Source organism: Mytilus californianus, unplaced genomic scaffold, assembly GCF_021869535.1.
Source record: "Mytilus californianus isolate M0D057914Y unplaced genomic scaffold, xbMytCali1.0.p SCAF_4, whole genome shotgun sequence".
NCBI lineage: Eukaryota > Metazoa > Mollusca > Bivalvia > Mytilida > Mytilidae > Mytilus > Mytilus californianus.
Window position 1 is genome coordinate 85,543,333 of NW_026262690.1, and position 144,179 is coordinate 85,687,511.

Below are 144,179 nucleotides of genomic sequence, written 5' to 3' on the forward strand. Positions count from 1 at the left end.
ATAAAAAATGTTTGAAATTTTTTTCCCTCCCTCTGCTCAGGCACATTTCTGGATCCTAGCCTGCATAGCATTACATATGGTAGATCTTTAAAAATGGCATGTTGACCTCTAAATGACTCTCTGGTTTTGTATTCGTAAGGTTGTCTCAGTGATGTTTATCCTGCATTTCTTATTACATGTATCAAATCTTATTTACAGTTTGCAGCATGTTCTTAGAAAAGACTTTCACTTTTCAATAATGTTTGCAGGATAATCACAAGATGATAATAATTCTTTAGCAGTAGAATAACTTTGGAAAAGGTGTGACATATAAAATGTGCCTTTGTGTTTCTTGTGTAGTGTTGTGCATTGAGTGTAACAAAAAAATTTGTTCCGCCAAAACTTATTTCATAGGAAATATGTTCCACCAGAATTTATATCACAGAAAATATATACCCGGAAATTGGCCGGAATATATTTTATAAGGAAATATGTTCTAGAACTGTAAAATTTGTTCTGAAACTATATTTTTTTTACCAAATGTGAAAAAGTTCCAGGGGCGGATCCAGCCATTTTTAAAAGGGGGGTTCACAACCCAGGATAAAGGGGGGGGGGGGCTTCCAACCATATGTCCCCCGTCAAAAGCATTGATCGTCAAAAAAGGGGGGGTTCCAACCCAACCCAACCCCCAGATCCGCCACTGAGTTCCAGAAAGATAATGGGTTGCTTCTGTTGAGTCAGGAAAGGTCCTATCAGATCTATTCCTATCTTCCCCAAAACTCGCTTACCAACAGGGACAGGTGTTAGCTCTGGGATTGCGGTTTTAGCCTTCTTTTTTTGTTTTTGGCAAATTCCACATTGTTGAACATATCTCTTAGTATCAAACACAATGCCTTTCCAATAGTATTTTTCTGTTATCTTGTTCACAATTTTATTTATACCTTGGTGCCCACTATGGTCATGGCACATTTTCAAAATACTCTTCGAGTTTGTCTTTTGTCACTACAAGTCTTTTAATCAATTGATCAGTCACTTTGTCCTTTTCAACATAGTACAAATGTTCATCTTTAGCAGTAAAATTTTTCTGAGTGAATTTTCTTATTCTTCTCTTTTCTGACTCATTAGTGACATTTGGGTATTTTTTATCGAGAATGTAATAAAAAATTTTGCTATACTCCACAGGATCCATATTGGATGTTTACACTTTTTATTTATTACATTATCAATATAATACATGTTTTTATATTAATGTACTTGAATGATAACTTTAAACTTACTGATGACAATGCTCAGTATAAAAGATAATTTGTATAGCCAGTGGAACATATTTCACAGACAAGAAACTTATTTCACCAGGTAAGGAACAAATCTCACAAACCAGGAACTTATTTCACCAGGTAAGGAACAAATTTCACAAACCCAGAATTGATATCACCAGGTAAATTGTGGAACTTATTTTATAAAGATGGAACAAATTATATAGGAATTATCTGTGAAAAAAGTTCTCCCAGAATATATTTCCTGTGATATTTATTCCACTGGAACTTTTTTCTCAGGAACAAATTTTGACTCGCATAAGCAACTTTAATAATTTGTGCCTCAAATTTTTTAGCCATGCCTGAAGACCATTGCATATGGAACATCATTAAATATCGCAGACTGACATCAAGATTACTTTTTGGTTTTGTATTTGTTAGATTGAACACTACACTAAAGTATCTCAGCGAAAACCTACCAGTAGTAGTGATTCTATTCTTGGGTTTGGTACACAACTTGTCTATAGACTCAAATTCAATCAATGAAGGGTCTATTACAACAAGTTTGAATAATGAGCCATGGACTGTTTAAGTAATTTATGAAAGTAAAAAAAGAACAAAAAATATTACATGTACTTTTTTTAATTATCACATTTGATTTTTTCTCTCTCTCATTACAATGATTTTATGGATTTCACAGTAATATTCCACACCAACAAGTAAACAACTAAAATTATCAACAATTCTTCATCATATAAATATTTTACATTTCTAAATATACATGGTACTATGCAAATAATGAAATAAGAAAATGAAAATTTTTCTGGTGTTAGGGAGCATCCATTTAACTTCAAGAGGGGGGGGGTTATGGTTTTTTGTCTGAGTCAAAAACACTATAAGGTATGGGGAAAATCTGGATTCAGAATATCTTTTTTTGTCATCTGCTTGACCTTAATATTTTTTTTCATCAAATTGGGGATCAGAATATTTTTTTTAGGAAAAACCTTTCCCCCCCTTTGAAGTTAAATGGTCGTTCCCTTAGTTAATCCCGAAAAATTAGGTGGTTTACAAAAATTAAAGTAGAAAGAAGTGGACAATATCATAACTCCCTAAAAAGAGAAGAAGAATCTATTAAAGGCATATATAATAAGTTTGCACAGTACCAATGCAACAGATATTCATTCAATTTTAATAACATGAAACCTAACTGTCAACCAGAACATGTAAAAAGTTAAAGAACAAACATTGAACTCCATAATGAATTTACACTTTGTATATTTCATACAAAGCTATTTGTATTTTATGTATAAAAGCAAACTTTTCTTGAATTTATTATTCAAACACGATGGTAAATTTATGATGCCAAAAAGGCTGAAGTTAAAGTCAACTGTGACTGTATAAACATGATGTAGAATATAAGTGTCCCAAAAATTCCAAGGGGAAAATTTCATTTAATTCTTTTTTTTACAAAATGTTATTACAATTATGGTTGATGATATATTTTTTAACAAAATGTCCTTATATGAAGCATATTTACATAGTTTTATATTTCGTTATGGCATTCTCTTTTGGCATACAGAAATGTAAATAAAGTTCTAAAAGTAAGATAACAATCCAAATTCCTTCAACATGACATTAGTTGAATTCACACAAAATCTTATTAGTAGTACTGAGAAATAGTACTTAATAAAAAAAAAAATACTTAATTAAACTTTGCCTAGACTGAATACATTTTGTAATATTAAAGATAAAATTGAGAATGGAAATGGGGAATGTGTCAAAGAGACAACAACCCGACCACAGAACAGACAACAGCAGAAGGCCACCAACAGGTCTTCAATGCATTGATAAATATCTTCAAGTAATTAATCATTAGGCATAATTAGTACACAATTTATGTGTTAACCTATGTTTGGTCTTTGGTCTGACAGTTATAGTTTTATAGATTATAGATTTATTGTAAGCATTTAAAAAGGAAAAGGAATTAAATCCCTTTTTAGCCTCCTGAAAATATACAAGTGTAATATGTATCTACAAAACAACATCCTTCTGATGTGAGCAAGGCTGATATCAGTTCTGATGTCTTTTTAAATCAATGCAATGATTTGTATATTTCAATACTAGAACTTCCGGTATAATACAAAGTTTTGATTTTTTTGCTTTAACCTAACTTGTCAACATTGCTAAACACATAGAATAGTAAACTATTATTCATTCTATAAACATATTAAGTTTCAGTTGACAAATCTTAATTTACCATATAAAATATAAAACAGTTAAAAACAAAATTTTTAGTGCAAAAGAAAAAGAGAAAAATAAAGTCACAGGTGGGATGAGAGATCAGAAATTTAAAAATAAAGGTCTTACAAAAGTTTACAAGACAGAAAAGAAATACAGTGAAAGTGCTATATAGACTTAAAATAATATTTACAACCACAATTGTAAAACATTACAAAAAAACACACACAAACACACAATATTAAATCTTTCACTCCTGTGAAGTGGTATATACCTTCATATTTATACTGTAAATTCTGAAATTTTGATGCTCTGGTTATTTTCGCAATCATTTTAAATGTGAGAAAGTTACCCCTCATAAATATTTTTTTTCAAATCAACAATATTGATGTAAAGTTCAATGCACCAATTTAAACATTAAAATGAAAGCTTAAAATACATGCAATGCTTTCAGTTTGATGAAAAAAGGGGACAGATTAGAATATACATTTGTCAAAATATTTTATTATTGTGATGAAATTATTTAAATCATCTGAAATATGTCATAACAAAGTATTTCTATTACCACTTCACAATTTTCTCTAATCTTTTTTTGCTTTTTATAAAACTTAATTCAAAGCTTGTAAGCATATACCGGGTACCTTAAGAAATTATTGACAAATATAAATTTGAAAATTGTCGACGGGATGGTAATTGATAGAGTTATAACCCTGTGTATTTTTATATTACAAAGCAAACAGTAACTATATACCCAGCTTCCCATTTAAAATATATATTAAAGCATGGACTTTTGGCAGACTTGCCTATTCTTTTTTTAATGGCATTATATTTATTTTTAAGTTTCTTCTTTTTTTCATACCACATTACTCTTATTTGTACACATAGTTACAATAAACAGTATATATTAATATCATTTTTAATAACATAGTCTCTTTGTAATTGTGAAGAAATTGTGTAAATAAATTTTGCGCCTTTAAGCAGATATAATATATACAAATCTTTCAATCTATCACACTTCACACAAAACCTTTTTGATAACATCTTTTTAAAAATCTAGTATGTAAAATAAATTAAAATATCTCTTTTAAAACATTTTAAAGCGGTATAAATATGTTTTATAATAATAAAAGTATCTACCTTTTAAAAATGACACTATTAATTATTGAACAGTTAAAACAATCTTTCATAAAAATATACAGCATTACACTCATAACACATTTTTAGCACTGATGGAAAAATGAATGTTTTTCAACATCTCCCCCCTTCCCTGTGTATTTGACATTAGCACCTCAACAAATTAGTTTGTTTTTGAAATGTAGCCATAAACTCAAATCTTTCACAAAAGTAGTACTATAACAATCAGAGGTTTTACAACTGAAATCATAGGAGTGTTAATAAATTCTATTGCAAGAGGTTCACTCTATATGAATTTTATATAAAGCGTTTAAAAATATAGGATGTTGAATATAATTTTTTTCCCAATGAAATATAGTTAAATCTTAGGTCATATCACCTGAACAAAACATGTCACTGATTAATATTTATTTCAATGCTGTAAAGTGGGAAATTTTCCAAAGCAGTTTATTTTCGACACAAATTTTGCGATTAATGTAAATTCACAAAAATTACTTCTCCCATAAATATAATTTTTAAAGAAAATTGTGAATTAGAGACAAGAAAAATATGAAATTAAACCTCACAAACTGGAGTGGCCTAAAAAATTGTGATATTTAAACTCCACAAAATGAACCACATTACAATTTTCTCCTAATGTGGAAAACTGATTACAACATGGCCTTATATTACGAGAAAGATGGTAGCTTTAATAAATAAAAATTGTGACAGATTAATATTTGTGATAAAATGTTTATTTGTGATAAAATGATAGTACAAAAAAAAAGCAAAAAAAATAAATCTGTCTTTATATTATAAAAAAGAAATACCTCTGACCATTTACATTAACAACCATTTACTATTAGAAAGTTTAACATATCAACAGGATGCATGAAATTAACATCTTTCCTTCATATGTATTGTAAGATTATTTGTGAATGTGAAAAAATAAACGAATTAAGTCTTGCATGCAGTTAACTTTCATTGATATAAATTATAAAAGTTAAGTTGGCATTTATATGTGACACATACATTTAATGTAAACAGACATTCTGTGTTTCTGACCTTAAAAATCTATACATAAATACATTTTACTATTCTAAATGAACTGCAATTATCCAGTTCCCCTTTCAAAAAAGCATAAATATCTTACACCCATAACAATAAACCTACTGTAAATGATTTTAAATTGATACAGATTAAAGCTTTTATTAATTTGAATGAAACAATGTATTGCAAAACATTATGTATTTCAATTCTCCAAATATTTGTAGCATGTGACAATTTGTAACCAAGGTTACAGAAAACAATGGTGAGCAATATATCATGAACTTAAAAATGAAATATGGAATGTATTCAATATGAATTATAAAGTGAATAACTCATTCCCATGGATAACTATATACGTATTGGTGAAGAAGAAAAAACAAATTGGCCAGTAGAGTTATTTCGTATCATATCACTTCAGCATTATTCAATTTTTGACAAAGTGTAAATAGAAAAGATAATGACAAAAATCTTCCTGGTAAAGATATGTTTTCTTGCAATTGAACTGATCTAATCTGATTATCACATGTTCAAATATGTGGCTCCAGTAAGGGTCACAAGGTCACATTTGAAGATGTCTCCATATCACTTTTAAGCAAATAAAACATTTAAATAAAACAGTAAGGTCACAGGTCCTTTTAAGCGAGACATCAGGTTGCAAGGTCGCAGGTTGAATTTGACAATGACAGAGCCACAAATATTGTTACCTCTGAAAAAATCTAAAAACCGGACTGCAACTTGATCTCTTTTTATCGTTTACAAAAAAGAACATAGTACTGGTTTCTTGCCTCACTACTTACCCTAAATTTGAATGCCTAACCTAAAACATTTAACGGACATTTTTGGTTAAGCGCTGATAAAATCCAGGACCTTTCCCTGTATAATCTTGGTGAAATATTTTTAAAATAAATTCTTTTACCTACTTATTTTCACCCTATTTTTTCTACCAAGAAGCAGGAAATAGCATATATTTTTGTTGCCCTAATTGCTAGTTTGATATTGATAAAAATTTTAATATTTACTTTACCGGTAACCATCTGGATAGGTTGAATTGATACAAATACCAGAAAAAAATCAGGTATATAATAATATAATGATCAAAGAAGTTGAATATACATGAAATTTTATTTTAGATCTCCAAATTTTGTGGCTGGCTATACCGAAACTGATCTTTTACACGTCTACATATTTCCTAAAATTATCAACTGCCCAAAATAATAAGGAAAATCATAAAAAAAAGGGGAAAATATCATCTTAATACCATATAATTTTTTATTTTGTTTTTAATTTCAACTTAACTACTGAAGAGTAGAAAGCGCCATAGCAAACATTGAATTTGACCTGCATATAATGATCATTGATAATTTAAGATGAAGCATAAATACTACCCGTGGGGGTACCAATATATATATTTTCAATATTTAGGTGCAGTTCAACAAGATCTTAATGCTAACAAAATTTTATGAAAATCCTAAATAATGCCGAATTTGGTATACTTTGCCTTAAAACAATAGTTTGATTGATTGGTGTTTAATGCCAATTTCAGCACTATTGTGCTATTTCGTGGTGGTCAGTTTTTATTGGTGGTGGAAGCCAGGGTGCCTGGAGAAAACCACAGACCTCCAGTAGGACAATAGTTTGAAAGGGAGACTTAACATTCATATGTGGATTAATATCACAATCAAAATCGTAGATCTCATTGATCATTTATTAAAAAAAAGTGGAAGTTATTTTTAAGCTTTCTAATATTGAACTTTCCTTTTCGCAGAAGACATATTCAGACACAATAAAAACTTAAAACTCATTAAAGATACTGTAAATTCAGAGATATTTGCGATTTTTTTTATTATGGCAAAAATTGAGACAAGATAGGATGTTGCAGTAATGAAAACTTGCATTTCAAATTTTGATAGCATTTCCAGAAATCACAATTATTTTGAATATGTGTCCATTTATCAACAATAGTATATATAAATGCACGCAATAATTTCTGAATCTACAGTATATCATATCACATTAAACATCCCACTAGAGATGACAGAATCATATAACAATATATAAATTACAACACACAGAAAAATCACAGAAAATGATTTCAAGTTCTCTAAATATCTAAAGCCTTGCACGTAATCTTGATTAGACATGAAGCAGATAAAATGCTGATAAAGTCCAATGCTGTTTGTTAATAATGAATATAATTAACTGTGATCTTAACTTTGTCATTTCTATACATGAATAAAACTATTGTTAATATTCCTTCCTGATAATACAAAAAAAAAAATCATCTTGGGTATCTGTTTTAAGAAACACGCTGTTTCACCTGAGAGTACAACTAAACTATTTTTCAACTTGATTAAGTAAACTGAAAATACCAGTTACAAAGAAAAAGTTATGGATTAAATACAAGTGTTTTTAAAAATAATGATGTTGATCTAATTATAAAAGCAAAACAAAGGTCATTCTGTCTGATCATTACCTATTAAATAGACTCAATTAAAAAAAGGGGGGACTAATTCTAGGGATGCAATCTGGAATAAAATTGTGGTAGTTTAAAAATAGCAATTGCTATTAAAATTAAAACTTGCAAAATACATAAAATTTGTTAACAATAACAATGAACTGACTAAAAAATAAATTAATATGTATGGAAATTATTTAATAACACGATAGCACCTGGCCCAATATTAACTTCAGCTATAACTATACAGTTTGGTGTTATCTAACCTGATGATACAATGGCATTTTAGAAGTTGTCACATGATCTTTTGTTTTATAAGAAGGATACAATCCTGTTTTTCCTGTCCGTCTATTTAAACCTTTAGAAAAACCATCCCAATGATTCCCTGCTATTCCAATCAAATCACCAGGTTCTAGATCTATTTCCATATTACTTTGTGCTACATGTCTCTCTACAACCTCCTCATTGTGGGCATTTTGTCCACCAAAGTAAAATATATCGTCTAACGATTTAAATTTTGGTGAGGCGTCACCATACATTGTCTGCATCATTTCATACGCAACACGACAAACCTAAAAAAAAAAATACAAACATTACAAGAATTAAATTGTTGATTTTCTCATATTGTTTTTTTTTTTTTATATTTCTACCTCTAATGCATATACTGCGATAAAAACTTAAAAGATGTTTCCAGTTTGCCATTTCAGAATCAAAGGGACTATGATTTGCTTTTTAGACCTTGCTACAATGTGAGTATGTATGGAATCAGCAAAACTTCTAGTTAATAAAATAAAGAGGTCATGCTGTTTCATATGTTTTGTATAATCAAAAGACTGAAAAACAAGTTATTATATAGTAAAAGCACATTTGCCATCAAAATTTTTACAGAACATTGGTGAGATGCCCACTGTTGACAGGTGGAGAAAGGCACATTCTCAAAAGCTGCAGTGTATTGCTTGCTGCTTGCATATCAAGTAGCATACAAATTCTAAAATTCAGGCAATTTAGAGCTTGACATAATGTCTAGTCATTTGTATATTTTTAAGGACCATGTTTTGACCTCTAGATGTCTTTTGTGTTTGTTAATTTTTTTTGTTATTGGGTCACTGTCTCATTGACATAAATATCTTAAATATCCTTAATCAACATTTATGTTTTTGGCTGTTCAGTTAAGAACCTTTGGGTCTGATGCTCACAAATATTTTTTTGGGGTATTTTGCTTCCAAAACTGTTGGTCTAATACACACCTGGTAATTGTAATGTACTCTAAAATCTTTAGCAAATTCTTATTCTATGACAAAATTCGATTACCTGTGATGAGAAGGTACAGACTAAGTAATCACACAGTGATAAGAAATGGATGTCTAAAATGATTCCTCGTAATGATTCATCAGTATAACGTTTGTTGAGTCCTGCTGATTGGGTAATGTCTGGATCATTTATTATCTCATAGTGAGGATATCTATAAATAGAATATGTCATGGTATTGGTGATATGTCTACATAATTTGATATAAAATATTACCTTTTTTATGAAACTCATTTTTTTAAGTAAAATTTTCAAAATTTCAGATTAAACCATAATTTTTCATTTCTCTTGCAACCATGTATCCTAAGCAGCAGTGGTTCTGCTTAACAAATAAATATAAATTCTTCACAACTGTATTAACAAAATCTAAAGATTTCATATAATTGGCCACATAATTAAATGAATAAACTGCAATAGTATCATCAATGTAGTCACAAACAGTTTTTAAAGAATCTTCAAAAAAAGCGTCTAACGATGCACAAATATATCAAAATCGGGATAAGCTCTTATTATAACATTGCCAATTTTCACTCAGTTGAATAAATCTTACTTTTGTCTAGCTTCAGTAGCCACTGATGGATCATCTGAAGCTAAAAATATTTTCCGTTTTTCTACTGTCTGTCTGGTCTCTAATAAATCAAAGTACTCTTCTACATGTTTCATATACTCATCAATACCATGAAAGGCTGCCTCAGTTCCCACCTTATCTGTTCTTCTTACATGTACTCTGTAAAGACAAAGATCGAAAAATGCAAATGTATTAGTTTTTACACATTTTTTAGTAACTAATACTCAAAATTGACAACAACTTGTAGCAAGGCATTTTCTTTCGGAAACCCCTGCATCTGAAAGGAACCTCCTTGCTACAAGCGCCGATCTACAGGCCACCAGTGTATACATGGACCAAGGAATATTCCATACGTGCAACAAAACAACAACTGAACCAAGATGACCAAGATTTCCGATACCACCTTACATACATGTACATCTATAAATGATAGCAGAAGAAACGTACCACATACCACGTGGGTGCCGAACATAAATGAACTATAAATTTACAACCATGCCAATAAACAGACCAACTACAGCAGACGATCAAAAAATTATATATATACCAAATAATTAACAAAGGAACAATTTTTGACAATCTTATTTTCCATTAGCGGCGACCAAAATCTTCCCATTATTGCCGACGCGCCAGGAAGTAGTAACATCCAGCAATGGTCAGGTTGGAAGAGAAGCCTTGCGAAGTGGTAGGAACCATGGGAAGTTCGTCCATTTAGATACTAAGCCTTTAGAACAATGTCATGTATCATATAAAAGTAAAACAAACTCAAGTTACATGGTAAACAAACTTTATTTTTCTATATTTATCTTATCTATTTATAACTCTTTATTGCTACTTTCACTTTTCATTGTTTCTCTCACCTTGACAACGTCAAATTCAATGTACCACTTTGAGTACTTCAGTAATTAATTTCTGTATGAAAATTGTCCTGATGAAACATGTAGACCATTGCAAATAAAATTGCAGACCATTTGAAGTGTTGTTGTCAATTTTAAGTATTATTTAAATGTTGCATTCATTTGCATAATTTGACAACCCTGCATACCAAGGTATCCACTTCAGGGACTCTATCGAAATGATTCACACAGGCGTTGGTTCACCAAACGGAGTTTAATTTTTTAGTAAAGTTTACAGATAAACCTTTTTGGATTTCAATAATGATATGTACTAATTTGTACATTTTTAAAAAACATACTCTTTCTTTTAGTTACTGGAAAATGAAAAACTTCTACCTTCACGTATAACTTAACTATTTAAAGTTCATCATTCACCCAAAACAGAAACTGATGTAACATTCTTTCCCATTTCAAAATCATCCTGAATATGCAAGTAATATTTGCAACCAGACATTAAGCAGACAACAATCAATCAAAACAGAATTGGATTATATAAGTTTAGTATGTCAAGTGCTATATCATTCATTTTGGTTCTTTTTAATATCTAAAATCCTCTAAAACTAAAAATAAATACATGATAAGAACCTATGTTGTTCAGTTTTTGTCTCATTGATATATACTCTACACCTTGTTTAATCATATTGATGGTGTTTAACGCCACTTTCAGCTCCATTGGCAATATAGTGGCGGTCAGTTTTTATTGGCGGAGGAAGACGAAGGCCTTGAGAGAACTATGACCTTCGGCAGGAAAACAGACAATCCTTGTCAACTAAGATTGGAGTCTAAAGCATATGCCACTTGTTGGGTTCGAACTCACAACCTCAGTTTTGACAGGCAAGTGATACAGTAGAAGAATTATTTAGACCGCGTAACTACTGAGGCCTCTAATCTAATTCATATGGTACGTACCCTACAATTGGACCAGAAAATTTCAATCTTTGATTAACTGATGCTATATCTTTTTGTAGATGTGGTTGTGGACGTGTCAGATATTTAACTATCTGACCAATCCACCATACAGATGGATTCCCATGTAATTTGGTAAGACGAGGTGCCAGGTCCTCAGGAACAGCTAAAGGCAGGAAATCAGGACGTGGATGTAAACTGTCAATAATTGGCATCTCTATTGCCATCTCATTCACTAAATTTCTTGGATCTAAAAAATCAATAATATATAAAGTAAATTCTTCTTTTATAAACTTTTATAACAAATAAAAACGAATATTGATCATAAGTTTCAATATTCTATTGATATAGGGCATTTACAATATCCATAATAAAATAAGGAGATGTGATATGATTGCCAATGAGATAATTATTCACCAGAGACCAAATGACATAGATGTTAGCTTTTTTGGCTTTTTTTTATTGTCTGTTAATAAATGTAGTTTATTAGGCTAGTGTAAGTACCCCCAACATTTGCTTTTTTCATTTAGATATGTCTCTACCTTATCAATGTCATAGATGGGATTGCATATTAATTATACCTGACCAATGCCTAGCTCCTTGGCCCTGTCTGTCAATACAATTGTTACTCAATGGTAGAAAGACAGACTCCCATCCTGCTGCAGCATATCTCCAACCTTTGGACTCCAATACCAATGTTCTCTCTAAAGCATATGCAGTGATGAGACAGTATGCCACATGATGTAACTGACAGCCATAACCACACCCCTTACTGAGATTGCACACAATTTTCTTTGCCTTACTACAGTCTTTTGGGTTCTGAATGAATCAACAAATAAAAGATAATTTAAGTAACTATAAATAGATATAGCGTTTCCTATTTTATATTATTTAAAATGTCTGCATCTAAACACAATGGAACTAGACAATCATTCCTATTTCTTTTTATCAATGTGTATCCAACTATGGTTTGCAATTCATTCTCTTGCAAGTATCCACTAGTCTCTACAGGAAAAATCATATATGTTTGTAATTTTAATGAAAATATTAATTAAAGACAAATTAAGGAAAATTGCAATTGTAAAAACTATTCTTAATAAGTTCTATATATCATGTCTTTATGAGGCTAAAAATCAATGTGAAAACTTCACACAAAAAATGGCTATATAAACAAAACGAATACATATGTCAGTCTTATATGAATACATAAACAAAGTTAGAAAACTGTAAAAAAATAAACAGCCAGTAAGTTGTAAAATGTATCAGCAAAAATAACTTGTTTTACAGTCTATACATGTATGTATCTTCACAATTCAACTTTTGTTATTTGATCAGTCAAGTTATATTGACTATAAGTATAAAGATCATTTGTAATATATACAGTAACTGACTATTTAAATCCTTATCTGTCATGCTAATGATGAGTTTCTGTAGAATTTCATTAAAACATTGGAAAGAGTACATAACTTTTTGTGTTTTGTGCTTCAAGTCTAAAATCCACCAGTTGCATCAAAATTATTTTCTGAATAGTTTAGAGCATTTCCAATACAAATAGAATAAAAATAAATTGCCTGGGGTGTAAAATTTGATTTATACTCTGCATGAAACAAAAGACCTATTCCTAGGCCCTGTTCAAATAATTCTAAATTCTGATAAAACTGAGAACAGCTCTTGAAGATTATTATTACTCAATTTCCTTTAGTACTTTATAATCCATACATCAAGTACCTGAATATAGTGAAGCCTTTTCTGTACTAATTCTCCTAGCTCTTTTCCTTCTTTCTCTCTCCATTTGTCCATTTCATCAGTATCATACAATGACTGCATATCATTTCTTAATGTTCTGACAACAAATAATACATTAATTTATTTGGGATATTTTGATAGTTTGATTTATGTATAATTTACAGCAGCATTGAAAATGCTTATTCATAAATCATGACAATGAGATGTTTTTGTCATATGAATATACATAATTTGTACCTGGATTTGTTTTACAATCACATATTAAGTAAGATATTTCAACAATGTAGGACACACAGTAACATTCCACAGAAAAAAAGTAAGAAAAACCAAGGTATCGTATAAAAATGAAAGGCAGGAATAATAACAGACTGCACCAAGAAGAAATCTATTGCAAAGAAAAAAAATTCACAAACAATACACTGAAAAGTAGACTGAACAAAACTAAACAGTCCAGCCATACTCTAAGCAGAAAAGTACCAAAAGCCAAATATATACATTTGTAGTATGATTGAATTAAACAAGATTTTTAACCTACACAGTGACCAAACTGACAACCTCTCACACTTGAGTCTAGCAGGCTATCATGGAGTTGTTTTTTTCTGTTCATAGAAATCATAAATTTTAAAGAAGCTACTGAAAAAAGTAGTACAAAGGGAGACAACTTATGCATTAGTAAAGATTGCATTGATGCACATGTTGATTTCTACCTATGAACAAATAGTAAGGGATACCTAATCATCTATTTCATCAAGAAATCTTAGAATACATACCAGGAATAAAACTGATTGGTATAGTTGAATATTTGAGCATTTTTTGGAGAATGTATCATATATTTTTATATCCTTCAGTTCATTCTTTGGATTTCAGACAATTCAATTAGTTGAGGGCTATTCCATTAAAATGTATGTGGGAGGGTAGGAAGGGTCTTTCAAAATATCTCTACAACCAAGAACCATTTTTTAGATAATTTTGCATAATGGTAATAGATGCATATTGAAAAAAGACCCATGACCCACATTCAATAATTAAACTTCCCTTTCTACCCTCCCACATACATTTTAATGGAATAGCCCTGAGCGATGTCACCTCCTGACCAAATATATTCAATACAAGGCACTTAAAAGAGTTATGATGTTGTGATGGTGGTTAACATTCTAATACTAATGTATAGCCAAAAATAATTTCTTCTGAATAGTTTTAAAGATGTAACCATAAAAAGAATAACCAGTCTTTTTGTCTACAGCCCAATATAATATATAGCTTCAGTTTGAAATAGGATTAACAGTTTCTAAGTAAAGTGTGATTAAATATCATATTTCAAAATTTTCTGAAAGCCAAAACATTTAAATCAGTTTTCGAGGACAATTTTTTTTACTTACTAGCCCTAAAATCAGTCTTTCATATAAATTTCTTCAAATTTATATGGGCTGTGAGGCCTCTTTTCAGGAAAATTTTCATAGTCTAACAACAATTTCACTGGCCTGGGCTGACGGGCTTGTTGCTAATCAAGAAGATCGTAATCACATTTGATGATACAAATACTACTGATTTTTTCAATAACAAATAAAGGACCTGACTGAAAATTATTTCAAGTACCTTTGATAATCTTGAGCACGTTTTAGGATATCTCCAGCTACTTCATGATTTCCATTAGTTTTTAATCTTTCAAGTTTAGTATTCATATAGAACCAGAACTCAGTAATATCTCTGTCAACCTTCCTCTGTTGTAGTTCATGTGCCAAGGAGTAAACACCAGCTACAAAGCATTCATTTGTGAAATATAAATTTTAAATTTCTTGTGTCAGTAAAGAATCAATAAAATGTACAAAATGTAAATTTTAATGTGTCAAATTCAGCAGCAAATTATGGCAATAAAATTTAATCAATGAGAGTTAATTCAATAAATGCAGGTCTGTTCTTTCTACAAACATGGAACCCAGGAAATCTTTTAGATTGATTGATTGGTGTTTAACCCCACTTTCAGCAATATTGTGCTATTTCGTGGCAGTCAGTATTTATTAGTGAAGGAAGCCGGAATGCCAGGAGAGAACCACCTGCCATCAGTAAGAAAAACTGACAATCCTAGCAGATTGGAATCAAGTGCACCTGCCACTTGCGGGATTAAAACTCGACAGGCTAGTGATACAGTATTTCAATTACTTACGACCCCCCACCCCCACCGAGATCCCTGGAAACCAATTTTGAAATGGGGTAATAACTCCACTTACACTTTCACTGCACAATTACACCCACCCATAGTTGAGATTTGGAAGTGGCTTCCCTGGGTTCCAAATATGTATTTATTGAACAGACTTAAATTTTTACAATGCGATTTTTTTTTCTGTGAAATTATAAATAAAAATCATGGGACGATGATTACTAATATATTATTAGTGGCAAGAACCTTTCAAGCTGAAGTAAGTAAGCATATATTTTATATTTATTTTATAAAGCTAAAGCAAGACAAAATCATCTGAAATCATCATTAGCTAAAATATCATTCAAACAAAAAATGCTGCAAAAAAAAAGATTTGTTGGCAAAAGTGAAGTTACAATTATGTAAGCATACCTCGACATGTATCTTTGACTTCAGCCTTGGAGTTTTCATTGTCTATTTTATTAAATCTATCCTCTATTTCTTTAAGCTGACTGCTTCCACCAGACTTTAATTTCACCTTTCTGAAAACAAATCAGAAAGATTTAGAATAAGCCAAAGAATGTGTACAGATATATGAGATTTAAACTGCATTGTGCAGGTCTTTTCAACAAAATAAAATTCCCTTAATATAAATCCTATGTTTTCTGGGTACTTATACTGCCAAATATTTCAATAGTGAATTTATTGCAATATTCCAATCCAAATTCCTGTTAATCACAGTTATTAATTTAACATACAAGCAAAGAAATTTTTGAAGATTCAGCACCTGCAAAATATGAAAATGCCAAAATACAATGAAGAGAAAGTTACCATTATATGTTAATTTGAATAAACTTGGACAAACATTGACAAAGACAGTCTTCAGGATAAACTTTTGAATCTAAAAGACCCAAAGCTGAATTTTACGAAAATTCTAATTAGATTCTATCGGCCTGTAGAGATGATGTTTACAGGCCAAACACCATTTTTACAAGCCTGGGCTGGTGGGCCTGTGGTTGAGTGTGAAGACTGCAAAGAGGTCCCCTCAACACACATCATATATCACTTAACATATGATATCATAACATGACTTACTCTAGTATAATACTTGTTCAAAATTATGATTCATCAGTATATAAAGCAGATTTAAAAATACCCCTCCAACCCTCCTGCCCTCTCCATCCCCCATAAAAAAAATATCACAACATCCTTGTTCTTTCCTCTTTGGTGGATTGTAGTCACATGGGTTATCACACCATATATATATCTTTTCTTTTATAAAACGAGTCAAATATTAATCGCACAAAAATCTCCTCCAAAAGAAATGAATCTTTAAAATCAAGACTTGGATGAAACAACAAAGTCCTGTACATGAGGCTAGAAAAGGAGAAGCAGGCTGGAGGTATGATTACAACTATTTTAAACCTAGCTTTTGAAAGATTAGATATAAGCCATAACATTGCCAAATTAAAAGACATTTTACCAACAGTAACATCTTTGTAAAAGACACCTTGTAGCAAATATGGCTTTAGGTAAAGCTGTGGCTTATAACTAATTATTACTAAATATTTATGTGACATCTCAAAATAAGCTATTTTAGTTTGACAGTTATTCTGTGCACTGTGTTTCTTTAAATGCATGAAGTTTATAGCTCAAAAGAGAAAAAAAATTTTAAAAATGTATATGATGATATAAGAGGGTCTTGATGGGTTTACAGATTAGAGAATAATGGGCAAAATGTATAGAAAAATCAACCACAAAAATAAAAGAAATATAGGGTAAAAAAATAAAGGATATAGAACAACGGGTTTGAAAAATATAAAGAATAGAGAATAATAGGAAAAATAATCATAATATGACCAAAAAGTTAAAGAATACAAAAATGAAGGACTTTCATATAAACATTATCAAACCAAAGTTGTCTCCCTTTACTTAATCAGGGATTACAATATACCTACCTTAAATCTTCAGCTACTGATTTTAATTGATTGTTTTGAGTCTTTAATTGTTCCAACTCCCTGAGTGCTCTCTTTAACTGTCTTTCCAAATCATTGGCATTATTGTTGTCTGAACTAAATGAGTTACTCATATAAATTAGAATAACCAACCAAGATGCTAGCAAAGCACCAATGATCTTCCAAGACTTCATTCTGTAAACATAAATATGACATTAATATGATGAAATCATCGACGTAAGACTATAACACCTTTTTAGCATACATTCTTATCATAGAGCTCACAAAATGGCCTGAAATTTCATCTGTCCTGTCAGTATATTTAATTGAAATTATGTTAACTAAATGAATGGACTTGTTGTATGAGCCAAATTATTAGACTTTAGTGGAAATACACCATGAGGAATCGTGGTCAATTTGCCCTGATTCCTGTTCGCCCTAATACCTGTTCGCCCTGTGTCCGTTTGCCCAAATACCTGTTCTTACTAGGTCTGCTCACCTTGATTCTTATTTTCATTTTATTGTCTTGTTGTATTATGGTTTAACATATTATTTAAAATCTGTTAAAGTGTTTGTTGAAAATTTCGTCGAATACTTATGTTGTATAGCTGCTATCTTATAATTATTTTCCTTTGATTTGCACTAAAGTGCACAGGAAAAAAATGTATTACTTATAAAACAACCAAAAACCAAGTTAACTTTTTGGGTTTTTTTTTTTATTGTTTTTTTATTCAGATCACAAGATCCAAGATGTGAAATTATATTCCCTTATAATTCTTACATGCTTTGTTTTTACTCATTCTAAGCTGTCTAGTTTATTTTTAAATTCTATATACAAACAAATATAACACTGAAGCTAACCATTGCTGGAAAAAAACAGGCAATTAATTTTAAAATATTTCCATGTTTTTTTCAAGAATTTTACAGATATTTGTATTTTCTTTAATACTAATCAATAAAATATCAGCATAGGTATATAAAAACCTACATACCATTCATATTAATATATAATAATTTTTTTTAATAAGGACGAACGGACCCTGTGTGAACATGTAATTTGGGCGAACAGACCCAATACCCACCATGAGTATGGTGAGATTCAAAGAGCCTTCTAAAAATCCCTGTTGAACATGATAAAGTTGATTGAAAGGGACATAAAAAAAATAATAAAATTCGTCAACAGTCAACTTTGCCTGGTAAGTCTTTCTAATTCTTCATGTATTCTGCCTTCATTTATGGAGGTTCTGTTTCATCTTTTCAATGTGTATCAAAGCTAAAAATTCATTGCCATCGTAGCAGGGACTACTGAGCTGAGGATACCCTTGGAGACCAACAGTCCACCAGAAGTGGTATAACCAGAGCTGTTTCTCAATTTTGTATACTATCAGTAGTCAGCATCCCTTTTGACAGTATTTTAAGACGCAACACAAATCTGCTAGGGGGTATGTGGGTATGCCCCCTTAAAAATTACGAAAAATTTATAGCCCTTTCCTGCATTTTGACAGTTGCTTGTGAGATGTTTTAATAGCAAATACATAAGACATTAATTTAATACAATTAATTACAGCAGATCTGCCAACTATCCCGATTTATGCAGGATATCCCCCTTGAGAGGTGTTGACCTGAATTTTGAAATTCTTTATTATATAAACTGAACATCTCAAAACAGGCATTCAAATGAATTACAAGGGTATTTAAGCACATACATATTCATTCAAACAATATAGTAGTAGATTAAAAACACTTATGACAATATAAGAGGAGCATTATGTTCTCTTGTGCTTAAAATCCCCCATGGAGATTTTGAAAAGTTGGCAGGTATGTTACAGTCATATTTTGAATTGACACAAACATTGAGAGATTTGTTGAGGTATTTTTAATAGTACTGTGAAAACAATATTTCAATACAACTGTAAGCTAAAAGCAATCAATCTTTCCTCATGACTGGAACTGAAGTGTACTTGATATTGTGCTCGCTCCTTTTTGCAAACACATCCAAAAAGAAAAGACTGGCAATAGTCTTTCTATTTCTGCATGTATTTTGGAGGTTCTGTGTCATCTTTTCAATGCATTTCAAAGCTACAGACTTATTTCCATCATTCTTATCAAGAACATCTGCTCTGTCAGAAGACACTACTGACACAAAGCATTAAGCCTTAGTCACTAAAATACTAATTTAAGTAATCTTAATTTAAATAAAACAAGCATCCTCTAACCCTGATCAACTAAATCATTTGCTGTACATGTTGCACAACTGGAGATAGAAAGGAAATCTAACTGGTTGAGTTATGGAAGATCTTCTTTCGCTAATAAGTTAGAGCGCTGCCTTCAGATCCCTAGATCGAGGGTTCAAATCCATCTGGTACCATCCATGAGGGTAGGAATGCCTTTTCATGTCAAGCGTCTGTTTTTCGCTACCGTTAGCGTCAAATGAGCCTTAATTATTAATCATCATTTGTCAAATCTCATTTTGCAGCTACTGTTATTGTCAAATGGAGTAAAATGTTTATCGTTAACATTATTTTAACAAATATTTTACTGTCAATCGTCTGACATGTGGGGTACCCCATTCCTACCCTCATCCATGAATTTTCACAATACATTTTAGACTGATTTCAGACAAAAGTCCCAATCTTAAGATTTTTATCTGCTAACCATAATGCATATTTTCTCTGCAAATTCTATATAAATACAGACAATTCCTACAAGTAACCAGCTCTATTCCACACCACTGTCACCAGGGATAGACACTAAGACAATGAAAACAACAGTCAACAGTCTATAAATTTGGTGTGTCTGAAGCACCAACTTGTCCAGTTGGAATGGTTTGCGATTTTGAACGATTTTTTCTGGACCATGCAGATAGCTTGTCTGACCAATTATACAAGTCCCTGTGGACCATGTGTCTGAAATTATCAGTAATGAAACACTGCCGTAAAGAAGTTACAAATGAAAATCGGCACTTAGATTTTACCTTTAGCGGATAATTGTGGCCTTGGGGTAACTGCACATTTATGTTTGAAACAAAAATAAGAGATTTTGTTCAAAATGTCATTAACAATGTTAAACGATGCATAATTCCCCCAAGACAACTGCCAACAAAATGTTCCATCAACGTTGCATTTAATGTTAATAATATATCTGTAACCGCCATTTAAATAAACGCAAATATAACCCCCTTCATATTACGACTAAAGACCACAATAAAGTTTCATTAATCAGTGTGTTCAGATGTACCTTAAAGGGTTTAACTCTCTATATAAGAGGGTCTGGATGGGGGTCCTTCAATTCTGTATATTTTTTTTGGTGTCTATTCTTTATCTTGTTTGCCCATTATTCTCTATTCTTTATATTTTAGCACTCCATTATTTTCTATTCTTTATATTTTAGCACTCCATTATTCTCTATTCTTTATATTTTAGCACTCCATTATTCTCTATCCTTTATATTTTAGCACTCTATTATTCTCTATTCTTTATATTTTAGCACATCTTTTTTTTTTTGGCCAATTTTTCTCTATCCTTTATATTTTTTTACCTTTATTCTGCACTTTTTACCCATTATTCTCTATTCTGTAAACCCCATCCAGACCCTCCTCTAAGGCTTTGTTTTCGTCGTTTATATTAAATTTCACATTTCTGTAAACTGTTACAGTACTGTTATTCAAGTTTTTTTCATTTTACCGACCTTATTAAGAAAATTTAAATGCAAACATCTATAATACAATAGTGCAAATCTTAAATCATTTCAAAAATTCTAAAACAATTGTCCAAGTTTGTACCGGGTTTGTACTAACATGATCTAACACGAACAACACGACGGGTGCCTCATTTAGAGCAGGAACTGCTTACCTTTTTTATAAGCAACTGAGAGCACCCCGGTTTTTGGTGGGGTTCCGATTTCTCAGTCTAGTTTTCTATGTTGTGTTTTGTGTTCTATTGTTTGTCTATTGGTCTTTTTATTTTTTTGCCACCGAGCGTTGTCAGTTGATTTTCGACTTATGAGTTTGAATATAAATAAGAAGTTGTGGTATGAGTGCCAATGAGACAACTCTCCATCCAAGTCACAATGTATAAAAAGTTAACAAAGTCAATTATAGGCCAAAGTACGGCCTTGGAGCTTCAACACGGAGCCTTGGCTCATACCGAACAGCACGCTATAAAGGGCCCCAAAATGACTAGTGTAAAAACAATTCTAACAGGAAAACCAGCGGTTTAATCTATACAAAAAACGAGAAACGAGAAACACCTACGAACCACGGAAACAAACGACAACCAGGCTCCTGGCTTAGGACACGTGCATAAAAATGCAGCGGGTTTAAACGTTTTAACAGGCGCCAACCTTCACCCTAATCTGAGACAGTAGTGTAACATTACAACATTAGACACACTATAAAATATCAATTGAAATGGCTTAATTCGATCAAAAAGACATCTAAACAAAAACGGAAGTAAACATTTTTTTACAAAATTGATAAATTTGTTGTTCAGATTACGAGTACAGAAGTGAAATTTTATCGTCATACTAAATACTTATCAAAGGTGGTACATATTAAAAATAGTGAGACGAGAAAACATTGAATTACAGAAATGCATTACGAATTGTGTCGACAGTTCAAATTAGAGCTATTTTCCTAATGCTTGTAGTTTAAAGGCTTGGTTGGCTTGCTTGCTTTGTTTGTATAAATGCAGTTTGCTCAAGCATTGTAATCAAGATTGACATCTGCAAACAATATAGATAGGCATAGTTAAACCTGTATATATTATAATTAAATTTGATTGGACGCTATCCCAATTACAATTGTACAATATACAAACAAAGCAAGGAAGATAATTAAAGTCTTACTCTACATGCATTAGGAAATTAATTTCTACATTTTTGATTACATGAACAAAGAGTTATCAAATATTAGTGCTGGATGCGTTTGGATAGTTAGAATAATAAATGTGTTGTATAATTTGTACACTTGCAAGTCATTTAAGACCTGAGGTTGAATTTTTTACTCAAATTCGACCTGGGACTTTTATAGATCTGAGATTTTTCTGCTTCGATATCATGAGTCATCCTCGCTGGATATTATACTCTGCTATTCTCTAGTTACTTAATTTTTAAAACAATTTTCCAATTGACCCCTTAGTATGATTAATTGCTTATGAGGTACAAAAATTCTTTTGTCTGACAAATATTAGTTTTTCTACAAGTTTTTGTGTGAGGAGTTGATACAAATTCAAAATTAGATCAACTATTGTTGACTTACTTTTTATCTATTTACAGGTTATACATGGAACTATTTTTTCTCTTTGTTTCTGTTCGAAAACTCGAAAGATTGCAGATAACGCAAATTTCAGGTTGATCGTATGAGATGCTCCTTCCTCGTGGTTCCTTCCCATATATTACTGTACAGTGCGGCAATTCATATATTATCTGAATCTGAGACTACTATAAAACAGTTATAACACATGTGTCTCAGTCTGAATGGCGTTACAAAATTGTTGTACATCAAGAGTTTATCTTAAAGGAGCTGGACAAGAAGACTGTGTAGCGCATTGGGGTTTCAAAGCATATTTATGTTATTCGTTTACTCCTTCCCTTTAAACATATTATGCATCATTGTATGACATATATATAAAATACTGTTGCGTTCAGAGTTGTCAAGTCGCATATACTAAAATTTAATCGCGTGTGTGTTTCAATAACAATTGTTTCTATTTGCAACTTGGATTGAAATGACTTACCTGTACCTCTGGAATTCTGAATTGGGCAGTTGACTACGCTTTTTTTTTGTAAATTACAATGACCCCCAGGACACAAGAACATTCTCGTTTACACTGTATATGATATAAGGTTGTCATCAAGACAAAATACACCGACCCAAAATGTTTTCATCAAAGGAAAATTACAGCGAGCAGGTAAACTTGAAAAAAGTTTACTTTCAACGCCAACAGTATATAATTCAATTGTATTAATGTTACATTTCTGATTTTCCTAATGTTATTTTAATAATAGCTCTTACTCTCAAACGAATGAACGAGTCTGGTTAAATTGAAAGTGCTATCAGATTGATCAACATTACGGAAAAGGAAGTCGTGTTGTACTTCAATATCACTCACAACTATCTAGAATAGTCATAGTCACTAGTCACTATATATCCATATTATTTTGCACAGCAAGGAATGAAAAGTATTTTTTTCTTGTCACAGTTTGTTTGTTTGTTTTGTGATTATTAAACACGCTAACCAACACCACCTTCATGCTTCGATTTTCGGTTTGTAAGTCACACGTTGAAAATTAAAAATACATTTTATTAGTTTACTTGTGGTTATATATAGAAAATGTACTGAAAACCATAGTCCATATTGCGTTTTTCTTTCAAAACTCACACAAAATAGTGATATCGAGACTGAGAAACAATGGAAAAGGTATTTTTTTATTAACGAAACCGCTTTGTGTTTATATCAGTCTATGCAAATCAGCCAACAATATTTTATCGAGTTAGGAAAAACTGAACTTGCATTCCCTTGGCGTTCAACTGCAAATATTTTTGATCAACTAGCTGATACCTGAATTACAGAAGTGTCCTTACAAACGATGGTATATCGAATGTAATGTTTTGTGACAGACGGTCGACATTCTTGATTGAATCGATAGTGCTCCTCTTCTCTATGTTTTGTTATATTGTTTGAAATACAGTCGGTATTCATATTGGAACCAACAGTGCTTTACTTCTACCCATTTTTTTTTCGCTATGTTTTGTGAAAGACGGTAAGCATTCATATTTATACCAACAGTGCTTCTCTCCTCCCAATGGTTTTTTCCCTACTGTTGTGTGAAAGACGCTTGACATTCATGTTGGAACCAAGCAGTGCTCCTCTTCTTTTCTGATTCACTCTTTTTGTGTGCAGCAGACTTCATTTGATAGCTTTTCAAGAAACCCAAAAGGAAGCTAGCGTTTAACATAAATGTAAATTTCCATTCCGCTCTATATATGATGCCTTCTAGTTGCATATATAGTTCTGTTTGGTGAATTTTGTTAAATTGATCGCATGTGTCCCATTGAACTTGCGATAAACACAAATACTGTTAGGTCTTTTACTCATCTTGACTTAGAAAATGTCAGAGATTATTTATTGATAACTATAGAATGCACGACAAAAAGACTTGCGACTACATTTGTAGTTGGTTCAATTACAATTATGGACAAAGGAAAGATAACTTCAATTTAAAATATTACCTTAAGAATGACAGAAAATAGATTCGTGCACCATGTACAATTCATGTATTTTTTTTACAAAAATGATTATATACATACATCATTTTATAACTTGAATATCTGAGTATATATTTCAGTGATAAATTTCTTGAAATGTTCATGGATAGGACGTATAGAATGTTGTGGTCAATCATCGGTACTCAGTATAGTTTGTTTTTCTCAAAAGTAGTGATAAAGTCCGGAAAATTGATAACTATCAAGCTAGCCACATAAGGGTTTTGTTTGCATAAATGCATCTTTACACCTAAAAATTGGGAATTGCATACGAGAGAGACATTAAAAGATCAGTCATCAACACCAAAATCCCAAAATAAATAAAAACTTTTACGTATATTTAAAAAAAAAAAAGAAATTGACGAGGCCAAGTTCAAGTCTTAGGATAGACACATAAATCTATGGTTGTGTTTTTTTTCAGATGTCAAACCTCTCCCTCTTAATTTCGATCAGCAGAATAGCAAAAAAGGAACATAGAATAACACACACTTAAAATTATTACAGAAAAAAAACCACCCAACGCTTGACACCGCTAAAATGGAGAACAAAGGCACTAGTATAAAAGAAAGAAAAGAAATGCTGATATATACAATCATGCAGTCATACACTAGTTATCAATGTATGTACTTCTACATGGGTAGATGTCACAATCGCATAAAAATGTGTTCAGACTGCAGAAATAAATAAAATTCCAACTTTGTCTTGCTAAATTCGTACCCGAAATTATCGGTTGTATTCATTGAACAATAAGTTAACACTATATATAAATGCAACCTTTACTATAAAAAAATTTATCAAAGCCAAACGAGAAAAATTAAAAGGACAATTCTTAAACTTGTTTGCCTGGTTTGAAAATATGGTTTTTGAAGTCAGAAATGCAAAATTCATAAAATTACTTTTTTCAACTGTTACAATGTTTTGATGTTTATTACTCCAGCAGTATTGTGTCAAAACTAAAGACTAAGTGCACATGCAATAGAAATTTTAACTCCAAAGAAATTTATGGAGATGGTGCGTTTCTAATGTTGTTGGCATATGCAGAGCAATTATTGAAATGGTTTGTAAGTTATATAAACACTACAGAAGAATTCCTTGTCACCTTTCATACCAAATTATTTCTCACCCTTATCATAAATTATAAAGCTTGAAGTAGCGATCTATTCCAGTAGCTCATCCGTATCACTCCGAGTATTCCATAGTAAGTGCCCTCTGACCCCGGCCACGAATATTCTGCAGCAGGTTTTTTCTAGAGATGCCTAGGATTAATATATATATTAATGTACTAGTCCTAGGTCACGATAAGATCCGCTTAGGTTGGATAGATATTAACTAAATTTAGATTAAACCCAAGTTAAGTCATTTAAGGCTCGGAAATTTCAGTTCAAATCAACCAATGTCAAATTTGCTTAATAGAGACAATGATTTGTATAGTAAGGGACTGATCATTTGTAACCTGAAGGGAGGAATAAGGGAGGGGGGCTTGAACATTTTTGGGCATGAAAAGGTGGTGCCCAATTGTTTTTCAATACTTCAGATGGGGATAAAGGGGGGGGGGGGCATCGAAAATATTTTGGCGACCCATACCCACCTCTTCCCCATACAATAAAAAATTTTGGCACAAAAGACATCATTTTTTTTTTTCGCCTCACTCCGCTCGGCTCAATTGTTTATGATTCAATTCCTAAGTTTCAACATCTTCCAAAATGTATTTCATCTAAAATTAATTTACCAACCTCTTTAAGTAAAGGATATATATTGAACATTGTGCTGAAATTGAATAAAGGTGTGGTAAATGTCAATGAGACCATAACAGGCATATTCCTTTAGCCCCTTCTGACGGTGTGATAATATATTCCACAACTTGCTCGCTATGCCCGTGTCTGTATTTGGTTTTAGATCTCAATGAACATAATTTATGTATAACTGGTAAATTAAAAGACAGGGATTTCGTTACCACAAATTAATTTAAATCCTTTCATATATATATATATAAAGATTTTGTCCAAGATTATGGTTGTCTTTCTGATATTGTTTTACATCTAACTCCCGTGTTTTATTAATTTTGTAATTACATTGTGTCATAGATCAAATTTATTCGTTCAGTGTATGTTCACTTGTTTTTGTTAATATGTCTTTTGATTGAGTTAAGCCATTTCAATTGATATTTTATAGTGTGTCTTTCTATGTTGTGATGTTACACTATTGTTTCAGGTAGGGCGAAGGTTGGTGCCTATTAAAACGTTTAAACCCGATGCATTTGTTTGTGCCTGTCCTAAGTCATATTTGATAAACTAAAAGTTTACTAAAATTGACCTATAATGGTTTACTTTTACAATTTGTGACTTGCGGATGGAGAGTTGTCTCATTGGCACTCTTACCACATCTTCTTATATCTATTTGGTTAGAAAGTTTGGCTGCACCTGTAGATTTCTTATAACAAACGGGATATCCCATCCCGCTAATTTTTACGGTGATGTTGTTTATAAAGACCGTAAATTTAGACACATTCCATGTAATTAAAACTAATTGATCCTTTGAATAAACTTATTCTTAAAGCCAGGTTATCAATTTAACACAGTAATTAAATCTTTTAATATTATTCTATAGGACTACTAACATTGTTTTTCTTGTTTTTGAAAAATGAAAAGATAACTGACTATATGTTGCTATATATGTACAGTTATGATAACTTATGATTCTACATCCTGTACGTAGATACTGTTTACTTATATTTTGGCATTGCACAAGGTCATATGCATTTCTCAGACTGTTTATTACGTCTTTACACCAAATCCGTTTGATATGTTCTTGATGATACATTAGTCTGGGAAAACATGATTTATTTATTAGTTGTTATTGGAACTGAACTATCTTTCAGTAACTACGAGTACTCTTTTTTTATGTTTTGCGTCTTTTGTTTTAGTGCCTCTATAACCGATCATTTGAGTTGCAAATTGCAACTGAATTTTACAGTTTGTTCTGATGTTGTGCTGTAACACCGCTGTCCCTTATTAAGTTAAGAGAAGGTTGAGCGCTTAAAAACATGTTTAACCCTGTCACATTCTTTATGTACCTGTCCCAAGTCAGGAGCCTCAGTAGTTCAATGGTTGTCGTTGGTTCACTGAGGTTTGTCATACATGTATTTGTTTTTCGTAAATTGTTTTTTTTTATAAATTAGGCTGTTAGTTTTCTCGTTTGAATTGTTAAACATTTTTCATGTCTGTCCTTTTCATAACAGACTATAGACAGTATGGGTTTTTTCTCAGTGTTGAAGGCCGTACTGTGGCCTATAATTGCGTAAGTAAACTAGTACCACGACTATAGTACTATACCGCTTAATTAATTTTAACTCTGTTGTTTTTCAAAGACCGTATACGTTGGACTATAATTGCTTAATACTACCAGAGACATATATGTATATATGTCTCTGATACTACCACTTCATTTTAACTCTGTTGGATAGTGATCATAGTCATTGGCAGTTATACCACATCTTCTCATTTTTGTAGATATATGTCCAACGATTGTTCCCCGATGTCAAAAACAACTGCTCTCCGTTTAAGCTCTACTGATGCAACATTTTATTGCACGTTAATATAAATAGAAATTGTATGCCTGTATTTTTGTTATGAAAGAATAAAAGTATCGACAAATGTTGTTTTTTTTAGGGGGTGGTGAAAAAAATCCAAGAAATTCCGTCGTTTCCTCCCATCCCCCTCCCAACGAAAGAAAATGACCAGTCCATAAGAGCTGCTTCAAGTTGTTAGTAAGAGACTGGCAAAAATTACAATATTCTCGCTTTTAGTAAACTTTTTGTAACATTTTTAAAGACAGGGGGCGTATTACTAAAACAAATCACGTGACACGGGTAAAAGGTACTTTCAAGATGGCGACTGTGTGTTGATAATTTACCTGGTGAGTTCACCCTTTTCGATATATCATTTGTCCTGATGAAAATGTGCCGATTCGGTTGTTATCGGCGTTAATAGTATTTTTTAATCAAATACCCGACATATATGTTTTGATCAGTCTAGATTTTTGCGTGGTGAGTCAGTTTTTACTGTTTTATACTCTCAACTGAGTCAGCACATGAGATGAGAGTCTATGTAACGCTTCCTGACCACAAACATTTGCAATGATCTCTATAGCCAAAACAACACACTCAACTGTATATCAAAAGTGCTAGGGTCTCCCTAGAGATTAAAAATACCTGGAAGAGGGTATGAATTGATAATAGGGTCCCATTTAGAAGTGGCTCAATATTTTTGTTCTTTTTCACTACACTAGCTTTCAGTTGCACTTCAGATTCTTCCTAATATATGAATGATTTAAAAACTATCACAAAGATGAAGTAAAATTTCAGGGTATATAGCAGATGCATCTGACTCAAATTTGATTTACATTTTTATATGAATATTTCTTGAAATAAAAGGTAAACATATAACAATGTATAATTACCTGTCGATTCCATGCATTTTAACAATTTATTCAATAGATATTAGAAAGGTTTACCCTATATTTTTCCTTTTTTAATTACAGCAATTTCAGAATAATGCCTTTGAACATATGTTACATCATTGTCATGTTTTATGCACCGTTTATGATTTTGAAATATTTATAGTATTAAGAGATTTTATCCAAACAGTCATGACAGTGTGCATTTTATACATGTACATGTAGTTCCATAGTAAACAATAAACGTCACAGAAAATTGTTATAGAGGATTAGCATTTCATATTTTAGCTATACATCACCTTATAAACAATAGAGATGACCTCCAAAGACTACTAAGGCCAAAAAAGTAGGTGTGTTTCCTGTTGAATGTCCCAAAAAATGAAGGTCGGTAGGTTAGGATTATTTTTGTTTTTTTTTCATCGATCTCATCTTGAAATTCTTTGAACAGTTGTTCCAATGTTTTTGTGTGTCATAGACATATGTTTATCATGGTTACATTGCATCAACCAAACTGCGAGCACATTAGTATATAAGAAGGCCATTTGCTTAATATTAATCACGGTCACAAAAAACGCTTTTACAAATAAAGCTAATTAGACCCAGATGATTCTGGGACATGCTAAAGGAAGAGCTTTTTTTTCACTCTTGACTCAGCGAAAATTATCAATTTAAAAAAGTAAGGGTCTGTCCAGCTACATGTACCAAAAACACCTATTTTTTTTTCCTGATGTTAATGTTACCCAATACAAACATGAATATAGATAGACAGACAAGCATAAACAAAGTGTAATGATGATTTTTCCTTGGTCAATTTGATTTCATATTAAAGATGAAAATGTATGGAAATTGTTTCACAGTTTCAATTTTAACATTCCTATATAACTGAACCTGCTGAGCACATAAGCAACCTATCTCCAACTAAGGGTTTATCAATTTTTTAGGTTGCATGCATACATGTACAGAGTGAGACAAAAAGATAGAAACAAGGAATTAATTGAATCTGGAATAATTTTGAATTCTGGAAAACTGATTAGAAATGTATGATGAAAACTAACCCAACTAAATGGGGTTAGCCATGCATGCATGGCTAAGGTTAATTTTACTTTCACTATCATTTCAGTATGAACTAACACCCCTTAGCCATGCGTGCATGGCTAACCCTATTTAGTTGGGTTAGTTTTCATCATAAATTTCTGATCAATTTTCCAGAATTCAAAATTATTCCAGATTCAAATAATTCCTTGTTTAGACAATAATATACATGTATCAGTGATTTTTTGTTGCTGTATAAATACAGTCAATTTGACAAACCTGCCATAACGGTCACCTCATTTCAGCGGTCACCTGCCTCTGATGGTCACTTTCAGACCCTCCCAAATGTTTTCTCTATATAATTTAGTGGTCAGTGCATGGTTACCTAATATTCGCACGAAATTATCATTTCAACTTTTAACAGCAGTCATTTTCATTTTCTTAGCAACCAAAATATAATCATGACGAAAAATATATGTGATCAGTTTTGAGGTCAAAATGAGAATCAGAACCTGTTTGCAACTGAGATTGTGCAACAAGGGTGAATTTTCAAAGATGACACTCTTTTCTTTTTAATAGCTGAACAAGTTAAGCACATGTGTAACCCATCTCCAGCTAAGGGTTAAATTAAGGGACCCATGGAATTGACCTTGACCTCATTTTCACGGTTCATTGCTCAGTGTGAAGTTTATGTGTTTCAGTCTGTTTTTCTTAAACTATAAGCAACAGGTCAACTATATTTGTTGTATGGAAGGATTGTAAGCTGTTCATGTCTGCCTGGCATGGTTCATCTGACCTTGACCTCATTTTCACGATTCATTGGTCAATGTTTAGTTTTCTTGGTTAAGTCTGTTTCTTAGAAACTATAAGCAATAGGTCAACTATATTTAGTGTATTGAATGATTGTAAGGTGTACATGTATTTCTCGGTTGGTTTATATGACCTTGACTTCATTTTCTTGGATCATGTTAAGTTTATGTAATAGTTGTAGTAAAGCTTTCATTTAGGACTATCAACATAATATCAATGGTTAGTAAAGAAGGCGAGCTATTTCAGCGTGTGCACTCTTGTTTTTTTTAAACGCCGATAAAAAATTTTGCCACTGACAGGGGCTTCTTTTAGACATGGCAGTGGCGAGGGGAAACAAACTTAATTTTAATTTTGACCCAAGCCAGTAATCATGGTGATACATGTACATGTGCAACAAGATAATGCAATTTGTCAGTTTTTGATGATTTTTTTCAAATAAAAAAGGAAGCTTGTGTCACATATCATTATTTTAATCAGGGAAATTAAATAAATGTACACTTTATTAGTACATATTCTTGGAAATATTGACAAATATCCTTGTTATTTGCATTACATCTGACAAACTTCTGGTATCCTGTTTTCTGAGATTTTATGTAAAGATATCCTATTGTTTTCTCCTAACCCGAATAATTTAATTGTTATATTCTGCTCACTATGATGACTACAGAAAAGGCTTAGAGAATCTAAGACGGTAAGGTCTATTATTACTCTAGTTATTTGTTTCTCAAAATTTGAATTTCTGGGGCCAAAAATGAAACTTGAATTGTTTGTACTTACTCCCTCTAAAAAGCAACAGTCTACCCAAAAAAAAATTTAGAACACAAATCGTTTCAAATTTTATTTTTAAACCCTAAAAGGCACAGGTAGGCAACATCAAACAAATAATTTTTTTAAGGGTGGCCTGGTAATAATATTGTCAGTTATCTTATACAATCATGTTTGTGATGCTTCAAATAAAGTCAGGGTTCGAATTCTCACTAAGGATTTTTGAAGGCGAGTCCAGGGACTCATCATTTTTGGCCATGGTGAGTCCAACAGTAAGAAAAAGATATTTTATTGCAATATAATTTATTATTTTAGTCTGTATGACCCAATAGAGCAATGCAATGACATTAAATTCAGATTACCTTTAAACTTTGCTATATAATGATGATATGTGTGTTCAGTTTATACAAAATATTTCAATCTTGATGCATCTTTGGACTCACCAGTTTTGAAAATGGTGAGTCCAGGACTCGTGGACTCACCTTAGTGAGAACCCTGTAAAGTTGCATTGTCATAAAATGCATTGCTTTGTTTGTGATTCCCTTTTTTCAAAGATTTTTTTTTAATCAAGAAAACAATGGTTTTACCCCAAAATCATCATATTGAATTTTTACAACACTTTTATCTTAGATATAAGAAGATGTGGTATGAGTGCCAATGAGACAACTCTCAATCCAAGTCACATGCAAAAGTAAACCATTATAGGTCAATTTTTTTTTAGTAAACTCATAGTTTATCAAATATGATTATGTTTTGGACACAAAAACATTCAAATAGTTTCATTCTAATGCAGTTTTATTTATGTGTAAGCATTTTTCAGCATAAATTGACTGGACTATTAAATATACCAATTACATGACATTTGCATGACATGCACAAGTAATTCAAATTTAAGGAAAAAGTCTGAATTCCTGGAGAGAGAGAGTGATATCAAAACCTACCAGAAAGTTCATATATGAAGACGGCATTTCTTGTTTTACTCATGACTGAAATTTTATCTTTTGAAGAAGAAACAATATGCCTTATGTTTTAAAACTTATCTTTTACAGAACCCTCGTGTCTACCATATGTCTACATGTACATTCATGAATAACGTGTGACGTAAAACTTCCCTTTTCTTTCGATAAAGATGTTTTATATTATGTAAGTTTTCAACATGAATTTATAATTGAAACAGTTTGAAATTGTATATTTCTTGATATACATGATATAAGACAACAGTTACTTTCAGAAGTTAATCTAAGAAGTTTGTTATGGAATTTAGATTGATAAACATTATCTGTTTTATGTGGGAATCTGACAAACACATCAATAGGGAAATTACTGATCAAAAGATTACCACCTAATAAAATACTGAGGCCAGTGAGGGTCTACATGATTGATTAAATGTTTCATTTCTTAGTATACAAGAATAAATAGCTTTTAATCTTTTTTACCATGAAAATGGTAAGAGTCTATTGTTTCTGTCTCTAGACTTCAAGGTACATGTATAGTGTATGAATGAAGAATGAGTTGAACAATAGGATCACTGATTTGAAGTCATTAAAACCAAATTGAGGGTCTCTGCTCCCTTTTTTAAATAAATGTGTGAAATAAAGGAAGAATCTGGTTTGACCCTTTTAAATGTTGTGGTTAAGTAATTGGGAAACTGGTGGAAATCCTGCTGGGTTGAAGCATTATTTTGCATAAATTTGAATCTATTGCATTAAAACTTTTACCTTATATACACTCATTGCCACAGCTCCTCCATGAGAGCTCTAAGCCTCAAGGCTATGGTTTGAACTAAAAAAAAGTGTAAAAAAAATATGATACCAATGGGCAACTTCCCAAGCGATCAATAAAAAGCTGTAAGTCCAAGAAAGATAGACAAAAATAGGACGGAAAGAAGGAAAACGGTAAAGACAAAACAGCAGCCTAAAAAACATCTTACAGAATTTTTTTTTAAAGAAAATATGAATGTATAGCCTAAGGGGTAAGTTCAGGTGCTACAGAATTTAAAACACTCTTCGTCAGTCAAAATTTGTTAAAAACACATGCAATTAATTTGATAAAATTTGTAATTTTGAAGTTAATGAGTCCCTTAAAGCTTGAAGCAAAAATTCTAAACATTCCTTTGCCCAAATTATATTGAAGGTCTTAGTAACGTAAAAATGGTTAACTATGAAATATATGTTATGTATGATAACTGTTACCTCAAAACCCAAAATACCAATAAGTTAAATTGGAAAAATGTTAAGAATTATGTAACCTTGTATGCACAGGTAATCATGCGCATGTCTTGATTGTATTGATGAATTATTCAACACCTCACATATAATATAAAAGTTATCTCACGTTTACCAGTTTTAGGTCTTTTAAATATATTTTTTTTTTTCAAATCAATTGGAAAAATTTCAGTATAGGGAAATATTCCTAGTTTCCGTTTAAAACAATGCAACTAACAGTCATTAGAACCACTTAAATAAATATGTAACATCTCAAGTTAAATAGTAGCTTTGTTTAGTAGTATGAGTTCTATTTCCCTTATATCAAAATTTCCCGACACATCAGTGGACGTAAGCAAATTTTTTCTAAGTGTAATTGATGATGAAAGAGGTACATGTATTAAATTGCTTAGAAAAATCAATGGTAAATATAAGAGAACTTTTATTCTTATAACTTTATTACATTTTTTGGCATTTTCCACCACTAATCATACCTGTGATTTCCATTTTGTTATCTGATGAGTGATTTCGTTTTTTTTAAGAGCTATTTTTTAAAATGTAAGCTGTAGCAAAAATTTCTGATATAAAGTGCAATTTTGGAAGATATGATGATAAAAGTCATTTAAAGACACACTTGTATCTGTTACACTTTAGTCATTTTGATTGTATAACCTAATTAAGTCCATGTGGTTTTTGATATACTGTGGATTCATTATTATTCGTTGGATACCAATTTTTCGGGATTTCGTAGGTACAGGGAAACCACAAATTTAAATGTTCAAAGAATGAATTTATTTTAAATTTTAAAATTGAAATAAACATCTGTGGTGGCTTAATATTCGACCATTTATTAAAAGAATGTTAACGTGACAATAAAAAAATGAAAAAACTTTTGGCATGTTACATGTAGGTCTGGTAACACCTGAGTGTATCTAAACTAATTATTTATTTTAAAAGTTATTTTTATACACCCTTCAGCAGTGGACATAATATCATGATTATGGTTGACTGACTGACTGTCTGTCTGTCCATCTGTTTTAGAGTAAACATATATATATATTACACAATAACTCAAGTATATGCTGTTCAGCAACTGGCATTCATGTTTTATGGTATACTGTGGCGCATCTGTCAGTCTGGCTTTAACATGACACTAACAAACTCAAGTTTGTCTTGGATGATTTTCTCAAAGTTTACTACTTAATTCTGAATGGTGGTCTTTAATGGACTGTATATTTTTGAGGATTTTCACTTTTGCCATATCCGAGTTATAAACTTCAATCTTTCAAAAATAAGCATTTTTTTACACTTCATGCAATAACTGGAAAATCCCTAGATAATGTACTGTTAACTTAACCAAATGATTAAGAATGGTGGTATATTGGTGTGGGGTTCTAGAGTTATTGTACTAACCAAAGCCTCAGTTAAATGTATATAATGATCATTAGTCTGTTTGTTGACCTGTTCATTGGTCTGTTCACTCTATGTAGATCAGCAACTCTTCTTAAACCAGAGACTTGATTTTTAATGAAACTCTTATAGAATATGTACTGTCTAATAACATTGAGCATCTATTAATTCCTTTTTTATCCAAATAGTTTTTTGTGGTTTCCCTCAGCAAAACATTGACTTTTGATATCTGCACAAATTGGGGAGTGTGGGGTATGAATTTTATAGGTCTGATCTCAGTTTTCTTGTTTACGGATGTAAAAGTGCATATAGGTCTGTACTATAAAGTAAAGGGTGCAAATTGTTATTTTTTTTTCTATTTTTACTTTTAAAAGCTGCATGAATACTATAAAGATAATTTATTCAGTCAGTACTCGTCCAATTACACATGTACATGTATAAAAGATGGGGTTACTTCAATAAACCTTTAAATTTTTTCGTGTTTGAGTAAATAAATTTAAAATCTTGACACCTTTGAATTCTCTGTAATTGTATCAAGTAGTAATAATACATTCCCCAAGTTAAAGGCCTCTAATGTAATTATCTGGTCATAAATATGTTTACAGGTCTTCCAAATAGATTTTGTTTTAATTGATAGAAACAATTTTAATTCCTGTTAGGTGTAAAGACTATTACCTCATTCTGAATTATTTGGCAGTGAAATTCCTCATTCACAGCTAAACTTTTAAATATTTACATCTGATGAAATTTGGCTATTTCAAGGTAGTTTTTTTGGGAAATAAAAGTGTAGGAAACTGTTTTAATTAGTAATTACAAAACAGGTGCAGTTGTAAGTTTGGAGAATACAGATGTAAGATTATTAGATAATTTTTTTCATGTAGGGAATACAGTGAAATTTTGTAATATTCTCTACATTATCTATTTTATCAAACAGCTTATGTTTATAAAGAAATATTTTCAAAAGTGGATTAAGATAAAGGAATTTAAGTGATTCAGAATGTAAACTTGTTAAAATTACAAAATGTACATTTTTTCCTGAAGTCACACATTTTTGTTATTTATGGTTTAAAGTTAACGTGTAACAGTAGAAAACAATGATATATAACCAAATATAGAAAGAATGTACTTTTAAATTACATAAATAATCCTTAACGACATTCACAGTGGAGGAGGTTTATTACTTAGTGTGAAGTTAGATGGGTTACTGTTTAATCAGGAAATAAGAACACATGTACATATATCTATTGAATACATCCTGAGATGATCTGCTATAATTTTCTTATTCAGATAACAACACACAAAATGGGATGAAATGGCATCAACGAAACAGGACTACTATCAGAGAGAGACCAATGGATATAACTCGAACACACCTCCCCGTGACGCCTTTGTACGGGGAGGACAGAGGGCAACCATACATGGTACGCACGCAGCTAAATCATGGGGTAAAAACAAATCCAAAGGGAAGGATAAAAAGGATAGGAAGAAAAAACCTGTCTTATATAGGAGTAATAGTAGTTTAGAAATGGATAGTATTGATTATATTGATGTGGATGAATTTCATACAGGAATACGCAGGGATTATGGGAGTACATCCTCTATTGATGTTCTTGGAAAAAGTGCAGGACATGACAGCTTCTTTGCATTGTTGAAAGATTATAGCCATGTTAATGCTGATCAAAGAAGTCCTGCCCCTGCTCAGTTGCAGGAATTGTTACGTGGTAAAAATGAAGGAGTGCGGTTTCGTACCTCTAACGGTAGTGCTGTGAAGGACAAGTCCACGGAGGATATAACAGATAGTCCGAGAACAAAATCTAAATTCAAGCATAAAGACCGGAAAAGCAGGAGTAAATCTATTACGAACGAAACACGTCCAACAGGAATATTTACAAAATTACGTGGAAAAAGTGAACCAGAAATTAACCCTAAAACTCCTGACAATATCGATGTTGATGTTCGTGCTGAGGAAAGATTAAGGAGTAAAGCTTTTTTACATTATGATTGTCAGAGTATTACTTTCAATGTGGAGGAAATTATTCATAGCATTAGTAACCCTTTACAAATTGGTAAAAATACCACAACTGGTGCATCTGCAGCCTCGCAGAAAGATGGAAGGGAGTCGGAAGATGAGGGTGATGACAAAAGTAACAATTTGGTGCTTAAATGTCCATTTTTTAGAAATGAAATCGGTGGTGAAGAGGAAAGAATAGTTAGTTTAGGTCGAAGTTCAGCACGTAGAACGTTAAATAAATCTAAGAATACTCAAAATAGTGCAATATTGACACGGTCACCTGCGTGTTGTGGGTTATCTATATTAGACTCTTCACCAACTCCGACGGGACTTATGCTTCCTCATGTAGTGTTACATCGGAATCATGTGATGGAGTATGTAGATCATGGGGCCAGTTACTATAGACATTTCTTTTATGGTTATGGTAAGTACACATGTACATGTATATACTGGGTTCTAACTAATGATTTTTTAAGGTGAGTCCAGGGACTCATTTCTGGCCATGGTAAGTCCAACAGTTAGTGAGAAGGGGAAATTTCATAGCTATATATATAATTAATTATTTCAGTCTCCATGACAAAATAGAGAAAGAAAATGAAATCAAATTAAGAGTATTTTAAACTTGCAATAAAATGATGATAAATGTTTTTTTGTACATGTATTTGTGCATTAATAGTAAGCAACATGACTGCAAAAATATCTAAAGATAGTTAAGGTACTCCTGGGTTGGGGAAAGGGGGTGATTTGGTGTTAAAGATTTTTACAGAAGGCTTTAGTACAATAAATGTCAATATACAGCATGTACAGTACGTGTATATATGTATATGCAGCTATGCGTTAGACCATTATGTTGGTTATTTTATCATTGTTTATTGATAGATGGTTTATGTTATCATACATGATATACATTTGTAGTTGAAATCTGGATTTAAAAAAAAACTATAAATATAGATCTAGATGTGACATACAGTAAATAGCATGGTAAAAAAAAAACAGGCCTGGTTGAATCTCCGTCAGACATCAAGTAACACATGTAATATGCACTTCTTAACTCTAGAAATAATTTAATATAAAATCATGTAGTGTATTGAATTTCCTTGGTTTTGTTCATGATGTAGAAATTATTGAACCCTATACAATTCAGTTGAGGTATTTATTTGTATTGGTTAGTATCGAATTCAGCTAATATCCCGTTGTACTGAAATATACTTATTTATGTTTCTGCTACTACAAAAAGATTTTTCGCCTTTCTTTTATATGTTATTAGTTAAATAAAGAAAACAGTTAAACTTTTTAATGAAATCTTTTAATAAAGAAATGTATCGTGTGTAGAAGTACACCTGTAATTGTATATGAATTAATTTGAGTAATACTGGTATAAATTACTCTCATTGTTAAAGGAAAGGTATTGAATTGAATAAACATGATAAAAAGAAATAAAAAGACATGATTAGACATCTAGTGGGCAACATGAGTCTTCAACAATTGATTTCTAGTTCTAATAAGTTCTGATTCTATAAAAATTGTGAATGAATTAAATAGAAGCCACCAAGTTTCTGCCTTTTATGTCAACATTTTTTAAAGAGAGTATATTATTTAGACAGGTTGAAAAAACCTGATACATGCCAACCGGTACTCCAAAGACAGACAACTTTTGTAAATTATACATGTACCATGTGAGAAGAGAGTTAACTGAAACTGGGCTTCAGCCTTGTTTAGGCCACACTTAAAAATATTTTGGTTTGCCCAAACCCTACCCAAAGGTAGAGACAGTGGGTAGGTAGGTAGGCATTTTCTTTTTTGTCAGCAAAGAGAAATTGAAGTGGCAGATGTTTTTTCAGTCTTCATACCTATCTGATTAAAAAAAAACTTTCTCACATCAGGACAATAAAAGATTTTGAGTAGGCAGATATTTACTGGGCAGGTAGGGTTAGGGCAAATTTTAGACAAACATATTCTTTTTTTATGGCCTATTTTATAGAAAATTCTGATGAATCTGCAAAAAGAGAAAAGCATGGCAACTATAAATGTAGATTTAGGAATTAAGTTTAACATACAATAAAGAAACTTGAAAACTTTATGGCATGGACATAAAATTTGATTTTATTCCATTCTTCTAACTTCTTAAATTCTTTTAGAAAAAAAACTGCAATACATTTGCATGTTCATAAATGTACATCACTCTATGTACACATGTTTACATGTATATGTACAAATAATGTATATGTAAAGACAAAGAATTCCAATAAGACATTTTCTTGTAATAATATGCTTCATTTTACATATATACATGATATATATATATATATATCAAGCTACTTACATGTATATATATATATGTTTAGAAAGTCGTCATGAAACATACATGTAAGCAGATTGACTTGCTTTCCAACATAGTATCCCGAGCTATCCCCAGATATTTGTAGTGTTAGTTACACTGACATGATATTAAAACAGAAAATTTGTGGAAAAAATACTTGTATCTAAATCTTTCTATTAGACTTCTAGTTCTCCTGTGTAGCGATTGGCTGGGCTTCGCCAATGTTGCAAACTGTGATTTTTTATTTCATCTTTAGACAAAATCAGGCTGCTGTTGATATATCTGGCGCCAACTGTATTAATAATTTTTTATGTCAAAATTTTCATTCATGACTGTAACGGTAATAAAATCTACTTCAGGGGCAATTACAGGTAAGTTGTCGTATGATAGCACGTTCTAATAATCTCTTTCACACGTAACGTTACAGTTCTTGAATTGCACCATGTACACAATTTGTACCCATTTTGCATAAAAAATGACACAACATCTTACAGGTTTTCTTACAAAGACTAAACAATTAGTATTTCTGTAATTAAATATCAATTTGCACGTTTTTCAACATTTATCAGTGCTAGACTCTTGACGAGGTCATTACATTACAAATGTATATATGGACTGTTCATATTATATTGACCGAGGACGAAGTCTGAGGTTCAATATAATCTAACAGGATCATATATAACGTATTGCTGAATGAAAGTTCTTAATTTATATATTCCATTTGTAAATAGTGTGTTATGAAATTGAACTTCTTTGTTCTTTCTGTGTATTTGACATTGTATTTTGCAAGATGTTTAATATTGACCGTCAATATATATATTTATAATTTTATAAATAGAAACATAGCATCCATACATGTATACTTAAATAGTTATACCCTTTGAATCACATTATCAATCATCATAATAACCAAAGAAAAAAGAAGCATATGCAAATTAGCTAAATATTCTTAAAGCTACACAAAAAGGTTACAATATACATGTATATCAACAGATGAAGTCTCTAGTGAAAAATTAAATTTTTTTACAGAAATGTTGCCGGCGACATCTACATAGAGTCAACTTTTAAAAATGAGAAATTTAAAATACAATGTATGTCACAGTGACACTGACTTCCATTTAATACAAAACACATAAGCAGTATGGACTATTGTCAAATTGTTAAAAAAAATGGAGAAATAGAACAAAAGATATTAGATTTTTGTCGAGCCTGCGACTTTTGTCGCAGAAAGCTCGACATAGGCGGCGGCGGCGTTAGCTAACTTCTTAAAAGCTTTATATTTTAGAAGCTAGAAGACCTGGATGCTTCATACTTTTTATAAAGATGCCTTATGTTACGAAGTTTCCGTCTGTCATATGTCCATTGTCCTTGACCTCATTTTCATGGTTCAGTGACTACTTGAAAAAAAAGTCGAACTTTTTTTGTAATGTTATTTTCTTTCTTATTATGAGTAATAGGATAACTATATTTAGTATGTGTGTACCTTGCAAGGTCCTCATGCCCGTCAGACAATTTTCATTTGCCCTCGACCTCATTTCATGGATCGGTGAACAAGGTTAAGTTTTCGTGGTCAAGTCCATATATCAGATACTATAAGCAGTAGGTCTACTATATTTGGTATATGGAATGATTGTAAGGTGTACATGTCCAACTGGTAGGTGTCATCTGACCTTGACCTCATTTTCATGGTTCAGTGGTCAAAGATAAGTTTTTGAGTTTTGGTCTTCTTTTCTAATACTACATGCAATAGGTCAACTATATTTGGTGTATTGAAATATTTTATGATGTACATGTCAGTCTCTTAGGTTTTATTTGACCTTGACCTCATTTTCACGATTCATTTCTCAGTGTTACGTTTCTGTGTTTTGGTCTGTTTTTCTTCAACTATAAGCAATAGATCAACTACATTTGTTTTATGGAAGGATTGTAAGGTGTATATGTCTGTCTGGCAAGTATCATCTAGGCTTGACTTCATTTTCATGGTTCATTGGTCAATGTTATGTTTTCATGGTTAAGTTTGTTTCTTAGATACTATAAGCAATAGGTCAACTATACTTAATGCATAAATTGATTGTAAGGTGTACATGTCTGTCTGGCAAGGTCCATCTATAAGCAATAGGTCAACTATGTTTGGTTTATTGAATGATTGTAAGGTGTACATGTATTTCTCGTTTGGTTTATCTGACCTTGACCTCATTTTCTTGGATCATGTTAAGTTTATGTGTTACTTGTAGTAAAGCTTTATATTTAGGACTATCAACATAAAATCAATCATTTGTAAAGAAGGCGAGACATTTCAGCGTGTGCACTCTTGTTAAGTATGGGAGCAATTTAGGTACATTTGCATGTATTGTACTTCTCATTTGAGAATCTTGGATGGCTTTGAGGTTAGCTCAAAACCCATCTTTCTATGATTCAGTATGGATTTAAAATTAAATTTGTGGAACTAAATAGTAAATATAGATACATCTACAAAATAAACACAGAATGGAAACTTTTGTCTGTTTCTTAGATAAATGAAGGTGGAAAAACTGTCAAAAATTATTGTGACTTGTAAGGCTATTTTTTGCTTGTTGTGACTCCTTCCTCATGTTCCTATGGCATTACAACAAAAAAATCAAATAGCCTTACAAGACATCATAATTATTTGGACTATCAAAATAGATGCATATCGGGTACCCTCACATTAAACAGATTAACCAAAGTGTGAAAGTTTGAAATGATAATTATAATTATCAATAATTATAAATGAAATATGATTATTAGATGGTTATATTAAAATCAATGAGTGCTGACTAACAGGAATTTGAAAATTAATAAAATTTTATTAGAAATTTGTTTCCCTTGTTATATTTCTAGCAGCAATTGAGTTAATTAATTTGTCAAACAGGTAACTGTGGTTAAACATGACTAATTGCTCTCAAAAGGTGTCAATAATGGATTGGAATTCAAACATTGTCCATAAATTACATGTGGAGGAATTTTAGAACAACAGTTCCTTCTAATATTCACTTTCAAAGACAATCTGATGGTGTTCACTTCTAATTTTCTAAACTTTATCATGTTAGTGTGATTTGTTTTCATTTTTAATATGACTGGAGATTAAAATTTGATATAAAACTTGAAAAAATTATATTTTTGTGATTAATGAAAATTGTATTTACTTTTAATCCTTATATTTTCTCATGTACATGTACAACACTTGTGCCAAACAAAAACCTGTAAAGTGCCCTTTACAACTTTGCATATATACATTTGTACAGAAGAAGAAGAATACTTTATTCTAATTAGGGCCCTGAAAGGCATTAACATTAGACATAAGTGTACTTTTGTTATCATAAGATGTAACACTGTAGCAATATTGAACAAATTTAAAACAATACTGTTTATTGCTTCATTTAACATTCAGGTCAAGGAAAATAAATTTATTTATGGAACAAAGGAAAACAAATGTATTTATGGAACAACTGGTTCTATTTTTATTTCTGATGTCATGTAGGTAAAACATCATTATGCAGAACAAAATTTGTTTATAATCTTTATTGAAAAAATAAAAACACAGTATTATAGTATATCAGAAAAATATGATTTATTAAATGCAACACACCACATGCATGTGGATCACAGCTCTTATCTTTTTTTCGTTAAACATGTTAAATGTATTTTCAAAATTTCCCTCAAAGTTATGTGACTTTGGCTTTACTTCCAGAACTTCAGACAACAGAGGCAGTAAACCTGTTAGTTTTTTTCTAGGACTGCATAATTCAGAAGGAGTTAAAAAGTTTTAAGGGAGAAAAAACATAGAATAACAGGGCAATACATAATACATGTACATAGCAAATCACAACTTAAGTTAAATGATATACACTACATAAGTAATTTTTTTACTGTTTAAATTTTGATAGAGGCTGGTTCTTAAGTTGACTCCAAGCTTTAAAAATTGGTAACATGCGATTTTTCTGGCTCTAATTTTTTCGGAGCCAGTGCACCCTCTGAACATGCCGAAGTGGCAAATATTGCACACCTGTTCATGACAATGATATTTTAATGTCATAGGAGATATTCCTCTTTGTTCTGAGGAATTATAAATGAAAACGATAAATTGGCTTTCTATTTGACACAATCCCTCATACTTGATGTGAGCATATAATATCTATGGTCATATACTCAAATGTTATATTATATAAATTCATATACAAGTTGTACTACTTTTGACTTTTGTTCATGTTCATTATATTGTATTTTACTTTTATTTTAATAGATCACCAAAATTTTTTTGGTATTGATGAAAATTTTGGCCCAGTGGCAATCAGTATTCGCAGAGAGAAGTTAGAAGATAGAGAGAACAAATTGGGGAAAGCAGAGTATGGACAGTACCAACATAGGATTATTTTTAGGACCAGCGCAGTAAGTCTAATAGTTATTTATAAAGTAACTACACTGAACACACCTAAAGAGTAAACATTATTTAGTGTTTTTGAATAACAACTAGATGTGGATTTTAGTTAGACAGCAAACCAGTGTTCTCCCCAGGCCCTTAAAGGACCGCGGGCCCACGATGTATAATTTTTTACCGTGGTGGTATCGTTCTTACCGCGATGTATAATTTTTCTCCGTGGTGCTAAAATTTTCAGTTAAAAAATCGTAAATTGGTAAAGTTTTAAACGACTTGTTAAATCTTTTCCGTGCGGTATAAAATTCCAGGTGAAATTTGACCAGTTCAAACCAGTTCAACAGAGATTTGTTTACATCACGTGATCGATTTACCTTGTGAGGTTAACCTTGTTGATTGGATTTAATCGATGTAATTAACACTTGTAACATGATTCTTTTGTGTTTTAATTAAGAGTTCATAACTTTATGATCACAGATAACTATTTTATGGCTTCACTCTCCACCCAAGCACTGACCTGTGATAACCTGTGACAAGTCGGCAAATACTTTGTACACAAACAGTCGTCTTGACCAAATAGGTACATTTTTTGTACATCATAAAGGTGGCTCATTACATATAATGGACAACTATACATTTCCCAATTCTTATATTATAGTATTATATGTCTCTGATTAAAACCATGGCCAATATCATCTTTAATTATGACATAGTAATTGCATGATAGTCAGGTTTCAAACTGTAGTATCTGTCTGTACTTATCACATGACCCAGTTAGTTCACGTAGAATATTCAAGTTTATAATTAATTGCAATCTATTATATTTTATAAATAAAATGCATGACTGTACCTTCAAACTGGATATCTATATCCATAATTAATGAATAACAGAAGTAATCTTGCAAATTTTATCCATTAGCACATGTTAAATCTATTTATATCTACTTCCTGTCATTTAGGCGGGAAAATAGGGAGACTTAGTTGTTGACATTGAATATGGTTACTTATAGATCTATAGACCAAAGAAAAATTTATAGATTTAGGAATTCTTTTTAAATGGTTCATGACAAATAAAGATTTAGATTTCAGGGCAGTATTAAGTCAGTATCTATGTTTGATTATCACCAAAGACAAGAAAGGTTAATATTTACATGAAATCTATGGCAAATGAAAAATTTCTTTTTATTAAAATCTAAGATAGAAACTGGTTCAAATAATAAAACAATATTTGAAATTGTTCTTGTTAATTTTATATCTTCTTATGACAGGAATCCTTTCACATACAACAACTCTTTTTCTAGAAACTAGAAAGTTTTTTAAATTGAACATTTTTGTTCTCTTTTGAATGATATTTTATTTTTATTGATTTTGGATTTTATAAAAGATTTAATTACTTTAAATTCAGATGAACATTTTATTATGAATCATAATTTATTTATTTTAAAAAAATATTAAAGTATACAAACTGTTTTTTGATTTACTTCCTTTTTACCAATAATTTTCTGAATCAATGTCTACATAACACAATACCACAGTATTAAAACAAAGCAAGAGACATAAAAGCGAAGCAATGCGACGCGACACAACTGATTGCATGAAATATTTCACCAAGAAGTCCACACGCGTTACCCTGGTGCTATCCAAAAATCCTGGGGAGAACACTGCAGCAAACCAACAACACAATAAAACCATATAGGTTTATCTAATAATTAATCATCTCAGTCACTTCAATAGGTATTTAATTCAAAAGATTATTGTATAGTGTCACTAGAAATAGCTTAAAATTATGTGACATTTTCTTTCATTAATATTCGTTGTATACTAATTTTCGTGGATTTCTTTGGTAGAAAAAATCCACAAATTTAGATGTTCAACAGAGTACACATTATCTACAGGCTTGTATGAAGACTTGGGCCAAACCACGAAATCTAATATCCACATTAATGTGATTATTTCTTAATCTACAAAAATTGATAGCAATAAAAATAAATGAATCCAAAGAATGCAGTATAGCTAAGACACAGTGATGGAATACATGAATGGAGTCAGCTGCAATGGGAATGTAGTGTAAATAGAAATGATGAAATACAATGTATACCTTACATGGGTTTAAGATATTGGTACACAGACATTTTTATCCACATGTCAAAACTCAAAAGTCTTAAATTCTGAAATACATTTGTTATATATTTTTGTTGCCAGCTGACCACATTACGGGGAGCCATACTTGAAGAAGCTATACCAAGTGGCCGAATTAGTAGTTCTCGGACTGGTCAGGTCAAGGACATCCTAGAATTCCTCATACCTCAATTACAAATATCCTGCCTCAAACTTGGAACAACTACCCCAAAGACATTGGAGCAGTTGTTAAAACTTGATGAACAAGGGGTAAGTAGAATCTTATCATACATATGTTGAAAGTACAGTCAAAACTGCTATAAAGATTACCTCTATTAAGCAAAAACCAAATATTACGTCTATTAAGCAAAAACCAAATATTACCTCTATTAAGCAAAAACCAAATATTACCTCTTTTAAGCAAAAACCAAATATTACCTCTATTAAGCAAAAACCAAATATTAACTCTATTAAGCAAAAACCAAATATTACCTCTATTAAGCAAAAACCAAATATTACCTCTTTTAAGCAAAAACTAAATATTACCTCTTTTAACCAAAAACCAAATATTAACTCTATTAAGCAAAAACCAAATATTACCTCTTTTAAGCAAAAACCAAATATTACCCCTATTAAGCAAAAACCAAATATTACCCCTATTAAGCAAAAACCAAATATTAACTCTATTAAGCAAAAAACAAATATTACCTCTATGAAGTAAAAAACAAATATTACCTAGCCTGTCTCTATTAAGCAAAACACAAATATTACCTCTATTAAGCAAAAACATAACTTTTCAGAACACACTATTCTTATCCCATTGTTATAATATATATTAGATTAAAGACCTCATTTCAAAGGTCACCTCCTTTTAAAGGTCAGTTTTCTCTGGTCCTAAGCTTAAGTGTGACCTTCATGTACAGGTTTTACTGTATATTTTTATTCTCATTATGTCATAGGGTGTATGTCAGTCAGTCATCATTGTATACACTCTTAAATACAATTATTACTCTTCATGGATGTTGGTGAAATTTTGATTTAGATTATAAGCTCATTATTGAAAATCTTCTGATCATTACATAGAAGTAATTTACAGTGATCCTACAGGCCCGATAAGTAAATTATCACCCTTTGATTTTTTATGGTCCCAAGTATGGACATTGTATTATATAAAAAAAAAAATCATACACCTTCAAAATTTATTTCTTCATGTTTAAAGCATAAAATAGCATCTTAATGAGAAAGGACAGGTGGGATATTTGCATTTATTGATCCAAAGAACTTGATGCACCACAAATAAGAAGACATTGAAATGATCATATCTGATAGAATACATTATATTGAAATGATTAATATTGATAAATCTTACAAAGAATTTGATATTTACTTGAAATCCGTTGTAATTTTTCTCAGAATTTATTAAATTACTATAATACTGAACAAACTTCTAATAAATCTACTATCTGAGTAAGTGTTTCATGATGACTGGTATGATATTTCTGTCCTGGTCAGTGGCATAGTTCAAACACTTTAGACAAGTGTTGTAAGTGTGACAATTTCCTGAATTGTACACTATAAAGGAAACATCATCATTTAAAGTCATCAGATCATTACATGGCAGAAATTTTAAGTGATCCTTGAAGAGCTCTTAAAATAAACTGAACTAAACAATTGCTTTCCAATGTCTTTTTTAATGCTGGCTAAAGATAGAAAAATGCATTGCCCCATGAGTCTTTGCTTTAATTCTATCTGAGTATTGTAAAGTTGGAAATTATTGTGTACATTTATTATTGCGATTGTCGAATATAACATTAAATAATTGCGATTTCAGGAAATGCAGCATACAAATGATGTAATCAAAATATAAAATGCAAGTTTTTATTTTTGCAACACCTTTCTCTTCACAATTTTCACAATAATAAACCATAGCAACATTTTTTTGTCCTTTGTTCTTGTTCTCTTTGTGTAGCCAACCCCTGTTTACTAAAATTTAACCTTAGATATTATAAATATAGGCTTCTAAAGCTTAATTCATTTAAATGACACTGCTCTTGCTTCCTTGGAGCAATATACTGGCTTACCTTGGTCTGTCTATTTGTCCTGATAGCCTTTTTGTTGTTCTTTTCTTAGCAGCTACAAGTTACAGCTTTCTGATATATAGCACTATAATATGAATTTTTTGTTTAATATACATTGTTGTAGTAAACAAAATTGAAAAGGGAAAAGGGGGTATATAAAGTGAACAATACACATATTCCTCACAGTTCATCTTGTTTACACATATCTGTAATATGCAAGGCTTATGATGAATGAAAAGAAATGACATGACTACTTCTCAGGGCAGGTACCAGAAAACATTTAGTAGTTTTGCCCTATCTGTCCATTACTCACTGTGGAGGATGGAAGTGATAAATCACTTGATCTGAGCTGTTTTATTAAATTATATATTTGGTAATTTGCTGGGTTATTATTTTTCTAAACTGTTATTTTTTTTTTATTTCAGTTGTACAGTACCTATAAAGTAGGTGTTTTATTATGTCGTTCTGGACAATCATCGGAAGAAGATATGTATAATAATGGTAACTATATCTACACATTTTAGAAATAGAAAAAATGTAAATTTAGAATTGCTGAAATGGTTTCTAAAAATACTGTTTGATAATATTATTAATCGAATATTTTTAAGGATTTGTGATTCGTTAAAACTTGATCACAAGTACATTTGTATTTACTAAGTTGGTACGCCAATACTGTTGTGTTTAGCATACAGACTGTTACTAAAAATACATTCTAGAAATCCCCAATTCTACATTGTTCATGCAATAGTTGTTGATTAATGATATAACAATTGTAGCCTTTGTTTGAGATCAATATGATGTTATATCAACCTAGAGAAGCATATTGACCTCGGACTTCGTCCTTGGTCCATGTGCTTCTTTTAGGTCGATATAACCTATTGACCTCATACAAAGACTATAATTGTATGATATTGTTTGTGTTGATTTGGTTTATTACACAAAATTAAACAAAGAATAAAACACAGATTTCAGGCAGGTTGGACTCTACAAGTGTAGACCAAATTAAGTGTTACTGACAAAGAATTTTATTAAAGCCTTGATAAGCATGTATTGCATATATGTAGTACAATACAGACATTTGTCAAATCTCTCAAATAAATTTGATATCATTGCTTTTGATGTGTACAGGTAAAAAAAAGATATTGCTAGTAAATTCATCCGAATTCTAACGGATAGTGAATGGTAAATTTATGTATAGATATATTTTTTAAGACATATTTTATAATGATTCTATTTTCTTTTTCTTTTTAGAAAATTCTAGTCCTGCATTTGAAGAGTTTTTAAAATGTATAGGTCACAAAATTAGATTAAAAGGATTTGAGAAATATAGAGCCCAATTGGATAATAAAAGTGAGTATTATTATATGGTTAAATTACAGTAAAGTTGGCTTTAGGAGAAAATATTGGAGCAAAATGAATAGTGATGAAATTTTTATCATGATAATCTTTTTATTCTACTGCGGGGGCATTAAGTGTTACCCTTGACCATCAGTCTGTCCCATTTTCGTTTGTTTGAAGCTTGAGCGGGGGCGTTTGTGTTATTGCACAGTCTTGGTTACATCACTTACTAGAAAAAAAAAAAGATTGCTAGAATATAGGTTTAGAAATAATTTCATTTATTTTCTAAAGCTCAAAAGGTTCAGAAAAGGTAATGGAATTATTTACACGATTTAACATATTTTTATGCCCCTGCTCAAGGAGTGGATAAAACATTGCACTGCCCTTGCCCGTCCTTTCTTTATTCTGTACGCCCATTGCTCTGTACGGGATTTCGCTCACCTATTACTCAGCTTGTGAATATATTAAAGAATAATTTGTTATTTGGTATCAAACTTTATAATGATAAGTTATACTGTATAAGTAATAGATCTGTGCCTATGCGACAATATTCTGAATTTTTATTATACCCTCTGAGCATGAATTTTTTTCATCAGTGTCTGGTGAGATATACTTTGCATGACATAATGTGCAACTCCTTGTTATAGCAAGTTTGTACAATTTGAAGCACTCACAAACGAAATAGCACCTCAAATAAAAGAAAACCTTCAATGATTTATCTGGAAAAAGAAGAAAAAAATATCTTTCAGAAATACAGTTAGAACAAACAACTTTTAAGAAAATATGAAAAAGATTTTTCTAAAATGTATATATTTATTTTATGTTTTCAGGTGATTCAACAGGAACTCATTCCTACTACACAACATTTAATAATAGTGAGATTATGTTTCATGTGTCAACCTTGTTACCTTACACAGCAAATAATACACAACAGGTAAATATTTCACAAATGTCAATCATGTTTCAATACACATCAAATAATACGCAACAGTTAAATATTATGTCTGACCAGTTACATTACACAGAAAATGATACACAATAGGTAAATTTCTCTCATATGCCCATCCTATTTCCACACACAACGAATAATACACAACAGATAAATATGTTCAAATGTCCACCCTCTCACTTTACACGGCCAGTTATATACAACAGGTAAACATTCTAATATGTCCACTCTGTTACCATACACAACCAATAATATACAGCAAATGTTTAATACATAGCATGTGTTATGCAGTCACAAACACAGAAACCTGTTCTTCATGTCTGCCAGTATATAAAATGTAACTCGTAAAGTATATATAAGAAAATAAAAGAGATATGGTATGATTGTCAATGAGACAACAATTAACCAGAGACCAAACAATGTAAGTGTCATGCATAAAATAAAATAACTATTTCTGTTGCACACTTTATATGCACTGTCTTTAGTAACTTTTGTTTTGTGCTCTGTGTTTGAAAATATTCAAAGATATACATATTTGCTAATATTTTATGCTTTTAAAGCCAACAAAATTTACTAGTTGTATACAAATATATGTTTATTAACAGGGTTAATATATATATTATTATTTTTGCAGCTTTTACGCAAACGTCATATAGGAAACGATATAGTTACCATAATCTTCCAGGAACCTGGAGCTTTACCTTTCAGTGCAAAGACTGTAAGGTCTCAATTTCAACATGTCTTCATCATTGTTAGAGTCCATAATCCATGTTCAGACAAATGCCGTTATAGGTAATTTAACCTTATGTAGTTATGTAGTAGTATTCGCTGTTATAATATACTGACTTCAATGATATTTGATTATGTGGACTTGCCAAGGTCTGCATATAAGAAAGTTTAGAATAAAATTTTTACTTCGTTGAACTTTTAAATTCGTGATATACCTATACCCATGAAATCAATGAAACTTAGTATGTCACTGGTATTGATGAATCCACAGTAGCTGTCAAAATGTCAGTTTAATACTATTGATATTACACAACTTTACACTTAATATACATTCAACTACTGTGGATTCATTTATTTTCGTGGGTACCAATTTTCGTGGATTGAGGGACAAATGTATTTTCGTGGATACTTGATTTCGTGGTTTTGTCGAAGTATAAATACCAGCTTATTACAAATTTATACTTCGTTGAACATTTAAATTCGTGGTTTACGTTTACCCACGAAATCCACGGAAATTGGTATCCAACGAATAATAATGAATCCATAGTAACTGTTTAAGCTGATTAAACATCTGATTATTATAACTTTGTATATTTACTGCATTGCAAACTAAAGATATTTTTCAGATTCTTTGGTCTGAAATAAAATCATTCTATAACTATATATTCAAGTTCAAATCATTAGAACACAATTATGCAGTAAAAACTGTAATAATCATTATAAAACTTAAAAGAGAAATAAAAAATTGATAGAACTGAATAGAAAACACTACTAAAGAAAGAACTAAGATTTTAACTAGTATAAAGTGTGCACTAAAATTGTCTCTTCATTTAACCAAAGTTATGGATGACAAAATCTTGGACATTTCAATTAGTCATAAGATGAAATGCAAATTAAACCATTGAGATATTATAGTCTTAATATAAGCCATGAAGATGAAAACAAAAGTAAAAAACCTGTTTCAAATTAACCTCATTAACCCTTTAATGACAGGGATATACTGTTTTGAACAGAGAAATATTTTTATTGACAGATTTCTATATTCAAAATATAATGGCTTAACCTATATCTCTCTGTTTTTCAGTGTATCAGTCAGTAGATCTAAAGATGTCCCAGCCTTTGGTCCACATATTCCAGAAAACATTAAGTTTCCTAAATCTGAAGAATTTGCAGAATTCCTTTTGGCTAAAGGTAATATTAAAGAAACATTTTATAGAATTTTTGAAAAGAATGTAATATACAAAATTCCTTAATTGAAATATTGAGTTAAAAGATTGCATAAAGTACTCATTTCCTTTTCATTTCTCTTTATGTAAATGTTTGACCAAATATGAGATAATAAGTACTTTTTGTAAGATTCTTTGTGATCTTACCAACATTCTTTAGGGTAATCTGAACCTTTAAACTGGTTATACTGGTCTTCTTCAGCAAATTCTTGCATACAGATTCTTTTTATCAAGAAGTTTCTCCATTATTTCCAGGCAACTTCTTAAGAAAAGAGAGTTGTTATTGAAGAATTATCTTATAGAGTTTATTTACCTCAATTTTAAAAGATTTGAGATATATACACTCAAATTCACATTGGGATAAGACAAATATTTATTCTGTGTAAATTGATAAAAATTACACACCACGTTTACTTCATTTTGAATAACTTAACATATGAAGTTGACAAATCTTTTCAGTGATAAATGCAGAGAATACTGCCCATAAAGGTGAAAAGTTCAAAGCTATGGCAACTCGAACAAGAACAGAATACCTCAAAGATCTGGCAAATAATCATGTGACTTCTACTACACTAGAAAGTAGTTCTAAATTAAGTAAGTAGTCATATCAACCACACTAGAAAGTAGTTCTAAAGTCAGTAAAAAATGACATTTATCCTTCTTCCCTTTTTGACTGTTCATGACTGTAGATTCAGGCAGTTCATAGATAAATGTTAAAGTTAATTGATATAAGAAATCAGAATTGGAATTGCATTATTCTTTGACAATTACTTTATTAATTTTTACATAATTTTTAGTTTGCACATGCTTAATTGATTCCCAACAATGCAATTATTATATGTAATTTAAAAGTGATTTCTTTTCAGTTTTGATTTGTAAATTATTTAACATGTTTCATATGTGAAGCATCAACCAAAATCAGCTATTCTTATGCCCCATGTAGGGCATTATGTTTTTCGGTATGTGCGTCCGTTCGTTTGTGCGTCCGTCCTTCCGTTCGTTCTTTGTCTGTCCGTCCGTCTGTCCCACTTCAGGTTAAAGTTTTTGGTTAAAGTTTTTGGTCAAGGTAGTTTTTGATGAAGTTGAAGTCCAATTAACTTGAAACTTAGTACACATAATCCCTATGATATGATCTTTGCCAAATTAGAGTTTTGACTCCAATTTTATGCTCCACTAAACATAGAAAATGATAGTGCGAGTGGGGCATCTGTGTACTATGGACACATTCTTGTTAAATTATTACATTAATAAAAATCATAATTTCATTTATTTTAGGTAAATTTGGTTTGGGAAGTGTCAGGAAGAAAGAAAAGACTAAACAGAAAGTAATTCCTGATATGTTTTCTCTTGGAACAACAATATGGACTGTCCAGGTATGATCTTACAGATATACAGAGATTAACGACAATGTAATAAATCACAGAATGTTGTTGTTAATGATATACTCTACACTCATATAGACTTCCACGCTTTTAAACAATGAATTTTTGCAGTTCTTCATTTTTATGCCCCACCACGATAGTAGTAGGGGCATTATGTTTTCTGGTCTGTGCGTTCGTTCGTCTGTCCCGCTTCAGGTTAAAGTTTTTGGTCAAGGTAGTTTTTGATGAAGTTGAAGTCCAATCAACTCGAAACTTAGTACACATGTTCCCTATGATATGATCTTTCTAATTTTAATGCCAAAATAGAGTTTTGACTCCAATTTCACGGTCCACTGAACATAGAAAATGATAGTGTGAGTGGGGCATCCGTGTACTATGGACACATTCTTGTTTATACTTAGTTACAAGTATGCTATACATTTGACTCATATGCAATTTGACATGTAATACCACTTTTTATGGAGGAAGTCTGCTATTAACTCCAAAGATGATTAACATCAATGTATGCAATTCCAATCGTAGTTTTTGAAATATTTCAAATGCCTTATATTAACATTTAACAAATATTGCATTAGAATAGGAATAAGAGCATTGTAAAACTGCATTAATGTTGAATTGTCGAATCATTGTGGCAATTGTAATCTACAGTACTGTTTTCGTTAATTTTGTATACTTTAGGCAGTACTAAACACCTTGACTAAAATTTATTTGGCTCGTTTAATTTTCATAAAATTTTGACAAAATATTTACTTTGACCCTTTGACAAAAATATAAAAATTTAAAAAAACTGGAACCACACACTTTATCAGAAAAATTTCATTGGATACATAGCAGTTTGACAAACACTATTTTTGATCATTGAGAAGCTTAATATTTCCTTAACAATAGAACATGATTAAAACATTCAGCTGATTTTTACAGAGTTATCTCCCTGTAGTGTTATGTACCACTTTAATTTAGTTCTTTTGCATTAATTCATAGAAAACAACAAGAAGTTTAATTAAGTTTTTTTCATTTTATTCTATACTTTATACTCTTCTGTTATTACGACAAATCTGCTATTAAATCATTTAGACAGCATAAATTTATAAAGAATGATACCCATAAATATTTGATCACATGTTAATTTTGGCTTGTATATTAACAGGTAGAAGACTGTGGGTTGTCTACACAGGTAGATTCATTTCTAGGCATATCCTCAGAAGTTTTGGTTGTGATTGAGGAGAGCTCTGGTGAAGTTATATTCACTGTCCATTGTGGTGCTATAATTGGTTGGACATCTCAAGCCATGAGGTCAGTAAAGGAAAATTTATACACTAAGATGTATATTGATAAGATATTATAACTTGAAAAATATAAAAAAAGATATCTGAAAAAAAGGATAAAAAAAACCATATTACATCCTCTCTATCAAATAAGAAAGTTGTATGGACCCAGTGAAATGATGAAATGGCTTGTCTCTTTATTGATTTCCATGTCTTTAAAAAACATGTTTAAGAGGAAAGAAAAGAAACAAAGAAATAAATATTACAGCAAAGAAAAGGAAGTAAAAACAATAAATAGAAGATTTATTTCTTTTGAATCTTCACATATATGTTTTTACAATTTCAATGTAACACACTGAATATGCAATTGGACAATTATTTTTTATACCAAACTGATTAATAACAAATTATTGACCACTAATTTTAATAACTTTATTTTCAGTATAAGAATATACTTTAACCAAGGAGAGTCTGTATTTGTGAAGCCATTCAGTGGGGAGATGGAAGAAACACAAGAAATCTGTGAGAGATTAACAGGAGTAACTTCTGGTTGTGAGGTAAATATTATTTTCTGTTTTTATGCGGTCAGATGACTTTGTGGTCATTATACTCTCAATCAGTAAATAAATTTATGTCATTCGGTGCAAGTCTTGTCCAGTTTTGAATTTTTTATTGAATTGAAGAATCTTTATGATACTTGGTTTAATGGGGATCTGTAAAATTTTGAGTTGGTCATTTACTCGCTGGATGTTGCTATTTTGCCCTTGATACTCTTAGTTTCCTGAAGCAATACAATTGACAGAAATGAAATTCTCTATACGAATATATAGTAAGTACCATTTAAACCAACAAAAAACATTTGATTTTTTTCAGTCACAAGATATGACGTTAAAGAGAAATGGTTTGGGGCAGCTTGGATTTCATGTTCAGAATGATGGCATTGTTACTGATGTGGAATCCACAGGATTTGCTTATGATGCAGGACTGAGGAAAGGCAGCCGACTAGTGGAGGTCTGTAAGATAGCCGTTGCCACCATGACACACGAGGAGTTAGTAGAATTACTGAGAACCTCAGTTACTGTCAAGGTCACGGTGATACCTCCATTTGATGATGGAACGCCAAGGTTAGTATTTAGGATGCTATATTCAAATCACGCTATAACAACACATGTACACAGATTGTATCACATATGTACACACATACTGGTTATATCAGGAGCTTTTTTGTAACATTTACAGCATTTAAAATTTCTAATTCAATAACTACAGTTTACATATTGAATAGTTTTTAAGTTTAAAGAATGAATTTAACTGAAAATTCTGTGTTTTGCACAGTAATGTTACAAATGAAATATTATGTTTACACATTATGAGTTTTTTTTCTGTGCTTTTTTTATTCTTTTGGAAAGGTTTAAAGCATGGTGGTCATCTAGACTTCATATTTAGTATAAAAGAGCCTTCATCAAAATAAAATATATAAAATTTTTCGGATATTACAAAAGTATCTAAATGTCTAAAATAGACAGATAAAATTACAAAAGGAATAATATTTAAAGACATAGAAATTTCCATCATCAATGTTTGGCATTCAGTTAGATTTGTCTAAATGAATAGTGTTTGTTAAAAAAACAAGATGTAAATTATAAAAGCAACATTAGGAGTTATTTGGTAAAATTCATAACCAGTTAGTTGGGTTGGGGGGGGAGGGGGGGGGTCAAGGCTTCCAAAACAGTCATATATTCCGGACATTTGTATAATGTCTGGTAAAAGTCCGGCTGGGCAAAGCATGAAACGGTCATCTACTTTTTAGTTTTCAAGGCTATCTTTAGAGACGGTCATTTTAACATAATTCGCGATCTTTTTAGACCCAACCTTTTGGCTTTAACAGCCACACATTTCCGGTCATAAAAGTGACATGATCATTAAGTACTATCAAAACAACCCCTAATTTAATACCTTCTCATTTTAATTAAGGCTAATTAGTTGTCGAACAGCTGAAATTTACCTGTTCAGGTGACAGGTAAACTATTTTGAACCGGACATTGATTGGTCTATTCAAAGTTATTTTCTTACATTTCAGCGGTTTGCATCTAATTAATTTAGTCAAAAAGATTTAAATTATCAGAAATACGTTTACAAATATGATTTGATGAAAAAATTACAAAGGTGAAAATGAAAAATCGTCATAATCACGTTGTTTGAACCAGAGACAAGGCTCTGTTTGAACTAGTACACGTGTGCGCATGTGCGCAGGTGTGAAATTTAATTATGCATCCTAATTTCTTCAAAAAATGCTTAAATTGTCATTGATACCTTTATCTCACGTTTATTTCGAATATTTTCTTGAAGAAATAACGTAGAAGGAGATACGTACACTCATTCATGCTTTGCAAACGTACACGGAATTTATGTATCCGTCTCTGGTCCATGTTTTACTATTGTCAAGATAACATCCGGTATCAGAAAAAAACGAAAGTAAAGTTTTTGACAACATTATTTTGCACAAATAAAGAGTCTAAGGCAGATATAAGTACGCTGATGTTGCACACTTCGAATGATGCACTGCCAATTTAACAGTTTACGTCAGAACTTCGAATTTGAATTAAAGAAAGTTAAATATCGTTTTTTTTTTAATGTCAATCATTGGGATGGCCAACTCGGCAACTGAATACCATAATTGCCTTTTGTTTATTTAGTCTTAAGGGATTAAAATCGGGATAATATATAAAATGTCCTTCTGGCTAAAAATAATTTTGGAAGCCCTGGGGGGGGGGGGGGGGGGGGTGGTCTGAAGGCACTTCTTACTAACCACACTATGCATAACATTTTTTTTTAATGTTTCATATTATTGTTAAGGCTATCTATCTAAACTAACCAACACCCATCAAATTTTTATAAAAGTGCCTTCCACCCCCCACCCCCCTTCAATTAATTATGGAAAAGCCTTAAGTTGAAAAGTATAATGTCAGTATGCAAACACATAATGAAATTTTCATTATATCTTACATCTGTGGTAACCTTTAGTATGACCATTCTTTAGATACCTTAAATGAATCAACAGGGTGAAATTATAGGTATTTTTAAGTAAAAAATGCACTAATAAATAATAGTGGAGTTCATTTTTTTTCTTGTACATCAGATTTGGCAAAAAACCTTTTACTAACACGCTCCAAAATCAGTCAATTACGACTTTTGAGGCCACTTTTCATGATCATTTTACTGACCCAACAACATTTTTACTGGCAATGGTTTTAGGGGTTGTCAATATTTTAGATGGATGTACTGTTTATTAATAAACACTTCAAAATTTTCTGATAAGTGGATACATTGTAGGACTTTTTTCATCATAGTAAATGAATTTCACATCACAATGCACTTCCAGCACAAGGCTTAAGACTAGAATTTATCTATTACTTGGAATGAACCAACTACTGCAAAATCTTTTTAAGCATGTATACTCTGCTAAGGGGAAGTAATCAGTCATTAGCTATACCACAGTGTTCTCCCCGGTATTTTCTAACAACTCCATGTGAAATAGCACTATTACTTAAAAATTATACGCCACATTTAAATTTTTTTTTTTATAAAATCTATTCCGATAGCTCCATGATTAAAAAAAAAATAGTACATGGTTGTATGAGGTCATGGGGAGAACACTGCATACCTATTTTTCTTGACCTCTACTCATGACCTTGACCTTTACAGGGGTGTGGCTACACTTCACACAAATTGTCATTCATCATCATTAAAGACATTGAAAGCAGCATTGCAGGCCACAGAAAACCTTCAACAATGGCAGAGAGATGTAAATGGAGATCTATCACACTCGAGAGAAATCTCTAGCAGTTCTAGTGAAACTTCATATCATTTAAGGGAAATAACGCTTTCTACAATGATCAGAGAGACTGATGAGTCTGGAGATAATTTCCGTGGATCGATGACACTTCCTCTACAGAAGAAACCATTAACTCCAACTAGGTACCAGTTTCAGTGTTTTCTGTTTCCCTGCATGAACTGTATTCCTGCATGAAGTATAACCTTTGCATGAACTGTACCATATATATTCTTTGTGCTTACATATATATATATATTCTCTGTCTATGCCATCTGCTTGATCTCATCTTTTTTTTTGTTATCCTGCATGCTTAACTTTTTCTTTCCTGTTTTTTTTCCATTTACTCTGTAAAATTGTCTTGGCAGGGAAAAGTTTCTTTTTTATAGATGTGTGTTATTTTGTCCGAAGTTCAGATTCATGGTATTATTTTTATTTAGTCATTTAATTGCTCTTGTGTTTCTGTTTTTCACTTTCATTTGCAGTATTGTCTTGTAAAGTATTTATTTTGCAATATGTTAAAGTATATTCCTTAATTTTTTTAGTGAAGTATATTGAAATATTAAAGACACCCCTTTCTCATTTATACATTCACCTTAATATATATGATTTGTTTTTTACTGTATATTCATCTCATATCTTCCTTGTATCATACCGAATTATTTTGTCAGTTTTGCTGGAAGACATTATGATGTAATCTTGATATATCCAAAAGAGTGCATTATTTTGTACACGTATATCCCCAAGCAGATATGCAATTTAAAAATAGATTCATTAATATAAGTAGAAATTTTTCCAACCGTCTTGGTGTCCACCTTGATTATATGCAAGGAGAAGGATTTATTTATTGTTATTGTTAACCCTCCAAACTCACTTCTATATAAATCCACTTGAATGGTATTTTGCAAGGTTATTAGTTCATTTTGAATAAGAAGAAAAGAATTGTTGATATTTATTCTTGAGGTAACACCCAATAATAGATAGCCTACAGTGTTTAATACATAGGGTTATCAAATCATAGTGTTCAAGAATTAAATTAACTCTTAATATATAATGGTTCCAATATCCTATTATCTAAAATATCAGGTTTATTATGAGTAAATCAAGAGGTGTTGGAAATCCAAGGGTGCTAATAATTAAAGGCTGGTGGAGCACCACCGTTGAATAGCCTGTGGTGTTCCCTGCAAGACAATACAAGGCATCTTCATTTCCAGTTCTCAGTTATTACTTCACTGTTATAGAATTACCTATTGAGTTGCTCATTATCCATGAACCTATTTCACATTACCATGTTTTTATTACAGAGTGGACATGAAGAATTCTCCATTTAGTACTGTGACCCCTCAGCATAGGATAGGAATGTCAAGTCTCCAGCGGAATACCTCACTTCAACATGCCTATACAGATTCAGTCCTTGACAAAAACCACTTTAGTAGTACTGAGGATATTAAACATGAACGTAGTAGTTCTAGGGATAGCTCAGACTATGCATATCTTATAAGTAAGTGTACTACTTATAAAAAAAACAAGACTCCTCATCTGTATATCGTAGTTTTCATCTGTATATCGTAGTTTTCATCTGTATATCGTAGTTTTCATCTTTATATCGTAGTTTACTCATACACATCTTGGACTGCAAATATCTTAGGTGAATCACACTTATCTTAGGGAATCCCTGACAAACTTCCAAAATGTTAAATTAAATAATGTTGTTACAGAAAATTATCAACTAAATTGATATGTGAGTTTTATGACACATTTTTCACATATCAGAATTTCTGAATTTACTGTAAAGTTTCTTGATGATATTATAGAAGAATGGCTGTGACAAGAAGTATGCTGAAAAGAACAAACCTTTCTTAATTCAAAGGGGAAAATTCTTGAGGAACTCAAAAGAACCATAAATCCTGCTTATTGCAATGTTTGCACATCATGATAAATTATTCTTTAAATATTTAACCAATTTTAACAATGAGAAAAGTTTTTTTAGAGTTATTCCCCTTGAAATTTATACATTTTGCCTCATTTCATTTACGAGTTTTGTAATTACAGCTTGTCACTCATAGTTTATTGTAATAAATGATCTTCAGAACACTGTTAACTGCATATAATTATAATAATCTGGTATTGAACATTCATGAAATATTTGCCACTGGACATTAAGCAACCAACAATCAATCAATCAAAGAAGGAATTAAGTAAAGTGTTGAACTTTGTCTAAAGAGGAAGAAAATAGATGTTTTGTCTAGGGAAGTAAAGTTTTTTTCTTCTTTTTATCCATGAGACATTTCATTTTTCATCAAGAATAAATTGAAAAATGGAAGTCAAACCAGGTTAAATGTAAATAACATTCCGGTTGAAATATATGTCGTCACTGACTAATAAATAATATAGAATTCTGACACTAGATATCAGAGATATATTATTACTTAATCTGCAATAATTAATCATGCCAGTTGGCTCAAGGCCAGTTAATGAAATAAACCACCTGTATGTAATAGTACATAAATATAGACAAGGAGAAACTATTAATGTGAGATATTACACTTTTCTCATCTGTTTGGTATGATAAAAGAATTATTATACCCATTTTATCAGGTAAAAGGTTTCATATTATCTCAGTTTCGTGTTTGTTCCATTATGCATTGAAATTTCCCTAGAGGTAGCAAATTACATGTTATTTAATCTTAAATACTTAATACTGCATTTGTTTACAAGTAGTACATATGTTTTAAACTTAAGATAAGCTAGAAATACTTTGAGCATAGACTTCAAAATTCCCCCATTTTGTATTGTAAAATTTATAACCTCTTCCTGCTTAGTTGTTTTAGAGAATGTAAATATCAAATATTAAAAAATTCTCTAAGGATTTTTTGACCCATTTGCTACTTTAGATAGGGCACTTGACCTTTGGATAAAGTATGACATAATGAATTTCAAAGGTCCGGAAAATAGCCAAAGTATGAAAAAATAGTTCAGATACTTTTGTCATGTCAGCCACTCTTATCACAGATAGAGGCAGGCGAGGCATACATATGCTAATACTAGTTAAAGATGAACTTTTACCCAGTCTTTAGATTTGTTTGAAGATGTGCGTGTCCTTGTGGTAGTTGACTTGTGACCTTGACCCAGTTTTAATTAAGTTTTATTTTAACATCAGTTTTTGGGTAATTTGACCTTGACCTATCTCTAATAATAAGTATTTATTATTAATGACGATGTTAAAGTTTTTCTTCTAATGAACATTCTCTGTAAGTTTTGTTGAAAGCTGTCCACTTGTTTAGAAGCTGTAAAAAATTAAATGATTGTGAATATTTGATGGAACTTCAGTAATGAATGAAAAGTCATGTACCTTCCTGAAATATTTTTTAATTGCCCAGTTGAGAATCTAATGATTGTGGGTAGTTTTCTTTTTCATACACTAAAGTGCAAATGACTTTACCCCAATGATTGGAAACCATTGTTTAGGATGTTATCCGATCACAACTTATTGATGCAACAGGGTAAGATTTTTGTCTCGCCTTGATGGAGTCAAAAAGCGAGACATAGGTCTGCTGTTTCCGGCGTCAGCGGCGGCAACAATGTATCAGTTTGTGATTAGGTCTAGTTCATGGTGAACCACTAGTGGTAGGTCAATGATATTTGGTATGCAGTTGTATTAGCATTGGCACATCTCATTACCATGGAGATTATTTGGCCCCGCCCCCATCAGTCAAGATCTATTGACTTTGAAACTTTGCTTAGTTTACATGTATTAGTTTGTGATTAGGTCAGTTTATGAGGAACCACTAGTGGTAGGTCAATGATATTTGGTATGCAGTTGTATTAGCATTGGCACATGTCATTACCGTGGAGATTATTTGGCCCCGCCTCCTCAGTCAAGGTCTATTGACTTTGAAACTTTGCTTAGTTTACATGTATTAGTTTGTAATTAGGTCAGTTTATGGGGAACCACTAGTGGTAGGTCAATGATATTTGGTATGCAGTTGTATAAGCATTGGTATATCTCATTTCCATGGAGATTATTGGGCTCTGCCCCCTCATTCATGTATTAGTTTGTGATTAGGTCAGTTTAAGAGGAACTGTTAGTGGTAGGTCAATGATAATTGGTATGCAGTTGTATAAGCATTAGCACATCTCATTTCCATGGAGAATATTTGGTCCTTACCCCTCAGTCATGGTCTATTGACTTTGAAACTTTTGCTTAGTTTACATGTATTAGTTAGTGATTAGGTCAGTGATGAAGTACTTATTGTCAATGATATTCGGTATGCAAATGTATTGGCATTTGCAAGTTTCATTTCCATGGAGATTATATAACCCCACCCCCTAATTATGGTTCATTGACTTTAAAACTTTTACATATTTTACAAGTTAATGTTTGTGTTTAGGTTTGTTTAAAGGGAACGACTTATGAAAAGTCAATAGTATTTGGTTTGCAGTTGTATTAGCATTGGCATATCTCATTTCCATGGAGATTGTTTAGCCCTGTACCTTCAGTCATGGTTCATTGACTTTGAATATTTGCATAACTTAAATGTTAAAGTATTGCTATTTTAATTTCAACATTTACATTATCAAAATATCAAATAGGCGAGACATATCTCTGTGTTAACAGTTTATGAAAATATTAACCAGAATTCAATATTGTGAATTATATATTACTTTTTAGGTCCTACTCCTATGAATAGAACTAAAGGGAGCCAGTTTAAATTTCAAGTAAGTTGAATTTAATTTAGCTGGTAATAGAAAGTTTCAAATGACAAATATTTTATTGAATTACATGCTGAACCTGAAAAAAATATTCAGAATAATTCAGGATATTTATGAAAATTGTACTTTAATAAGATTGTGCTTTGATATTGTAGGATTTGCTAATCTATTTCAGTATTTAACTTAAAGGGAAAGTCCGCGATTTTTTACTTATCATCTAAATATGTTCATCTTAACATAAAAAACACATTCACAAAGTTTTAAATTTATATTCTTTCTAATAACGGAGAAAATCAAGTATTTATAACTTTTTTGGTTGACCTACGTCACTGGGTTGTGACGTTTTAACCCGATTTGTTGAATCATGGGAAAAAATAAAATCTGTTAAAGTCTTAATTGCTTTATCAGAATTTTACGTAATTAAAAGCGCATAGATGACCGTTGGTCGTAGTTAATAACCACAATACAAGAATGAAAGAAAATGAATATGTGTGTACCGTTTTGTATTGATTGAATAAAACTTCCTATATGAAGTTATCTTAATATAAATATTTTCGAATTAATTTCATAAATTATTGAGATTTTTTCATAAAATATCTATAGAACACTTTTACTGATATTGAACTGAAAATATTTTAAGTTTTATTTACCGTTATAACTTTGATAACCATTTCAATGCAAAATATTTGTGAACAGAGTGTGTATATTATTTTGTAAAGTCATTGTTTATTTCTCGATTTGAGGAGAATTCGTTTGAACTTTACCTTGCAGCAATTTAGCCTCAGGCGTACACAGGTGTGAATTTAAGAGTACACAGGAGTGTATATTGTCATTTTGAATGGATTAACAGAAAGAGTATAGCGTGTTTAATATACCCAGATGAAATACCCGATGACAATAGAGAAACAATAATTAAATTGTATAAATTAATTGAAAATTAACATTCAACTTTTTAATTCCGGAAGTGTTACAATATTAAAATGGAACAATTTTCGGTTACGTTCTATGCAATTAGCATAAAGTTAAGATATGAAGTTAAAAGAATAGTACTTTAAATCTTAAAAATTAAATGTTATATTTCCCAATTAATAATCATTGCACATCTGTTTAATTTACTTTACCGGAATTCTTTAACTTGTATTTAAATCTGGCGATGTTTAAATGCTAACAAACGTAAAACTATCGCAATTTTAAAGTTTCAAGTTAATTGAAAAAATACAACAGCACAACATGCATGATTTTTTTAATTTTCTTATTAACATTTCATTCTTACATAATTAAATTCATTTGACAATCACTTGCACAAATTATTTGTGAAAAGAATACCAATTATCGTTTATTTCATTAAGCAATATACATACATTATAAATCTAAGCTAATACATTAATTTGTTTGAGGATTATTTTTAGGATAGCCGTCATTAATCCAAATTAGTAATACAGTTGTTGTAATTAAAGACATATCTTAGTAATGTATTACTGATATTGACGATTTTAGAACAGTTCGTCCTAACCTCGTTGTTCTTGAAACAATCTTTACTAGTATACTTGTAAGTTTCCTGACGTATAAGCGCCATTAAGGATGAGCTCCAGAGATAGCCAACTATATGTTGTCAACACTATCAGAAAGAGTTCCCATCGTCGGATGGGGTATATGAAGGTTCCAAGAATGAACTATTGACATGTCTGACTCTGAACAGTTAGTAAACGGATTTAACAATGATCTATAGACATCGACCGCTTGTTCTTGATATTTGAAACTGCATGCATATATACGTTTATGAGAGTGATTATTTATCTTATGCCTGACGAAAACTAAATGCCTGCATGGTTATATCTTGCCATACGTTTGTATTGGTTTGGTGGGTGTTCACTCAAAATCGTAATTCAAAAATTGTGTTTGTGAGATGTAGATTTACTTCAATACCGAATTTGGTCTATATATTTCACAAGTGTATACCACGGAGAAGATCTGAAGGTATATTACTCCCATTTTGTTTGGGTGTGAACCATCGATGTTTACCGCAATATTTAATGAATAAGATGATGATGGTAGAAAGAACTATGAGCGTCATGTGGCAAATATTACATGCATGTCGGACCATGAGTTGTCAATCTGTTTGAAAAGATTTCCAATACAACCATATTGAGTAGGAATTTTTACATGCTTTACTCTCGTACTAGTATTACAGAGTTCTTGTGTCGTTTAACTCAGACACACATCTTTTACTTTAAGATGTATGAACGGTTCTAAATATATATATATATATCTTAAATGTAACAATAATCAAACGCCTATAGGCAATCACTAAAATGGTATGAAGTTTTTATACAGATTTATTCTTATTTACACAATCATTAACAAACTAAATAAATTTAACAAAATAACACCGTGACACTACGATATAACAAATGGGATACTAATTATTTTTAACCATGCTATGCAGAAACCTAACACATCAAGCAGGAACATATATATTAATATACTGTTCCCAGCATCAAGCCAAGTTAGTGCACGTGAATACCAATTAGGAACACGATGTGTGATTTTGTATAACTAAAAATATCAAAGCGAGCAATAACTTAATTTGTCAAGCAAACATTTTTTTTCACTATGCCTCTCTTTATCTCCGCTCCTTTACAATAACTATTTCGCTTTTTGTCGATCATTCTCTATATTGTTCTCTATTCGGTTTTTTTTTTTTACTATGCCACTCTATCTCCGCTCCTTTTTCCCCTGTCGTCCTAATCCTTATAAAGATAGGGACATTAGACATAGAAGGGGCTCTCTTATCTTCAATGAATTAATATTGATAGTGACTATAAGTGCTGCATTACTTAAAATATCTGCATGTTTGCCAATCAACAAAAGCTTGTATTTGCGTGAGGAATTTTTTCTTTCAAAAATATGGTCCAGAATCATGACAAAACAATATTCATTTCACAAAAATGTTCAAAGGTCATGTTTATAATTTTCTTTAAACTTATTATCAGCAAAAATAGTGGATAATATTATTATCAGAACATCATTCATTAAAAGGTGGAATTCTAATTTCAAACACACACAAGATAAACAACGTTAGACACAAATATATGGTTCAATAAATGTTACCTGTGCACAGCGGGTACCTCAATAAAGAGGCCATGCATGAACCTGTATTATATAATTGTGTAATACGAATTTTTAGTTGACAGGATGTCACTGGAATACCCAGGGACGTGTATCTAATATACGTCCCTGGAATACCTAACTGAATGTGTCGCTCTGACACGACATCTATCAATAATTCTGACATACCTATTATCAATTCGGGAGGAAGCCAAAATATATATATAATAAGATAACGTATATAAAATTTTCACCGAACATACCAGATATAGAGTCACACATTTAACTGTAAAGCTAAGTGTCTTTATAAGTGACCGTTCCGAATTGATCCCGTATCAATTTGATATAAACACTTTTAATAAAAAAATTGAGATGTCCGATATTTTGATATTTACATAATTATCTATAACCTGGGAACATTATACTATATCAACATATTATGTCCCAGCTTAAACCTCTTCCTAACATTGCTCCTTGTCAATAGCCGTTAAATATCATAATTAAAAAAATGTTATTCTATATCGTATAACTTTATTAATTGAAAAATTATCTCGTCTTAATACGGAACTATTCTTTATACAAATCAATGCACTTTATATAAAAGAGGCATTCTCAATTTTATACTAATGAATCTTCTGTAAATCAGTGATTGTTACAAGAACACTGCATTTGTCTTTCTTATAATTAAAACTGTTATTCCTCATCAAATATATATTTTTTTTTATTCAACGAAATCTTATCATATAAGGATTTGATAACTATAGCTATCAGAACTGCTAGGTTATTTTGTTATTAAAAAAGGATAATTACCATCGAATCTCCCTCGAAACAATATTGTTCAAAATAGTCTTCACACACCAACTTGTGCTTGCTATAGATGCAACTATTTGCTGTTAGTTTAAGGTTGTACAACCATGTCTGATACAATTCTTTCTTTTTTTGTGGGATTGGGAAAACTATGTAGACTTTTGTCATAACTTTGTCTGACAGAACAACCTTACGCTCGACAAGACATTTTGACACTGAATAACCGTCTACGGTAATCCCCAATTGATGATGGGAGTTTTTAACGCACGGTCGGTAAATCCCCGATTCTTTTTGTTCTTTGTGGTTTATAGATATCACGTGACTTTTTAGATCGAACATGCCGACAAGATGGCGATATGTCGAGAACTGATAGTGAATTTCAAAAATCGATTTTGATCTCTTTACATAGAGAATAAAAGTTTTTTATTTATGAACATGTTGTTTTTTATGCTTAAAGAACAAAATATCAATTTTTCATTTTTTTGCGGAGTTTCCCTTTAATGTTTAGAAAATTCAAAGGGATGGGAGGGTGGCTTGGTAAATTAACCTGATTTGGAACCAATTTAGGAAAATTGATCTTGAATTTAGAAGGATTTCTTAAATAATTGGCAAATGGAACAGTTCTTCCTATGCCACATTTTATCACATGCTAATTTCTTGATACATGTACCATATTTTATTTCACTTTGAGGGGTGGGGAGAGGAACCTTATAGAAGCATGGCACCAAGTTGGAGATGATCTAGAAATGTAGCACTTTCTACTAGCTTTATTTGTCCGTAAAGATGAACACAACTTTTATAGTGCAGGACCACACTGGAACTTTTACAATGTAATATTTTTTTTGCTATACTCACAATTATTTTATTTTACAGGGACCCGGTTGGGCCAGTACTTCTGGTGACCAGTCAGATCACACCTCCAGTATGACATCTATATATAGTGCTACAGGTTATCGGAAACCAAACTATTCTACGGACAATATGGTTCAACATGGAAATATTGCATTAGAATTGTTAAAACAGTCACAAAACACAAAATTCTTATTAAACAGGGGACCAGAACAACCAAAATCCAATAACTTAAGTGATACCTCATTTTCTAGTGGTTCTAGTGGTGGACCTAAAAACAATACAGATGGCAGAGGTAGATAACTCAATATCTTTATTTTTAATCGTTCTGAATTATACAGTAAATGCAAATACTTCTCCATTGATGGTAAAGGTATATAACTCTGTTTTATTATATTTGTTACAAGTTATTCAGATACTGATGATTCATTTATTTTCGTGGGTACTAATTTTCGTGGATTGAGGGAAAATTGTAATTTCATGTATATTTGATTATGTGGTTTTGCCAAAGTCTGAATACAAGCCTAAAGAAAATTGTACTTCTTTGAACATTTAAATTCGTGGTTCACATTTACCCACGAAATTTGCAAAAATTGGTACTCCACGAATGATAATGAATCCATAGTACCGGTAGCCCTTTTACTAATTTTATTGGTTATCAAACACTTAATAGCTCTATAATGTAATGTTTTATTGTTATTACTGCAACATAGTGCTTCGTCTTTGCAATGAATTATAGATTTATAATAAAAGTTTTTACAAGCTTTCATAAAAATAGGCTTTAGAATAACTTTTATTGGTTTGCTGAGGTAAAGTTGCTCATTTCAGATTGACAGAGCTGTTATCGAGCTAATTGTATATCTTCTTTGAGGTCCAAACTGTAATGTGAGAAATATCCTATTTTTGTCTAGCCTTGACAGAGTTTAAAAACGAGAAATAGGTATGCTGTTTCCAGTGTCGGCGTCTTCAACAATGTATTTGTTTGTGATAAGGTCAGTTTATGGGGAACCACTAGTGGTAGTTCAGTGATATTTGATATGCAGTTGTATTAGCATTAGCACATCTCATTTCAATGGAGATTATCTGGTGCCAGCCCGTCAGTCATGGTTTATTGACTTTGAAACTTTTGCTTAGTTTTCATGTATTAGTTTGTGATTAGGTCAGTTTAAGGGTAACTGTTAGTGGTAGGTCAATGATAATTGGTATGCAGTATGCTTAGTTCACATGTATAAGTTTGTGATTAGGTTAGTTTATGGGAAACCGCTAATGGTAGGTCAATGATATTTGGTATGCAGTTGTATTAGCATTGGCAAATCTTGTGTCCATGGAGATTGTTTAGCCCCTGTACCTTCAGTCATGGTTCATTGACATTGAATACTTGCATAACTCTCATGTTAAAGTGTTGCTATTTTAATTTTAACATTTGCATTTTACTATCAAAAGAACAAAAAGGCAAGACATATCTCTGTGTTAACAGTTTATTTAAAACTATTTATTGCTATTTCTCATTATAAGTAATTTTATATTTATGTACACTTTTTTTTACAGAAGATGTTTCACTGTTTCGTCAAAAGACGAACACAACTGTACATAGAACAGAATCACCAATAAGCAGTGCCAACAGTAGTCCAAAAACTTCACACAGGTAATGTTGAATAACAATTGCTTAGTAGGCCTGAAATCATAGATAATGAAGTCGTGAGAGCTGGCTCTAAAATGTTTATAAGAAGCAATCAAGAAAAATTAAATTAAAAAAAGGAATAGTAGTTTACACTTATTGTAACAGTTGAAGATAGCTATAAGTGTGACTCACTTTCAGTTGCCTGAGTTATAGCCTTGTATTTGTTAAAACTTGGGTTGTCTGTCATTTCAAATTTTAGCTGTAATAGCCACAGTTGGTATTGTACAAAATAAATTTCTAGGTTTTATCTCAGCACAGCTTAACTTCTATTCCCTGTTCATTGTCTAAAATTTCATCTGTATGAACAAAATACAGTAAATTTTAAAATAGAAATAGTACATTTATCTTCTGAAGTTAGAAAATTAAAATGAAATGAGAACCAACCAAATTTGATTTTAGAGAATTCAGTTGGAAAACAAGGATTTATTTTTTTGATCTAATAGGGAAAATTATAAGTAGAATTTTATCATAAGTAGTATTTGAAATTAAGATGTTAGATGCAAATTTCCATATTTATAATATAAAAACACTATTTAGCCTAGGCACATATGAATTTATTAAATTTTAAATCTGTAATAAGATTAAAGTTATATCCTGTCAAAATTTCTTCCATCTGTGAAAAGAGGATATAAATACATAAAATTTTGACAAATATAAATGGGTTTGTATTATATGATTTTTAGGGGTAAATATAAAGTATTTTCATAGTAGTGTTTGCATTTTAAGGCATTTAAATTTGATTTTTAGTGATTAAGGTTCTTTAAATTTTTTTTAATTTTTAGCCCTTTTAAATTTTCATGTAAAAAAGAAGGCCCTTGGTTTAAATATGTGCATATGGCATCAAAATAATGTAAAAATGAAATAGTAATTAAATATCATATTATTTTGATGTAGAATTCATATTGTTTATATTTATATTATAAAATTGTTATTTGTTATTTAATTTTTTAAGTCAGTTTGATATGAACTGATTTGAAAATGAATAAATTTTCCACAAGCAGACTTTTACCTCAAAATATTAATGTATTTTTAATTTCATTTGTAGGAATTTGTATGGGACATCTTCGGAAGAATCTCTAAATACAAGATTACGACCTGGTGTCACAGGGTCTACGAAAGTCTCAAAGTCGGACAATAACTTTCAAGCTGAGTTACAGCGTCTAATTGATCCTGAATTGGCAGATAAAGATCTGAAAGGATATCTGGTACTTAACTTTAATGATAAGAAAAATGGGAAAAAATGGTTTTATTTTATAAAATGATGTTTACCATCAGTATACTGGAAAATAATGTAAAAATAAAGTACTTATTGGTTTAGTTCATTTGTGAGAAGAATTTTGTTTTATTCACCTCTAGAATTGATAAGTAAAATTGTCATTTATAATTCTATATTTAAGTTACTGTAAATTCAGACATTATCGCAAGGTTTTTATTAATGCGAATAATATGGCATCTTCTAACGTGACACACCTGAGACTTGAGTTCTTGTGTGTGATGATAAAACCAGTAGACTCTTTATGTAAAAAGGAAGTTTTAAGGGTCCGAAATTGTCACCCAAGCCTTAAATGCAGGCGTGACACAGGTTTCCGTGGAACCTTTGTTAAGCAATTCATCATATAAAAATATACAAATCGTACATGGTTACAAAAAAGTTTGTATTGTGTCTCCATAACAAACAATAATTTTTCCATTTTTATAAAGTAAGTATTTTTTATTTAAACTATCATGTTATATTTTTCTAGGGAAAGAAAGCAGAAGGACGTTATTCTACTAGATTAAAGAGAACCATGTCTGATGAAAGCTTACATAATCAGAAGTTTAACTCTGGACCAATAAAACTAGAGACACATTTAACTGATGTTATATTTACAACAGCTTCTCCTCCACAGAATAAAGATCTGAGGTATAAATTTATGTAAATACCCAATTTGTCGAATGTATGAAGCTCAGGAGGATTGCAAGTTGTTGCTGTGTCACTTGGAAGTTTTGTAAATGTTTTTATGTTCATATGTTGCCACACTTTCAAGTGAATGGAACTATGAATGACAGTCATTAAAGAAGGACTGACATTTATTTGCTAATATTTCCACTGGTAACAAATTTTTCAGCAACATAACACACAAGGGGATTCATTTAAAAATCCCTCTTTGTGATGAAATTTCAAAGTGAATGCTGATGATTGTGAATAATTCTGAATTATCTCTCTGTATACTACATAGGTGATATTATATAGAATTGTATATCAGAGTGAAATTATGCTAATTCACCGGCAATTACCGTTTTGCAGTGAATCGATACCTTGAACAGTGTTTTTTGAGTGAATTGTTGCTAATATTAAAATTGATATACATTGGATATTATTTCATTGTTTTTTACAAATAGTATCACCAATGAATTAGTTCACCCACTATAGAATTGTTGCATCAACAGAATATTGTCTTACTGATCTTATGAAAACAGATTTCAATTGTTTATGTCTCATTAGATAATTTTTGATATTATAACATAAACAGCTTGTATCAAAAAAGTTTTTAAGGATTAGATATATAGAACAAATTCTTATATACACTAAAAGTTAACTTATAGAATACTGGAATATTTGAATATAGAATATGTTCAGCCTTCTATGGACTTAGTGTGTTCTGAAGAAGAATATATGGAGTCACTATAATAACAAAATTGTATTTTACAGTAAAAGGCAATCACCAGCGATGCCAACAGAAGACAATCAAGCATTAAGCAGTAGTGTTCCACTTCCAGAATCCACTTCAGGATTGGAGTGGTCAAGTCTAGTCAGTGTGGCTACCAAAGCCATTGAAGGTGAGTAATCCATAGATATTTGTAGGGAGTCCAGTGAGTATCAAAAGCTATGTTAAATAGGGAATACTGATAAAAGGATTATCAGGGTACAAGTGGAATCTCTTTCTGCTGGCTAAATTATTTAGTTGTAAATAATCCACATGTTAATAATGTCAAGTTCAGAGTGCTCGGTTTGAGTTAATGTGGCTAAAAAAGTACAAAGTTTTAAGCACACTGAAAAAATGCAATTCTGAAAAATTTTATGCACATTGAAAAAATACACACTGAATAAATGCAATTCTGAAAATGCTATGCACACTGCAAAATGCAATTCATTTTAGCCAGAGTCTGCAAGAAATATACCAATTATTAGGTCCGGGTACACAGTTATCGTCCTTTGATTTTCGTTGTCCACGAATATAGTCCCTAGTGTGGACAGTGTGTTACTTGTCGATTTTTTTTATACCCCTTCCGAATTTATTTCTCCATGTTTTATGACTCAAATAGTAAGTAGGGGGGTGAAATGACACTGTAAAAAAATTTGGGTCATGAATTTTAAAGTAAAGTAGTGATTTGGTCCAGCTGAAAAATGTTAAAAATTAGCACATCGGAAGCTGTCAAAAGATTTGAAGACCCCCTTAGCATGAAATTGTCCATATTTTGAGTTAGAGCCGATGAAGTTTTCTATAATTTTGATATAATTTGTCCCAAAAGTAGTACAACACACTGTAAAAATATTATTGAGAAAGCGCAGGTGGGATTTTTTTAATTTCCATTTATTGTCTAAAAGAAATGCACTACGAAATAACTGTGTACTCGGACCTAAGAGGTGAAATCAGGAAATATAGAATCTGTACTTTGGCAACTTCCCTGAATGATTTGATGGTGTCAATTTATCAAATAGCATAAAACTAAAGGATTTAAACTTTTATTTGTTAGAATTTCTGCAAAAATTACCAATTTTGGCATTTTATGGTCAAAATAAGCATTTCATAGCTTTTTCAATTTTGATGCATAAGTGGCATTCTGACTTTCTATCTGACAGGTTTTTATGTGTCAATATTTGTGTTTCTATGTTTCAATCCAGTTGTATTACTCATTTGTGAACTCTGAATCTACAGAAAAGAAGATTATCTCAGACAATATGCGCAAAATGTGTTGTATATATGATCCTCGTCTAACGCCCTGTTTGGATCAAGTTAAATGTGAGGAGCTTGGAACATAAAAGTTGAAGTCCATTATAAAGACCTCACTAAATTTGTATAAAAAGCACTTAACAATGTCTTTTGTACCTGTTTTATGTCACATAATACCTTTCTTTTCTTCTGTAGGATAGCAAGTGGTTCAAATATAAGCCTGTTGAGACTAAAATTGCATGCATGTTTTTCACTAAAAAGTGAAAAATCTTTGTATCAGACCATACTGTCTGCAAAAAAAGTTGAATGCAAGAGTCTTTTTGTGCTCAGATTAATTGTATCATGTCACCTGAGTATAGAAATGATAGAAAAGACACAAAATTTTATTTCATATAGCTTCAATATGCATTTTTAAATGTAAATATGTGATACGGCCTAAATTGACCCTAAATTATTTTCAGTCTTACTTGGCCTAAGACCCTTTTAAGCTAATGTGATATGTTATTTGTAAGTTTTCTTTCCATTTAAAGTACATTAAATACATATGTAAGGATTATTTATAACCAAAAAGCTTTACAAATTTAAAATTGCTGGAAAATATTACATCTTCATGTAAGGGCCCCCTTCATTGGAAAACCTCCATTTTTAGCCACAGGCTCATATAAATTTGACTTTTTAATAATTATGATAAGTCTGATGAATCAAATGAGTACTCTATTGCTTTTAATACATAATATATTATATATTAAGGCATTTCAAAAGTATTTTTTTGCAATATTTTAATTTTTTAAGCCTCAATTGTTGATAGTTGAAAATTTTCAATTTTAACGTCTAAATTTAACACTCAAAGTTCAATATAGAATTAGTCATATTGTCTATAATATATATCCTATTGCCATGAAACTTTGTAAGCAGTCTTATAATTTAATAAGCTTTTGTCATACCAAGTTTCATTAAGATTGGTCAACTTTTTCTACCCTATTAGGTCCGGGTACACAGTTATCGTCCTTTGATTTTCGTTGTCCACGAATATAGTCCCTAGTGTGGACAGTGTGTTACTTGTCGATTTTTTTTATACCCCTTCCGAATTTATTTCTCCATGTTTTATGACTCAAATAGTAAGTAGGGGGGTGAAATGACAGTGTAAAAAAATTTGGGTCATGAATTTTAAAGTAAAGTAGTGATTTGGTCCAGCTGAAAAATGTTAAAAATTAGCACATCGGAAGCTGTCAAAAGATTTGAAGACCCCCTTAGCATGAAATTGTCCATATTTTGAGTTAGAGCCGATGAAGTTTTCTATAATTTTGATATAATTTGTCCCAAAAGTAGTACAACACACTGTAAAAATATTATTGAGAAAGCGCAGGTGGGATTTTTTTAATTTCCATTTATTGTCTAAAAGAAATGCACTACGAAATAACTGTGTACTCGGACCTAAGAGGTGAAATCAGGAAATATAGAATCTGTACTTTGGCAACTTCCCTGAATGATTTGATGGTGTCAATTTATCAAATAGCATAAAACTAAAGGATTTAAACTTTTATTTGTTAGAATTTCTGCAAAAATTACCAATTTTGGCATTTTATGGTCAAAATAAGCATTTCATAGCTTTTTCAATTTTGATGCATAAGTGGCATTCTGACTTTCTATCTGACAGGTTTTTATGTGTCAATATTTGTGTTTCTATGTTTCAATCCAGTTGTATTACTCATTTGTGAACTCTGAATCTACAGAAAAGAAGATTATCTCAGACAATATGCGCAAAATGTGTTGTATATATGATCCTCGTCTAACGCCCTGTTTGGATCAAGTTAAATGTGAGGAGCTTGGAACATAAAAGTTGAAGTCCATTATAAAGACCTCACTAAATTTGTATAAAAAGCACTTAACAATGTCTTTTGTACCTGTTTTATGTCACATAATACCTTTCTTTTCTTCTGTAGGATAGCAAGTGGTTCAAATATAAGCCTGTTGAGACTAAAATTGCATGCATGTTTTTCACTAAAAAGTGAAAAATCTTTGTATCAGACCATACTGTCTGCAAAAAAAGTTGAATGCAAGAGTCTTTTTGTGCTCAGATTAATTGTATCATGTCACCTGAGTATAGAAATGATAGAAAAGACACAAAATTTTATTTCATATAGCTTCAATATGCATTTTTAAATGTAAATATGTGATACGGCCTAAATTGACCCTAAATTATTTTCAGTCTTACTTGGCCTAAGACCCTTTTAAGCTAATGTGATATGTTATTTGTAAGTTTTCTTTCCATTTAAAGTACATTAAATACATATGTAAGGATTATTTATAACCAAAAAGCTTTACAAATTTAAAATTGCTGGAAAATATTACATCTTCATGTAAGGGCCCCCTTCATTGGAAAACCTCCATTTTTAGCCACAGGCTCATATAAATTTGACTTTTTAATAATTATGATAAGTCTGATGAATCAAATGAGTACTCTATTGCTTTTAATACATAATATATTATATATTAAGGCATTTCAAAAGTATTTTTTTGCAATATTTTAATTTTTTAAGCCTCAATTGTTGATAGTTGAAAATTTTCAATTTTAACGTCTAAATTTAACACTCAAAGTTCAATATAGAATTAGTCATATTGTCTATAATATATATCCTATTGCCATGAAACTTTGTAAGCAGTCTTATAATTTAATAAGCTTTTGTCATACCAAGTTTCATTAAGATTGGTCAACTTTTTCTACCCTATTAGGTCCGGGTACACAGTTATCGTCCTTTGATTTTCGTTGTCCACGAATATAGTCCCTAGTGTGGACAGTGTGTTACTTGTCGATTTTTTTTATACCCCTTCCGAATTTATTTCTCCATGTTTTATGACTCAAATAGTAAGTAGGGGGGTGAAATGACACTGTAAAAAAATTTGGGTCATGAATTTTAAAGTAAAATAGTGATTTGGTCCAGCTGAAAAATGTTAAAAATTAGCACATCGGAAGCTGTCAAAAGATTTGAAGACCCCCTTAGCATGAAATTGTCCATATTTTGAGTTAGAGCCGATGAAGTTTTCTATAATTTTGATATAATTTGTCCCAAAAGTAGTACAACACACTGTAAAAATATTATTGAGAAAGCGCAGGTGGGATTTTTTTAATTTCCATTTATTGTCTAAAAGAAATGCACTACGAAATAACTGTGTACTCGGACCATTACTGTGCTTGTTCAAACTTTTATCAAAATCATTTTATCACGGTGTTGTTTACAAAGCGAAAGAAGCACGTCATATTAGAATCAAACTTTTATCAAAATCATGAAATTCAGCAAAGTAATCCATGTCATTATAAGAGATATTAAGTTATTGACCAGAAGCGCTTGACAGAAACAAAATACATATTTACATGCATAAAATGGATGTTATCTTCTTTTCACTTTATTTTGAGCATACATAAGAAATGTTACAAGTTCCAAAATTAGGACTTTGAGTAATTATTCTGTTATAAGTAGACTCATTGAAAAAGGTTGATTGACATAAAACAAGAATCTGATATAATTTTAGCTTCAGAAATATGATAACACTTATTACAGATGATAGTAAAATTATTTTATATGTTGTTGATTTTCTGTTTCATGTTTTGTAGGTAGTAATAGTAAATCTAAGCCAACGGAAACAAAACCAATCAAACATGACAATGTTCCTATATGGAGATCTGTAGTAGCCAACCCACAAAAAAGGATCACAGAGTTAGAGGGTAAAGTCAACCAGCTGGAACTAGATCTGGCAAAGGTAAAGGGCTAAGGGTTGAGTTGAGAATGAGTTATAGTTAACATAGCCAAATGAAACATATATGCTTAAACTTGAATCTTGATTGATACATGTCAAACAAGTTTCTATGCCTGGTTGAAGGTTGGTGGTTCTCTCCGACTTCCTCCACCAATAAAAACTGACTGCCATGAAATAGCACAATAGTGTTGAAAGTGGCGTTAAACATCTATCAATCAATTGTTACAAGTGGGAGCATTTAAGTCTACACTTTAATAAGATTCTGATACTTCTTATACATGCAAATGATCTATCAGGTTTTAGGTTTGCCTTATTGTACCCCTTTTTATGTTGGTCACAATTTTCTCAAGAACTACATATCAGAGCATCCTGAAATTATCAAGCTTCATATGAGAAAACTATACTGTGTGATGCATTTTCAGATTCTCTCTGAAACTTCCTGCTTACTGAATACTTGTATTCTTTCACATAATGGCTATTGCATGAAGTTATCTTCCCATTTTTCTCAGGAACTACTGAAATTAAAATCAACTTTCATTTTAGCATGCTACACATTGTGATATGTTTTTATACGCCCGTATGGTATACAAATGTCCGGTGTCCGTCCGTCTGTCCGTCTGTCTGTCCGGCGTAAACATGTCGCACCATAACTTGAGAAAAGACTTATCCAAATTTCATGAAACTTAATATAGTTGTTTCTTATGATGGTCAAACGATCTGTATACTTTTTGGTGAAAATAAGATTAAAACTTTTTGAGTTATGGGACTTAGTAACTAAAACAGGTGTGTGTTTTTTTTCACATGTCGCGCCGTATCTCAAAAATAATTTATGATTATTGCTTAAAACTTCACACACTTCTTAGTTATATTAATCTTAAGATCTGTATACTTTTTGGTGATGATTCAAAATTTATTTTAGAGATATTGAGTATTTTGTAAAAAAGGGGGAGGGGTTTTTCACATGTCGCGGCGTATCTCAAAAACGATTTATGATTATTGCTTAAAATTTTACACACTTCTTAGTTATATTAATCTAAAGATCTGAATACTTTTTGGTTTTGATTCAAAATTTTATTTTAGAGATATTGAGTTTTTTGTAAAAAAAAAAGGGGATTTTCGCATGTCACGCCGTATGTCAGAAGCTATTTATGCTTATTGCATAAAAATTCACACACAAGACGACGGGCGTATCATGCGCTCATGGCGCAGCTGTTTATTTCATCCAGTGCTCATCGAATTCCTGTTTAACGAATACTTATAGCATGAGTATCATTACTGAGCAATAGCCCATAGTTCAATTTATTTCTGATTTGTTTATATATATGTTTTGGTAGTTGATTATATTATAAACAGTATGTTTGTATCAATAAAGACCTAATGAACTTAAGTTAATCTTTTCTATTTTAGGAGACGAGGGAAAATGCAACCTTGGAAGAAGAGGTTCAAGAGCTAAGGGCTGAAAATGCCAGGTTACAAGAGGAATCTCAACAAGCTGCAGCGCAACTCAGAAAGTTTACAGAATGGTTTTTCAAAACCATTGATAGAACTTGATAAATTTTATTACCTCCAATATAGAAAAATATTAACTCAAATCCAAACCATATGAAGACTATCACTAGAATGGGACAATTTGAATATTCTGTTTGTGTTGGAATGCTGCTGGACATCAAAGATCGTGTGAATGATATGTTGTCAATATACAATTGATCAGTCAAGTTAGATCTGCTGGTTTATTTGAGACTTGAATTCTTGGGAAGTTAGTTATAAAAGACAGTTTGGATATTTTGTCTTAAAGATAGATCATATCATGTTTTGATCTGATGAAGTTTTAGTGTTTATTTTTGAGGAAGAATCGCCAATTTTTTTTTAACCATTGTATATTTAATCCATGAAATTTATTTCCAAAACAATAACATAACTTATATTGATTTATATTATGTGCGATGTTTAAAACAACATATTAAAGAACCCTCTTACTGAGAATTTAAAACAATCCATTTAAACTGAAATTCACAAATAACATTTTTTTCAGTGGTACATTGAATTAAAGGTTTATAAAGATTTAAAAATGATAATTTTCATATAAAATGGAGCTGTTTCAGCAATATGACTTTAAATTTTTACAAAAGGGGATAAAGTTCTAAGTAACTTTGTAGAATAAACATTGACAAACAAAAGTCAACTTGACAATATTTCAATTTAAAATCAATTTGAAGGTCAAAGACTATTTTGAAGTGCCTGTAAAACATTAAAGTTTTGTTGAACTATGAAAACTTGTATGACTGTAATTGAATGAATTTATGGACCTGGAAATATCCAGTTGCGGATCCAGGATTTAAAAAAGGGAGGGGGAAGGGGGTAGATAAAGCTGGCAATCCAATGCTTGGAGTGGTACTTGTTGATAGTCTATGCATTTATTATATATGAAGCTCCATAAGGGAGGGTGCAAAGGCCTCCTGTCCCCTAAATCCAGGTCTGATATCTTTATTAGTTATACACTTAAAATATTTAAAATAGATCTTGTCTTCCATAATAAATATACACCTTAAACTATGTAAATTCACAACAATGGTCAATTTTCAGATTTTGAAGAATTTTTTAGTAGTGCATGGCATATGAATCTATCTATTCTATCTGCAATGATGGACAAGGAACATAAATCCAAATGAAAATTGTATGCAGTGATAGTACCCTCCCCTTTTAGCTCTTTAGCTTTTCATGCAAAATAAGATCTTGCTTTTTGTACCTGTGACTTCATAAACAATACAGACATCATATAACACATTTGAAAATTCAAACCAATTAGCAACTTCCATGATTCAAAGACCACACTTAAGATCTGTATAAGTGGTATTTAAAATCTGTGATATGAACCTGAAGAATGAAGCAGATAAATTTATTCACTTGCCTTTGGTGGCAAATCATAAGGATTTATCACTTTATTTAACAAAAAAAAAAGTTTATGAATTTCTGTTTACCAATATGAACCAACTGAATCAACTGTCAGACAGCATGAACAAGTTACAAATGTACTTTGGTAGGAACAAGGCAGCAACATTCTTTGTAAATAGTGCAGATTGTTATCGTTATCATTAAAATACATTTTGTAATTTTAACCATTGAACTCATTAATATTAAACCATAACATTGAATTACACTATTTTAGACAAATCATTATTTTTATATTTGTAGTTAAATAATTTAAGATTTGTAACATTTGTATATTAACAATTTCATGATGTTTTGTATAAAGCAATTTAAACAATGGTCTGTTTGATTACTTAGTTTTAAACTGACTGAAAGCCATGGGTCTGTTTGAATACTTTATTTTTAAACTTACTAAGCCTTTCAATTTGACCGCCATACTAGATTCAAAAGGATTTATTTAGTGTTTATTTAATGAAAATAAAATACAAAATGCATGAATGATTTTTTTATGGTAGATATACGTGCAGAACATTTGCAAGGATATCTGTAGCATAGATATAAGCTTACTTTGATTTTATTAATGGTAGATCTGCTTGCAGAACATTTACAAGGGATATCTGTACTACAGGTATAAGAATCCTACATATCTATTTCAGATTGAATTATCATAAAAAAAGCTTATCTTTTTTATTTACATCCTAGACAATTTTATGGTGGGTTCTTTTATTGTTAGATATTTTTATATTTACCACCTTTGCTTTTTCTGATTTAGCAGGGTATAACTATTGTTATTTAGAGGGTTTTGTTTTTTCTCTGTCCATGGTTGTGATAAGAATACTCAAGTAACGTGATATAAATCCATGATACACATATCATACTACAAGACCTTGTGCCTTCTACAAACCATTGCCATAATGTACATATATTGTTATCATTTATCCTTAATCACAATTTTTAGTAGTTGGTTCATTGATCAAACCATGTATTTTTACTGATTTTTTAAACTAAGTAGGCATCTTGGCTGAATGATAGTGTCAAAGTTCAAGTTCAACCAATGCCCTTTTTTAGAATTTGTGTAACAATTCAGTAAAAGTTTTCATGCAAACATATTTAGCGTTCTGGAAAGCACATTTTAATCACTACAATGTATGGATAAAAAATGCGTTATAATTTCTCTATTCAGTTAAAAATGAGTCTTAAAGGATTCAGCACACCTATATTTTATGACCCGTTGGATTCTGATAAACTGTAACAATAAACAATGTTAATTGCTAGATTACCATTTTTTGGGATAAGATAGTTGATTTTTTTATACTTCTGTGAACAGGTAAGATATTTTATATACGATTGTAAGTAAATCATCCAGTTTTGAAAGGACTTTGTGTCATAGTTGATAAAGGGTTTAGTCGATATGTTTTTACTTTTAATTTTTGAATAAATTTTGTATCCAAGTTGTAACAAAAAATATTAACATGTCAGACAGATTTAGTATATAAGGAAAATATTATTCATAAAACAGTATTAATATTTGATAAAATAGCAATCAATATATGAATATATATTTCAAGCCACATCAAAGTAATTAGCTGTTTTATTGACTTGCTTGCCCTTAAATGATGTTGATTAAAAGAGGAGATAAAATCCCAGCCTCTATATTTCTTATTTTTAATCAAGTGTGGAACTTTTAGATATAAAGCTTCTTCCACCCGACAAAATTGTAAAAATTAATGTAAAAAGTTGAATATATGTTATTTACTAAGCATATTTTAGGCTGCTATTCAATTATTTTAAAATAAATAACATAAGAATATGTGGATGATTCACAAAGCTGGCAAGACCATAAATTAGCAAAAAAATCTGAACAACAAATAATTTGGTGTGGCTTCATAAAAGAAATTATTTATAAAGAAAAGTTTATATTGTTTTTTTTTGTTAACTTTATATATATGGAGCAGAGAGATATATTATTTTATTATTAAAAGAAATATATATATATGAAGGATCAAAGAGAAATTTATATGCAAATATTTTTTTTTATAACATTTAAAAGCTTCAAACACAAATAAATTAAAAATATATTAAGAATCACAGAAATGCTATTTGACATGCTATTTACAAAATAATGCAGTGATTAGCATATTGTACTTGGTTTAGGCAACTATTTACGCATAGTAAATGCAATTTAAAACACATTATTCTACATCATTATACTAACTTTCAATGTTTAACCAAACCAGTGTAAAATTAATCTCAGAATATGTATTATTGGAACAATCACATCAAACTGAAGAAAAATTCTAAATATTTTAATGGTGTCGTACAAAATTTTTAATCCAAACAAAGTACAATGTTAACTTTTTTATTCTCTAGATTGTACTCCAAATATTACTTTCTGGAGTTGCTATTAAGATCTAGACAAGAATTGCACTAAGCTCTGCCTACTCATGTGAACATACAAATGACTATTAACAACAGCTGTATATACTATTAAGCAATGAAACCCTATTTCTGAAATAGTTTATTGGAACTCTAAGCCAAAACAAAAATTAAAATTATCAAAGGACATGCTTACAGAGAAGGTAATATTATTGATTTTTGTTTTGTTTTTAGCCACTAATGTTCATTGTACATGTACTATGATATATAAAAGAGGCTAACACGTTTTAAGCGTTGGGGTATTTTTACCTCTATTTTGCTCCGTGTTTCTAGTTGTCAATCATCAATAAAAGTAAACTTTTTTTTCTCTCAGGTTATACACATGTTTCTCTGTCAAATATATTCATTTAGATTTTTAGCTGTTTTTACAAATTTACAAACAAGAGAAGGGGGTTCAATCTAACTAGGAATCAATGGTTGATATTCATAACTTAAATAGTTGATTTAACTCATTTCAGTTTATTCATATTTTCTTAATCTTTAAGTAAGGATTATTACTTATCCTTATTTTCTGATATTATAATGAATTCCTATAAAATTTTCTACCTGATCTATACTTGAAAACACTTGTTAAATGCCAATAAAATGTCCCACATATTTAATTGTGCACCTCTGCAAAAAGAATGTTTTATTTAATGTACCAAACTTTTTCATCATGATGACATTTTTCTTGAAACCTTAAAAATATATTTTAAGATTTGCTAATAAAACATGACATCTGCTACATGACAGTTCAAGTTTAATGGAACAAAGAGTAAAACAGTAAAATTATGAAAAAGAAAGTTTTTTTAATTTATAAGAACATATGTAGAAAGATAAATTACCAGTTACTGTATTCCATCAATGATAAGTTTTACTGTGCCATTTGGTGCTTGGCACATCTATGTTATGTTTTTGTCGTTATCTCTGATTGTCCTGTTGTTGTTAATTGTCTAGTCGTTTTTATTTATTCATTACATCAGGGACTATAACCTTTGTAAATATTAAAGTTTATAAAACACTTTGAATTGTCTTTGTTTTGTATGTTTATGTACAAGGAGAAAAGGCTGTAGTTGTAGATAAAACTACTATAGCAGTTAAAGAAAGAAAAAACACAAGACAAAGACAAACATGCCTAAAAAAGATATAAATAATTTAGAACAATGCTTAGAACACCAGAAATCAAGTAATGCCAATTTCACTTAGAAGTTTGGCATAGGTCAGTCTCTGAAAGGGAACAAAGTTTCTGCTTTGCGTGAAAACTATTGGGCTTCATGTGTCTCAGTTTTATAAAGTTAAAATTTTAAACTTACACAAAAAAATAACGAAATGCTAACAAATCTGTAGTTGGAACCTTTGCTGCTACAGATAGCAGGTTTTATGTTATATTCAATATATTTTCAAATTTATCATGTCTCCGAAAAGGAATTTAACTTCATATTTTATCTAATAATTTCTCAATCTTCTTTTTGAAATTCTGCAACAAGGGATCAATTTTTGTCCATTCCATAAGTGGCCTCTGGTGACCATCTATAACCTTTGCCAGTTCTGAGTCCACTCCAACCATGGATGAGTCAAAATGACATAATCCACCTGAGCTGTAATGTTTGCGACATGAATATTCATAAACACCTTCATAATATCTATGAAAGTGACAAATTAAATAATCCAAAGGAGCTCCTTCTTTAATCAATCCAAAAGACTATAGCAACACTCATTCCAGGACATACAGGAAATGGAGTTAACTTCATATGCAGGTGCTATTCAAATACATGCAAATTGATAGTTCACTATGAAAAACAAAGGTCATCTCTATATGTACAGTTTCATTTATTTACAAGATAATGATTTTCAGGTTTAGCCAACAATATGGAGTATACATTTATAAATTTGTTATAATGGTTGAAGGCTTCTGCTCATTTGGACAGCTAAAAACCTTATTATTAGTCCCCTACCGACAAAGTCGAAGATGACTTTAGGTTTGCGCTCCATCTGTCTGTCTGTCCATCCGTCAGTCTGTCAAATCAGTTTTCCACACTTTTTAGTCCCCTACCTACAAGTCGAAGGGGACTTTTAGCACTCCATCCGTCTGTCCATCCGTCAGTCCGCCAAATCAGTTTTCCACACTTTTTTTCTTCATGCTTGAAGATTTGATATTTGGTGTATTGTTTTATCATGACAAGTTACAGATCAAGTTTGAATTTTGTTCTGGTCTGATGATTTTGTGCAGAGTTATTGTCCTTGGACTTAAAAATTCACTCAAATAATCAGTTTTCCACACTTTTTTTCGTCATGCTTGAAGATATTGATTTGATAATTGGTATAGAGTTTTATCATGATAAGTTACAAATTGATTTCGAATTTTGTTCTGGTCTCATGATTTTGTGCAGAGTTATGGTCCTTGGACTTAGAAAATTCACTCAATCAGTTTTCCGTACTTTTTTTCGTCATGCTTGAAGATATTGACTTGATATTTGTTGTACACCATGATCAAGTTAGCATTTTGTTCCAGTACAATGAATTTTTAACGGAAGGGGACTATGTATTGCCATGCAATACTCTCAGAATGCTTGTTTTCTTCCTGCTTGAAGATACAAAGATTAACAAGGACAAGGTTATGTTAATGTAATATGAATATTAACCCTGTTTTGTACTATACCGACACCCTGAGCTGCATTTTTAACATGCTAGATCACAATGTAACAGTCTGCAGGAAGACATGTTGCCCTACCAGGACACATTATTCTGACTCCTAGTCGACTAGTCTTTGCTTCTACTCCTTAATGCTGCCTGGCTTAGCAAAGAAGTAGCAAATACCAATTTTGTAGTCTTTGGTTTGACCCGGCTTGGGTTCAAACCGATGACCTCCTGCACTTGAGGCGAACACGTTACCACTAGACCTCCGAGCTGCTTCGAAGGTCAGAGAATAGATATCAAATGAGATCAAATATTCAATTGAAAAACATACCACTATGATATACATTATAAACTGGTAACCATATTGGAAGCTCTTTTGGCACCCTGATCCAATTAATGTAGAGAGTTTCTTACGACAGAGAAGCTCTTCAATAGTGGCAATAGAAATTGAAATGGAGATCTGTGCCTTCTGTGGACATCTTTATATGTTACTCGGTAGTATAAAAGCAGCGGTCAGTATTTATTGAAGTCAGCAGATTTATCTAGTTGCAAACAACTAGAAAAATATTTAGTTAAATTAATAAAACTGACGGACAGGGAATACATTACAAATGTACAAACCAGTTTTTTTTTTAAATTAGATAAGTCATTTTTAAAGCTTTGAAAGCCCAGAACTCCTGAATAGAAAAGAGAAAATAGTAAGTTTCTAAGATGACAAAATGTTTTTCATCAGCAGCAGCATATTAAAATATGAAAAGCATTGGTAGAACAGTTCTCAAGTTATTGTATGTAAACAACATAAAGTGCCCGTTTCCAATCAAACAAGGACCATAACTCCTGAACCGTAAAGTGGAAAACCAGAATATCAAACTTGACCTACAATTTTCATTTTTTTTTATTTTAGTGTATGAATAAGATACAAATGCACTTAATAAAAGAAATTCATTTGTCTATATTTCAGCACCTTGTCTAATTTTCTCCATTTTAAGAGGAAGCAACGCAACCATTTCTCGGCAAATGTTTAACTCTTCAGGGACAAGAGCTTCAACAGATGGATGTTTGTCACAATAGTCAACAACAAATTTATAACAATTTATACTTTTCTGAATGTTTGCTATTCTTTGCTTTACATCAGGTGTCACAAATTTCGAATGTAGTCTTCCTTTAGAAAACGAAGCCACTAATGCTGGTCGCACATCATCCGATGAAAATTCTTCAGGAAATTCGGATTTCCCTAATGGTTTTAAAGTGTCTAAATAAGCATCATATTTTGCAATGCTTTGCTGGGCCAGAAGGTTTATTTTCTTCAATGCATGAGGTGTCGGTCGCACTTCTTCATCTTGTAGTATTGCCACTTTTAAGTCCAACATCTGACTAAAAATCTCAGCAACTTCAAACATTAACTGCCTTACAGCAAGAAGATAATGTTGAGGATTCAACTCATTTATCAATGCAGAAATAATGTCTGCTCTTCTTTTATGCATTTTACATTGTCTTTCCATGTCCATTTCAAAGAATGCTAAGTATTTATAAGCTGTACTATGATCTTGAGAAATTTCAACAAAGTCAGTACATCTGCCATCTAAAGCATAAAAGTCTTTGGCCGAATTTATCCATTGCTGAATTTTTAAGAATACATTTCTAGCCTCGGTAAAATCTTTCACCATTTGGTCAGTTACTTGTTCTTCCCTTGAGGTTACTTCAAGGTTAAACTTCCTAAATTTTTCATGAGATGTTTTAAAAGATGGTGCTCCATCTTCGTACATCAAACTATTTTTAGATGACTCTATTAAAGCTAGTCCATACTTTATCCAACACCTTTCTATGTCAGCTTTCCCTTGTTTAAGCTTTTCTTTTGCCTCTTCAGAAGAATCTGGGGTGTCCTTGTCTATGGCTTCTTGGTATATAAATTCAGCACATGCCAAACAATGACGTGCCAATGTATAATCATCTGTTGATATGAAGTATTGGGATAAGGTTGCTGCACAAAGTGCCCATTCCATTGGTTCATAAGTATTCCATTCTAACTGCCGTTCTAGTGTAATTTGACAATACTCAGCTGAAAGCTCTTTTTCATTTAATTTAGCATATACCTGAGCCATATAATATAGAGTTAGCGTGTATGTTTTTTCAAATTCAAGATTTCTCTTGTGCTCCATTTTGTCTTCGTCCCAAGGTTTTTCTAAGTATTCTTGAAGTGACTTTGGTGCTGATCCACATTCTTCTTTAAAACGCAAATACTGCTGTTCAGCATCCTTTAAAAATTTTAATGCTTTATCATAATCACGTCTTGCTGACCATAGTATACCCAAATTGTTTAGTAGATGTTGGTATACATTAACTACATTATTTTCCAGTTTGAATTTTTCTAGGTCATCAACGCATTTCAATATCTTTTCTTCTCCAGTTGAAAGCTCTTCTGTGTCTATATAGTTAATTGCTAGCTTTAAATTCAAAACAGCATTTATAATGCGGTAGTCCTTGTTTTCTTCATCGCCTTCAAACAAATGTTTCAACTTTTCCTGCAGTTCAAGATATATTTCTCTTGATTTGTACTTTGACCTGTAAAATAAAAGAGCCAAATTTAATATTTTGAACAACATAGCCAACCATCTATATATGATATATCATAATCAAGTTAGTTTGGTTCCGGGATATTTATGTTGCTTAGTTCTTAAACAAGTGAATCTGTGAGCTACTGCTCACTAATGATACCCCCGCCCGCTTAAAGTATAAGGTAAACAGGAAGTTGTTGAGTGATGAATCTGAAAACGCATCACAGGGTATAGCTGACTCCTATAAACCATGAAACCAAATTTCAGAAATCCTTGTAATGTAGTTCCTGAGAAAGATGCGACGAAAAATATTCATGGGACAGATGGAATGACGTGGACTGACAGATGGACAGACAGAGGTAAAACATTAAAGCGGGGGTATAAAAAGAAGGTTAACTTTAGGCACTTTCACACAAAATAATTAAATTTATTATAAATGATATTTAATTGTTTTGACCTAGATATAAAATAAGAAAATCTTAAACAAAGACATGAAAGACAAACACCAATCTCCTCATTTGAACATGTTGAAGGGAATTTAAAAATTTGGCACCTATGTAGTGCTTAATATCATGCAAATATTTGTCAAGTACTAGTTTAAGTTCATGTAAGTTTATTGAAATCATAATTTTCATGTTTTACAAATATCTGGATATTCTAATATAAATATTCTAACTCATCAGCCAGAAATTTAAAGACATTGTCGATTATGACCATAATATCATGAATGTATTACTGAATTTGCTATCAGATTGTAGCCTACTTTTGAACATGTAGTCATAAGCAACAAAGTGTGATGTAATTTCACGGAGTGAAAAACTTTTTGACAGAGAAATGCAATATCTTACAGTCAAAGATATAACTCTATAGGGTTATTACAGAAAATAACTTGCGTGTGTTATTACAGATACTTTCATGAGTTGTCTACTCTTTATTCCTTAAATTTTCTAAATCTGTAATAACATATGTTTGTTATTTGTAAAATTATTTATTTTATAGTGGGCTCTAGGGAACTCTAGAGACTTTGCGCAGAAACTAAATGCATAGCCTTGATAACTAATTTTTTAATTAAATTAATTCATTTTTGATTAACCATGGTAAATCAATGAGACGAGGCTATTAAGGGATAAACTTAGCTGTGATAACAAGGCTAGGTTATTAAAGGAATGTAACTTATTATATAAGACACTTGGGAATTACTGAGAAACTTGCACAGAACCTCATTACATGCTCTGGTCATTATTTCTTACAATAAATTAAAATACATTGTAATTAAGCATGATGTATGTCTGAGCAAATGCTTTGAAGTGATATAGAGAAGCTGTGATAACACCCTTTAGTTATTACAGGCGTATTTTTTCTGTAATAACATATAGGTGTACTATGCAAAATTGGCAAACTATGAACTGTTATATCTTTCAATAGTTAAGTATATATATAGACAAAAGTAATATCAATAGAACTTTTATACATTTTAACTAAACTAATGATGTATATTGCCCCTTTGAAACATGTAACATACATATGTTATCACAGTTCTTTGATTTTTTAGTCCACAATAACAAATGTATGTTATTTTTCTGTAATAACCCTATAGAGTTATATCCCTGACTGTCTTAAGAGCAAATATGTTGACAGCTGAAAGTATAGTGTCTGTTACCACTGATCTCTTTGAATGTGTACTTCATACCTAAAAGTTAGGTTGCTAGTTAGGTGACTTTGAACTTCTATGGAGTATAAATATGGGGTTACCGACTCACAGAACTGCATATGTTTAACACCTCACAATACTTTGGTTGTACTTGAATACTGGAAAGCTCTTCAACTGTTTCAGTTCTTATATATCCTTGGCTTTCAGACTTTGATGCTCTTTGGATGCATGCATTCTATATTTATTGTTGTTTTTATTTTTAAAATTTTACTTAAAAACTTAGAATAATTAAATACAGGTGTTATGAACTGGCTGTGTTGGTCCTGATATCGATACTTAATCCACTAAATTGATTACTGATGAAAAATATTACACAGTATAATCTTCGATGTTTAATATGAAAGAGACTCGGTAATGAAAGAGTGCTTGCATAAACACTGTTCCTCGGGCAGTAAGAGGCTTAATAGACCACTTTCGAGTTCGTTGCATTTCCATCAAAAACTTGGTTTTAGTGAACATCATTCATGCGTTTAGGGGCATCGTCACTTACTTCCCATGTTAGGCGGTTAAAAAAATATGAGGCTATATTGCACAAATTAAATTATTCAGCAAATTGAATTCTAATAATTGATAATCAGCACTGCTGTCCTTAGGGAATTGTGATTAAGTACTACGGAACAAACATTATTTCTAGTTTATCCTGCACAATGACAATCACGAAGATTCTTGATGAACTTTAATAGTGCAGGGATACAAGGCATGCATAATTGATGAACTTTTCCGATGAAGGACATAACTCGAAAGTGGTCTATTGGAATACACACCTGAACACATAATGTATAACAGTCTATACCCTATGTACAAAAAAATGTACCCTTACATCGGTCTTTAATGGGTGGATTTCTACAAAATATTTATAAATGCACAGACACTTGTTTTATGTGAAAGAGAGAAGGATCGGACCTTTACCATCAAATGAAACAAGTGCATGTGCATAAATTTATGTCTGTCTGACAATTGGATGCATGAACAGAAGTACATCTTTTTTACCTGTATGGATCATCGTCTGGATCGTCGTTTGAGTCCTCATCTGACAGCTTCGTTGCACTCTCGATACGTTCAAATCCTTCACTTGTCAAGAAATCTTGCCAGGCTTTAGACATTGTGAAAGTGATTGTTCCAGAAGAAAATGTGCTAAATTTTTCTGTTGCTGGTTTTGTGCCTGATTAATTTTTCGTTGAGCTTAGCTCTAAACGAAAATAAATTTGGAACCAGTAGTCATAGTAACAGACCGGTGCCGGATAAAGTGAGAATAATTTCCGAGTAGATTCTACACAGGATATCAAATACTTTAACCAACATGAAACTAAACTCTTTGAAAAAAAAATGATTTCCAAATATTCTCTGTAGTATTTTTTTCCTTTCCATATTGATATTTCTGATTTCATTGTGCAATAAAAACTTTTTAAATGATACGTTGTGTTCATTATTTATTTTCAATATTAGGTCATTAGATTTACCATAAACAAAACACTGGTTTAAAATCCAATACAGAACCAGTAACATTCCACTGAATATTTACATCCATCAGATATGTCAAAAGGGTAAGAATCTCTTGTTCCATGACACTTTTTATATTTACTTTATTTCATGAGAAATTCTGTAACAGTATCCAGCCTTTGAAGACCATAAAAAAGCAACCACCATATGTCTAAACTAGAAAATTTGCCTTTTATTTGTTTATGTTGTATACTAAAGTAAATTATTGCTTTGACACCTCCAACCAATATCACCGGTATGTGACTATGACCCTATTTTCTGCTATTAATGTGCTGCTACTAACATTAGATTGTCAATCGTCATGATTGTATGTTTTGTATACACACACTTTTCGCTATTTGTCTTCCATTTTTGGACATCACAAATTTAGGTTCCCGTAAAATTTTGACGCCACAATAGAAAATGTCCTTTATAATTATAACGTCAAAATCTTTTAAATTGTGATGCAAAAGTTAGTGGAACTTGTATGGTTTAAGTAATGTTAGAAAAATTTCGCTCTACTTCCTAAAGTGTCTGAGCTATTGTATGGAACTTTACTCTTAGATTGGTCTCAAATTCACATTCTAATACAAAATGTAAGAGATAGGTAATGTTACCCGAGTAAAAATAAAATATACATCTCAAAACTAGGGTCTTCATTGTTCATTGCAGATAACTGGTATTAGACCATTTAAGATAGCGCTTTCTGGAAGAAAAAAACCAGGCTTTTAGGATTTTAAATGGGTTTTTGGGTGCTTTCAGGGTTTTCAGAGTATCCTCAATTATAAAACAGCTTGAGCTATGGCATGCATGGGTTTTGTTGTTGGTTTGATTATAAAATGATTCAAAATGGTCAAACAAAAGTCATTTAATGTGATATTTGCCGCTTCTCTGCGAAAAATATAAAATTCCATTCTTACAAAAGAAGAAATTTTGACAAAATAATTGAAATTTCAATGAAACAGCTATAAAATCAAATATAGGGTAAAGTAATACTATAATGATAGCCAGGTGAGAAATACAGGCTTTCGAATTAAAATGCTTCCAGTCTTCTTGTAATAAATTTGTTTGCCAAGAAAGATGCATAAAAAACAAAGGATAATGTAAATTTTAAAAGAGATATTATATAGACATATCTAGACTATTTTTAATTAAAGTGCTTACATTGTATAGCAAACTCTAAATTGTCCCAAGCCTATAGGCAAGTGGTGAACACATTAAACAGAGGACAAGAAATACATAAAACCAATAATAAGTTTGTAGAGCAAAAATGCATATGATCTAGTTACAGTTATTTTAATAAAAAAAACATTCTTGCTTTCAGACTGGAAAAATCTTTATGGGATGTTGCAATACAGGAATCAAATGAAAGTAAAGGTATGATATTAGTAATTGTTATATGATGATGTTTAGATTACTGGATCCAATAAAGAAAAGAAAGGATATGGGGTATCCATCCATGACACAAAATCAATGCATGCACAGCAAAAAACACAAAGCAAAGGAACAGCGCTTTTATTGCTGTTCTTCATCTAAAATTCACAGTGAGGCCTTCAACACAGAGCAAAAAAAAGCTCTCACCTTACTGCATGTTTAAGACGACCCCTAGCACAAAGAATATTTTACGCCTTTTTTAATAATAAAACCTTCAAAATTTTGTGTGAACATACCCCATGCTCAAAATTCTAACTAGAATGCCATTGCCAAGTGGTTAGGAACAAAGTTATTCTATGGAGTATTGACCCCAAAATTGAAATAAATCATCTCAATTTAAAAATATATGTTGTCATTTTCATAGTTACCACTAGACTATTAAGCAAGCAACAGTCAATTAATTAATATTATAGCAGAAGTGGGTTGAGAACAGATTCATTTATATAGGACAAAGTGATTATCTTTTTATTCTAAATTGAAATACATGATGACAATATTTTTGTTTTAATTGTCTGACATGTCTGAAAGTTTTAAACCACAAAGTACTTCAATTCAAGACTTGAAGAAAAGAGTTGATAAAAATCTCCCACTTAACATGATTTAGTGAACTGAAACATTGTTCCAAAATTGCACTAAAGTACACATGTATGCAAAAATAAAATCCCTCTATTGTCTATATAAGTTCAACTAGTTGTGTCAGAAATATTATAAGAATGAAAAATTATCTTAAATCATTGTAAATTGTTGAAAATTGTAAAACAACAAAATGCTTCAAGTCGAAAGTTGCACTTAAATACTCGTGTATACATTAAAAATATCCTTTTATTGACTACTATATATAACATGTATAAGTTCAACTTGTTATTGTAACAGTGACATGCTTTTTTATTTGATTGAATTATAAGTAAATACAATACATCATTTTCTGTTGGACAAACAACAATTTTGATGATCAAGATACTGCATTTACCTGGATATGATATTTTTCAGAAGTAATATATTTATTTAATGTGCATTTTAGCTGAAGGTGCTACTGGAGAAGAATCGTCAGTGTTTATTGTAGGAGCAAAAAATTCAGTGAGTATTTTTCTGTTGACATTCTAATGGGTCTTTTTGAGAAATAATGAATGGTAGGTTTGTAATGTATTAATCTTGCTGATGTTACAAACATTTTAGTAAAGATGAACTATCATAGATTTGAAATTTTGCACCTGTGACATGACTAGTACAGTATACACAAAATAATTTTGTTACTGGTGTCAACTGAATCACAGTGAAACAAGTTATTTTGAATGATCTGATATACAGAGAGATATTTGAGATTGAATCATTTGGTTGATTTTTGTTACATTTTTAGTTTTTGATTGTTTGAATATATGATTCAAATTTACCTTTTGTTTTTGTTTAAGTTAAAAATGGGTATATTCTGAATTTGATTTGTTGTTTTTACAGGGAAAGACATCCATAGTACTTCGTTTCTTAGACAGGTAAATATGTTTCTTGTCATGTATTTTTTCTCTATCTTATTATTAATCATTGCTTGCTAGACATTCAGGTAGTTAGTCATACACCTTAGAATTGAATAACATTAGCATTATCTATCGTGTTGCCCTTAATGCACATTTCAACAATTTATGAGGGGCGTAAAGGGGGGTATCTGCACGGAAGAACACGAAATAAAATTGCCATTTCACGATGAACGAACAATTAAAAATTTCTTGCACGTTGATCTTTTTACCGATTTCACGAAACACGGTGAATAACAAACCTTTTTCACGGCTGCACGTGAAATAAAAATGGCAAAACATGTTGCACGAAAATAACCCTTTACCACCCTCTTTTATGCTAAAAATATAATGGATTAAGAGAAGAGATAAAATAGACTACCTCATGAAATGTCCTGACTTAGCAATCATTCCACAAGCAAAGGTTTTATCCAAGATAATTTAACTCTCAAATCATATTTCATATTATACACAGGTAAATGAAAATAATTTTGTTGTTAAGTATACTTCTTCTTCTGTGTGTATAAAATCTTCCGTTTAGGAATACCAAGAAATTTCTTTAATATCAATAAAACTTATCTAACACTTGGTACATATGGGGTGAATATCAACAATAAAAATATACAATTAGTGCTAGATAAAACTTCCTGTACAGGTCCAAGAACAGCATCTAAGGAAAAATGAAATAATTTTGATGTTCATAGCATGAAGAAGTGAAAATTTGTAGTAATTAAATACCAAATAATCAAAGCTGGTATATAGACAAGATCCATGTTAACATTAAATAACAAAAAAGCATTACAAATAGTATCAAAAGGTCAAATTAAAAAGAAAGTACGATTTGAGAGTACTCACAGTTACTGACAGCTAGTTAAAAGCCAAAACAATTAATAATAAAAAAAAATACATATTTTCATTTTCATTTTATTTTCATTTACCTGTGTTTAAAGTTATTGCCAATGGATGGTATTTTTGTTGGAGCATATTGTTTTTCTTTAATTGTTTAACATTTCTTACCGATATAACATGTTACTTTTATTATTCTTCCCTTAGTTTATTTATTTTGTATTTACATTGTGTCATAGGTCAAATTTATTTGTTCAGTGTATGTTCAATGGTGTTAATATGTCCTTTGATTGAGTTAAGCTATTTCAGTTGATATTTCATAGTGTGTCTTTCTATGTTGTGATGTTACACTATTGTTTCAGAAAAAGGGTGAAGGTTTGGTACCATTAAAACGTTTAAACCCGCTGCATTTGTTTGCACCTGTCCTAAGTCAGGAATCTGATGTTCAGTAGTTGTCGTTTGTTGATGTGGTTCATAAGTGTTTCTCGTTTCTCGTTTTTTATATAGATTAGACCGTTGATTTTCCCGTTTGAATGGTTTTACACTAGTAATTTTTTGGGGTCCTTTATAGCTTACTGTTCGGTGTGAGCCAAGGCTCCGTGTTGAAGACCGTACTGTGACCTATAATGGTTTACTTTTATAAATTTTGACTTGGATGGAGAGTTGTCTCATTGGCACTCATACCACATCTTCTTATATATATTTCATAAATTTGATATATGATTTTCAGATGTATCTTTTGAAAACACATTTTCTAAGATATATTGATTATTTTTCTTACATGCAGCTGTGTTAACTTAAAACATACCCCAAACTTCACATCCATAGGTTAAAATTGGCTTTACAGTATGGTCATATAAATGAAGTAAGGTTGAAACACTAGGATTTGAAGATGACATACATGGTTGTAATTTAAAACATGCTTTCATAGACTTCTTGTACAATTCATCTTTACATTGATGTATATCATGATCAAAACTGATCAAGATGTTTCTGTTTGTTGTAACCATAAAATATCTTTCATTATTACAAATTGTTAAATATTCTGTTCGGACATATCTGAAGTATTCACCTATGTTAAGACACCACTTTTGCCTACTTTAATGAGTGGTCTTATAATACAGGTTTGCCTTTATGTATTTTAATGCTTATTTTTATGTTAAAGAGATGAGGCACCAAAACCAACTGTAGCTCTAGAATACACATTTGGACGTCGAGCAAAAGGACATAATATTGTAAGTGTAACAATGTCCCTTCCATATTTCTTTTTTTAAATAGAATGCCTTCTCTTTTATTTGCTGCTAGTGTTGAAAATGTCTATGAAGTAATGTTTCGTTTAGTCTTTATGAAGTTAAGCTATAAACTACTTTCTAATTTTTATTGATTTTTGAGTTGGAGAAAACTCCATCTGCATTGTGAAGTTACAAGTGTTTCCAACATTCCAACATTGAAATGTCAATTTTAACCACTCACAATTCCTATGTTATTGACAGTAGAATCAACATCAGATAGAACATTACATAAAATTTTCATGCTTTTTTCGATTATTTTTTTAAGGCAAAAGATGTTGGACATATATGGGAGCTTGGAGGAGGAACATGGTTGTCTAAACTAATGGATGTTCCACTTAATCCATCTTCACTAAGGTATCATTGGGTTTATTATAGCTTGTAACTAATTGGTGGGTTTTTAGATGTAGCTATTTTAACTGTTCTAAATACAGTCAAACCTGCAATAAAGGTCACTTCTATCAAGTAGAAACCTCTTCTAGTCCCACTGAAGTCTCAATTGATAGGTCATTTCTCTTATAAGGTCACTTTTCTCTGGTACAGAACAAAGGTTTGACTATTTTCAAATTTATTGTTATGAGAAAGAAATCTCCTGTTCCATGTAATGCACTTTTTATTATGCAGTGGTAGAGTCTGCTTTTGTAATTGTTTTCAGTTAGGACCATTTTCCTGATGATTAACAAAGCTTATTCATTTGCCTGAAATCAGACATTTTTATATTTTCCATAATATGCATTGAAAACAACTACAAAATTTATTTCAAAGAAAATTTATATCACAGTGTTTTAGCAAATCAAGAAATATGACCTTCAAACCAACCATTCATACATAAAAAAAAAAACTCAGAAAGAGTAAAAGTAAATAAAAAAATAGATGAAGTAATGATTTTAGTGAAAAATTGCTAAATAACAAACTAGATGTATTTTGAATTACGAAAAGCTCTTTACTTTTCTTTACAGTCACACAGCAGTAGCTATTGTAATAGATCTGTCCAAACCTAAAGAGATATGGTACAACCTAGAAACACTCCTAAACTCTGCAAAGTCTAGACTTAATACAGTAATAGAGGAACTGAAATCTGAGGATCCTGGTGTCAAAGATAGATTAACAAAACAAGCTTGGGAAAGAGTAGGGGCAGACCATCCAGTAAGTATATAAACTTTTGGAAATTGGTCGTGTAATCAACAGACTACATAGTTTAAGCTAGCTAGGGAAAGAGTTGGTACAAAAAGCAAATTAATAAGTCTGAGATAGTGTTTGAGAAAACCATCTAGAAACAAAATAATTTCATTTTGAACCTCCCAGAACATTGTAATTGATTTACACATTAATAAGAATGATTTTAGACCTTACTACAGTAAAAAATTTTATTCACTCGGTACAATAACAAGTGTTATAAAATAATTAGTGAAATGGAACTATCATAACTACTTCTGTTTTTCGATTTTTACTAATATTAACATTAATTTACTTTTATCATTACAGGATAAAAACTTAATGAATCCCTTCTTGGTACCTTTGATTATTATTGGTGGAAAATATGACTTATTTCAGGTAGGACTTTGTTAGTTTACAAAGTTTACAACTTGATTATTTAAATGATTTAATGTTATAACACATCATAGATCATTTAAAGTCAATTAAAGGAGGAATTGTGTAAATTTGGACTAAAATAAGGGTTGGCTGTTAACAAGGACATTTTTTTAGAAAAAAATGGGACAATGCATTTGTAGTATGTTTTCAAAGTATTTAAAGATAGATAAAACTATGACTATTTTGTAATATTTACAAATAAAAAAATCCAAATGTCAAGATTCAAATGGAAAAGAAGAAGTACAGTTGCAACACAAGATATCTCAGGAATGTGATGGAAAAGTAAATGAGACAGCCACCCTTCAAAGATCCCTAAAGAGGAGGATGAGCAAATAAAGATCCTTGTACAGCGTCCAACAATGAGCAGTGGGCTGCTACCTTTGGCAAGCTACAATATCAGATGTTGACAGCTTCTTTGTCAACTCTTTATAGTAAAAAAATGTAAAAGCTTTCTATTATTTAGTCCTTTTTCTATTTTAAAAAAACATATTATGATATTCTGTTGCTATCTGCCAACATGTGTCAGTTTTTGGGTAAAGATTGCATGAAATGCAACCAAAACCCTATGGGACTGACTTGATTTCAAAATCTTCCAAGGTTTATCACTACCTTTGAGATACACAAAATATAGTGCATTGATCATAACATTTTATACATTCTATTCATGAACATTTCCAGAAATTTATCAATGAAGTATATGCTCAGATATTCAAGTCACAAAATAATGTTATACTTGTCAAGAAAATTACATAACTTTTGCAAGGTGCAGGAATCTAATATCTGTTCTAAAAATATCAATGATGTCATTGTTAAAGTCATCTTAAAAAATTGGAGTTATCTTCCTTTGTCCAGAATTGTAGTTGAATCAACTAAAACCAATGCTTTATGCAATGCAATATTTGATTTTACTTCCCACTGATAAATTAAAGCAATCTTTACCCTTCAGTGCTTACAAGCACTTTGATTACTTCTGTTGTACCAAAGTGAAGGAACTTTGATACCCAAGAAAAATATCTTCCACATTTGTTTGTTTACTTGTATGAGTTTGCTTTCACTGAATCCCTAATTTTATATTATGTTTCAATAGTATTCATAAAATCAAGCTCATTTTTTTTTTTAGATTTTCACATTCAGTTTGAATTAAATTTGACTGAATTGCTAGAAATTTGTACACACAGTCTAGAGTTATGACAATAAACTCCTGTTCAATTCTGGTGATTTTCACTTTTGCAGTCCAAAGTTATGAAACTTTGCGAAAAATGGTGTGTTGCAATATCTATTTTCTTTCTTTTATGTGATATAAAAATGTAATGTCAGGATTCATGAAAAGTATCTTTCTTTAGGAAAAAGGTTTTTTCACAACTGTTTATTTAGAAACATAAAATTTGAAATTTGAATAAGAAGTGTCTTTTCCTTGAATTTTGTACATTGTAATTGAATAAAAGTTTTGATATTATATTTTGTAGGAGTTTGGTTCAGAAGAGAGAAAAGTAATATGTAAAACACTGAGGTTTTTAGCTCACACTCATGGAGCAACATTGCAAGTAAGTATACACTTGTTTTTCATATGGATGTAAGATTCTAAAAAAATAGGGTTTATGTGTGTTTTTATTTTTTCATTTTTTGTGTGGGATGATTATCTGCACATGGATACAATGCATAGTTTGATCCCACATGTCCATCTGAAAAATTATAAAAGTTACCCTTTTAACTTGAATAATGTGTATTACTTTTTGTTTACATAAAGGTAAAATAATTTTTATACGAAAGCAAAAAAATTTTGTGGTCGTATATTGGTATGACGTTGGCGTCGTCGTCGTCGTCGTCATCCGGCGTCGTCGTCCGAAGACACATTGGTTTTCGCACTCTAACTTTAGTTTAAGTGAATGGATCTTTTTGAAATTTGACCATAAGGTTCAATACCACAAAAGGAAGGTTGGGATTGATTTTGGGGGTTATGGTATCAACAGTTAAGGAATTAGGGGCCAAAAAGGGGCCAAAAATAAGCATTTTCTAGTTTCCAGACAATAACTGTGGAACGGTGTATGGATCTCTCTGAAATTATACTACAAGTTTCCATACCACAAAGGGATGGTTAGGATTTGCTTTGGGGGGTTATGGCTCAAACCGTTTAGGAATTAGGGGCAAAAAAGGGGGAAAAACAAGGTTGTCCTGGTTAATGGACAAATACTTTAGTACAAAACATAATTTAAAGCAGTGTAAGGGAGATAAATCAAATACATCATTGAAATTATCTCCCTTACACTGCTTTTAAATTATGTATAAAGTAATGGTTAATGAACAATAAAGATAATTTAAAACAGTGTAAGGGAGGTAATCCAAATACAACGTTTTGGTTACTTCCCTTACACTGCTTTTAAATTATGTTTAAAGAAATACATATTTATAAAGGAACACCAGTAAAAATATCTGCAAATGTTGCATCTTTTTTTTTTACAAAAAAATCCATATGAAAGATTTGACACTATATTTTTAATTCTATTATAAAATAGATTAAGTTAGCACTATGGTAAATTTAAATGGGTAATTATTGTTGCCAACTCCATTGGAAATTTGAATTGAGATTATGACCATATCTTGAGGGAAAGAATTTTTTTGGGGAAAAAAAGGGGGGGGGGATAAAAAGAAATTGTGGGGGGTCAATTTTTTCTCATTTCAGATTTCAGAAATTAAAAAGAATTATTCTTCAAATATTATTTTTTTTTCAAATTTCAAATATTGAAAAATTTCAAGAAGTAATCTTTAATTGCACAGTATGGCACATTAGATTTGTAAAATCTTTGATCACATTTATTTATTTGTTATGCCGAATCTAACAGTGTATTTAGATTTTTAATTTTGGGTCCAGTTTTCAAATTGGTCTACATTAAGGTCCAAAGGGTCCAAAATTAAACTTTGTTTGATTTTAGCAAAAATTGAATATATGAGGTTCTTTGATATGCTGAATCTAAACATGTATTTAGATTTTTGATTTTTGGCCCAGTTTTCAAGTTGGTTCAAATTGGGGTCCAAAATTAAACTTTGTTTGATTTCAACAAAAATTGAATATATGGGGTTCTTTGATATGCTGAATCTAACCATGTATTTAGATTTTTTATTTGTGGACCCCGTTATCAAATTGGTTCATATTGAGGTCAAAAGGGTCCAAAATTAAACTTTGTTTGATTTCATCTAAAATTGAATTATTGGGGTTCTATGATATTCCAAATCTAACCGTGTATTTAGATTTTTAATTTTTGGTCCTGTTTTTTAAATTGGTCTACATTAAGGTCCAAAGGGTCCAAAATTAAACTTAGTTTGATTTTAACAAAAATTGAATTCTTGGGGTTCTTTGATATGCTGAATCTAAACATGTGTTTAGATTTTTGATTATGGGCCCAGTTTTCAAGTTGGTCCAAGATAGGGTCCAGTATTTAAACTTTGTTTGATTTCAACAAAAATTGAATAAATGGGGTTCTTTGATATGCTGAATCTAAACATGTATTTAGATTTTTGATTATGGGCCCAGTTTTCAAGTTGGTCCAAATTGGGGTCCAAAATTAAACTTTGTTTGATTTCAACAAAAATTGAATATATTAGGTTCTTTGATATGCTGAATCTAACCATGTATTTAGATTTTTTATTTGTAGGCCCCGCTATCAAATTGGTTCATATTGAGGTCAAAAGGGTCTAAAATTTAACTTTGTTTGATTTCATCAAAAATTGAATTATTGGGGTTCTTTGATATGCCAAATCTAACCGTGTTTTTAGATTTTTAATTTGGGTCCCATTTTTTAAAATTGGTCTTCATTGAGGTCCAAAGGGTCCAAAATTAAACTTAGTTTGATTTTAACAAAAATTGAATTCTTGGGGTTCTTTGATATGCTAAATCTAAACATGTGTTTAGATTTTTGATTATGGGCCCAGTTTTCAAGTTGGTCCAAGATAGGGTCCAGTATTTAAACTTTGTTTGATTTCAACAAAAATTGAATATATGGGGTTCTTTGATATGCTGAATCTAAACATGTATTTAGATTTTTGATTATGGGACCAGTTTTCAAGTTGGTCCAAATTGGGGTCCAAAATTAAACTTTGTTTGATTTCAACAAAAATTTAATATATGAGGTTCTTTGATATGCTGAATCTAACCATGTATTTAGATTTTTTATTTGTGGGCCCCGCTATCAAATTGGCTCATATTGAGGTCAAAAGGGTCTAAAATTAAACTTTGTTTGATTTCATCAAAAATTGAATTATTGGGGTTCTTTGATATGCCAAATCTTACCGTGTTTTTAGATTTTTAATTTGGGTCCCATTTTTTAAAATTGGTCTTCATTGAGGTCCAAAGGGTCCAAAATTAAACTTAGTTTGATTTTAACAAAAATTGAATTCTTAGGGTTCTTTGATATGCTAAATCTAAACATGTGTTTAGATTTTTGATTATGGGCCCAGTTTTCAAGTTGGTCCAAGTTGGGGTCCAAAATTAAACTTTTTTTGATTTCAACAAAAATTGAATATATGGGGTTCTTTGATATGCTGAATCTAACCATGAATTTAGATTTTTTATTTGTGGGCCCCGCTATCAAATTGGTTCATATTGAGGTCAAAAGGGTCCAAAATTAAACTTTGTTTGATTTCATCAAAAATTGAATATATGGGGTTCTTTGATATGCTGAATCTAACCATGTATTTTGATTTTGGACATTGGACCATAATAGGTAAATTAAAAAAATTCAAGTTCTTAGACCACATTCTTTCTGTGTCAGAAACCTATGCTGTGTCAAATATTTAATAACAACCCAAATTCAGAGCTGTATCAAGCTTGAATGTTGTGTCCATACTTGCCCCAACTGTTCAGGGTTTCGACCTCTGCGGTCGTATCAAGCTGCGCCCCAGCGAAGCATTTTATTAATATTATTTTTTTTGTCTCTTTTGGTAGTCTATGAAAATAGTAAAAAATATTTGGTACACTATAAAAATTTAAAAGTAATTTTTACTATAAAGTGAAGTGCAAAACACAGTTTGACCATAATGATTTAATGTCACTCGCAGGAACTTAATCCTCTATAAATTCAAACAGTAAAAAGGAAATAAAATCCAGTGGATTTGTCCATACTTATTTTGGAAAATTTGTTACAATGAAACTTAAAAAGTGTATCAATAATGTATTTATCACAAGTTTATTAAGGTTTATCATGTTACTCAAAATGTCAATATGTATTAATTTAGAGACTTTTTTTTTTCAAGTGCAGTTTTTTTCTTCTTCTATGACTTAAAAATATGTTTACATGTACATTCATTTGCTAGTGATATTCTTTTGCATTGATCGGTATAAGATATCATTTTGTATAAAACAGTTTCTATGCATAGATATATATATATATTTGATAATTCTTTCTTTATCATAAGTACAAAATACAAATTATAAATCATTATTTCAGTTTTTCAGTATAAAACAGGAAACATTAGTTACGAAAATGAAAGGACTCCTAAGTCATAATCTGTTTGGAACAACAGCAAAGTAAGTTGATGTTTATCCATTTTGAGAAAAAGATGGTCTACATTTGTTATTTGTATTGACACTATATAAGTACTGTGGATTTATTATTATTTGTTGGATATCATTTTTGTGGATTTCATGGGTGAAGGTGAACTACAAATTAATATTCAACAAAGGAAAAAAAAATTTATAGGCTTGTATGCAAATTTTAACAAAACAGCAAAATCAAATATCCATGAAAATAAAATTTTTCTCAATCCACGAAAATTTGTATCCATGAAAATAACTGAATCCACAGAATTTGCTTGAAAGGTTATCTATTTTATTTAAAATAAACAGTATAACATTCTTAAATATACCTTGTGGACATATTAAAGAAATATTGTTACATTATATACATATACTTCTGATAAAAAATTTAGTTAAGTAAAATAAATACTGTAAACCAACTAATTTTCGCAAGCGATTTATTTTTGCGACTTTCACGAGTAGAAAAATAATGCGAATATAAATCTTCGGGAATATGTAAAACTTGGGTCTTTCCTTATTTAACTACATCAAGCAAATTTGAAAATCAAGAAATTAAATTGCCGCGAAATGGGCTAGTAAGGGCTAAATGTCAAATAAATCCACAAAAATAAGTTGGTTTACAGAATAATATTACAGATATGAATAATATCTGTATGTGATATGATAGAGCATACCAGCCATCTAAAATGTTGTTGACACATGCTTTTTTAGCAGAAAGGCTGGTATTTGTTAGAGTGACCTCTACATTTCTGCTGAACTTATGATCCCTTACAAATAATGTAATTTATCTATATTTATTTAAATCTTTGGAGGAATGAAAGCTGATTAGAATTGTTCATGTTATTATTTTACAGCAAAACTTTACAGACAGACCACAATAAACCAATAATGGTACCTGCTGGGCTAGATTCATTACAACAAATAGGTAAGTCAGGTTTTAGAAATAAGCACCTGTCTGCAGGACTAGGCTTATTGCAACAAGTATCAAGGTTCCATATTAGATGTTGTACCTGCTATGTTAAACTTTTTATACAAAATATATCATTACTGATTGAACTTTTAGCCATAACTGAACATTAAATATTGGTTCCCACTATAAATTGGCATCCAAAAATTAATAAAAAGTCCAGATAATATCTGCAGCGCTCAGTAAATTTTCAAGTACTCATATTTCTGTTCTGCTGTATTATTTATTTCTCGAGTGTTCAAAATTCTCACGAAGGTTTTGATAGCTCATCATTCAGACTAGTTTGATTTCCTTTAGTTATACTTTTTGTACCCTTTGTATCACACAATCACAACATCTCAAGCAAATTTCCCTATTAACTCTTAGTATGGCTGTGTCTGCTATAGTGATTACAATTCCAATTTTAGTAATAAAACTTAAGATACAATAATTAGATGTGAAAAGAATTGAATAAAGCCATTACTTTTTTTGAAAAATAAATTTGTTTGAGATCAAGTTTAATGTCAGAAGGTTTGTAGTTCAGTTGGACCTAACTGTGCACTTCATTTTGTTTATTGATGTATTCATTATTATGTTTCTCGGTATGTGTACATGCCTTTGATTTTTAAGCCTTTCAATGAAAATTCATGAAAAGAAAAATAGCTATATGATATTTTTCCTTGTACACATGAGATTGATTAAAATCTGAAAATCATCTTACATGTTTATAACTTTCTTGCAGGGTCTCCACCATTGTCAGAGAAAGATATCGGCAGAATTAGTGCAAAGTAAGATATAAAGCCCTTTTATTTTATTACCTCTTCAGATCTTTAACTTGTAACATTTTTAATTTAATAATAGAGCAGAAATAATGTATGGAATAAGAATAAATTTTACAAGTTTATGATAGAAGCAATTGTACATGTAAGACTACTGTAAACCAATTTATTTTCCCGGATACTTTATTGCGCGTCTAGCCATTTCTCGCCTACTTCGTGGTGATTTAATTTTGTGATTTTCAAATATGCTTGATGTAGTTAAATAGGAAAGATACAAGTTTTACGTATACACGGCGATTTATATTCGCGAAAATAAATTGCACACAAAATTAGTTGGTTTACAGTATTCTATTGGAATTCACTTGCTGTTGTTTACTGAATGTGACAAAAATTTTTGTAATGTTTTTCAAACCTGTACTAAGAATGACTGATGATTATTTATAAAGCATCCAAACTAAAAAAAATAAAAAAAATAATTCTGCATTATATTTGTGTATAAGAATAAATTTGAATAAACTTAATACTGAGCATATTTTTGAGCATAATTTGAAGAAAAAAAAAACAAAATACAAATTGGACTAGCTGTCAACAGGGTTCTCATATATAATTACTAAGCATGCGTCTAATGAATTCAGTTCAGCTGTATAATGAAAAAACTTGAACATTTAATTCTTAATTTGTTATTGTTATTCACAGGAATCCAATAGAGTTATGGAAGCATGCTTTTGCTGGATTCTTCCCACCAGAGGTAATTGTCTCTTTTTTTTATATTACTTTATAACTTATTGACATAACTTTAACAGCTATGTAATTTAACTTTATTCTATTTAAGAACATGTTATCAGTGAATCACTTTTAAAAAGTATGCAGTGATATTATACACCCACTCACTATAATTTTATATATAGTGAGTGCTAAGATTTATATAATTTTATATACAGTGAGTGCTATATTGCAATTACCTTGTCTGTCCATTAGTCTGATAGTCTGTCGGTTTATCAATCAAATATATTTGTCAAACTTCTCAGAAACTACTTCTGGGGCCTCGGTGGCCATGTGGTCTAAGTAGTCGAACTACTGTATCACTAGCCTGTCAACACTGAGGTTGTGAGTTGGAATCCTGCACGGGGCAGGTGCACTCGACTCCATTCTTAATTGACTAGGATTGTCAGTTTTCCTATCGAAGGGTGGTGGTTCTCTCCAGGCACTATTAAAGGCTTCCTCCACCAATAAAAACTTACTGCCACGAAATAGCACAATAGTGTTAAAAAGTGGCATTATACAGCAATCAATTAATCAATCAATCAATCAGAAACTACTGAGGAAAACTACTTAATATTTGGAAAGTAGCTTGTCAATGGTGAGGTGTGATGTATGAGCACTTTTTGGATCTGTCAGGTACCAACTTACTACTTGCTGTTTGCTGATACTTTGAATGTTTTAGATATGTTGAATTAACAAAACATTTTGTCACTTATTACTCAAAGTCAAATATTACTTAACAGAATGACTTCATAGTGAGCAGCTTGGAAGTGATGAGTTGTAAATGGTGTGTATTTTTCAGATCTGTCAGATATCTTCTCCCTTTTTGCCAATACTATATAATTTTTTCAATGCGTTGAATGAACTTACAAATTTTGGTAAAACATTTTATTTTCTAAGTACAGTGCAATTTGACAGAATCAGCATTAAAATAATGTACAAGAAAGGTTAAATTGGGGTTGCTATGTTCAATTTAAAACTCTATTTAAACTAAACTAATTCAATTAAACAAAAGTATGTAATAGGTAATAGTTCCCCTGAAGTTATGGTAACAATTGAAAATAAAACATACCAAAAATAGATGAGATAAATTATTGAAATTGCTATTTATAATAGCAAAGATGGGATTATATTACGACTAAAGCCATACATGTATTAATGAATTTTCATGCAATTGATATTGTATTTTCTATCTTAAATATACGCAGAGCTATTTAAAAAATACCTGAAGTTTCACTTAAAACTTCTCAACCAGAGCTCAAGTTAATTACAGTAAAGTCACCTGAATAATATTTATTTCAATACTGTAAAAGTGTTTAAAAAGCTGTTTGCAAAATTCAAACTTAGCTGACAAAATTAAAGGAAATTTGTTAACACTTGTACGAGTTTGAGTGTGATCAGTAAACATATAATATTTTTTCTGATACATACATGCATCTTTACCTTCTAAACAAAAATGTGTTTAGTTTATATAGATTTAATTTGCTTTATTGACTGAATTACAGAGCACATCAAATCCAGCTATAGTAGACGATCCGTCAAAAGATCCACAATATTCAGAACCCAATATAGATTCCCTTAGATCTCAGAAAGATGAGGCAAGTAATCTGCATTGTCAATTTTTTTTTTCATTTTTGTCGAGCCTTCGACTTTTGTCAAAAAGCGAGACATAGCGATCCTACATTCCGTCGTCGGCGGCGGTGGCGGCGGCGTCCACAAATATTCACTCTGTGGTTAAAGTTTTTGAAATTTAATAACTTTCTTAAACTATCCTGGATTTCTACCAAACTTGGACAGAAGCTTGTTTATGACCATAAGATAATATTCAAAAGTAAATTTTGTAAAAAAAAAATCCATTTTTTCCGTATTTTACTTATAAATGGACTTAGTTTTTCTGCCAGGAAACATTAAATTCACTCTGTGGTTAAAGTTTTTGAAATTTTAATAACTTTCTTAAACTATCCTAGATTTCTACCAAACTTGGAAAGAAACTTGTTTATGATCATAAGATAGTATCCAGAAGTAAATTTTGTAAAAAAAAATTCCATTTTTTTCGTATTTTACTTATTAATGGACTTAGTTTTTCTGCCAGTTAACATTACATTCACTCTGTGGTTAAAGTTTTTACAAAATTTTAACAACTTTCTTAAACTATCCTAGATTTGTACCAAACTTGGACAGAAGCTTGTTTATGATTAAAAGCTAGTATCTAGAAGGAAATTTTGTTTAAATTTTGTTTCATTTTTTCCGTATTTTACTTATAAATGGACTTAGTTTTTCTTCCAGTTAACATTAAATACAGTCTGCAGTTTAAGTTTTTAAAACATTTATCAGATTCATAAACTATCCTGGATTTTTACCAAACTTGGACAGAAGCTACTTACAATCAAAAGATAGTATAGAGAGGAATATTTTTATTATTTTTTTTCCCTCATTTTTGTTGAGCCTGCGATTAACAGCAAAAGTAGGCGAGACACTGGGTTCTGCTGAACCCTTACGAATTTTTGAATATGACAGGTACAATATCTATGAAGATTACACATAAAATATGTTAGAATAGTTTAGTCATATTTCTATTTAAGCCATCTAATTTCAAAGTTGTTGTAAGAGCTACAACTGTAGTGAGTTAGAGAATTGGTTAATTTAAAGTAATTCATTTCAAAAACAACTATACATACTTAAACCAATGCTGTCCTTTAACTCAAATTTTCTGGTGAACATAACCTATACAATACTGTGGATTCATTGTTATTTGTGGAGTACCAATCTTTGTAGATTTCATAGGTAAAGGTGAACCAGGATTTTTATGCCCCACCTAGGGGCATTATGCTTTTCGGTCTGTGCGTCTGTTTGTCCTTCCGTTTGTCCGTCCGTCTGTCCCGCTTCAGGTTAAAGTTTTTGGTCAAGCTAGTTTCTGATCAAGTTGAAGTCCAATCAACTTAAAACTTAGTACACATGTTCCTTATGATATGATCCTTCTAATTTCAATGCCAAATTAGAGTTTTGACCCCAATTTCACGGTGCACTGAACATTGAAAATTATAGTGCGAGTGGGGCATCAGTGAACTATGGACACATTCTTGTTATATATTCAACTAAGTACACATTGTCTGTATGCCTGTATATAAGAATAAGGAGATGTGGTATGATTGCCAATGTAACAAATATCTACCAATGTTCAAATGAAGTGGATGTAAGCAATTATAGGCAACCATACGGCCTTCAATAATGACAGACACGAACCAACGACAACCACTGAACTACAGGCTCCTGACTTAGGACAGGCATATAAAGAATGTGGTGGGGTGAAACATGTTATTGAGTGCTCAACCCTCCTCCTAACCTGGGACAGTGATGTAAAAGCACAACATAAGAACAAACTATAAAAATCAGTTGAAAAAGGCTTAACTCATCAGATCGATACAAAGCAGAAAAACATCACACAAAAACACAGACCAGACATGGCAGGGTATGCAGACTTTTGTAAAACCACAAATCAAATATCCACGAAAATAAATGAATCCACAATAAATGGCACGAAATTCACCTAATTATACCCCCGCTTTAAAAAAGTGGGGGTATACTGTTTTACCTCTGTCTGTCCGTCCATCCGTCCGTCCCATGAATATTTTTCATCACATCTTTCTCAGGAACTACATCATAAGGATAAATGAAATTTGGTTTCAGGGTTTATATAAGTCAGCTATACTGTGTGATGCGTTTTCAGATTCATCACTCAACAACATCCTGTTACCCAAAATATTTGGGCAGGGGTATTTTTTTCAAGTAAAAGCATTTTCAATAGTTGGTTTATATCAAATGTTGTCCCTTAAAGCCTAAATAAGATGACCAATTTCTTATATTTAATTGAAATCGGCATCCTTTCAATTTTAATTTTAATAGAACTGCTCATTGATCCCTTGTTAACCTAAATTACTGGTTTGAATTGTTTCATAAGTGGCTTATGATGTAGGTTGATTAATTTTTGAATAATTTACTTCAATTTCACACAATTATTTCTTACATTTTGACTTCCAAATCAATTATGCCTTTGCAATTAAATGAGACTCTGCCAAAATTTTAGATTCATATCAATTAGCCATATACCCTAACTATTGTTTATTCTTGTACCACAGAAAGAATCATCAAAGTAAAGTTGCACTTATTTAAATCAGAAAATATTGCGTTTTTCGGAATAAACCACTGTATTTGTTTTGAATGCTGTATATTAATTTGATTATATATATGAAATGGTATATCCCATTATCCAGTAAACATTAGTTCTAAAGTTTTGCTTCTATTTGGTGTGAATTCACAATAAAAAGGGACAGGGATAGTTTCATTTGAAAGTTGTATTTTGCTTCAGGAATTGGAGAGATATCGACGATTATGTGAGAGAAAAGCAAGGGAAACACAAAGATCCTATGGGAAAGCTTATGCCTAGTGATAGAAGGTAAGATCAGGCATATAAATGTTGCTGTCTATTTGTATGAATTTAGAAGGAAAATTTTTCATTTTTCAAATGTTAACTTCATATAATGGATTGTATTACACAAAAAATCTTTGATAGTGATTAAATGATTAAATGTAGCAAATGAGATAGGGGAACATATCACAAATGTTGAATCATTGATCAACACTAGAAATCAACATTAGAAATCAACATTAGAAAAAAGAAAATGATTTTAATATTGTTTTTTGTAGATTTAATGTTATGAATTCATAATAAATATAAAGAAAATTTGCACAGAGGACTTAGTTTAGAATATATGTATGCATTGGTTCAATAATTTCCTTACACATTATAGTCACCAGAAAGTTGATTCATATGACTTTAATCTTCCTTTGTGATTAGTATATAAAGATTCTCTATTATAAGTTCATATTTTAATTTTTGATTCATAGTACTTATAAAACCAATTGATGTTTTAATATTTTCTTTATTTCAGAATTAAAATGACAGATTGTGATCAATATAGACATTGAACATGTAATGCATTCCGTCCAGATATATTATGTATAAATAACAATTTTTATTTTGTTTCTACTTATTGTCAATAAATTTCATTTCTTAATATTTCCTCTCATCTATACCATTGTATATAATACAATTGAGATATTAATCTTTCTTCAGTAAAGTTTATAAACATCAGCAGGACTGGTACACTGCCTTTAAATATCTTTTTGTAGGTGAAAGGGAAGTTTATTATTGATTCCTTTATTGATTCTTACATACTGTAAATTCAGAAATATTTGTAACGTTTTTATCAATTCAAAAAATATAGTAGTATGAATTAGAACTGTCAGTTTAAATTTTGATCACATAAAATGTATGCAGTATTTCTGGAAATTACATAATTTGTACTTTTTGCATTTGCCGACAAATGAATAATCAATAGCAAATAAAGACAGCAGATAGTGTTGATAGAACACTTTATTGAAGATGACAATATTAATCTCTGATGGTTTGAGAATATTTCGTCTTTTTTACATGAAGGGTGATGTTATCTTATCAAACAGATGCTAACTTTGTCGGTGTGTTTTGTGTTAAGATAGTTTTTGGAGACAACAAAAAAAAGTCTTTTGAGGCGTCCAACTCTTTGCATATTTATGAATATTTATAAACAGGAAAATACATTTCTTAGGCATCTGTGTTCAGTTAGAGACTGGATTTAAATGTTTTTCAAGCTCTAATGCGTGTAAACCCTCTGATAAATATCAAAAAGACACCACATGATGTCAATGTTTAAGTAGATAAGATGCAAACCAGTATTACTTAGAAAAATGGCAAGTGAGTTTTGTTTCAGGCATGTCAAGAAACAGATATTTATGATTTTTGTTAGATATAGAAATAAACTGAATTCAACTTAATATTTTTGATATAGGCAAGTCTAAGTTTGTATTGTATTGTTATGCCTTGTATGTCAGTTAAAAAGTCAATGGAGCTTATGTTCTGTCCTTGTTTGTTTACTTTGCGGACTCTCAATAAAGCTTATTATTATTTTCAACAAAATGAATGTTCTCATTTTTTTCAATTTCAATAATAGTTGATCTGTCATGAAATAGAAGTTCATTCACAATATAATGTGAAAGTGGACCAAATATTCTGTAATATTATTTCTACTGGAACAGATATTACAGCATTTATTTCTTACTGAATAAAGAATATAGAATATCTGTTCCAATAGGCACAGATATTATGGCATAGTTTATAACAAAGTTTCCAGGGGAACTTCTGTTAGGTGGAACACATATACGTTGACAGATCTAAACCAATCAATGGAAATTCATAATATCAGAATATATCAAGTCAATAAAATGATGTTCTTCAAAGTATTTAAAGTGGGAAAGTTTAAAATTTATGTAAAAGCAATTGGCAAATTGATCATCTACAAGACCGGCACATCAAGCAGACAAATAAAAATATGTGAAATTGCAGAGCATATTGTGAATTCATTATTAGATCTGATGCAGCCTGTACTGATTTTTTTAATAATTTCACAGCTGACATGTTGCAAGGCAATATTTAGTTCTATATGTTGTGTTTTAAGACTGTTTTTGTCTCTTTATCTTTGAATATCCATCCCTTTAGTATCTTTCAATTCAAACAATATTTTTATTATTATTATTTAAAAGTGCACAAATGACATATATACAACAAAAATAAAGGGATTCAGAAACAAGAAAAAATATTTAAATCTGTTTCCGTTATCCCTGGTATCTCTTAAGGTGGCAGGCGAAGTTTTTGACCTTTGTCCTGGTTGAGCCTTTTAGAGAAAATAGATTTATTGTTAATTTGTTCTATTATCGTTCTGAATATGCAAGAAATACTTGTCACTAGATGTTCAACACAAAAATCAATCTCAGTTAGAGACAAGCACAAAAACAAGTTATTAAGCAATATATATAATCAATTGTTTCAATAGGAACAAATGATAAAATCGTAAAAAATTAGTATTTGCCAAGTAGGAAGTTTTTTAAAAGCACAAAAATTTAATGAATTACAATATCAGTGCAATAAAAGCTATTTCAAAATGATCATAACATTAGTATACCATTTATATAAGTCCAGGTGTAAAAAGCATCAGGTCTAACAGTGAAGGACCAAGTAGGGCTGGATGAGTTTTGCATAGATCACCTGTCATGTCATGATAAAGTCATATTTGATAGCATGTTTTACTGCAAGGAACATAACAAAAAAAGTTAACAGAATAAAACGCTTATAACGTTAGTCCAAAGCAAGTGTACATGTCTTACCTATAACCAGCTTAATTTCAGTGGCCTCGGTGGCAAAAGGGTCTTAAGTAGTTCATCCACAGTGATTACTAGCCTGTCAACTTTGATGTTACTAGTGAGTATAAATGAAATGATATTGGTCTAAATGGTTTTTTTTCTATCAAAGAAACAAAAAGAAACTTTTTAATACAAATATTTGAAATCATAGAGAAAAAGAATGGATATGGTGTATCAAATCATGACAAAAAAATCACAACGTGGACATGAAAAAGTAAGGGCCAGCATTTTGGGTAATCAAAAGTGTATATCAAATTAGATGTTATTAGTTAACAATATCCTTTAAAATAGAAATTGAATCATTAGTGTGACGTTATATTTAATTATTGGTACGAACAACGAAATTATCCGTAGTCTTTATGACAACCCGAATTGTTTGCAGTCTTCAAACGAACCCCGACGCAAGTAACTAGAATCGAGCCGTAGTACATGACACATGTACACTAGAATAATAACTGGAATACTATACATAATTTAGACAATTCTTTTATTATCAGTTTGGTTTTTTTTTTCGAGGAATTCTTCAGTTTTCCCAGTTGAACTTGAGTTCAAAGGTAAAATGATACCAGTGAAAGATATTGGTGGTATGTTTGTCATATATTCAATCATTGCTGTTTCATTCAGTTTGCTGTCAAAGTCTGGTATGTCTTGAACACTGGTCTTCTATGGCTTCTATACAATCATCTTTTGGGTCTCCCTTAAAGATAAACAAATAACAGTCATTATATGTGAATTTAAGCTCGAACACAAATTAAAAAAAAAAATCTCTAGTAAATTGCAGACATCTCTTATCGTAAACTTTTTCACATAACTCTTCAAATAATATAAAGGAGATACAAGGGATAAACGTTTGTTCATCAAAAAAAGATAGCATATAAGTCCGGAAGCCAAATGGTACATTTTTACGCACCATTGCTTATTCATTGCGTCTTTTTTTAAAACTATTGTGACGTCTTTTCATAAATAATAGACTATTTTCATATTACCGACTTTTGACTCCAGCGTATATAATGTTTCGACAGGTTGCATACTCTGGTAGGACGTTCTAGTACTTGGTTAAGTGAGAGCAAGTAATAGACGTAAAATTGAGCTTAAAAAAGGTGCTTTTATGGAGGTGGGGGACTAACTATTTTATCGGAAAACAGTTTATTTGTTCCTTAAATTGCACCGTTTGTTAGATTCCGAATATTGATATTGTACTTCCTACTTGTTCATTGAAGATGGAACAGAGATCTGCCTAGATTGAAATATAAGTAAGTTAAACTTGCTTAAAAAATGAAAACAACGCGTTATAAATTTAAATGCGTCCGAAGCACTTTTCTGGATTTACCTTCATCAGGAACGCTCAAAGCCGAAAATTGAAAGCCAAGGATGTTAAATGTACTGCTTAAGGAGAAGTCTTAAAACATTGTAGCAATACAATTATCGGAGTATATAAAGGAGAACAATTACTTTAAAAAACCCAGGGATGCTGTAACCTTAGTGTTAAAAACCTTCAAATCTTTGTCCAAAACGCAAGACGATAGCAAAGGTAGGCAAAACCATAAGTTGAAGAAAGACAAAAGACAAAACTATAAAAACATGGCGGAAGGATGAGCAATATATCTAAAAAAAGATTAACACAACCAAAAAAGTGACTAGTGGAGGAATGAGACATTTTGGGACTCACAGCACCATCATGGGAATAGATCAGTAGTGAAAGATTTTAACAAAACTATATAATTGTATTCTAAGCACTTGCATAGTTTAACTTTATCAAGGGCAATAGAGACAAAAATAATACTCCATTTGACTCGCGATCTTCCTTGATTAAAGTATTTTTTTTTTAAATGTTGTCACATCTGGAAAGTGTAGAATCCGTTAAGTAGAGATGAGAAAGTACACTATAGATGTTCATTTTTTGGTAGATGCCCTGTCACTGTTTTCTTGTCCGGGACCTCGGCTCAAGTTCACTTTTTTTATAAATTGGTATTTGGGAATGCCTGATGATTGTGGTCAAAGCTCATAATATCTGAGGATTTATCATGACTCTGAAACCATTTAAGCTTCAGCCACATCTTCATACACTTGTAACATTTCGACTTCGAACTTTATTTGGCCTTTTAACTTTTTTTTTATTCGAGCGTAACTGATGAGTGTTTTGTAGACGAAACGCGCGTCTGGCGTAAATGCAAAATTTAATCCTGGTATCTATGATGAGTTTATTTTCTTCCTGGTCGCATATTCAAAAATATATTTCATATGTTTAGTAAGTTGCATTGATCCTTTACACATTAATATACCTTACTTTTATACGTGACATTTTTTCATAGATGTGCTTCAAAAAAGAAAGAACAATCACTCCTGTGGCTAAAGCTACCAGTATGGTAAAAATGAACGTCACTGATTCACCTGAATAATGAGAAAATTATTAGTTATTGATTCTATGACAATATCTCGTTACTAGTATTTACATATATATCAACCCAATAGTAGTAGGTTTGATATCACTTGATATTATGGCGAGTTATTTATTATAACTATTTGTTAACAATATTACAATAATAAACGAGCGTTTGGCGAATTATCAATAGTATTGTAGTTACAAACTGAGAGTTGATATAAAGAAAAATCCAATTTTAACGAGGTGTTAAACCAATTTCTTTTTTGGTGAACATTTTTTGAAAAGCCTTTTGTTGTAACAGCTGTGATACGGGCGTTAATTTAATTCAAACCCATCTTTTAGACTAGGAGCAATTTAAAGCTTGTGACATTGTACAGAACCCTATCTTTTGTTGAAGATTTGATGTTGACCTGTCAATCCATAAAGGCTATTTGTGTCTTTGGATAATATACAAGATATAAGGTTGGAGAATTTGACATTTTGCCAATTTTTGGCGTCTCATAGGTGCATATGATACATAAAGTTCATAAATGATAATGCAGATAATATCACAAAAACAGACGGTAATACACATAACAAACCATTTGCACAGAAAAAAAAGTTGACTGTCATGGCTTCATAAAGTGTGATGAGAGAAATATATATTGTTGAAGGAAACAGACAAAAGCCACATCATAAGAGAAAATCGAACATTCAACACTTTTCCTTCCTTCAATTGGAATTATCAAGATTATTTTTGTGTCAAGAACGCTCCTTGATATGGTCTGTAACAATACGGTTAATTGTTCTTGATATATATATTAAACGATAGTAAGAAATTTAAACATACTAGCTTTCCAGAGCAGTTTTAAAAAACTAAAAATATCAAGTGCAGATTATTTTTTGTTGGTATGATACCCTTCAAAAATTTAAATCATATCTCTAAACATATCTAAAAAAACCAAACCATCTGTGACAGTTAATTGAGTTTTTTTTTCAATTAAGAATTGAATGCTTCTTCTTGTAAATTTATTGAGGTGTAAAAGCGTTGACCGAAGTACATTTTGTTCTTTCATTCTTAAAATGTGCGAACGGTCAACGCTTTTACAACCCTATAAAATTGCTAAAAGAAGCATTCAATACTTATAATTACATTTTTTTACTAGGATCATGAAAATGCGATTTCTATTAAGTTTTTCTTTTATTTACCTGTGCACTTTATTGTGAAAGCTCGTGTCATCATGAACGTTACATTTCATTTTGAAATGAATGTTAATTTCAGAATGACGCGAGATTGCTGTTAGCCAATCAAAATAACGTATTATAATGAAACAAACATGAAATGTAATTATAAAAACATAAAAAGCATAGATATTCGATTTGAGAATGATTATATAATTAAATTTATGTGCATGTGTCAGTAGTTGATGTTCTGTAGCCGGTTGACTTAAACAATTGGTAGATGATTATGACTGAAAAAAGGACGCAACAGGAGATGTTTTTTTTTATCTCACAATGGATGAACAACAAACATCCCAAGACTAGTTATTTTTAACAAACTACGTCGACATGAGGTATGAATTTATTATTTTTAAACTTGCCTCGACGGAGTATTCATGCTAAACAACATGAACCATGCTGCTAGATCGGAGGAATCAAGTAATCACATATATCACCAGTTAATCGTATCTAATTTGTAAGTCTCAAAACATACATTTTTTCAGTCTATGATTAGTACTCACCTTCATCCGTTGGCGATACCATCTCATCTGAGGGTAAATAGAGCAGATTGCAGAGCTTTAAGTTAACTGATTTTGTGTATCAGATTTAAATACAAATAGTTTTACCTTTCTTGTATTTAAAAATGTTTTGCATCAGAATGAAGTACGAAAATGGAGGACACAATCCGTTTACAAAATAAACATACACGGCCAGTTTCGTGTGGGATAAATGAAATACAATTAGACGACTTAATTCAACACTACTTCAATTGATTCACATTATCAATGGGTTCGTATTAAATATCTGGAGAATCCGACCTGTTTTTTTTAAAGATTCATAGACAGTAAGTGTTTTGAAGTGTAGTTAAAATGAAACTTTAATCTTTGATTAGTTTATTTACAACCGCTGGGTCGATGCCACTACTTGTGGAGTTTTCCTTCTAGAGGGTATCACCAGCCAAGTCGTCAGTATTTCTGTGTTGACATGTCATCATTGATTTGGTCATATCTATAAATTAACTTTTAACAAAACTTTGAATTATTCGAAATACTAAGCATTTTCTACCCCAACTATTACCTTAGCTGCATTTGGCAAACCTTTCGAAGCTTTGGGTCCTCAAAGATCGTCAAATTTGTACTTAATTTGGCCTTTTAACTTGTTTATTCGAGCGTCACTAATGAGTACTGTAAATTCAGAAATTATTGCGTGCATTTATTATTGCGATTTTGTCATTTTAGATTAAAATGCGATTTTAATTTTTACGATTTTGAGAAAAATCCTGTTTAGTTCATATGAAATATTTCAAAGTGCGAGTTTAAATTATTGCGTTTACAACTCTGTCGCATTTGTCGCAATAATAAAAACCTCGCAATAATTTCTGAATTTACAGTATTTTGTATTGAAACGCGCGTTAAACGTACACAACTGTAAGCCTGGTATCTTTAATTTATTTTTACAATCACTGGATCGATGCCACTGCTTGTGGATATATCTTCTCCGAGGGTAGCACCCAACCAATAGTCAGCACTGCTCAGTTGACATGACATAATTGATATGGTCATATTTATAAATTAACTGTTTTCAAAACTTTGTTTTTTTTTCGAAATACTGACGATTTTCTACACCAGGAATAGATTACCTTAGATGTATTTGGAAAAACCTTTTGAAGTTATGGCTCTTCAAAACTCTACATCTTCGTTCGTGATTTTGCCTTTTTAACTTTTTTGATTCGAGTGTCACCAATGAGTCATTTGTAGACGAAACGCGCGTCTGGCGTACACAATTATATATAGATCTGTAAGCCTGGTATCTTTGACTACTTCACTTCTTCACATTATCAATGGATTCGAATTGAATATCTGGAGAATCCGACTTGTTTTTTTTTTAGTTAAAAGAAGCATAGACAGTAAGTGTTTTGAAGTGTAGTTTACTTTTTTGATTCGAGTGTCACCAATGAGTCTTTTGTAGACGAAAATCGCGTCTATTGTACACAATTATATATAGACCTGTAAGCCTGGTATCTTTGATAAGTTTTTTAAATCTCTATCAATACAATTAACAATATTTGGCATTTGAAAAAAAGTTGATGCAATAATTATTTTAAACAAGCACCTTTCAGTGTTGAGGAACATTTTATTGTAATAAAAATAACAGCAACAGAAATTCAAAGATGTTAATCGTATACCTTGCTTGCCATCAGTGTTTTCATCTTTTTGGTCAATTGGAATAGTCTCTTCTCTTCTAGCTGAAAAATATCTTTATATTTATCTAAGTATCTAAATAAGAAATTACTACCTTTCTTGTATTTAAAAATGTGTTGCATAAGAATGAAGTAGGAAAACATATGACATAACCAGTTTACAACATAAACATACACGGCCAGTTTCATGTGGGATAAATGAAATACAATCAGACGAGTTAATTTAACACTACTTCAACTGCTTCACATTATCAATATTCGTATTAAATATCTGGAGAATCCGACCTATTTTTTTGTAGAACGAAACATAGACAGTAAGTGTTTAAATGTAGTTCAAATGAAACTCTTATCTTTGATAAGTGTTTTTACAACCTCTGTGTCCATGCAACTGCTTGTGGAGATTTCCCCCGAAGGTATCACCAGCCAAGTAATCAGTACTTCTGTGTTGCCATCATTGCAATGGTCATATTTATTTTTAACAAAACTTTGAATTGTTCGAAACACTAAGCATGTTCTACCCCAGGAATAGATTACCTTAGCTGTACTTGGCAAAACCTTTCGAAGTTTTGGGTCCTCAATGCTCGTCAACTTCGTACTTGATTTGGCGTTTTAACATTTTTTGTTTGAGTGTCACTAATGAGTCTTTTATAAATGAAAAGTCTAGCACACAAAACTGTCTTTTTTTATATTTTATTTACAACCACTGGATCGATACCACTGCAGTTGGATATTTCCTCTCCGATGGTATCACCCAACCAGTAGTCAGCAATGGTGTGTTGAAATGACATCATTGAAATGGTCATATTTATAAATTAACTGTTATGAATATTTCGAAAATCTGCCGATTTTCTACACCAAGATTTGGCCTTTAAACTTTTTCGATCTGAGTGCCACCAATGAGTCTTTTGTAGACGAAACGCGCGTCTGACGTACACAATTATAAGCCTGAGACCGTATGCATAAAACATCTTAACTTAGGTCTTCCTTAAACTTAGATTTCACTACGAATTTCTTTAGTTAAGTAAAATTATTAAGTCGTATGCATAAAACTACTTAAGTCTTCACTTAACAAAGAAATGCTTAAGTCAGAACCTTTCTCTTATTACCGTATGATATATTATCACATGTACTCATCAGTGTAAAAGTTTGTTTTGGTTATTTACATTGATTGAACAATACATACTTTCATTAAGAACTGGGGTTAAATCAATGTATAACAATTCAAAAATACGTAAACTACTGAAATGTCGAAACAAATGACAAATTGGCACAAGAGAAAATGTTATTTTGATGGACGAGCATGGGAAAAATAAAATATATGTAATGCAAAACTCCCCCCTACAACAATAAAACAGGGGGTTGGATCAATTCTGACCAAAACAGAGGCATTTTTCAAAAGTCCTCCAACCTTTACTAACACACACATTATTAGATTCATATGTTTACTGTAAGGTATTATAAACATATTAGCGTATTTCCGAATATTTCACTTGAAAACTATCAATTCCTAAATTGAAATGATTTGAAACTGCAAACATTCTAGCTAAATTTTAGAAAAATTTTAGCAAGAAGGACTTTCTTCTTTTAATGCAAAATTTGAAATTTTCGTTAACAGCAATATATCACTGAATATATAAGGAAATATGAAAAATAATTTAATACGGGTTAAGTATCATGAATATGTTATATAGACTTCAAATTCCATGGAGGAATTTTGAATTTTGAAATAACGGTACAATGAAATTATATAATTACCTTCTATTAACTCTTGATTTTGTTGGTTATACGTGATTTTAAGAAAACTACAATGGACCTTAATATTTAGCAATAAATAAACGAATTATTACTGATATAATTATTAATCAAGTAAATGGTAGCTAATCTATCCATGTTCTACAAAAACGCATACTTTCGACTTAATTATTTTTTAATCTATTTTTGAAAATTCAAGGCAGCTCTAGGGGTACCTTATACTTAAGTATAATCTTAGGCGTTTTCTTAGGATAAGAAGTTTTATGCATAGCACTTAAGTTTTGTGTGCGTGACTTAAAACAACTAAGATTTTACTAAGGAAATACTAGTGTAAGTTTTTTTTTGCATACCACTTAGATTAAAAGGGCGGAGTTTCCTTAATTTTACTAAGGAAAATTTAAACTTAAGTAGCTTTATGCAAATAGGCCCTGGTATCTTTGATAAGTTTGTTTAAATCTTTATCAATACAATTTACCATATTTGGTATTTGAAAAAAGTTAATGCAATAAATTAATTCTTATTATTCTAAACAAGCATCTTTCAGTGTTGAGGAAATTCTACGGCCTCAATATTACAAGGAACATTTTATAATAATGAAAAAAAAAAAAGCAAAAAAAACAGCAGCATAAATTCAAGATCTTAATCGTATACCTTGTTTGCCATCAGTGTTTTCTTCTTTTTCTTCAATTGGAATTGTCTCTTCTCTTCTAGCTGAAAAATATCTTTATATTAAACTAAAGTATCCAACTCAGAAAAAACTGCAACAAGCTTAAGAGAATAGAAACGATTTTGACATTAACAGTTTATTAGCATTCTCGCATACATAATTCCTATTAAAATGCACTAAAAATTATGCATTTTGTCCATATCAAAAATGTTCATCGATACTTACAGCTATTTCGCCTGTGTATCAATTTATAACGTCATGGAACTGATTTGTTCATGTATAATAAACTGATCATAGATGCCAGGATTAAATTTTCCGTTTCAATTACGCTCACCGATGCTATAAAACTTAACATCACCATTAAACGTTCATAAAATACAGTCCTTACCGTTTACAACTAAGAAATATAATTGCAAATAACTATAAAGGTATACAAAGTATAAAAAGTATGTTTACCTATTTGCCAATCTATTTTGTATATTCTATATGTCAAAATTGCCTACCTTAGTGTTTTAGAACAAAATACGTGGTTACGTGGTTGTTTAATGAACAAAATTACAACGGTTTTTTAAACAGATACAATGTTAGTCTCCCCCCCCCGCACACACACACACACACACTAACACATACACCATATCAATTATGTTCTATTATTATACATAGATTATTGTCTGTTGTATACCCACTACATATCCAGTGTCAAATTGTTTTTATTACTAATTTCCCCGAGTAACATCACGTGTGATTGTACGTGATTTCTCATTTAAAGTAATTTATTTACAATACACATCATTTTAAACAAAACCCAAAATGGTCAAATAAAATCTACAAAAATGTCTAATAAGGTTTAAAAAGGAAACGTGTTAATAATACTATACTTGCCGGTTGATTCAATAAACCAATATGTAAAAAAAATGCAAAAGACCTAATAAAATATGAAGTTGAAAAGCATTGAGAACTCAATGAAAGTTATCTAAAAAGAAAAGAAGGCATGGAAAAACAATACTGTGTTCCCTTTTGAGTCTACTGAAGGCATAAGTATTAATAACATGGCAATAGATATAAGAAGATGTGGTATGAGTGCCAATGAGACAACTCTCCATCCAAGTCAAAATTTATAAAAGTAAACCATTATAGGTCACAGTACGGTCTTCAACACGGAGCCTTGGCTCACACTGAACAGTAAGCTATAAAGGGCCCCAAAAAATTACTAGTGTAAAACCATTCAAACGGGAAAACCAACGGTCTAATCTATATAAAAAACGAGAAACACTTATGAACCACATCAACAAACGACAACTACTGAACATCAGATTCCTGACTTAGGACAGGTGCAAACAAATGCAGCTGGTTTAAACGTTTTAATGGTACCAAACCTTCACCCTTTTTCTGAAACAATAGTGTAACATCACAACATAGAAAGACACACTATGAAATATCAACTGAAATAGCTTAACTCAATCAAAGGACATATTAACACCATTGAACATACACTGAACAAATAAATTTGACCTATGACACAATGTAAATACAAAATAAATAAACTAAGGGAAGAATAATAAAAGTAACATGTTATATCGGTAAGAAATGTTAAACAATTAAAGAAAAACAATATGCTCGAACAAAAATACCATCCATTTGCAATAACTTTAAACACAGGTAAATGAAAATAATTTTGTTGTTAGGTATACGTGTACAGTACCAATAGAGAAAGGAAATATATTTACAAAATAAATAATTTTGAATACAAAATAAATAAACTAAGGGAAGAATAATAAAAGTAACATGTTATATCGGTAAGAAATGTTAAACAATTAAAGAAAAACAATATGCTCGAACAAAAATACCATCCATTTGCAATAACTTTAAACACAGGTAAATGAAAATAATTTTGTTGTTAGGTATACGTGTACAGTACCAATAGAGAAAGGAAATATTTTTACAAAATAAATAATTTTGATGTTCATAGTACGAAGTGAAAATTTATAGTAATCCAAACACTTATCAAAGCTGGTATATAGACCAGATATAACCCTGAATAACATTAAATAACAAAAATGCAATACAATTAGTATCAACAGGTCAAATAAACAAGAAAGTACGATTTGAGAGTACTCGCAGTTACTGACAGCTAGTTAAAAGCCAAAACAATTAATAATAAAAAATCATGCATCAGAGACTAAATGTTCATTATGATGTACCATTTTTACTAATATCTATACAATGATGAATATAACCATTATGGAGATAACGCTTAGTTTCAAGATGAATGTTACAATTGTATCAATACAAGTTTCTAGAAACAATTTTATACATTATAAGAGTTGTGGAAATAGTTCATTGTGTTGCCTTCTACACCATTTTCTTGTCATTAAGTCCTTAAATTAAACAAGATCATTTGGATTTTATTTTCTGTTTTGAGTTCTGTGGAGTTCATTTTGTCTGCTGTTTTTTATTTAAATTTTTGGCCATGATATTTGTATTTGACAATAAATGAATTTGAACACACGTTCGTATCTCAGATTATCCTTTTTTTTCTACAATTTTGAAACTCTTTATAATGATTTTCAATTTGTGTAAGTGATTGATTACCAGACTAATAGGTATTGTTCTTTCAAAACTAAACATTTACAACAGAAACGAAATCAACGTTTTCAATTGATATTACCAGATTTCAGTTTCAAGTTTTTCAAAAGTATAGATGGAGTAGCTTAATCTTTTAATCTTTTATTCTTGTGTTTATAATTTTTGTGAACCATTTGATTTTGTCAATGCTTTGATTTCCGACTTTTAGCACTATCTTTTACATCAAAACAATAATTAGAGGGAGAGAGAAAGAACTACATTGAATATATATAAAAAAAAAAATTAAAGATTATCTTACGGTGTGAATTTGTCCAAACATAGTTTTATGTAGTTAATGACTTCATTTAAATAGGGGCGGAATAAACAAAAGGGTGAACATCATGGCAAAAAAGAAAAACCACAAAAAAAAAAAAACAGTCTACTAAGCACTATTTAAAAAACTAATGACTGAACAACACGAACCTTATCAAAAACTCGTATTTATCGCAAAATTTCTGGAATGGTCTTTAAATGTTTAACCCTGCCACATTATGTGTGTGCCTGTCTTAAGTCAGGAGCCTGTAGTTCATTGGTTGTCGTTGGTTCATGTCTGTCATATGTGTTTCCCGTTAATTGATTTGTTAAACATTAAGCCGTTGGTTTTCTAATTTGAATTATATCAAATTTTTCATTTCGGGGCCTTTTAAAGCCGACCATACAGTATGGGTTTTTCTCATAGTTGAAGGCTGTGTGGTTGCTTATAATTGCTTACATTCACTTCATTTGAACTCTGGTAGATAGTTGGCTCAGAAGCAATCATGACACATCTCTTTATTTTCACATTGTTACTCAAGATCAGTATACGTTCGATTTTAAGCTTCAAAATGGGGTTAATGATAAATTTTCAGCAGTACTACTCACAATTCAGCAATATGAATTTTTGATAAAATGCTCAATGTTGAGACACAGCCAATCAGAAGGCAACACATTTCTCAGTCTGTACATTAATGTGTGAGTAATTATGTTAATGTAACTAATCAATGACCTTCACAGGACATTTGATACATTAATCATGAATCAACAAATGGAATAAAACTACTGCATTATAAAAAAAAACAAACTAATCAATGACCACCCCCTTACTCATACACCAAAGTAGTTGTTTCTGTGACAGTAAATATTTTGGTAAACAACTTTGGTTAAATAGTTGTGTTTTCTTTTTTGCAGCGTTGTAATGGTGTGAAATAACTTAAAACTAGAGGACCAAATATGTAAATCGATTAGATTTCTTCAAAAACCCAAACACCTGGTCGTCGATGTTTATTCTGACAAGGTATCTTAACCATCTTTTTGTATATTTCCTGTTCAGAAAACCTCGAATTCATTCAAAAATACTAATGTTTCTTTACCCACAGATAACATAACCAGAATTGGTATAATTTTTGGAAGTTTTGGTTTTCAATGCTCTTCAATTTCACATTGATCCGGCCTTTCAACTGTTTTGAAACGAATGCCACTCGTGAGTCATTTGCAGAGTTCTAAACTATTAACCTGATATCATTTATGAGTTTTTGTTTCTTTCCTTATAAAAAAGTTGAAATTTTTCCCCTATCAAAGCTCCAAACAATATCGTTTTTTTTAAATAATTATATAGACTGATCAGTTAAGAAAATTGGCATTAAAAACAGTAAGAAATACAGCATGTAATTCCACAACTATTTCCAAAGTGGAAATCATGAACATAAGTAGGTCTGTTTTGCATTTCTTTGGAATTGCAACCAAAAAAAAAAGAAGATATGCATCTTCCTTTACTCTTCTTGATACTCATATCACATAAGTGTCTGTTCAAGCAACATTATTTTTTAACTTTTATGTAACCTGATTCAAAATGCATTTCATAAAACTAACCATTTAACCATCAGTGTTGTGTTGAAGCGCAAAGAATAAAGAGACGAACAATGTCATAAATTTTGAGTTATTAATTGTTTTTCATCATTTAAAAGAGGTTGAAATTTTGTTTCACTCCGCGATTTGATATGCTAAGTTTACTTAAGTTCAGAAAATTTAATTGACATGGTACTCTGAAGATACAACCCTGTGTGTGAAAATTTCTCGTTAAGGTTCCTGCGATTCCCAGAAGATTTTCTCCTACTTTGTATATTCTAAATTGATTTTCGAGTTCTGAACATCGGTATACTAGGTAAACTACTGTTTTTGTGTTTTGTTTCGTCGATTTCGTTTTTTTTTTTAATTTTGTCGGCCTCTCTTCCAATTTTGATTCTCCCTTCCGCCTTTTATTTGCCACTTTTTAGCCTCGAAAATAGCCACACCGCTGTCCTGAAATGAAATGCATATAATATTGATCATAATAAATCTTTGGTCCTCATGTCTTTGTACTAAATGTATCCTTTCATCCAAATTATCTTTATGACCTTTTATTCTGCTCTTGGGTAAAATAACCTCAAGTATAGGTACTTACCGAATGGTCTGGATGGGGGTCCTTAATTTCTGTATTCTTCAATTTTTTAAGGTCATTCTTCTCTATTATTTATACCTTTTACCCGTTATTCTCTATTCTTTATATTTTAGCAACTCATTATTCTCTATACTTCATTTTTTTGGTCCTTTTATCTCTATTCTTTATATCTTTTGCCCATTATTCTCTATTCTGTAAACCCTAATACACAGCCTTTTTTATCTTACATTTTAAATTTGAGAAGTAAATTGACTTACCTTCGATCATGCAAACAAAGCTAATCATTGAGTCACAAGATTCTGTAGACCACTTTATTTTGTTTTCTTCTGCTACATAAGTAGCCTTCACACAATATGTATTGTCTTGCTTCTTATCATTTGGAAATGGTTTGGGTTGTAATTCTCCGACATATTTCTGCGAGTGATTATCCGTCCTAAATGTGTTGATTCTAATCAAAGAAATGGAGATAGAAAAGAACTTTTCGTTACCACAAATTACTTAAAACCTTTACTAAATTCGCCCATAGATACACAGATTTGGTTTTTGAAGTTTAGCTGTACTTGTAATGGAATTTTATGCTACTATCATACAAGTGAGAGGCTTAGCTATCTATAAAGCCAGGTTTAATTCACTATTTTCTACATAAGGAAATGTCTGTACCAAGTCAGGAACATGACAGTTGTTTTCCATTCGTTTGATGTGTTTGAGCTTTTGACTTTGCCATTTGATAAGGTACGTTTTGAATTTTCCTTAGAGTTCGGTATTTTTATTATTTACTTTTTTTGTTGAAAACCTATTTCAAACTATATAACACATTATTATTTTACGGAGATGTTGTTTACCGAGCCCGAAAAACGATCCGGATAAACTTATCATAAAAGGTTTCCAATTCAACATTGTTATTAGATCTTTGAATATTGTTTTATTGGCATGAATATTGATTTTTCTATCAGTAAATTAGAATAAAAAATTAAACCAATGATATATAATATTATAAATATTATAAATATTATTTATATACATATGCATATTCATGGCTCTACAATCTGTCGATACCTGTATCTTGGCATTGCACAAGGTCAGGTTTTTCTCTGACTGCTAATGACGTCTTTACATCCATAGATGTTGGATGTGTACAGATTGATATTTCAGACTTAGATGCATGATTTTTATTCGGGCTTTTGAGCTGTTAGTAACTGCGAATACTCTCAGATCTGTACTTAGTGTCTTTTTTGTTGTAGGGATGTACATATTCCCTGCCACGTCCGGTCTGTGTTTTTGTTAGATGTATTTTTGTTTTGTATCGATATGATGAGTTAAGCCCTTTTCAACTGGTTATTATAGTTTGTCCTTATGCTGTATTGTTACACCATTGTCCCTGGTTAGGGAAAGAGTTTGACGCCAACAAACTAGTTTAACCCCGCCACATTCTGTATGTGCCGGTCCCAAGACAGGAGCCTGTAATTCAGTGGTTGTCGTTTGTTGCTGTATATCATATTTGTTTTTCGTTCATGGCTTTGTACTTAAATCATGCCGTTAGGTTTCTCGTTTTAATTGTTTTACATTTGTAATTTCTGGGCCTTTTATAGCTGACTATGCAGTATGGGTTTTGCTCATTTTTGGAGGCCGTAAGGTGACCTATAGTTGTAAACTTCTATGTCATTTTGTCTCTGGTGGAGAATTGACTCATTAGCAATCATACCACATCTTTTTATTTTTGATTTCTCTAAAACTTCGCATGCATAGCCTCAGAAAAATACTAGGTATTTTCCGCTCTTGTTGTCGGTCTTTTTTAAAAACCTGGTAAAACACCCTATTTTTAAGAGCTTTCAGTGTTCGGTGTTCACAGACGTTCGTTAAACTCTTTTAATATTACTTTTAGCGTTTAATAATACATGTAGTAAAACTTATTTATTATTTCAGCATATTTCCCCTTATTTGAATCAGCTTTTCTACTAGGTCTTACAATTGAAACTGATAAAGGATAGTAGAGAGTCTGCAAATTTAGGAGGTAACTAATCAGAGGGAAGCAATGTCCTACGCGTCCATGGTAATCCTTGAAGTTCTTTGCAAGTTATTCTCTCTTTGTTTTATGTCTCTAAGGGAGTATCTCAGCCTCTTTTCGTTAAAAAAAAAAACCACCCATCTGAAGCTGATGGTATATAGTAATTGGGTGTTTGGTTCGTCAGTTCTTCGTCCCTCCTTCAGTTGACTGAATCGTTGTCCGAATTATCAGAAACTTTCCTAGAACCACATATGCACTTTAAAAGTTTTTCAGCTGAATGATTTTTTATGGGTTAAATTTGAAATGCAATGGACTTTGTTATATCCGCAAGCTTTAAAAAAACGTTTGTATTTGCTGGTTCTATTAAAGTCCTAATCATAGTTTATCGAACATATTACCGAGCAAAATTACAGATACAAACGCTCAGAATGCTATCCATCGAGTCATGTGTGTATTTGTTTTAGTTTTTGTTATCTATCTTCTCCCACTTCGCCCTGTAAAAACCCCTTACAATTGACATTTTTGAAAACAAGAGCTTTTATTTTTCCACATACAAATCTTTACCCCAACTTATGCCCTTTTCCTCAAATGGTCTTCTCTTATTTCCTCCTTTCCCTATTCCGTTGCATACCTTCTTTTTATCTACTCCCCTAAAATAAGGTATCTGACAAAAATACATTTTCAAACTTAAATAAAACACATTGGAGTTAAAAAAAATCTCTCAACCACCTGAAGACGGAATGAAAACAATACTTTGGTAATTAAATATGTTTGACATATAACTTACCCAGCCCATATAACTGAGTTCTCAAAAATTAAGTCAACCATTTTTTTATTTAAATTTGCTAATACGCCTCCTACTTGCTTACAAACACTCTCCGCTGTTTGCCACACGACTTTTGGGGTGTACATTGTTGCATATTCCGTCACTAAATGAAAACAAAATAAATTTAGGAAATAATTCTTTCATGCATGCTCTATGTTCATATTTTTAAACATGGGTAGGCATTACATCTTTATACTGGGCGTTAGCGAGATGTAAATTGTTGACAAATATAATGCCTACCCATGTTAAAGTCAGCAAAGAGCATGGCATGATAGAATTATTTCCATTCTAATAGGAAAATTTACAAATTGCAACCTCTAACGCTGACCTATAATACACGTTTAAAAGGCATCCATTTTAATTTGATGAAGCCAAAACGATATAGAAAATTAACCGTATTATGCAAAATACCTGCATAAAGAACCAAGTATTTAAGGCATATATACCTTTCCAGCTCTCATTATGACAACCCACTGACGTTGCAATTTCAATTGTGACGTCAATCAAGTGCATCCCATGTTTTATTCGAATTAGAACATGGCTTTGTTTCCAAACCGAAAGAAGAACGTCAAATATAACTATGTCGGTAGCGATTCAAGTTTTCGGTTGACGAATCTAATGGACTCTAGGTAATTATTGGTTGAATTTCCATATGCCAAAACGTTTTTACCCAAACACTATATTTTTTTATTGAACGTTGTATAAATTAGATTCATATATTGAATCGTATTTTGAACCAGTTGTCACTGGTTTGAAAAGCAAGCTTACTAATAATTGTACCAGTTCCATACTTAAGCTGAATTTGTATAAATAATGTTAGTGTTTTTCGTCACTTACAATACTGATTAGAGCTTGAATAATGGTATTCAAAACTCTCTAGTATGAATGTGGTGAATTTCCAAAGGTATTCATTTGAACACAGAAAAAACAGACCATACAAAGACACTGTATAAAACGCAGGTGAAGTATTGTTGAATGATCGTGACTCCTATTGTGTCATGCAACCAGTGGTGCTAAATACTTCTACTTTGTTGATAAAACTACACCTGGAACTTGACAAAATACCTGAATAAACAGCCATGTATCTAAGGCATATACCGTTCCATCTCTCATTATGACAACCAGCTGGAACCCATCCGATTTTGTTCTCACTGTGGCTATAAACACCATAAACGCAATATGTTGGACTGCTAGCTTCATTGTTTTCTTCATCTAACGGAAAATCAATAAAATATGTCTGACCTTCAACATACGTTTGCTTGCTTGCTCTGTTATTTGTCCAAAAGCGCCACCCACTAAAATAAAATGGTAAATAATTTAAAAACAACTGTAAAGTTTCTTTTCTGAAAAGAGGGTAACAGAGGTATAAAACGTTCAAAAGGTAATCGGAGTTTTCGCCAAAGACCGAACAACTAAATATTTGCGCGACTTAATTAAAAATGTTTTCGACAATATATCATCCCCCAATTTTTGTTGGTAATTTACGATTTTTTTCTTGTAAATTTTAGTACCAAGACAGCAACCTTTCGGTTGTTAATGTGAATAATACCAGTTTAAGAGAATTTGAAATTTTTCACTGTAATAAATTACAAGTTGAATGATGGCCAAGTTGACTTAAGTCTGTCATTTTTGTATGAATAAAATGAAACAGACGTCATCATCAAAAGTTTTTGCGATGCAGATATTTTGTTTTTGAGTGCAAACATGTTCAAAGCTTTGTTGCAAGATGTACGTATATATTGTAAATTCAGAAATTATTGCGATTTTTGAAGAATGGACAAAAATGCGAGATTAATTATTGCGATATCGGGAAAAACTGCATACAGATATATCGATCAGATATCAGAATGCGATTTCTTATCGTTGCGATACTCACTCAGTCGCATTATTCGCATTAATAAAAACCTCGCAATTATGTCTGAAATTACAGTATATGTTTTTTTGTGATTCGGCATAGTTTTTATTTCACGCTTGTGGTTATTATATATAATCCGAACTGGACGCTTACTCCATATTAGGAAAGTCAAACTCCATCTACATAAACAACCTATATCCATAAAAACAAGCGATAACAGCCGATGAAGACGTTACTTTAAAAAATAACATAATATATTCCTTTCAATTTTTCACTTATACTATTTTTTCCGTATATTCATGCTGCAATAAAAGTATTGCTGTTTTTTTTTTAATTGATCAGCTGTTTCTGTCTATTGCGATAATGGAAGTGGATTGATATAGTAAATATAATTTTTTTTTATAGTTAACAAATATAACATATATTTACTCAATCGCCAGTGAAGCTGTACTGAAAATGACATTCTGAAGGTATGCATATGAAGACTCGGTAACAGTCATTAGGCTAGCATTAATGGAATTGCAGGCGAGTGAAGCTTGTTTTGCAGTGTTTAACAGTGTGAGGTTAGTATACTTTGTAGTAACATCTTAAAAGAAAGAATGTCAATCAGTGATTTAAATCTGAAAATACAACAAAACATGTTATACCAAAAGATTGGACATTAGCAAATATCAAGACATATATTATACAGTGTTGTATGCAAGAATATTTTATAGTGTGATTTTCATCTTGGTTACGTATTTATATTTTACTTTATTGGAAAAGTGTGTATATGTCATTATGTTTCAATATACGGTACTACATGCATCAAATACAAAAGCAAATTGTTTGCATCTTATCAATCTAATTTTGGATTAACACGTCTTCTGATTGGCTGAAAGGTTTTTGTCTACCAGCTCATAGACATAATTTTGTCATTTGACCGTGGCGTCATCGAAGTTTTTTCATGATTTACTCCTTAAAAATGGAATTTAGAATTAAATTATAAGGAATGACTATAATATTTTTTCTGTCTATTCGAAATAACCTCAAAAATGTGGTGCGCACTGTTAAATAACGCGCTACGCGGTTTATTTAGCGTGCACCACATTTTTGAGGTTATTTCTTCATAGACAGAAAAAAATATTACAGTCATTCCTTAATTAGATTTAAATGTACGTTGATATGGATTATTTAATTTAGTTGTGTTGTGTATACATTATGTATGTTTAGATTTTTTTTTCTGCTGAATCCCAATTATGTCTGTTTGGGTTGCTCAAACAATTTGTGATCTTTAAATAACTGTCATATATACAATGGGTTGTTAAGCTAGCTATACAACCAGGTTTAATCCACCATGCCTATACCAAGTCAGGAATATGACAGTTTTTCCCCATTTGTTTATATTGTCGAGTGTTTGGTTTTGTTAGTTTTAATGGACTTCCCATTTCGTTTTTACTTCTTTAGTACAGATTATATGCTGATATTAATGTAAAAAGTGTAAAAAAATGAGCCTCGCAGACAGCAGGTTTTTTTTAACTAGAAAAAAAAAAGTTTTTATTTTTTTTTTATCTTTGAGTAATTTTCTTACATGTTGCACATTTTTTTTTCGAAATACATACATAAAGGCGTAGGAACTATTTTGTTTAAAATATGTACTACTTTCCAGTATGTTCTTTTTGACAGGGTCCATTTTGGTGGTGTTATATCTTACAAAGTCTATCAAAATTGTTTTACAAAGAATTCCGCTCAATTCGGTGCTAGGGGCCGTCTTAAACTTGCAGTGAGGGAAGATTTTATTTTTGCTCCATGTTGAAGGCCTCACTGAGATGAAGAACCGCAATACAAGTGCTGTTACTTTGCTCTTAGTGTGTTTTTTGCTGTGCATGTACTGATTTTGTGTCATAAATGGATACCTTATATATCCTTTGTTTTTTATATAATATTTTACCAAATAAGATATTATTAAATGAGACTTACCTTGTATATTTATCAAAATCACCAAGAAACAGGCTAGTGCGATACCGAACATCTGCAAAAGAGAGGTGATAGATAATAAAAGGGAACGTATAAATCATAAGTCGAAAACGAACTGACAATGCCATGTCAAAAAACGAAAAACGACCAAAAGACAAACAACAGTTTACAAAACACAACATAGAAAAAGACAGAGTAACACGAACCCCACCAAAATTCTGAAGGTGATTTCGGGTGCTCCGGAAGTGTAAGCAGATCCTGCTCCACATCGTGTTCTCATAAAAGTACAAACCCGGTGATAAGTCTAATTCTTTAAATACATACATAGTTTGAACGGACTACAAACAGATATATATATATATATATATACAAGTCTAAATTGAAAACAACATTCAAACCTATGATTGCGTTGGATAAAAACCGCAATTTTTATACGTGTGCATGCAAAAACAAATTTCTTGTTAGAGGGGTCTAAATACAGCAAAAACAACATTTTCCAAAAGACCAAAAAAGTGAAAAAGTATATATATATATATATATTCTGTTTTTATATAAGTACACGTACAAAAGTAATCGAACACACGACGTATTAAAGAGAATGTACTTGTTGAATTTAGGTTAAATATTTCAATTTTGAGATTCCCAATAGGTTGACTGAGATAATGAAATATTAATATTACCGAAATTTCAAGTCCGGATGTAAAACCCTTTCCCAAAGTTGGGCGTCCGTTTGGCTGTGCGGGATGTTTAAATACACAATCAAGTCCGGTCAAAATGTTGGACATTACATCAGATTCCTCTTGACAGTCTTGTAGGGAGATTTTCCACATTCTGCACGTTAAAGAACTATTTGAACAACCCTCAGAGGGGTCTTTATGTCACCTGTTACAAAGCTAAATTTCTGCCTTATCTAACATGTCCACCTTTCATTCCGGTCTATCTACCATGATGAACTTTTTACCTATTTTATTAATTGTTAATTTATTCTCGTCCCTGATATACACAAAATATTTGCCACTGGACGTTAAGCAAGCATTAATCAATGAATCAATTATGTGTTGATGTTCAAATAGAATAAACCATGTTTCGATGTTCGTAGAAAACGCATTGTTTTCACAGTGTATTCAACAATATCATAAAATTTCAAGCAATAACATGTACAACAAAAGAATTTTTTCTCGGATTTATTGGCAATGTTTAGTCATTTCTAGACAGTTTGCTTTCTTGCGAATCTATAACTTCACCATATCTTCAGGTATCACTCTTTTCTATTTACAATTAAGTCTTATGTAGAGTAAACAAATATTTCCTAAATCTAGGATCAAACTAACTCTTTATATATCAAAGTTTTTCTTACAGTGTCCAAACAGTCAAACCACTAAGCCTACAGTCGGACGATCCGAATAAAATTGAGAATGGAAAATTAAGCACTTTTATGCGAAAAAAATGTTCCTGTGATATACTGAAATTGCTACTAATATTAAAATGGTCTCAATCTTCACTTAGAACTTATATGGTGCTGACACGACGGGTTCTACATGTGGAGCTTGTACTCTTCATCACCCCGATTTTTTGGTTAGGGTTCTTGTTATTCAGTCTTTTGTTTTCTATGTTGTGTTAAGTGTTTTGTGTTATCTTGTTTGTCTTTTCGACTATTTCTATTTTTGTGATTGCGTTGTCAGTTTATTTTTTACTTAAAAGAGTTTGAACGTCCCTTTGGTATCTTTCGCCTCTCTTTTAGATAGCCATATAAAAAAGAAGATGTGGTATGATTTCCAATGAGGCAACTCTCCACAAGAGACCAAATGACACAGAAATTAACAACTATAGGTTACCGTACGGCCTTCAACAATGAGCAAAGCCCATACCGCACAGTCAGCTATAAAAGGCCCCGAAATGACAATGTAAAACAATTCAAACGAGAAAACTAACGGCCTAATTTATGTACAAAAAATGAACGAAAAACATGTTTTATTTCAGATTAAAACCGAGCTAGCTTGATATACTACTTGCTTTTTTGTAAATTTTGCGTATATAACCAACCCTTTTCTGTATACATTTTTCATAAGAATAACCATTTATTTTGTTTAACAATTACCTTCTTTTTTTCGAAGTGAATAATTGTTTTGAAAATACGGTGAATGTGTTATTGAAATTTGCTGTAATAATAAAAATTTGAATTAAGGAATATATCTCCCTAATAAACGCAAAGCTCTGATTCCTTTCCGGCTTTGGTTTACCTTTTTCCTTCCAGTTTTATCAGCTCTTCAATTTTTGAATAAGATTCGGATTTTCAAATATTTTGGCTACGAGCATCACTGAAGAGATATTTGCTCCATATCGGAGCTATTGCTATCTGACTACTTTAGCTCACATCTATCTGTACTAATTGACCTCATTTTATTATATTTATTGTTAACCTTATTTTGTTATATATGAATTTAAAGAATACCCGCATCTTTAAACAAATTAAATTGAAACGATAAAAGCACAATGAAAAAAATAATTATGAAATGATTTAATATATACATTTACGTTTTGTTTGACTTTTTCATTTTTTTTAAAATTAATTATTTAGAATATTTGCTCCAATAAAATGCACTTAAGATTGCAATAGATCTATCAACTCACCTTTGTCAGTGCATTTATCACAGAATTAAATTAGCACATATAAAACAGAGTTCCTGCATTTAAAATGTCCAAGCCCAACAAAAACTGTACAAATTATGAGTTATCATTATTCCGAGATGATAAAGGAAATATTGTATTTCTACTTTTACTGAATTATTCAAAGCTGTAAAGGATAACAGCTTATTCTTTATAGATTTTTTTTTATGAATTCATAATTTTTCATATGATAAGCTAAAATTAGATTTTAAAAAAATAGAGAGAAAGAAAAAAAAAAAAAAAAAAAAGATATGACACATATTTCCTTGCCCACGTCAGGGAATGAATTTCATCAGATACGACCGAGACCACAAGTTTTCGAGGCAAAATTATAATTCTATATAAGGGGATGAGCATTATATTTTCGGGCAAAAGGGAGATTTTTTTTTGCGGTTAGAATATTTATTTTCACTTGTTCTAAGCCGGCTTATTTATTTGTATCGTGAAATATCATTTTCGATTTTGTTCACAATTATATCTTGCTTTTTCATATATCAGAATATTCCTTTTCATCATGTCTAGGGCAGCATGATTAGTTTTTTATTCTTACCATGCCAGCATAGATACTCCCCTCCCCTTTCGAAAATTAATTAGTCTTCCACTAAAACTTTGCAAGGATCGAAAAGATACGGACCAATCAGAACAACCAAGACGTCCCAGGCAGGTGCACCTTGCCTGAGGTATATGCAACTTTAATTATAAAACACTTATATCATTTATAAATAAACATTGAAAGTGTATCTTTAAAAAAACGCTGTTACCAGAGCATTGATGAATGGTACTCTTGGAACTGTTGGTCTGCCAACAGCTGAAACGCCAAGTAATTACAAAATATAGGTATAATACAGAATTTTGTGCGCAAATGACGTGTTCTTGTATGTTTTTATTTTGAGGTATTTTAGATAAGTATCTATACAACGAGTCAAGGTCTTAATCGTTCTGAGTCTCTGGATGAATTAAAAACAAACCATTAATGATATATCATCAACAACAAATTTCTTAATTTACAAAAACCATACAATTATAACCAAACTCCGAAACAGTGGTAACGTCTTCTTTGCTATGCTACGTGTACTTTAACGTGATAATTTAGCGAAGCAACGTCACCGCTGTTTCGGAGTTTGAGTTGTAACAAAACAAACAGCCATTTGCGAGGTTCCAGACTATGCCTTGGCTCTTCGATCATGTTGTTGATGTACATGTATCATTTTAAATGTTTTGAATCGAGCTCTTTGAATTACACGTCTAGCATCGCAAATTATGACTGAGGTATCTCTAATTTTGTTTTTAATAAGGAAACAGATACATGAACATTTTTTTCTGCATATTTATCTGATTAAAAAGAATCATCGGTTATTGGTTCATAAAAAATGGTACATATAATCTTTATACATAATCAAGTGAAATGTTATTTTTAAGGACAGGGGTCAATGTACTCTTTTTCGCGCTAAGGATTAAATTCAGTCGAAAAATGCATTTTCCCCCGATAAGTCACAGTTTGACGTTGCGAAAATAACATTCAACGTTAGCAACATCATTACCTCCCATGCAACTGCATTGTATGCCTTTTAAAAAAAGTTATTTGGTAAGACTAAATATTTCTAATGAAATTGTATTTTACAAATAGTGTTCTCTCCGTACATTTTTGTTGTTGAAAAGGTAATCTATTTTCGGTTATGGAAAGTACATGTTATAAGTGAATAATATTCTGGTCAATGGGAGAAATGCTTGATTATCGTATAAGTAACAGGCATACTTTTACTCAGATTTAATGGCCATGTGTAAAAACGTATAACAAAAATACCGTCCGTAAAAACTGAAAATCAAACGTTCGAGATTATCCACAAGCGGTACGAATTGAAAACAACTGTCATATTTCTGACTTGGTACAGGCATTTTTTTTTGAAGAAAATGCTTGGTTAAACCTGGTTTCATATCTAGCTAAACCTCCCACTTGTATGACATTTGAATAAAGTTCGCTAGTCAATATTCACTACAATTATAGTAACAACTATTTCGAAGACATTTGGAATAGTGTTTTTTTCATATGCAGCTAAAGTAGCATGTCTGACCATCTTTTAATATAGAATCCTCGGGTACAAAAGCTTTCTGTACCAACTTTTTTTCATCCATGTCTATTGATGTATTGAAGACCACGTTTTCCTTATCCGTTAAAAACAAGTTAATATCCCGAAATGGTTCCGTTTTGCTTGAAAAACATGATTAAAACAGAAAATTCTAAAGAAAATAACCACACAATCAAATTAAATGTCAAAAGTATAAAAATGTGTTTAGAATATTTAAAAGGGTAAAAATATATAGACGATGCATGCATTTTCGGAATTTAACGTTTACTCTGTGGTTCCAGACAACGTCCAGAATCACAATATTGCAATATTATAAATGCATTTGTATGAGAGTAGCAAAGTTTTGCTCTATGTTCTGTCAGAATCAATTATGTTCTACTAACTGGTAAACTGCGTCTTGAAATACAATATGAAAATATGAAAAAGTGGTATGACTGCAAATGAGACAACTCTCCTTCAGAGACCAAATGATATAGAAGTTTAACACTATAGGTTACCGTATTAAACGTAAGAACGTTTATGGTGAGGACATGAACTCGAATTCCTATTTTGACACCAAATTTGCCAGGAATTATTTATTGATGGTTTTATACAAAATTTTGCCTGTTTCTGCAGTTTGCCGCAACTGCAGGCAATTCTTGTTTCTAAATAAGGATAAAAAATCAATCTTCTACGTATAAGTTATGTGGCATTTTGAATTTAATATCTAATGAAATTGTATTTTGCAAATAGTGTTCTCTCCGTACATTTTTTTTGTTGAAAAGGTAATCTATTTTCGGTTATGGAAAAGTACATGTTATAAGAGAATAATATTCTGGTCAATGGGAGAAATGCTTGATTATCGTATAAGTAACAGGCATACTTTTACTCAGATTTAATGGCCATGTGTAAAAACGTATAACAAAAATACCGTCCGTAAAAACTGAAAATCAAACGTTCGAGATTATCCACAAGCGGTACGAATTGAAACAACTGTCATATTTCTGACTTGGTACAACATTTTTGTACCAACATTTTTTCATCCATGTCTATTGATGTATTGAAAACCACGTTTTCCTTATCCGTTAAAAACAAGTTAATATCCCGAAATGGTTCCGTTTTGCTTGAAAAATATGATTATAAACTTAAGGTGCGTGATTCCCGTTACAAATTCCCATCTTGCTCCTCATGCAGCACTCGTCATATTGTTCAAAGGTAATTTAAAAGCCGTTAGTAAGTCATAACCATTATAAGAAGGTCTGATTAGGAGTACAGCAACGGGAATATATCCATAACTATTTGTAAAATGGACATTCCTGGATATTCTGATCACATCTGTCACCGGAAAAAATATCTGATTTCACTACTATTCCCGGTGACAATTAACTGGCCGAGAATCAAAAGTATAGTTATACTGGTTACCTAAATTGCACAAAAAACATTTAAATTCCGTTTCATCTCCGCATCTAGTAAATGTTCTACCACTAATCTATCAGTGCTTCTAACTACCTTCCTTACTACTAACAAAGAACTTGTTATTAACTTTTGTAATAAAGCTTATGAAAATAATGGTATTAATTATTTTTGGAGTGTTAAAAATTCTTTAGAGGTTTTAGATAAAATACATGCTTTTGATGGTCCTTTTTATTCTGTTGACAGTTATGATTTTTCTACTCTCTATACTACACTTCCACACAATCTTATCAAGAAAAAGTTTTCATATTTAATTAAATGGTCTTTTGAAAAATCTCATTACAAGTTTATTTGCTGTAACTCGTTTAATGCCTTTTTCTGTAACGAAAAAGGAAAGTATGCTAAATAAACTTACTGGAAATGTGAAGATATGATTGAAGCTTTAAATTTTCTCCTGGACAACATATATGTACGTTTCGGCGATAAAGTGTATCGACAAGTAGTAGATATTCCTATGGGCACTAACTGCGCCCCTTTAATAGCAGATTTATTCCTGTATTGCTATGAATCTCAGTTTATGACCAAACTCAGTAAAGACACGTCATTGTTACATTTGGTTGATACATTCAACAATACCTTCCGTTATCTTGATGATATTTTTTCGTTAAATAATCCAGAGTTCTCTAAATATACTACCGAAATTTACCCAATAGAACTTACTTTAACTAAATCTTACATAAACAGCAGTAGTTGTCCTTTTCTAGATTTGGACCTTTCAATCTCTAAAGGAAAACTCCATACGAAAATTTACGACAAAAGAGACGACTTTTCATTTCCTATTTTCCTTTTTTAGACGGCGATGTTCCTTTGGCTCCATCATACGGTGTTTATATATCCCAACTCGTTCGTTATGCCCGTGTGTGTAGTGATGTCATAGATTTTAACGAACGTAATCAATGCATCACTGGTACATTATAAAGTCAGGGATTTCGTTACCATAAATTACGTAAAACTTTTACTAAATTCTTTCATAGATACAAAGATTTGATTAGTAAATTTGACTGTACCTGTAGAAAACTGATTAAAAACGGTATTTCACATTCTAAATTTTACGGTAATATTGTACTTAAGCGCGGAAATCACTGTGTGATCCGTGTAAACTCATCGAACCTTTAAACAAACTTATTAGTAAAGGTTATCTTACCAATGTTGTAATTAGATCTCTGAATATAGTTTACATTGGCACTAATATCGATTTTGTCATCAGCAAATTAAGACATAACTAAATTTGTATTCTTTTCAAACGGGATGTATAAAGACACACCCACGTTCATTTTGATCTATAAAGAGGTTAAACTCCTAACTATCCTACTGCCTGTCGATACATTTATTTTTGGCTTTGCACAAGTCATGTCTTCTTTGACTGTCCATGACGTTAAATTACTAAATCCCTGGGATGTGTTTTAGTTGATTTGAGTCTCTGATGCATGATTTTTTATTATTAATTGTTTTTGGCTTTTAACCAGCTGTCAGTAACTGCGAGTACTCTCAAATCGTACTTTCTTGTTTATTTGACCTGTTGATACTAATTGTAATGCTTTTTTGTTATTTAATGTTATTCAGGGTTATACCTGGTCTATATACCAGCTTTGATAAGTGTTTGGTATTACTATAAATTTTCACTTCGTACTATGAACATCAAAATTATTTATTTTGTAAAAATATTTCCTTTCTCTATTTGAACTGTACACGTATACTTAACAACAAAATTATTTTCATTTACCTGTGTTTAAAGTAATTGCAAATGGCTGATATTTTTGTTCGAGCATATTGTTTTTCTTAAATTGTTTAACATTTCATAGCGGTATAACATGTTTCTTTTATTATTCTTCCCTTAGTTTATTTATTTTGTATTTACATTGTATCATAGATCAAATTTATTTGTTCAGTGTATGTTCACTTGTGTTAATATGTCCTTTGATTGAGTTAAGCCATTTCAGTTGATATTTTATAGTGTGTCTTTCTATGTTGTGATGTTACACTATTGTTTCAGAAAAAGGGTGAAGGTTTGATACCATTAAAACGTTTAAACACGCTGCAATTGTTTGCACCTGTCCTAAGTCAGGAATCTGATGTTCAGTAGTTGTCGTTTGTTGATGTGGTTCTTAAGAGTTTCTCGTTTCTCGTTTTTTATATAGAGTAGACCGTTGGTTTTCCCGTTTGAATGGTTTTACACTAGTAATTTTTGGGACCCTTTATAGCTTGCTGTTCGGTGTCAGCCAAGGCTCCGTGTTGAAGACCGTACTTTGACCTATAATGGTTTACTTTTATAAATTTTGACTTGGATGGAGAGTTGTCTCATTGGCACTCATCCCACATCTTCTTATATCTTTATACACGTATAAACGAAGTTCGTGACAGCCGAGTTGAACCGTTTACATCAGTAATGGACGGAAAGGAAATAATTCTAACAGAAAACTCTCTTATTTCTGACATATTACAACATAATATCTTTCCGACAAATGTTTTGGACGAAAACATAACATGATGTTTCGGGGAAAAAAGAAAAAAAGTGCTTTTCACAAGAAGCATGGTAGTCACTAAAAGATGGTATTACGTCCAAGTGGAATAAAAGGGTTTTGTAAGTTTTATTTTAACATATTACATATATCGAAATGCGTTGAAGTAACAATAATGCAATGAAACCATAGACATACATATTTTTATTACGTCCGTAACTAATCAAATCTAAACCCGACCTTGTATACAGACAATTGATTCCAAACTGATACCTCTAAATGCCCAGCTGTATACCTGGTAAGTTATAAAAAGGTTTGTTTGTTGATGTCAGATTTTTGGAAAGATACCAGAGTATGAAAATGTGTTTAATAAATATATTACAAGGAACTTTCTGTACTCCATTTCATCACGCCTTCGTCATTAAGTACATTTGTATGTATACATAAATAATAAATAAGCTGTTAGGCAATTTGATGTTATTGACTTATTTATATAAAATCCACTACGTATCCGTCACTTTCAGATCAAAATTCAAGATTGCCATCTTAATAGAGACTGTTAATAAATTTGAAATGTAGGATATTGATACTTTTCTAAGTATCATACCTTAAGCTATAAGAGATACCATCATAACAGAGATTAATACCCACCACTTTCATTATACAGAAATAACTACTTCACAACAAAATTCATTATCTATATTTACAAACTCTATAAGGGCATTTGGTATGGAGACGGTAGTATCTTATATTTTGATGATGAACAATTTTGAAAATTACGAAAACAAGATTGTTTATATATTGTTACGTGGTTGACATCTACTTAGTTTTCCCGTAGTTCTGCACCCGACATCACTAAAGAAATTGTAAAGGTCTTAAACATTCTTTTGCATTCATAAAAAGATAAGTCAATAACATGTTTTTCGTCTTTCTTCTCTTAGTGTTTTCTGTTTCCTTCAAATCTTAGTTTTTGTTTGTTTTTCTTCCCATATTTGTTCTTTATTGAACATACTTTTGACGGTATGAAGAAATAATTTTGGTTTGGTAAATCACAAGGTGCCCATAACATAATAGAAAACAAACTGTTCTTTATATGCATTGTATGTTCAAAGCATTTTAAAATCTCCCAATGAATCTGTGATAATTTATCTAAATTTTGTCTTACGTGTTTGCTTTTGGCCTTCAAACTTCTTGCATTTGTGGAAAAGCCATAAAAAACTGCCACAGTTTGATACATGTATCTTATTCCCATTATTAGAGAGGTTGAGCAAACGAACGTGTACGGGTACTTCTACGTATAGTATGATTTAGTGTGGAGTTAAGCAAAACTCACGTGTACATGTACGTGTGGAACCGCATTTTCTATTATAAAAGCGCTGATTGGTCAGTTTTAACATATCAACTAGTCAGGTTCATTGCCTTGTAAGATGTGTTTGAAATAATTCTGGCGGAAAAGAACGTTTTGGCTGCTTTAGAAAATAATGATGATTTGTTATTACAATGTACTTTCTTCGCTAAAGGAAGAGAAAGTTCTTGCATATCCAAAACTTGACATTGACAATTTAACAAACGATCAATGCCGCACGATAATCCGATTTGAAAGAGAAGATATTAAGATCCTAAGTAACGCACTCTAGTTACCAGAAAAGTTTATCTGCAACAACCGTACAGTGGCCTCTTGTGTAGAGGATTTGTGCATAGTTCTATGTAGACTCGCTATCCATGCAGATTACAAGATCTAGAGCCTGTTTTGGATAGAACCAAAGTTGAAATTCATATGTTTTCAATCACGTAATCGATTATCTATACAATACACACTATCACCTTTCTGATCAAAGTAGAGACTTGTGTGTCGTATGGACATTTGCGAAGTTATGCTGAAGCTGTTTC

The 144,179-nt window shown here is 31.2% G+C and overlaps 4 protein-coding genes and 1 long non-coding RNA gene across 6 annotated transcripts; 3 read left to right on the forward strand and 2 right to left on the reverse strand.

The window, feature by feature from the left end:
• Nucleotides 1-3,080: 3,080 nt before the first annotated feature.
• Nucleotides 3,081-20,718, reverse strand: LOC127738790 (alpha-(1,6)-fucosyltransferase-like). The gene is made up of 10 exons (XM_052250169.1): nt 20,582-20,718; nt 17,611-17,802; nt 16,085-16,194; nt 15,112-15,271; nt 13,498-13,612; nt 12,351-12,588; nt 11,773-12,019; nt 9,950-10,126; nt 9,403-9,553; nt 3,081-8,663 (listed from the first exon to the last, which is right to left on the reverse strand). Exons 2-10 carry the CDS (start codon nt 17,799-17,801, stop codon nt 8,349-8,351), a joined length of 1,704 nt encoding a protein of 567 aa, XP_052106129.1. The 5' UTR covers nt 17,802; nt 20,582-20,718; the 3' UTR covers nt 3,081-8,348.
• A 7,961-nt stretch (nt 20,719-28,679) lies between these two features.
• Nucleotides 28,680-84,408, forward strand: LOC127738792 (signal-induced proliferation-associated 1-like protein 1). Of its 2 annotated transcripts, XM_052250170.1 has the most exons (24): nt 28,680-28,786; nt 36,835-37,982; nt 44,140-44,285; nt 46,474-46,659; nt 48,893-48,968; nt 49,719-49,817; nt 50,636-50,739; nt 51,389-51,546; nt 52,568-52,674; nt 53,169-53,303; nt 53,985-54,082; nt 55,239-55,384; nt 55,799-55,913; nt 56,230-56,480; nt 59,062-59,334; nt 60,493-60,689; nt 63,861-63,907; nt 68,690-68,960; nt 70,214-70,310; nt 71,392-71,551; nt 72,089-72,249; nt 73,039-73,166; nt 77,895-78,040; nt 79,445-84,408. In XM_052250170.1, exons 2-24 carry the CDS (start codon nt 36,860-36,862, stop codon nt 79,586-79,588), a joined length of 4,368 nt encoding a protein of 1,455 aa, XP_052106130.1. In that variant the 5' UTR covers nt 28,680-28,786; nt 36,835-36,859; the 3' UTR covers nt 79,589-84,408. The 2 variants fall into 2 exon arrangements, with proteins under 2 accessions (XP_052106130.1, XP_052106131.1); XM_052250171.1 differs by lacking the exon at nt 59,062-59,334.
• A 2,486-nt stretch (nt 84,409-86,894) lies between these two features.
• LOC127738793 (KIF-binding protein-like) lies at nt 86,895-91,473 on the reverse strand. Its single transcript, XM_052250172.1, has 2 exons — nt 91,274-91,473; nt 86,895-88,579 (listed from the first exon to the last, which is right to left on the reverse strand). Exons 1-2 carry the CDS (start codon nt 91,384-91,386, stop codon nt 86,968-86,970), a joined length of 1,725 nt encoding a protein of 574 aa, XP_052106132.1. The 5' UTR covers nt 91,387-91,473; the 3' UTR covers nt 86,895-86,967.
• Nucleotides 91,474-91,732: 259 nt separating this feature from the next.
• Nucleotides 91,733-111,523, forward strand: LOC127738794 (cytoplasmic dynein 2 light intermediate chain 1-like). The gene is made up of 16 exons (XM_052250174.1): nt 91,733-91,827; nt 93,087-93,139; nt 94,218-94,273; nt 94,649-94,683; nt 96,713-96,782; nt 97,105-97,193; nt 97,796-97,982; nt 98,322-98,390; nt 99,896-99,973; nt 103,871-103,950; nt 104,814-104,884; nt 105,648-105,693; nt 106,381-106,432; nt 107,952-108,044; nt 110,813-110,899; nt 111,396-111,523. The coding sequence occupies exons 1-15, from the start codon at nt 91,817-91,819 to the stop codon at nt 110,888-110,890; spliced, it is 1,068 nt and encodes a 355-aa protein (XP_052106134.1). The 5' UTR covers nt 91,733-91,816; the 3' UTR covers nt 110,891-110,899; nt 111,396-111,523.
• Nucleotides 100,204-103,341, forward strand: LOC127738795 (uncharacterized). Its single transcript, XR_008000167.1, has 2 exons — nt 100,204-102,244; nt 102,770-103,341. It is a non-coding gene; the product is annotated as an uncharacterized LOC127738795 (long non-coding RNA).
• Nucleotides 111,524-144,179: the final 32,656 nt, after the last annotated feature.

What these genes read in the sequence shown, in the direction of transcription:
- LOC127738793 (XM_052250172.1), bottom strand. Translation starts at nt 91,386, where the DNA reads ATGTCTAAAGCCTGGCAAGATTTCTTGACAAGTGAAGGATTTGAACGT. An exon ending in CCAGACGATGATCCATACAG is followed by an intron (nt 88,580 to 91,273) that starts GTAAAAAAGATG and finishes TTTATTTTACAG; the next exon opens with GTCAAAGTACAAATCAAGAG.
- LOC127738794 (XM_052250174.1), top strand. An exon ending in CTGGATTCTTCCCACCAGAG is followed by an intron (nt 106,433 to 107,951) that starts GTAATTGTCTCT and finishes ACTGAATTACAG; the next exon opens with AGCACATCAAATCCAGCTAT. An exon ending in TTAGATCTCAGAAAGATGAG is followed by an intron (nt 108,045 to 110,812) that starts GCAAGTAATCTG and finishes ATTTTGCTTCAG; the next exon opens with GAATTGGAGAGATATCGACG.
- LOC127738790 (XM_052250169.1), bottom strand. Translation starts at nt 17,801, where the DNA reads ATGAAGTCTTGGAAGATCATTGGTGCTTTGCTAGCATCTTGGTTGGTT. An exon ending in AAAGGCTTCACTATATTCAG is followed by an intron (nt 12,589 to 13,497) that starts GTACTTGATGTA and finishes TGATTCATTCAG; the next exon opens with AACCCAAAAGACTGTAGTAA. An exon ending in TTTTCTGGTCCAATTGTAGG is followed by an intron (nt 10,127 to 11,772) that starts GTACGTACCATA and finishes TTGTCTTTACAG; the next exon opens with AGTACATGTAAGAAGAACAG.
- LOC127738792 (XM_052250170.1), top strand. Translation starts at nt 36,860, where the DNA reads ATGGCATCAACGAAACAGGACTACTATCAGAGAGAGACCAATGGATAT. An exon ending in CAACAATATGGACTGTCCAG is followed by an intron (nt 54,083 to 55,238) that starts GTATGATCTTAC and finishes GTATATTAACAG; the next exon opens with GTAGAAGACTGTGGGTTGTC. An exon ending in GAGTAACTTCTGGTTGTGAG is followed by an intron (nt 55,914 to 56,229) that starts GTAAATATTATT and finishes GATTTTTTTCAG; the next exon opens with TCACAAGATATGACGTTAAA.